Source organism: Salmo salar, chromosome 27, assembly GCF_965601325.2.
Source record: "Salmo salar chromosome 27, fSalSal1, whole genome shotgun sequence".
Lineage (NCBI taxonomy): Eukaryota > Metazoa > Chordata > Actinopteri > Salmoniformes > Salmonidae > Salmo > Salmo salar.
In genome coordinates, this window is record NC_138317.1 from 24,283,059 (window position 1) to 24,427,237 (window position 144,179).

General features: G+C 42.8%; 3 protein-coding genes and 1 long non-coding RNA gene across 4 annotated transcripts; 3 read left to right on the forward strand and 1 right to left on the reverse strand.

The window, feature by feature from the left end:
• Window positions 1-23,168: 23,168 nt before the first annotated feature.
• Window positions 23,169-28,136, reverse strand: LOC106588716 (uncharacterized). Its single transcript, XR_001324699.3, has 3 exons — window positions 28,031-28,136; window positions 23,750-24,024; window positions 23,169-23,591 (listed from the first exon to the last, which is right to left on the reverse strand). It is a non-coding gene; the product is annotated as an uncharacterized LOC106588716 (long non-coding RNA).
• Window positions 27,116-45,357, forward strand: LOC106588715 (transmembrane protein 106B). The gene is made up of 8 exons (XM_014177992.3): window positions 27,116-27,241; window positions 32,152-32,334; window positions 39,360-39,423; window positions 39,580-39,739; window positions 40,065-40,205; window positions 41,112-41,161; window positions 44,798-44,851; window positions 44,990-45,357. Exons 2-8 carry the CDS (start codon window positions 32,160-32,162, stop codon window positions 45,108-45,110), a joined length of 765 nt encoding a protein of 254 aa, XP_014033467.3. The 5' UTR covers window positions 27,116-27,241; window positions 32,152-32,159; the 3' UTR covers window positions 45,111-45,357.
• Window positions 45,358-51,865: 6,508 nt separating this feature from the next.
• Window positions 51,866-62,743, forward strand: LOC106588714 (scinderin). Its single transcript, XM_014177991.3, has 16 exons — window positions 51,866-52,198; window positions 54,444-54,598; window positions 55,339-55,500; window positions 56,135-56,284; window positions 56,547-56,639; window positions 56,712-56,844; window positions 56,968-57,056; window positions 58,417-58,632; window positions 58,887-59,008; window positions 59,109-59,199; window positions 60,459-60,629; window positions 60,869-61,046; window positions 61,581-61,702; window positions 61,774-61,851; window positions 61,947-62,007; window positions 62,190-62,743. The coding sequence occupies exons 1-16, from the start codon at window positions 52,006-52,008 to the stop codon at window positions 62,357-62,359; spliced, it is 2,184 nt and encodes a 727-aa protein (XP_014033466.1). The 5' UTR covers window positions 51,866-52,005; the 3' UTR covers window positions 62,360-62,743.
• A 1,021-nt stretch (window positions 62,744-63,764) lies between these two features.
• LOC106588713 (ADP-ribosylation factor-like protein 4A) lies at window positions 63,765-67,602 on the forward strand. Its single transcript, XM_014177990.3, has 2 exons — window positions 63,765-64,064; window positions 64,924-67,602. Exon 2 carries the CDS (start codon window positions 65,046-65,048, stop codon window positions 65,655-65,657), a length of 612 nt encoding a protein of 203 aa, XP_014033465.1. The 5' UTR covers window positions 63,765-64,064; window positions 64,924-65,045; the 3' UTR covers window positions 65,658-67,602.
• Window positions 67,603-144,179: the final 76,577 nt, after the last annotated feature.

The window sequence follows — 144,179 nt, forward strand, 5'->3', positions numbered from 1 at the left end:
ATTTAGGTAGGTTACCTTGGTGTTCTTGGGCACAGGGACTATGGTGGTCTGCTTGAAACATGTTGGTATTACACACTAAGACAAGGAGAGGTAGAAAATGTCAGTGAAGACACTTGCAAGTTTGTCAGCGCATGCTCGCGGGTCCACTTCCTGGTAATCCGTCTGGCCCTGCGGCCTTGTGAATGTTGACCTGTTTAAAGGTCTTACATCGGCTACGGAGAGCGTGAACACACAGTCATCCGGGCCAGCTGGTGCTCTCATGCATGTTTCAGTGTTACTTGCCTTGAAGCGAGCATAGAAGTAATTTAGCTCGTCTGGTAGGTTTGTGTCACTGGGCAGCTTGTGAAAGTTCTTCCCTTTGGGTGAAAATTAATCATGTCCTGAAAAGTAATCAGATTGACTGTGCAGGGACACACTCACATAGATACAACACAGGGACATAATGATTAAATGCACTGTAGACGGAGAACAGTAGAACGGTGCAGAATATCTCGCCTACAGTACATACACTGTCACTGTGCAGTTAGGTCACACACACGACACAGGGACATAGTGGAGGGTGTACACGACAAGCTGAGAGAGAGAGGCCTGTGGTCTGTGATTAAGGGATAATCTGCCATCCAGTCACCTCAAAGGCACACACCTGCTGATCTGGGAGTGGCCTAGCTGGCGTGAGAAAAACCAATTACACAGACATGGAAATAAACATTGTGGCATACCAGTAGAGGTATATCAGACCTTTCTTGATGTACTCAAAGATTCATTATTAGCATGTTTTAATTACTCCTATAAACATTATGAAACATCAAGATACCAGGCCTGGTCTTCATTTGAAAAGGCGTTTGATAAAGTATGACTAAGATTTATACATACAGTAAATGCCAATAGGTATCAGGAATTGAGAAACAAGGGCTCTCTATGGTCAGGCGTGACATAGTTATATTGACTAGGTCTGTCCTAGCTCTCTCATGAATGTCTTAATCGAAATTACGGATTGCCTCTTATCCGCTTGTCTTGCCCTTATGCCATAGTTTGTACATCTCAATTGTCAGTAGAAACCACATTTGTTCAAGAAAGACAACCATAGCAACTATGTTTTTTTATAGGTAGTAAATGAAGCTGAATGAACTGTTTTAGACAAGGCTCTGATGAAAGCCAAGTGTAGCAGTGGTAAGGTGTTGGGACTGCTGTTGGGACTCTGCTGTTGGGACAGATTGACTGTGCACAGTTTGTCACCGTTATATTGCAATTAATGTATTGTTGAATGTTATTTTTATATTTTTTCCCACCAAGATTTACATGCTAAAATCGCCACTGCACAGAGGTGAGGGAAGATTTCATCAAACAGCTGAGGGACAACTTCTCCACCAGATTTGAAGACGTTTGTACATAATCATCTCACAGTCCGCCCAGGTGGAAAATTCTCCTCCCTTGCTAAGAAAACGATACCCTCGCTGGATGAGGCCGCAATTCAAACTAAGTTGATTGAATTCCAGATATCGAGCCAAATTAGGGATGCGCACAGAAGTGACGAGTCCTTGTGTGAGTTTTGGGTGGAATGGTCAGAGGAATACAGCACAATAAAGAAACTTGCATTTTAAACTCAACAAAAAAAAGAAACGTCCTGTCACTGTCAACTGCGTTTATTTTCAGCAAACTTAACGTGTAAATATTTGTATGAACATAACAAGATTCAACAACTGAGACATAAACTGAACAAGTTCTACAAACATGTGACTAACAGAAATGGAATAATGTGTCCCAAAACAAAGAGGGTCAAAAGTAACAGACAGTATCTGGTGTGGCCACCAGCTGCATTAAGTACTGCAGTGCATCTCCTCCTCATGGACTGCACCAGATTTGCCAGTTCTTGCTGTGAGATGTTACCCCACTCTTCCACCAAGGCACCTGCAAGTTCCCGGACATTTCTGGGGGGAATGGCCCTAGCCCTCACCCTCCGATCCAACAGGTCCCAAACGGGCTCAATGGGATTGAGATCCGGGCTCTTCGCTGGCCATGGCATAACACTGACATTCCTGTCGCACAGAATGAGCAGTACGGCTGGTGGCATTGTCATACTGGAGGGTCATGTCAGGATGAGCCTGCAGGAAGGGTACCACATGAGGAATGTTTTCCCTGTAATGCACAGCGTTGAGATTACCTGCAATAACAACATGCTCAGTTCGATGATGCTGTGACACACCACCCCAGACCATGATGGACACTCCAGCTCCAAATCGATCCCGCTCCAGAGTACAGGCCTCGGTGTAACGCTCATTCCTTCGACGATAAACGCAAATCCGACAATCACCCCTGGTGAGACAAAACCGTGACTCGTCAGTGAAGAGCCCTTTTTGCCAGTCCTGTCTGGTCCAGCGACAATGGGTTTGTGCCCATAGGCGACGTTGTTTCCGGTGACGTCTGGTGAGGACCTGCCTTACAACAGGCCTACAAGCCCTCAGTCCAGCCTCTCTCAGCCTATTGCGGACAGTCTGAGCACTGATGGAGGGATTGTGCATTCCTGGTGTAACTCAGGTAGTTGTTATTGCCATCCTGTACCTGTCATGCAGGTGTGAAGTTCAGATGTACCCATCCTGTGCAGGTGTTGTTACACGTGGTCTGCCACTGCGAGGACAATCAGCTGTCTGTTCTGTCTCCCTGTAGCACTGTTTAGGGGTCTCACAGTACGGACATTGCAATTTATTGCCCTGGCCACATCTGCAGTCCTCATGCCTCCTTGCAGCATGCCTAAGGCACGTTCACACAGATGAGCAGGGACCCTGGGCATCTTTCCTTTGGTGTTTTTCAGAGTCAGTAGAAAGGTCTCTTGAGTGTCCCAAGTTTTCATAACTGTGACCTTAATTGTCTACCGTCTGTAAGCTGTTAGTGTCTTAACGACCGTTCCACAGGTGCATATTCATTAATTGTTTATGGTTCATTGAACAAGCATGTGAAACAGTGTTTAAACCCTTTACAATTAAGATCTGTGAAGTTATTTGGATTTTTACAAATTATCTTTGAAAGACAGGGTCCTGAAAAATGTTTTTTTTTTTTTTTTTGCTGAGTTTATGTGCTAACAATGTTTGGATCGACTTACACCTGCGAGTCCTCATTTTCCTCTATGAACTCAATCAAGATTCACAACAAGAAGCGGCTTTCACATAAGTCAATCGAGGCCTGCGCATCACATCACATCCATCTGACTGCCTGCGCATCAACATCACATCCATCTGACTGCCTGCGCATCAACATCACATCCATCTGACTGCCTGCGCATCAACATCACATCCACCTGACTGCCTGCGCATCAACATCCCATCCATCTGACTGCCTGCACATCAACATCCCATCCATCTGACTGCCTGCGCATCAACATCACATCCATCTGACTGCCTGCGCATCAACATCCCATCCATCTGACTGCCTGCACATCAACATCACATCCATCTGACTGCCTGTGCATCAACATCACATCCATCTGACTGCCTGCGCATCAACATCACATCCATCTGACTGCCTGCGCATCAACATCCCATCCATCTGACTGCCTGCGCATCAACATCCCATCCATCTGACTGCCTGCACATCAACATCACATCCACCTGACTGCCTGCGCATCAACATCCCATCCATCTGACTGCCTGCGCATCAACATCCCATCCATCTGACTGCCTGCACATCAACATCCCATCCATCTGACTGCCTGCGCATCAACATCACATCCATCTGACTGCCTGCACATCAACATCACATCCATCTGACTGCCTGCGCATCAACATCACATCCATCTGACCCGACATCCACAGATCGTGTCCGAGGGGAAATGCAACTTTTCCCATTGAGTGAATAACTTAGTGGCCTATATGATTGTATTTAGAAAATACTAACATTATTGTGAGTGCTTATCCAGGGCTATTTTGGTCTAAAGCTGACAGTATTTTCTTTTTTTTCTGTTACAGGAGCAAGCAATCCAGAGACCCCCGATACAGACATTCAGACACAGACAGCGTCTTTTTTTCTTTAAATTATTGTTTTATGTAGGACGCAACATTTTTTACCATTTGCAATTAGGGGGTAGGCCTAATAAAAAATTAAAAACACTTCTGTTAGGCCATATATTATTTTCTTGTGAAAGACGCTGTTAAGCGTCATAGCCTACCTCATTCAGTTATTTTATACGGGCCTTTGTTTGGAAGAAATAGACTCCAATTAAGCCCTACTGTTGTTTGTAAAGTCAAATTAAAATGAAGATTACTGTAGAAATGAATTACTTGACTGGTGAAGTTTTTCTCCATCTGTTGCTGTGTATCACTTGCATAACAAGTTCGGTATATGTTCACCTCCTATTGATGGCGCTGCTTTACGTTTCAGCACCACAAAATGGTCCACTGCCTGCTTTATTAGTGGACTGTCTCTTGCATTCAGGACCGAGTTTGAGAAACCCTGTGATAGAGCACTTACCCTGTAACCAGGGTCGGTGGTTCAAGTCCTGGTCTAGCGGGTCCCCATAAATCATTATAATAGAGATTAGCTGCAGCCCTCTCTCTCTCTCTTTCTCTCTCTCTCGCTCTGTTCTCCATCAGGGCTGTATTAAACAAGAAAGTGACTGCACAGAACGGAGGAGACCTCTGCTGAATGTTTGTTCAGATATCAGTATGCCATGCTCTAACCGCAGATGTATCTAATCTAATACTAGTCATTATTTGGAGAGATATATAATTGAGGCTTGAGGTAAGTGTGGGTAACTGATGCTATTTCCACTGTGAAAGTCACATAATCCCATCAGTCACAATAGTGATTAAAAAAATGCTTGTGCTTTAGTTAATGTTAAAGTCATACTTATCAACAAATACGTCATATACTGTATTATGCATTATTAAGGTGTCTATTATGATTCAGAGAAGTTTCATATGATTTCTCAAAATGGTCAGAAAATCACAAGCATAAATCTCCAAGGTGTACATTTACAGACAAATTTGACACCAGAAGTCTGTATTCAACTGCTTAAAAAACAAATGCATTGTTGAAATAAAATATTGGTTGAATAAAGAGAAATAGCTTAAAAAAAATCCATGAATCTAATTTTTGTGCAATTTTATAGGCTACATTGAGGTTTTTCTTTCATTATTTTATGCTATCTGGCATCAATGTGTAATTGGATTACATGTTAGGGTCACAATATTTGCATAGTGGCATGTCTGGGAAAAATTGGGAACAAATGGGTTAATGGAGGTGGCTTAGGGCCTAGGCTTTAGCTCAGCAGGCTAACACCGGAGGAGCAGGTTTAAACCCACACACATCACTGACTGCAGTGTTCTCTGTAGGGTTGTATTCAGCGTACTGTAAGGTTTGACTTTAAGACACTGTAAGGAGAAGAGAGGAAAAGGGACTTCTGAGAATGTAGCCACTCACCATAAAGGGAAATTGATTGTGTTCAGTCTAATGGCACGGAGAGAGTGCCCAAGACAAATTATGGTAATTACTTTGGGTCCAGATAGATAGCAGCAATCTGATCAATTGAAATGTAAAATGAGGTCTTCCCGGTCAGAGGTGGGGGCTGATGCTAATTAGATTTACATCACATTTGGAACCTTGGAGGTCTTTTTGATAGGACAACATTAACATTATACAGCTGCATTAGCCAACCACAACCTTTGGGGGGTAATGATTTTCCCGTGATGTGAATTTTGCTGGGAATTGTAGGTAGAGGGGTGCCGGATGGTCAGCCCATTTCCCATGTGACCTGTGGTGCTGATGGGATAGACGGTGAACAGCCGCTCAATTATTAAAACCACCTTATTCCCATGAGCCTTTGCAGGTCGTTCATTGTTATCTATGATGTCATCTTCCTAAAGTAACAGACAAGATGTTATGGAGATTGCATGTTGCCAACTGTCCTGTTTAAGTACAGTGCATTCGGAAAGTATTCAGACCCCTTGACTTTTTCAACATTTTGTTACATTACAGTCTTATTCTAAAATGTATTAAATCGTTTTTTTCCCCTCATCAATCTACACACAATACCTCATAATGACAAAGCAAAAACAGGTTTTTAGAAATGTTTTCAAATGTATAAAAAAAAAAATGGAAATATCACATTTACGTAAGTATTCAGATCCTTTGCTCTGTACTTTGTTGTGGTGCCTTTGGCAGCGATTACATCCTTGAGTCTTATTGGTTATGACCCTACAAGCTTGGCACACCTGTATTTGGGGAGTTTCCCCCTTTCTTCTCTGTAGACCCTCTCAAGCTCTGTCAGGTTGGATGGGGAGCGTCGCTGCACAGGTATTTTCAGGTCTCTCCAGAGATGTTCGATCGGGTTCAAGTCCAGGCTCTGGCTGGGCCACTCAAGGACATTCAGAGATTTGTGCCGAAGCCACTTATGCATTGTCTTGGCTGTGTGCTTAGGGTCGTTGTCCTGTTGGAAGGTGAATCTTCGCCACAGTCTGAGGTCCTAAGTGCTCTGAAGCAGGTTTTCATCAAGGATCTCTCTGTACTTTGCTCCTTTCATCTTTCCCTCAATCCCGACTAGTCTCCCAGTCCCTGCCGCTGAAAAACATCCCCACAGCATGATGCTGCCACCACCATTCTTCAACGTAGGGATGATGCCAGGTTTCCTCCAGACTTGACGCTTGTCATATAGATTTCATCAGACCAGAAAAACTTGTTTCTCGTGGTCTGAGAGTCCTTTGGGCGCCAAGTAGAATTTGTAGAAACATCTCAAGGATGATCAATGGAAACAGGATGCACCTGAGCTCAATTTATTTTGAGTCTCATAGTAAAGGGTCTGAATATTTATGTTATAAATATATTTTAGTTTTTTATTATGGGGTATTGTGTATAGAATAAGGCTGTAATTTTAGAATAAGGCTGTAACATAACAAAATGTGGAAAAAGTGAATGTGTCTGTATCACAAGGGTTGTATTGAGTGGACCAAAACGCAGCGGGTAAAGTGCTCATCTTCTTAATTTTATTAAAGAAAACACTTAATCAAAATAAACAAACGACAAAAACAGTCCAGTAAGGTGCACAGACTATACTAGAAACAACCACCCACAAACACAAGTGAAAACGAACACAACTAAATATGGCCTCCAATTAGAGACAACAACAACCAGCTGCCTCTAATTGGAGGTCATTGCCAAAACTCACATAGAAATATAAAAGCTAGATTTAAACATAGAAATAAGAAAACTAGAACCTAAACCCACAATACCCAAACACACAAAACAAACACCCCCTGCCACGCCCTGACCAACTATAATGACAAATAACCCCTTTTACTAGTCAGGACGTGACAGTCTGAATACTTTCCGAATGCACTGTGAAACATAATTTGTAATACCTGATCGTATAATTCCCACGAAATGCACTAGACGTGTTGGGTTTAGTCTTCTGTTTAACAATGTCATCAATTGATCCAAAATCATCAGCTTGAAAAGCCCTAAAATTATTAAAACTGTATTACACATTCTCCCTTTGTAACAGTGTGATATGAGGGTTAGTGTAAAAGGTATGTGGGATAATGACTTCCCTCTCTCTCCTTCACTCCTTTCTCTGTCACTCCCTTTTCTCTCTTTCTTTATCTGGTCTAATAAAGTGGAAGAAAAGAAGCCACTGCTCCTTGCTGGTTCTCCATAAAATCCTTTTCGGGAGATTCCACGCCAGGACAGCCCAGATTTTTGCGGGGGTATCTCAGATTGTTCTAGGAATTTTCACATGTAAACTTGGGATGAAGGATGTTTGACATGCTTTTTAGATTTGGGAAAATCATGATGAAAAGAACCATTTGAGGCCCTTTTAGACCTATAGATGCCTTCTGTAAGACCCTAACCTGCATGATACAGACAACATCTTGGTTTCATTCTACTCCTTATAGTGTGCTCTAAAATAGGGAGTTTGTCTAGATTTTTTACATGAATTTATTCAGAATTAAAACATATGTGATTTTGTTAATTTTGTTTAAAAAAAATCCTAAATTGTCACTTTCATCACGACTTTCTCAAAAACTGTTTGTAAAAAGCATGTCAAACATCCTTCTTACCAATTAAGTTTATATGTGAGAATTGCCAGAACAATATGAGATACCCTAAATATTTTCAGGCTGTCCTGGAGTGGAATTGCCCATTCTTCCTTTCTTCTTCTTCTCTTTCTCTTATTGGCCCTGTCGGGAGAGAGAGAGCCTGGCCCTATCAGATCAGTTCATGTTAGTCTTAATGAAACACGTTAAAGCACAGCGATTATTCATCCAGACAGGGTCAATCTGTGCAGTTATTTCATTTTTATTTCAATTCCAACTGAAAAAAATATCTTATCAGCATATCCCGATGACTCTCTGATTGGCTATAAGGTATGGCTACTACGGTTCTGAGCGGTGTCCTTGATAACCAACAGTTCCAGGGTGATTTGGCTTGGGGCGTAAATCATTCTGAGTCATTCAGATAAATGTTTCCTGTCATTTCTGATTTAATAGAGGGCAAAGCAGTGAGTGAGAGAACCTACTCTTCACTGCGTCCATCTTCAAATAGGTTTTTCTGTTTTGATATTCATTCTCATAACAAATCATGGCCCTTATCTCAAAAGCAATGGCGGAGCTATTGAATCCTCAAAAAGCAAAGGGCATGTGTACATATATGTGTCTGTGTCTTTATCAGCTTCTGTCTGCCTTTGTGTCTGTCTCCTTTACAACCTTTGTTGATGAGCGAAACAACTGGAGTCTGTCTCTCTGGTGATGTCATTATGGCCTGCCATACAATGGCATCCTGGTCTCTTCTTCAGTCCCTCTATTACTGCACATCCCAAAGGAAGTAGACAACAAAAGGAGTGCATGTCACTCTCTGCCACCATGGCAACCATCTCACTAACAGCAGCATGGCACACGCACGAGCACACACACACGCACACACACACACACACACACTCTGATGGAGCATGACATAGAGAGAGAAGGCCTGACAATCATTAACCTCAGCCAGCTGCTAATTACAACACAACCCCTATATAGTCATTATAGGAGGAGGGGAGAAGAGGAGAAGAGAGGAGGAGAGGACAAGAGGAGAAGAGAAGAGGAGGCGAGGGGAAGAGAGAAGAAAAGAGAAGAGAAGAAGAGGAGAAGAGGGGAGGAGCGGAGAAGAGGGGAGAAGAGGAGAGGAGATGAGGTGAGGAAGGGAGAAGAGGGGAGAAAAGGAGAGTAGGAGAGGAGAGGAGGAGGGGAGAAGAGGTGTAGTCAGACAAAGAAGAACTGAGAGCTTGGGTAGGTAGTTAGTCTCCCCTCTTCTCCCCTCCTGAGCTCAAAAAGCACCGCTTACACAAACAGAGACACAAACAGAGACACAAACATAGACACACATGTGTACGCTCTTATACACTCGAACACAATGACACAAACACACGGTGAGACATGCACGCTCACAGACACACGGGCACACCTCCCTCTGCCTCTCTCCCCTCCCCCACCCCACCATGGGAAGGGTCATTGTGTCCCTCTCCTCTAGCTTTGTGAAGGTGAGAAAATATCTGCTGCCGTGCGCACGTTCATGTCCGGTCCACCGCACGCTCTCCAAGGTACTGATTGTACCAACCTGCTCCATCTTTACACAGTCACTGCAGTTTATACAGGAAACAGGAACATCCATTATACAACATTGTTTTCTCCATCTTAAGCCAATACACAGCCACTATAGTTTTGGAAGGGGTCTGTTTGTTATGTGTCTAAGGCCAATTCAATTGATGTGTTCATTAGTTGTAATCAGTTGGACCCAGCCGTCAGTCTCTGATTGGAACTCTTCAGAATCACTTTTCAGCAGAAATAGCCTAGCACATCCTTCATGACATCATGGTGTCTTGCGGTCAAACAGAGAAAAGAGCACATAGCTTTTCATGGGTTGTGACCAAGGATGTAGTGGTAATCAACCTACTATTATTATTATTACTACGCTAAATTGATGTCCTCCCTGCCTTGTCACTACTTATCCATGTCATGGTAGGACACAAATCACACGGACCCGCTGGCACATAAGCCTACACACACACACACACACACACACACACACACACACACACACACCACACACACACACACACACACACACACACACACACACACACACACACACACACACACACACACACACACACACACACACACACACCAATCTGGGGGATTAGTGATTAGACTGTTCTTATCTCACCTGGCCTGGTCTGACCACTGGTGGACACACACTCTTCAACTGTGTCATAACAGAGAGAAACAGAATGAGATTTGGGAACAACCCAGCAAACACAGAATCAACTGCTGGACAGGACTCCATCAACTGCTGGACAGGACTCCATCAACTGCTGGACAGGACTCCATCAACTGCTGGACAGGACTCCATCAACTGCTGGACAGGACTCCATCAACTGCTGGACAGGACTCCATCAACTGCTGGACAGGACTCCATCAACTGCTGGACAGGACTCCATCAACTGCTGGACAGGACTCCATCAACTGCTGGACAGGACTCCATCAACTGCTGGACAGGACTCCATCAACTGCAGGACAGGACTCCATCAACTGCTGGACAGGACTCCATCAACTGCTGGACAGGACTCCATCAACTGCTGGACAGGACTCCATCAACTGCTGGACAGGACTCCATCAACTGCTGGACAGGACTCCATCAACTGCAGGACAGGACTCCATCAACTGCTGGACAGGACTCCATCAACTGCTGGACAGGACTCCATCAACTGCTGGACAGGACTCCATCAACTTCTGGACAGGACTCCTTCTCACTCCCCTATCAAGGCTCTACGGTGCGATCATTTTATTCGCATATGCGTGTAAATATTTAGCTGTACGACCTGGAATTTTCATTTAGGTGTACCAGTTTGCCTAAAAACAAAATCACCCATATGAATATTGTTGCAATGATTACTTGACTGTATCTCAGCCCCTGAGAGCCATGGAGAATACACTGAGCACAGATTCATGACCGTCGTGCTTGCACCATTAATACAAAGAAAACATCTTGTCACCGCAAATATTTTTCATTGTGCTCCTACATTTCTTTGTGTGCTCTTAAAAATGTTCAACTTAGACGCGCACGTGCTCCTTGTAAAAAAGGTCAGTGTAGAGCCATGCCTATCTCACTACTGCACATGGAGGAGAAGTGATGCCAGTAAACAGAGCGAGAGAGAGAGAGAGAGAGAGAGAGAGAGAGAGAAAGACTGAGAGATGGGGGAAATCCATCCACTCGTAGAGCCAACTTTGTCTTGACGCAGCAAAAAACTAGATTAATGCTCCACTCCTCTCTAGGCCAGACAAGGGTTCAGAGAGAAAGACCTTGAACATGTTAGAAACCCAGCAAATTTCATGTCTAACATTAGCTTCAGCCCGGATCACTTTATGGTTCACAGTTCCCTACATTACTGTGCAATATCAGCTATGCATTGTTTTATTTGCTATATCAGATACAGTGTTCCGCGCAACATGTAAAATAAACGGACAATACACACCACACACGCACACACACTCACTCACACACAATGTAGTAGTAGAGTAATTAATCATAGTCATACAGAATATGGAGGATCGACCAACGGAGAAACAGCATGATAGCGTTACACGTGACCAACGTCACGGTTCAAAACAGATGACGTACAGTACATAGGTACAGTACATAGAAAAACACCAGTCCAGAAATGGTCTGCTACTGTAGACTTAGACAGTAGACTAGACACAGAGTCCATGACGCAGACCCTAGCCTGCGTCAGCTGACTTTTCCTCCCCTGACAAGTGCCAAGTGTGTGTATGTTATATGACAGCTCACTGTGGTTGGAGGTCGTACCCTTTGTGTTGATTTGATAAGGAGTGAGTCATCCTGTCACATGTCTGACTGTGACATATGACAGCTTTTTTTTACTACAGAGCATGAAACACACAAACAGTGAATATAAAATACACCTCTCTGCTTGAGGCTCTGATTTAGGGGGAACCAACCAGTGACAACATGGGGCTCATTCCAAACTGCACCTGTGCCAACCATATTGGAGGGAAAGAGAGAGAGGGGGGGGGGGGGGGCGAGAGAGATAAGTAGGGGGAGAGAGAGAGAGAGAAGCAGGGAGAGAGAGAGAGAGAAGCAGGGAGAGAGAGAGAGAGAAGTAGGGAGAGAGGGGGGGTGAGAGAGATAAGTAGGGGGAGAGAGAGAAGCAGGGAGAGAGAGAGAGAGAGAAGCAGGGAGAGAGAGAGAGAGTGAGAGAGAGAGAAGGGGAAGAGTACAGTAGCTTATATTTCTATGGTACAGTAGCTTGCATCACTTCTTCTATTCATGCATCACACTGTCCAGTGGCTGTATTATAGGGCCTTAAACAGGCCTTCTCTATTCTCTTCACAGGGCCTTTAAAAAAATCACTGTACGTTGTATAAACCACATTACCATGAACCGTTCGTGGAGGGAGCTCTGGGCTTGGCCAGAGGGTACACCCATACCATAGAAATATCATCTATGGTCCATATCATCACATTTGACCTTAGGGGTCAGACCAACTACTACTAATGAGCCTCTAACACACAACTGAGTCACTCCCCTCATTAAGAACAGGCAGGCTGTCCTGCCGAAGACCAGGGCCTTTGGGTTAGACTAGAGCAGCAGTAGGGCCTGGCATGGAGCAGAACTAAATAACCATCTCAAACATAAACAATTTCAAATATGGATCTGACATTTTAACATTTCATTATTTCACTAAACATTGCTTATGACTTTGGGCTTTCTATTCTTTCTCACTTACTTGTGGGTTATAGTAGAGTGGGTTACAGTACAGTACTACTTACTGTATATGACTTTGGCCTTTCTTTCGTTCAGCCCATATCCATTTCCAGGTATGATAACGTGATGAAAACAAGTTATTTGACTACATAACAATTTGGTTTGGTCTGCATTTCTTTAATCATTACAGATAATTACACCAGTACCACATCAGCCACATACATATTTATGAGCTCCAAAAGGTTGTGCAATCACTTTGACTTGATCGTAATTACAGATTGATGTAAACTGTTTCCCCTCTGTAACAGGAAATGTAATTTAATATTTCATGGCAGTTACATGCTAAGTATTCACGATATAGGCAATAATAACGGGTGTTTTGTACGTTCACTTAAAGGCTTCATTTAGTATTTTGACATAAATTAAATGCTTTCTTTGAAGCCAAGCTCAAGGATATCTATAGCCATCTTATAAATATTTAACCTTGTTTTTTTCTCATCATCAATTGTTTCTGAAATATTACATATACCTACAACTATGTGACAGACTGGAAATCGAGGCTAAGTATAGTTTGTCCCAGGTATTGTGGTTTTGATAGGATATGTTTAAATGTTTTAATTTTTTTAACAATGAAAAAGAGTTAAACATGTCAGCCTTCATTTTATCATGTCAGCCTTAATTTTAAATCATGTAACATTGCACTTGAGAGAGAAAATAATCCTGACCTGAGAAAAAGAGCAAAGGGCCCACATAAAAGCAGGATAGGACCCACATAAAAGCAGGATAGGACCCACATAAAAGCAGGATAGGACCTACATAAAAGCAGGATAGGACCCACATAAAAGCAGGACAGGACCCACATAAAAGCAGGATAGGACCCACATAAAAGCAGGATAGGACCCACATAAAAGCAGGATAGGACACACATAAAAGCAGGATAGGACCCACATAAAAGCAGGATAGACACACATAAAAGCAGGATAGGACCCACATAAAAGCAGGACAGGACCCACATAAAAGCAGGATAGGACACACATAAAAGCAGGATAGGACCCACATAAAAGCAGGATAGGACCCACATAAAAGCAGGACAGGACCCACATAAAAGCAGGATAGGACCCGCATAAAAGCAGGATAGGACCCACATAAAAGCAGGATAGGACCCACATAAAAGCAGACAGGACCACATAAAAGCAGGATAGGACCCACATAAAATCAGGACAGGACCCACATAAAAGCAGGATAGGACCCACATAAAAGCAGGACAGGACCCACATAAAAGCAGGATAGGACCCACATAAAAGCAGGATAGGACCCACATAAAAGCAGGATAGGACCCACATAAAAGCAGGATAGGGCCCACATAAAAGCAGGATAGGACCCACATAAAAGCAGGACAGGACCCACATAAAAGCAGGATAGGACCCACATAAAAGCAGGATAGGACCCACATAAAAGCAGGATAGGACACACATAAAAGCAGGATAGGACCCACATAAAAGCAGGATAGGACACACATAAAAGCAGGATAGGACACACATAAAAGCAGGATAGGACACACATAAAAGCAGGATAGGACCCACATAAAAGCAGGATAGGACACACATAAAAGCAGGATAGGACCCACATAAAAGCAGGATAGGACCCACATAAAAGCAGGACAGGACCCACATAAAAGCAGGATAGGACCCACATAAAAGCAGGACAGGACCCACATAAAAGCAGGATAGGACACACATAAAAGCAGGATAGGACCCACATAAAAGCAGGATAGGACCCATATAAAAGCAGGATAGGACCCACATAAAAGCAGGATAGGACCCACATAAAAGCAGGACAGGACCCACATAAAAGCAGGATAGGACCCACATAAAAGCAGGACAGGACCCACATAAAAGCAGGATAGGACCCACATAAAAGCAGGACAGGACCCACATAAAACAACGCCAAATCAGATTAGAGAAACCAGGGTTGAATATCTTGTCACATTCCCCTTGTATCATCTCAGTAATGGATAATAAAACCATTAACATGCTGTTACATAAAAAGAGAAAACAAGGACAGGGAGGATAAACATGAAATAAAAAAATGCAACATGACAGACTGACAACAGATACACTGCTGTTCCTAATGCTGAGGATGGAAGAGAGCGAGAGTGAGAGAGAGAGAGAGAGAGAGTGAGAGAGAGAGCGAGAGAGAGAGAGAGAGAGAGGGAGAGAGAGGGAGAGAGACAGAGAGAGCGAGAGAGAGAGAGAGAGAGAGAGAGAGAGAGAGAGAGTGAGAGAGAGAGAGAGAGAGAGAGAGAGGGAGAGGGAGAGGGAGAGAGACAGAGAGGGAGAGGGAGAGAGACAGAGAGAGTGAGAGAGAGAGAGAGAGAGAGAGAGAGAGAGAGAGAGGGAGAGGGAGAGAGACAGAGAGAGCGAGAGAGAGAGAGAGAGATAGAGAGAGACAGAGATGAAAGTGTGCCACTGAACTGAGCTCAGCCCCATCACAGCACACGCACACAACAAAGACCCATCTATTATGGTGGGAGTGGGACAAATGAGGACAGAGACAGCCATGAAAACAGAGATGGGGAAATTGTAATATTGTGATCCAACACACACTGTTATTAGCAAGGCCATTAAAACCTCTTACTGGTGCATAATTGCGTGTCAAATGATTGAATTTGGTGTGTATAGTGCACTGCACCATAGCACATAGCAGCTTTTAGCAACACAGATTTATTTACATACACTAGTGTTGCTCCCAATTGTATTGGGTTGCACAAAAACAGTCTGTGGGAAGCCAGAAGTTAAATACAATTAAATTTCAATTTACTGTGCCGGGGGAAAGGCGGTTGGTCATGATGGGGGGAATTAGAGACAAAATGTCTAAAGGATATTATTATACAGACTTTCCAAACATGGGTCTGTTGTACAATTTACATTGTAAATTCTGTAACTCAAGTATGATTAAACAAATGACGTGTCTCATTTGACAACTATACAGCATTCAACTTGATTTGATGCATGGGTGTGGTGGGTGGTATGTAATCAAAGCTGCACTATCTGGGTGATATCCTGCTGATAACAGAGGAAGGAGGCTGAGTAAACATTGATATAACAGGAATGAATAGCCACGTTTTCAGAAGACATGGGCCTATAAGCAGAGTCAAAACACAGATCACAGTAGGTACGTTCGTATGTTCGGAGTTGGTTGGTGGATTTCAAACACTAAATGTTACTGCCATCATGTGGATAGAAACAGAATGGCGGCTCATGAATTCGTACAGATTTTGTTTGCAAGAATATGAACATTTCAAAGTAGCAGGCCTAAAATTGTAGCGATAATTGAAGATAATTTGCTCATGGTTTGGAGGCCACGTCCAAGTCTTAGAAATGCTTTTTTTACATTCTTACTTCCAAAAAACATGTGTTGCAAGGACGTGAAGAAGTACTTTCTTGTACTGTTTTGTTTTGCTATGTTTTCAACTTAACACGAGGATCAATCGATATGTACAATCAGTTTCAATCAGCTTCGCACGCAAAGTTGGTGGATTTGGATTCTCTTCTTCTTCTGTGAGGTTTAATGGCAGGTAGCTTGGTAGAGGTTCAGGAAGGGAAATGGCGGCGAGTAGCGCGGACAAAATGGAGGAAATGGAGAAAAAGTTAGTGAAGCAACAGCTGTGCTGGAATGCCAACAATATGGGAGATAATTTGAGAAACCAACTCTCGCATCTTTCACAGCATAGAGCGAGGGAGTCCGGGGGGTGACGAGGAGGAGCAATGGCGAAAGAGGAAGTATTGTGCGATTCTTGGCGCGAGAATAGTTGGTGAGAATGAGTGGATGATGGTGAAGAAAAGTGGAGTGAAAAGGGCTAAAGTTGGAAATTAAAAGGCAGTTTATGGTTGGAGAGCGATTCACGAGCAATGATGTTTTTTGGGGTGACCCGCTTGCAGTCTCAAAGATGATGAAGGACAAATTGGGTAAATTGTCATCTGTTCAAGCAACCAGGAACGGTATGATGCTGATTTCATGTGTGTCAACAGCACAAAAAGAGAAAGCTCTGTGTCTCAACAAAATGTCGACGTATGATGTGGAAAGCTATGATTTTCAGAGTAGGCCACCGGTGTCATCTCTGGTGTTTCGTTGGACATAGAGGCTGTGTGGTTTAGGGATGACATTCCAAGAGTGGTAGACGCACATCGATTGAATCGAATGATAGAAGGAAGGAAGGAAGGAAGGAAGGAAGGAAGGAAGGAAGGAAGGAAGGAAGAAGAAGGAAGGAAGGAAGGAAGGAAGGAAGGAAGGAAGGAAGGAAGGAAGGAAGGAAGGAAGGAAGGAAGGAAGGAAGGAAGGAAGGAAGGAAGGAAGGAAGGAAGGAAGGAAGGAAGGAAGGAAGGAAGGAAGGAAGGAAGGAAGGAAGGAAGCCTATCGGTTAAATGTGGTTCTCCCAACTTATGTCAAACTTGGGTATGTGAGATATGCGGTGAGACCGTATGTACAGAAGCTGTTGCAGTGTCACAATTGTAACAAGTTTGTTCACGTGGCAAGTGTTTGTCAAAGGATTTGTCAGATGAAGTATGTTGTTGTAATTCAAATTTTAAATCAAATCAAATTTTATTGGTCACATACACATCTTTAACAGATGTTATTGTGGATGTAGCAAAATGTTTGTTATTGTGATGGGAATCATGTTCCTGAGTTTCCGGAGTGCCCTGTATGGATGAAGGAGGTCGCAGTAGCTAGGATCAGGGGCATCCAGCAGGTCTCCTATGTGATGGAAGTGAAAATTGCAGAAGGAGTGAGTAGAGAGGATTTGTTAGTGGCTGTCCAACAGTCTGCAGTGAATGCCATGCAGGAGAAAGATCCCTCCATAGTAATAGTGAAGAAGGTGGACAGCATAGTAGCGTGAATTTTGTTTGTGTTTATTTTTTACATTTTTGGTAATTAGTATGATTTGTTCACCCAAAACCTTTATTGAGGGGGGGTTGTATTTTATTTTACTACCCCATACAGTAGGTGGCGGCAATACACCTTATGAGTGTAGTCTGCCAATAAACCTCAGAGTAGAAGAAGAAGAAGAAGAAGAAGAAGAAGAAGAAGAAGCAGCAGCTTTAACGGCGGTTGGCATCCAATACAGTATATCCTAACATTACTTTGTCAGGTAAAGACTCCGAATCAAAGTTCAAAAGAACAGACTGTCATCTCTGTTTCACCATGGTCCCCACCGGGTCTGCGTCGCACCAAACGGTGGGCGTTACAAACACCAGCAATCTTCAACTTAAATTGCTTCACCTCCACACTTAATGCTACCCCAGAAATGCCCTGTACCTAAGTGCAAAGCAAGATACAGGTCTTTCCCCAAGTTACGTTGCACGGAGTGCCTGCTCCCTCTGATCTGAAGAAACACAAACAAACATCACAAGTCCACCTTCACTGACTCAACAGCACCCACTATGTTTTCCTCTCAACCCCGAAACCACCCATGGATCAGCCAAAAGGCCTGGTTCCACTCTCTGCAAAAATGTCACTCCCACTGGACCAAAGGTATCTTTATGATAACCATTTCCATCAGTACTAGGCTCGGTCTCCCTCAATCTTTTCAACCTCCTCTCTCTTTCCCTCCAATCCTCCTCCCTTAACCAATTACCCGCCTACTTCTGAAAATATTAAACTTTTCCAAGTCAAAATCAATTTTTTGCCTCCTCGACGGACATGCTAAGCCCTGTACTCCCTCTCTTGTCAGTTTCAAACTTGCGAGAGGTGCAAGTCCTTTATTCCTTCATCACCATTAGCTTACAGTGGTTCATCCTTTAAAAGTTGCAGTGTACTGCGGCACAGCTTGTATGGTGCTGCAGAATTCTATGGCACGTTATTTAAGTGTCAACCACAGGTACTATTAATGCTAGTTAGTGCTAGTTTGACCACCAGAGGGCATCTTTGAGAAGCATTTGATAGCCTTCAATAGTGTCTGTACTAGAGAATTTAAAACCTTTTTTTGTAAGAACATAGTTTATGGCACTGATTTTAAGAAATGTAGTCTAACCAATACCCAAACGGAGATTCAGTGAAAATAGAAATCTCATTGATTTATCAAGACCGGTCCCCATGCTTGTCTCAGAGCAACACGAAATGGAGCTAAAATCACTGTAGGCTATTGCTTCAAATCCTATTGCTTTTAACTTCATTATGCTCTTTAAATAAATAAGACCTACACCACTTTTAACAGCACATTACTCAACACTAGTGAGACAGTGGCGGTTCTAGACCATTTCAACTGGGGGGGCCAAGCTGGGGCCAGTTTTACTGTTAGAGGGGACAGTTACATTAGTCATTATTGTTGTCATATCTTTTTCTTCACTGCATTGCAGGCATTAGCAGGCAAAAGAGCATGTTCATAATCATCATCGTTGCCACTGTCTAATAACGGATGTAAAAAACGAACGATAGAAAAAAATTGTTATGTAAAAATTATTTCATACTCCACATTTAGGGGGGCCACAAGGGGGTCCAAAATTGTTGTCACAGGGGCACTGCCCCCCCTCCAGAACCGCTACTGTAGTGAGATTCATGTAGTCTATGGTAGGCTCTCCACCAAGGATTCTAATTTAAAACCAAAAGCTGCCTCATGGGTCTCCCAGTGGCGGCCGGCACGGGTATCGAACCTATATCTGTAACAACGCATTTGAGATTATTTCGTTTTCAAAAAAACGAAAGTGAGCGATTGTAATCTGAATAAAGGCCAAAATAATATTTGTAAAGGCCAAAACATGTATTTCTGTTTTTAGAGGGAGAGAAAAGTTGGGCCAATTGTGCACCGCCCATAAAGGTCAAAATATAGCCCTGCTAATAGCCATAATGGCACTGTACAACGTGACCATGTGTGTTTGAAAGAGTATTTTCCAGTAAGCAACAATTTGTTTACCTTCATTAGACAACTTTGTTCCAATATTTCTGTAATTCAGTGATATTTATTCCCATAGTAATTCGTTATAGATCCATAACTAAATAAACATTGCCATTTTGAAAGAGTATTTTTATCATTATTTTATTAACGAAAGCATAAAGATGCTGATGAAGAAATACAGTACTGTACAGTCTATGCTTTTACATTTGGATAATAAAGCATTTAAAGTATTTTGAAGATATAAGCCCCCTGCATTTGTTTATTAGGCTATAGCAGGACAGCATAACGGTCCGGACGGTCCTTGCTGTGCCTGGTGAGCAGTTGATCAAGTTCTGTTGTCAGAAGAGGAATGGAAATGTCAGGGTGAACAGAAGACCTGATGAACCCGCCAGGTATGTTGACTCTGCCTGTCGGAGTTGGAGTTCCAGAGCTCACAGGTGTGCCTGGCATGGATTGTGACTGATTTTGGAATGAATGATAACTTCCCCACCGAGATCAATGAAAGGAGAAAAAAAAGTGTATCCCATCATAAAGGAAAAGCGTTGCCTGAATCAACAAATCTCCATGGTGATGGATAAACTTTACATCAACTGGAAACTGTATCAGGACTCTAGAGTAACTCCCTGGCTATTTTAATCCAATCTTCAAATCTGAGTTTGTGTGTTGTAGTGTATCATGACAACTTCAACTCTAACGAATACATGCTCTATTGATCTCCACTTGACAAGGAAAGGGCTGCATATAGCTCAGGTTAATGTATGTAGCCTTCCTAGCAAAATACATGAGGTTTTTAACTTGGTCAACATAAATAATATTCGTATTTTGGCTTGACCGAAACGCATTTAGATGCATCTGTAAATTATGGGCTACTGAACATTCAAGGATATAGTCTACTTAGAAGGGACAGGAATAGGAATGGTGGGGGTGTAGCACTGTACATTCAGAATAATATACCTTTTAAGAGGAGGGATGACAAATAGAGGTACTATGGGCTCAAGTACATCTGCCTCACCAGGCAGCCATATTGGTAGGATGTGTGTATAGACCTCCTAGCTCTAAGGTGTCCTATCTGGATGACTTATGCACTGGGTTTGACCAGGCCACAGATAGTAACAGATGTTTTTATCTTGGGTGATTTTAATATAAATTGTGAGGATCATAATCATTCAAATAGAACTAAATTGATGAGATGTGCCGAGAACTGTGGTTTGAAACAAATGGTTAATGATACTACTAGATCATCAATTAAGTTGGGTCACCGTTCAGACACATGCATTGATCTGATCTTCTGTAATATACCATTGCAATGCTTAAAAGCCAGATCAATGCCAGTGGGCTGGACAGACCATAATATTGTGACCATAACCATGAACACCAAAGTTCCAAAGAAACCCCTAAGGATTGTGGTCAAGAGACATTTAAAAATATTTAATCATGAGCTTTTTCAAAATGATTTGGCCGCTGTACCCTGGGAGCTGATTTATCTAGAGGATGATTTAAATCACGCTACAGAATGTTTTATTGATTTGTTGACTGAGGTAATGGACCATCATGCCCCAGTAAGAAAGAGTACAGTTAGGGCTTGTCCATCTCCATGGATTGATGATGAACTGGGTGAGGCTTTTTCTCAAAGACATATGGCAAAAGTCTTAGCAGCCAAATCTAAACTAGACATTGATAAATAGAATTATAGAACACTACAAGCAGTTAAATTGAAATGTAAGAAAAAAAAGTATTTTACAAAAATGCTTTTATTGATTGTAAAAATGATTCTAAAAAGGCATGGAACACAGTTAAGGGCTTACTTGGTACATCTATCTCATCATGCCCATCGAGTGTGGAGGTTGGCGGGAGAACAGTATCAAAACCAGCTGATATTGCCAATCATTTTGAAGATTTTTTTACAAAGAAAATGAATTTACTGAGCAATAATGTAAACACCCATTCTTCCAAACAAGCTATTGTCCAATGGATTGATGATCATATTATGAGCAACAAAACCTGCTCTTTTAGTCTACGAATGGTGTCAGTAGAGGAGGTGTTGAACCTATTGAAGTCATTACCTAATGGTAAATCCACAGGTTATGATCTTATGGACAATTTTTATTTTGCTATGCTGCTTCCAGATAGCAGCTCCACTGAAATATATATTTAATTGATCCCTGTAAAAGGGGATGTTTGCAAATGTATGGAAGCCTGCTAAACTGTGTCCTATTCCGAGAGACAGCAAAGAACCCATTACTCCTGCCAATAGTCAACCAATTAGTCTACTCCCTTCACTCAGTAAGATATTGGAGGGTATTGTGAGTAGACAAATATGGGAGTACATGGAAAATAATTCTGATTACAGCCAATCAGCATGCTTATCGCAAAAAACATTCCACTACCACTGCATTGATTGACATGACTGACCAGTGGCTCAATGCTATGGATAATGGCAGGTTTGTGGGTGTACTATTTTTAGATTTTAGTGCCGCATTTGATTTAGTGGATCATGAAATAATTTTGACAAAATTCATGCATTCTGGTTTTAAGGAGGTATCTAACTGACAGGAAACAGTCCACCTATATCAGTGGTTCATTTTCTTCCCCTCATGCTTTAAACTGTGGAATACCGCAGGGCAGCTGCCTTGGGCCACTTCTTTAGTCAATATATACCAACAACCTTCCTTATGCCTTATCTGAAACTCAAGCTACTATATTTGCAGATGATACTGCAATTTATACAGCAAGACAATCGGTTCAACCGGTACAGCAAGCTCTACAAGTAGATTTGGAAAATATCAGGGAGTGGGTTTGCTGGAACAAACTTGTTTTAAACACCAAGAAAACCAAAGTTATATTGGTCTGTTCCACCAGGAAAAGGCCAACACCGCATGGGGATACAATTAAGTATGGAAGGAGTACAAATTGAGGAAGTGGCAGAAACAAAACAACTGGGAGTGCAGCTAGAGAACTGCTTGTCATGGTCATCTCAAATAGCTAATCTATGTAAAAAAAAAATTAACTGCATGCACGATCCAGAAGGATAGGTACATTTTTACCAGTAAAAATTCTTAAGCAAATAATACTAGCATTCATTGAGAGTCAGATGAACTACTGTTCTGTGGTCTGGGGAAATGCATAAGCAAGTGAAATTAGGAGGCTACAGAGCAAAGCAGCAAGGATTGTTTTAAGGTGGAGATATGGTTCTTCTGTTTTAGTCATGCGCAATGCTCTTTGTTGGTCATCAATCAACAAGAGAATTGAAAAAAAACATGGTTATTTTATTTCATAATATAAATCATTTTAAAATGGCCAAACTCTATTCACAACGGTATTCAGTTGGTAAGAGACAGACATTCAGTAAATGCTAGGAATATATTGTCCAGACAGAAAAGACAAATAGGCAAAATAACATTTTGATTTAGAGCAATAAAGAAATTGAATAATTTAACTGAGCAAACCAGAAACCTTTCAATATATATACATTTAAACAATACTTTAAAACCATAGGAATGTTGTGGTGGACTATGATAGGTGAAGAATCAATCTATATTTTTAGACTGTTAGAGTATTTATCTGGTCAATATGTTAGTGTATTATGTCTGTTTGTAACAGCGTGTTATATGTGAAAATGTGATCGTATTAAAAATTGTATTTTAATGTTTAAGGACTCTTGGAAGATTATTCCAAATGAGAACTAAAAGAGATCCTAATAACATCTAAATCAAATCAGATGGGCAGAATGGTTACGCCCTGAGCCCCCATTGGTTACAGTGGCCTATGATAGAAATGGTACATCAATTAAGAATTAAAAGTGACTCCAACACACAAATGCTGCGTACACATTTTAAGAATGTAGTAAAACTAACTGCTTTCTTGGCAACCATGTGTTTTTTCGGTGCAGCCCGTTGTCCAGCCGTTTGTCCACTGATCTCCACGGATGATTGTCGGCATTTTGTATGCTCTGCAAAAACACATTCGCGTTTTTAGTGCACAATAAAAAAATATATCTTTTTTTTTATTTAACCTTTATTTAATTATCGATTTTATTACACAGTATGCCTACACATTGATAGGCTATATACATTTTTGTTTTAAGAAAATGCACTGAAACCAAAATACCTTTAGTTTTGGTGATCCTCTCAGCTCCGGCTCATTTTCAAGTCCTCTCGTGGTTACGGTCCTAACCCTGGAACGGGTAGCACCATAGAAAGAAGCTGGGTTGATGAAAACAATGTCCATTTCATCTCTTCTCTTCGGGCGCAATGTCATTTTTTGCAGGTGGGGGGGATGTTCACAACTACAGTAGCCGGGCTATAAGGAGTCTGTTGTCCTTATAATCGGGCTACAAGTGTTTGAAAACCTGTTTTCAAAATGTCACCAGCTGTCTGTCACTACTGTAAATAAAAACACAGCATATTGTTTACATTCTTTATTGTAACCACAATGTCACAAAAAATCTCTATCTACCTTTCCAATTACTTTTAGAGTTTGGGATTTACAAATGTGTGCTTTTCATGTCATTTTTCGTTAAATCCAGTTTGGATTTAAGTAAAACTTTTGAGTGATGCCTTTAGTGAGAGGTTTAATGCTCTAATATTTAATAAGATCTGCCCTCCAAATTCATATCTAAGGGGCATTTTTCGCGCCATTACTAGTTACATTGTTTTAGTTTGAACGTCCAGACTGGCACTAAGAACAGCGGGAACATTTCCCTAGTCAGCGCCGTTATTAGTGCAATGCCCCTTAAAGTGTTGCTCTGTGCTACCCAGTGGGGTGGGGTGGGGGTCCACCCCCCCTTCCTCATGGGCTAGGTCCGTCTTCTGTGCATGGCTCTGCGGCCCATCCCGTGCCCCCTGCCCTCGTGGCTTGAACCTCGCTCGCCCACCACTGTTTCATTGGATACAGCTGGAGAACTGCAAGGCAATCCCATTGTGCGCCACTCGGGAGCCATGACCAATATGACCAATAAATATTGTCCTGCTAATAACAGGGTTAATAATATATCTGTGAGAATATCCAAGGGACTTTTATATAATTCTAAATTAATAATAATAATCGCTTTGTTTAAAAAATTATATTTTGGGGATGATTTCATTTTCAAATAATGTAAAATGATCGATTTAAAAGGCCATTCTTAAACATGGGGTGAGACATTGTTACTAATTTGTAAATAAAGCCAGTGTCATTTAGAATGATTTATTTATGTTTTTAGAGGGAAAGAAAGCAAAAACCTACAGTCATCTCATGGGTCTCCCAGTTGAGGCCGGCACAGGTATTGATCCAGCATCTGTAGCAACACAGCTTGCACTGCTATGCAGTGTCTTAGACCGTTGTGCCACTCAGGCGCTGTACAACATGACTGGTCGGGAGTGGGCTACAGTACTACAGTAAGAGCCAAATAATCCTAACAAAATAAAATAATTAAAACCTTAGTGTAACAACAGTTTTAGTAAGTAATACTGAAGTCGTGCACAATTATCAGTTTCTACTTAGGTTTATGTCGCCCATTCATTATCAGGTTGAGACACAGTAGGACCCAAAAAGCATAATCAGTGCTCTAACTCCCCCTTGCGCTGGTCTGGAGCAATGAAGTAGTGACGCAGGGTACCGTATTAAACCGCAAATTACCTCTAAATCCCGCAGCATAATCGCAAAACTTTTAGTGGAGCAGGTGGAAAAGTTACTCATGTAATCTTTAAACTGGAATAAAGACCAAGGATTTACATTGACCAAGGACTCACTGTAGGCGTTGACCGAGGTGGTGATAATAATAATAATAATAATAATTTATGAATTTGTTTATTTTTGTGATTACAACTTTTCTGACCACTCCTCAGCTGACAGCTGACAGTTACATCGAAAAAGCAGTACATCAAGACGAAGCAGCTGCTTTACAAGTGGGATGCACTGTTGAGCGTTACATTCCGAGGGGTTCGTGCTGATTGTACGGAGATTGTGACAGACGGTTAAATGGCGTCCCTTGACAAGGCAAGAACAAGATGTCAGGAGAAGTGCAGTATTATCAGAAGGAGACGTATACTTGGAATGCAGAGGAGGAATGGAGGGAAAAAGAGAGGCAGGGGAGGTATAAGCGAGAGAGGCTGAGCTTGAGTTGGTTAAAAATGGCAGAAAAAAGGGAGATGGTTTGTTAAAGAAGAACGGTAGAAAGTGTAAGCAGAGTGATCTGAAGACAGAAGGAGAAATGGAAGTGAATGAGGGCTTAGTATCGGAGGTCGTAGGTTTGTTGAAGTTCTCAGAGCCCGAGGCTTGCACCGAAGGTCAGGATAAAGATGAATCTGTGACAGTAGGAGTGAAGTTTTTGGAAAAAGTGGACTCTTGCCTTTTGGCTGATTCATTTGTGGTTTCAGGGTGGGTGAAAACAGAGTTGGGTGCTGTGGAATCAGTGAGGGTAACCAGAAGTGTTTCTGCTGGTAAGAGGGAGCAGGCGCTCCATGTTAAACGAATGGGGGCAAGCAATGTGAATTGTTTTGATCTCAAGAAAAGACCGCCATTGAAGGAGTAATTACTGGGGTAGCTGTAAATGTGAAAGTTGACCAACTGAAGGGGAAGATTCCCGGTGTTTGTGATGCTCATCATTTGGTGCGATGCAGCCAGGGTGGCGTGAGTGGTGAAACAGTTGAGTCATTGTCTGTTCTTTTGAGTTTTGATGTTGAGTCTTTGCCTGACAAAGTGATATTAGGATATATAAGTTATCCCGTATGAGCTTTTGTGCCAATTACATTACATTGTTACAGGTGTCAAGCTTATGGGCATGTGACAGCGGAGTGTAGGAAGGATATTCCTAGGTGTGAGAAGTGTGCAGAAGGGCATGAGACATAAGGAATGGGTAGAATTTGGGAAAGTAGTGATATATGTTAATTGTAGGGGTGTCCATTGGGCTGGGGATCAGAAATGTCCGGAGCGAGAGAGACAGGTTGAGGTTTCCAGGGTTAGAGTAGTGCAGAAGTTGTCATATGCTGAGGCAGTGAAGAAAGTAGAGGAAGATGGGTCAAGGGGGAGGGATCCTGAGAGGAGTGGTGTGAGTAGTAGATCTGTACCAGTACAGAGGGATAGGCCAACAAGTGATATGTGTTTCAGTAAGATTGGATTTTTAGCCTTTGTAGCAATGGTTATCAACTGTACTGCAGGAATGGAACATAAGTTGCAGAAAATTGAGGTTGTGGTGGCAGCTGCAGAGAGGTATATGGGTGTGCAAGACTTGAGATCAGAAGAGTTGCAGTGTGTGTTAAGTGGTGGTGTCACATCCTTTCAGGTTGTTGGCCTGAAGTAGGATTAAGTAGATGTAAATATTGGAGTAGAGTAGTTTTATTTATAATTATTTCATTTTTATTTAAAAAAAAAAAAAAGTCAGAGTTGTGGTAGATTGTATTTTATTTCTTTTTTCAAACTAAGTATGCGGGAGTTGTACTCCAGTCTAGTAGGTGGCGGTAATGCAACATTTGTTGGATGCCAACCGCCGTTAAACCTCATCTAAGAAAAAGACAGTTGCGTCATCATCTGAAATGCACTGCGAGTGTCAGTTTGTTTGATAGATAAACAAGAACTACATAACCTTAAACGATTGCAAGGAAAAACATAACTCGTATTCTGGTAAGATGGACAATACTAATTTACCGTTATGAATAGCATGCAGTTAAATATATGTCGTGTCATTTAATTCCAGTGCAAATCAAACTGTTGCTGCTAATATCGTTACCTAACCTGCTAACGTTATCCTGTTGCTGCCATTTTCGCTATCTAGCTAACGTTAGCCAGCTTATTTTATGATAGTTTATTTACAAACCAGCTAGCTACTTTACAAACCAGTCGATAGTCAAATGACTCTTGCTAACCGAATGAGGACACGCAATTGAGCTTAATTGGCTAACGTTATTTAGCAATCACACGAATCTAGACTGCTGATGTCCTGAAAGAGCTGCAGAATCTGGATCCCTAAAAATCAGCTGGGCTAGACAATTTCGACCCTCTTCCTAAAATTATCCGCCGCCATTGTCGCGCGACCCCTATTAACGTAAACTCACTCACTTTTGTACATCGCCTTGGTCCGTAAAAAGTACCTTATTTTAGCGCCCAAAAAACCTAATACTTCCAGATCAACTGTAATGTCAATACCATTGTAGAGCACAATTTCTCCCCTTTCCAACAGAATTAATGCCGATACCTCCACGCTGCCCGTTTCTGCATGATTCAAGAAGGCAATAAGATCCGTCGGGTCTTTTTAAAAATGGCGGGTGGGGAAGCGAAACTAATGCGTGGTAGTGAGGAGAGATGTGTGTGGCAAAACTGCTTTTTTTCACTCGATCTGTCCAACTTATCACCTTATCGCCTCTAAAATGTAAATAAAACACTATAAAGAGTTTATATAATGTCATTACATACCTAGTTGAAGGTTTTTAGGGCGGTGCTAAAGTGATCTTCAGAAGTAAACATGATGATTGCAGTGATGACTCAAATGACTAGGTATCCCTTACCCCGTCAATGTCCATTTTTTTTGTTTTAAACGATGAGAGAAGTGCTACACCTGGTGGAGAGAGATTGTAAAACAGAAATAGTTGCTTTATGCGTGCTGTACATCGATGTAACGGAGGGTCAGTTTTTTTCAACTTTTCTCCAATACTATAGAGCCATTACCATGTCAACACTTGAATAGAAACATAGTTCACACCCCAGATCTTGAAGTCAACACAGTCGCTACAGTCCCATTAGTATTCCTTGCAGCCTCGTTTGAATGTTGCGGTTGCGCACATTTGTACGGAATGGGGTGAATTTACTTTACTAGTCTGTTCAACTTATCTTTCGTATCGTCTGAGATTCCTAAAGATTGGAAGGCGGCCGCGGTTATCCCCCTCTTCAAAGGGGGAGACACTCTAGACTCAGTGTTACAGACCTATATCTATCCTGCCCTGCCTTTCTAAAGTCTTCGAAAGCCAAGTGAACAAACAGATCATCGACCATCTCGAATCCCACCGTACCTTATCTGCTATGCAATCTGGTTTCAGAGCTGGTCAAGTCAAATCAATTTTTATTGGTCACATACACATGGTTAGCAGATGTTAATGCGAGTGTAGCGAAATGCTTGTGCTTCTAGTTCTGACCATGCAGTAATATCTAACAAGTAATCTAACCTAACAATTTCACAACTACCTTATACACACAAGTGTAAAGGAATGAATAAGAATATGTACATACAAATATATGAATGACTGATGGCCGAACGGCATAGACAAGATGCAGTAGATTGTATAGAGTACAGTATATACATATGAGATGAGTAATGTAGGGTATGTAAACATTATATAAAGTGGCTAGTGATACATTTATTACATCCATTTTTTTCCTTTATTAAAGTGGCTAGAGATGAGTCAGTATGTTGGCAGCAGCCACTTAATGTTAGTGATGGCTGTTTAACAGTCTGATGGCCTTGAGATAGAAGCTGTTTTTCAGTCTCTCGGTCCCAGCTTTGATGCACGTGTACTGACCTCGCCTTCTGGATGATAGCGGGGTGAACAGGCAGTGGCTCGGGTGGTTGTTGTCCTTGATGATCTTTTTGGCCTTCCTGTGACATCGGGTGCTGTAGGTGTCCTGAAGGGCAGGAAGTTTTCCCCCGGTGATGTGTTGTGCAGACCTCAATACCCTCTAGAGAGCCTTACGGTTGTGGGCGGAGCAGTTGCTGTACCAGGCGGTGATACAGCCCGACAGGATGCTCTCGATTGTGCATCTGTAAAAGTTTGTTTTTGGTGACAAGCCAAATTTCTTCAGCCTCCTGAGGGTGAAGAGGCGCTGCTGCGCCTTCTTCACCACGCTGTCTGTGTGGGTGGACCATTTCAGTTTTTTCGTGACGTGTACGCAGAGGAACTTAACTTTCCACATTCTCCACTACTGTCCCGTCGATGTAGATAGGGGGCTGCTCCCTCTGCTGTTTCCTGAAGTCCACGATCATCTCCTTTGTTTTGTTGACATTGAGGGAGGTTATTTTCCTGACACCACACTCCGAGGGCCCTCACCTCCTCCCTGTAGGCCGTCTCGTCGTTGTTGGTATTCAAGCTTATCACTGTAGTGTCGTCTGCAAACTTGATGATTGAGTTGGAGGCGTGCATGGCCACGCAGTCATGGGTGAACAGGGAGTACAGGAGAGGGCTGAGAACGCACCCTTGTGGGGCCCCAGTGTTGAGGATCAGCGGGGTGGCGATGTTGTTACCTACCCTCACCACCTGGGGGCGGCCCGTCAGGAAGTCCAGGACCCAGTTGCACAGGGCGGGGTCAAGACCCAGGGTCTCAAGCTTAATGACGAGTTTGGGGGGTACTATGGTGTTAAATGCTGAGCTGTAGTCGATGAACAGCATTCTTACATAGGTATTCCTCTTGTCCAGATGGGTTAGGGCAGTGTGATTGCGACTGCGTCGTCTGTGGACCTATTGGGGCAGTAAGCAAATTGGAGTGGGTCTAGGGTGTAAGGTAGAGTGGAGGTGATATGGTCCTTGACTAGTCTCTCAAAGCACTTCATGATGATGGAAGTGAGTGCTACAGGGCGATAATCATTTAGCTCAGTTACCTTTGTTTTCTTGGGAACAGGAACAATGGTGGCCCTCTTGAAGCATGTGGGAACAGCAGACTGGGATAAGGATTGATTGAATATGTCCGTAAACACACCAGCCAGCTGGTCTGCGCATGCTCTGAGGACGCGGCTGGGGAAGCCGTCTGGGCCGGCAGCCTTGCGAGGGTTAACACGTTTAAATGTTTTACTCACGTTGGCTGCAGTGAAGGAGAGCCTGCAGGTTTTGGGAGCAGGCCGTGGCACTGTATTGTCCTCAAAGCGAGCAAAGAAGTTGTTTTCTCCAGCACTGCTCTAACAAGCAACCAGTAAGAAAATGTAGGGGACGATGGCCCTCACTTATTAAACGAAAAATGTATTAACATTTGTGGGACTTACAGTGCATTGTGAAAGTATTCATCCCTCTTGGTGTTTTTCCTTTTTTGTTGCATTACATCCTGTAATTTAAATTGATTTTTATTTGGATTTCATGTAATGGACATACACAAAATAGTACAAATTATTGAAGTGAAATGAAAAAAAGTACTTGTTTAAAACAGAAAAGTGGTGCGTGCATATGTATTCACCCCTTTTGCTATGAAGCCTCTAAATAAGATCTGGTGCAACCAATTACCTTCAGAAGTCTCATAATTAGTTAAATTAAGTCCACCTGTGTGCAATCTGTCACATGATCTCAGTGTATATATACACCTTTTCTGAAAGGCCTCAGAGTCTGCAACACCCCTAAGCAAGGGACACCACCAAGCAAGCAACACCATGAAGACCAAGGAGCTCTCCAAACAGGTCAGGGACAAAGTTGTGAAGAAGTACAGATCAGGGTTGGGTTATAAAAAAATATCCAAAACTTTGAACATCCCACGGAGCACCATTTTAAATCCATTATTTTTAAAAATGGTAAGAATATGGCACCACAGAAAACCTGCCAAGAGAGGGCCGCCCACCAAAACTCGCGGACCAGGCAAGGAGGGCATTAATCAGAGGCGCAACAACGAGATGTTTGGTGTTTGCCAAAAGGCAAGTGGGAGACTCCCCAAAAATATGGAAGAAGGTGCTCTGGTCAGATGAGGCTAAAATTGAGCTTTTTGGCCATCAAGGAAAACGCTGTGTCTGGCGCAAACCCAACACCTCTCATCAGCCCGAGAACACCATCACCATGTTTTTCATCGGCAGGGACTTGGAAACTGATCAGAATTGAAGGAATGATGGATGACGCTAAATACAGGGAAATGCTTGAGAGAAACCTGGTTCTGTCTTCCAGAGATTTTAGACTGGGACGGAGGTTCACCTTCCAGCAGGACAATGACCCTAAGCATACTGCTAAAGCAATACTCGAGTGGTTTAAGGGGAAACATTTAAATGTCTTGGAATGGCCTAGTCAAAGCCCAGACATCAATCCAATTGAGAATCTGTGGTATGACTTAAATATTGCTGTACACCAGCGGAACCCATCCAACTTGAAGGAGCTGGAGCAGTTTTGCCTTGAATGGGCAAAAATCCCAGTGGCTAGATGTGCCAAGCTTGTAGAGACACCCCAAGAGACTTGCTGCTGTAATTGCTGCAAAAGGTAGCTCTACAAAGTATTGACTTTGGGGGGGTGAATAGTTATGCACGCTCAAGTAGTTTTTTTTGTCTTATTTGTTGTTTGTTTCACAAAAAATATTTAGTATCTTTAAAGTGGTAGGCATGTTATGTAAATCAAATGATACAAACCCCCACAAAAATCTATTTTAATTCCAGGTTGTAAGGCAACAAAATAGGAAAAATGCCAGGGGGGTGAATACTTTTGCAAGCTGCTGTAGTTCTCCCATCAAGGTACTCTTGAAGAAAACAGAAGGATAAATGTCATTATTTAAAATGCCTTGATTGTCTTAGCATTCCAATATAAATATATATATTTTTTTAACTTGTCAAATCCCAACAAGTAACCTTTGACTCCCTCCTCCTCCAGGTGTGACCATGGGGAAGGCCTTCTCCCTCCTGTCCAAGCAGGCATGCTACGATGACCCCCTGACCACCACACAGGACGATGATGGGAAGAGAGAGGACATGTCCCAGTTCCCCTACGTAGAGTTCACAGGCCGGGACAGCGTCACATGTCCCAGCTGCCAGGGCACTGGGAGGATACCTAGAGGTGAGCACCACACACACACACACGCGCGCGCACGCATACTTATGTAGAGTTCACTGGCAGGGACAGCGTCACATGTCCCAGCTGTCATGGTACAGGCAGGATACCTAGAGGTAAACAGGAGGAGTAGAGTACTACTAGCCTGGTCTCAGATAACTTAGTTAAGCTGCTATACCATTTGAATGAATATGACTCGGTAAGAGTTTTTATCAGCTCAGGATCATAGTCAGACGGCAGTTGAAGTGCTGATGTGTATGGAAAACCACGTGGGTGCTCTCTTGTGGATAATGAATAGTGTGACTCCAACTCACTCTGTGGGCTTGAGGGAATGAGACCAATGACTGAATTTGGCATATGAAGGACACATGCTATGCCCGTAGACTATAATCAAAGCTGTGTTTGTAGTTTATGATTTTATCCCCAGAGCCTGGTGTATTTCCCCTTTGAGGGATAATAATGTACTATAATGATTAGTGATGTGAATCTCTCCTTTCAAGCCTGATTCGATACCAATCTATCCATTTGATTGACTATTTTACAATTTAATGAAACAAATCTTATGGAGAATAAACTATTTCTAAGAGTTTTTCCGCAAGGCGGCGGCATAGGTGTCAATAGCGTTGGAGGAGAAGTTCTGAGGGCCAGCACCAATCCACAACTAGGAACACCACGTTTGAACACGCACTAATGCATGCACAGATTCTGACACATGAACACAAACATGCATGCACAGGCAGTCAAATAATAACCCCTGTTTTTCATGGGAAAAACACTGCAGCTGTGCAGTCACTCCTTCATGGCTCTGACAAATAACCAGACTATTTTCCTTGATTTTTCCCTAGGCCACACAGTAGTCTTAGTTTTGGCACACAAAACCGAAAAGTATTTGAATTCTGGAACTAGATGTTCATACACTTGTTTGATGACGTTACATCATGTCATCACACCCACCAGTGGTGAGAGCCTGCTCTAGTTGTTTTTCCCATCCTCTGTGCCCAAGTTGGTTTTAGGTGGTGCTACTTCACAGCTCTGTTTGCTTCCCTGAAGCACATGTATTTGGAACCAGGATAGCACTGTGAGAGCTTTTGCTGAGAAAGTGACTTACCACTATTGTTTGAGCCTCCTAACATAATTATAAAGTTTTTAAATATATATTTGCCTTTTCATCCTATTTTTCGAATATCTGTGGAATTATCGTCCAAAATCGGTAAAATACCATATTGGCCAATGAAATCGGTGAAATGATTTATCGGTCAGGCTCTAGCTATGACACAGCCAGTTAATATAGCACAGTTTTGGATTTCACCCGTCTCAAAAGCGAATGGTTTTGACCGTTTGACCGTAGGCCTACAGTGCAACTCGCCAAATTGATTGTTGTTCAACCTGTTCATGTAAAAATGACCAAATGCACTGATAGTTTAAATCGAAACTACAGTACCAGTCAAAAGTTTGGACACACCTACAAATGTTACTTTATTTTTACTATTTTCTACATTGTAGAATAATAGTGAAGACATCAGAACTATAAAATGACACATATGGAATCATGCAGTTGAGTAACCAAAAAAGTAGTGATGCAACGAAATGACATTTTTTGGCTGATACCAATAGCCAATATTTTCCTTGCCAAAAACCCTGATACCGATAACCGGTTAAATAGTTAACACACACACACATGGTCGCAGCGGTCTAAGGCACTGCATCTCAGTGCAAGAGGCATCACTACAGTCCCTGGTTCGAATCCAGGCTGTATCGCATCCGGCCGTGTTTGGGAGTCCCATAGGGCGGCACACAATTGGCCCAGCGTCGTCCAGGTTTGGCCGGGGTAGGCCGTCATTGTAAATAAGAATTTGTTCTTAACTGACTTGCCTAGTTAAATAAAGGTTACACACACACAAACACCGCACTGACCAAGAAGTTATTTTGTTGGTATTTACGTATGTCCCCATTACCAGTAAAACATAATCAAAACGTATTTCTTTCACTTACTTGCTGTGCTGTTTCATTGTTCATTTTTTTTCAGTCGTTTCATTCTCAACCAGGATTTCTATGGAACGCCTTTTGAGTCTTTGCGTGTCAAAAAATATACTATTTAACACTATTTTATGTGTCAAATAACACTATTTGACGTGTCAATTAAGCTTGTTGACCAATCAGTACCTGAATATGACTGCACCTCACTAATTTAACGTAGTTATTACACATTGATTACGCTATCACTCCTATTTCATGTCACAACGATTCATCGATACATATGCTATGATGCTAGTAAAGTTGTCTCACGCACCTACGGTGCTGGTCATAAAAAAAAATAAGCTATCTAGCTCATGGATGCAAACAAACAATGTTCTTCCCCAACAACATAGCAAAACGACAATCTGTTTCAGTAGCTATAGTTAGCTAGCTAACTATATAGCTAGGTGTCATCTAAAATAACCCTAATTCATAAGACACTTCATATTTGATTAATGGTGGTCAGACCCATCTATGTGATGCTAGCCACAATGAGGATTAGCCACAACAGCGGACTTTGCGGGTAGCCTTCAAAATAAAGGTATGACTTAATTCTACTATTTGTATTAATTTGCATCACTGTCAATGACATACTTTTTTTGAAGGCAAACCACAAATTCCACTAGTGTGCCTAATCCTTATTGTGGCTAGCTTCACAACACGTAACTCGGTCCTGTCGAAGCCTCACTAGCCAGATGAAGCTAGCTGGCTGCTTATAACATTTTCATGAACTGAAGTTCAATTTCAATAGGTGAACAAGTGGCTGCCTAGCTAATATTCCTAAATCATTGCTAAGAATAATGAAAATGACTGCAGTTTCTACTGGTTATTGTTTTCAGGCTGGTTGTATTGGTGCTTGCTAGGTACCAAGCTAAAGTTAGCTAGCCCAGAAGTTGTGGTTGACCAAATTATTACATTTACATTTAAGTCATTTAGCAGACGCTCTTATCCAGAGCGACTTACAAATTGGTGCATTCACCTTATAATATCCAGTGGAACAACCACTTTACAATAGTGCATCTAAATCTTTTAGGGGGGGGGGGGGGGGGGGTTAGAAGGATTACTTTATCCTATCCTAGGTATTCCTAGGTATTCCTTCCTTAAAGAGGTGGGGTTTCAGGTGTCTTCAGGTGTCTCCGGAAGGTGGTGATTGACTCCGCTGTCCTGGCGTCGTGAGGGAGCTTGTTCCACCATAGGGGTGCCAGAGCAGCGAACAGTTTTGACTGGGCTGAGCGGGAACTGTGCTTCCTCAGAGGTAGGGGGGCCAGCAGGCCAGAGGTGGATGAGCGCAGTGCCCTCGTTTGGGTGTAGGGACTGATCAGAGCCTGAAGGTACGGAGGTGCCGTTCCCCTCACGGCTCCGTAGGCAAGCACCATGGTCTTGTAGCGGATTCGAGCTTCAACTGGAAGCCAGTGGAGAGAGTGGAGGAGCGGGGTGACGTGAGAGAACTTGGGAAGGCTGCCGCTTTCTGGATGAGTTGTAGGGGTTTAATGGCACAGGCAGGGAGCCCAGCCAACAGCGAGTTGCAGTAATCCAGACGGGAGATGACAAGTGCCTGGATTAGGACCTGCGCCGCTTCCTGTGTGAGGCAGGGTCGTGAGGGTCACCTCACGACCCTCATGAGGGTCATCTCCTTGATGTTAGTGGAGAACGACAGGGTGTTGTCCAGGGTCACGCCAAGGTTCTTAGCACTCTGGGAGGAGGACACAATGGAGTTGTCAACCGTGATGGCGAGATCATGGAACGGGCAGTCCTTCCCCGGGAGGAAAAGCAGCTCCGTCATGCCGAGGTTCAGCTTGAGGTGGTGATCCGTCATCCACACTGATATGTCTGCCAGACATGCAGAGATGCGATTCGCCACCTGGTTATCAGAAGGGGGAAAGGAGAAGATTAATTGTGTGTCGTCTGCATAGCAATGATAGGAGATTACTTTATTACTATAGCGGTATTGGAAACACATCGTTCGTGGCCGGTGTTTACTTGTTTGCAGACTTTTTTGTTCAGATTTGACAGTGCTACTGTATCTTTTCTGACCTGCAAAGACCCAATCGGCATTCAATAACGTAAACTCACCCCATTCCGTACAAATGTGCGCAACCGCGACATTCAAACCAGGCTGCAAGGAATACTAATGGGACTGTAGCGACTGTGTTGACTTCAAGATCTGGGGTGTGAACTATGTTTCTATTCAAGTGTTGACATGGTAATGGCTCTATAGTATTGGAGAAAAGTTGAAAAAAACTGACCCTCCGTTACATCGATGTACAGCACGCATAAAGCAACTATTTCTGTCTTACAATCTCTCTCCACCAGGTGTAGCACTTCTCTCATCGTTTAAAAACAAGAAATGAACAGTGACAGGGGTAAGGGAGGGATACCTAGTCATTTTTTGCGTCATCACTGCATGCGATCATGACTCTCAAAGCCGCTGTTTACTTCTGAAGATCACTTTAGCACCGCCCTAAAAACCTGACTCAAATTTGACACAAACCTTCAAATAGGTATGTAATGGCACATTATATGAACTCTTTATAGTGTTTTATTTACATTTTAGAGGCGATAAGTTGGACAGATCGTGTGGAAAAAGACGTTTTCACACACGACATCTGTCCTTCTCACTATCACGCATTAGTTTTGCTTCCCCACCCGCCATTTTTAAAAAGACCCGACGAGCTCATTGCCTTGTTGAATTATGCAGAAACTGGCAGCGTGGAGCTCATGTCATAGATTTTGTTGGAAAGGGGAGGAATTGTGCTTTACAATGGTATTGACATTACAGTTGATTTGGAAGTATTACGTTTTTGTAGCGCTAAAATAAGGTCAATTGTACGGACCAAGGCGATGTACAAAAGTGAGTGAGTTTACATTACTATGTATGTCGTGAAGCCAATAGCAGTGACGCTATTACTGTGTAACTCCGGTAGGGCAACATTTGAAAAATAGCGCACTTGGTAGTGTGTACCGGTGCTCGACCAGTCGGCGAAAGCCAACATCACCCACGACAGAGAACGGTTGATTATCAAGGGAAATTGATTCCATTATCTTGGCTTTAATGGATTTCGCCTTTTGAGTTGTCTCGCTGAAACTTTCTTACTCTTTCATATGACTGCTCGACCAATATATCGTGCATCCCTAAAAAAAACATGTAAAAAAAATAGTTTCTTCAAAGTAGCCACCCATTGCCTTGATGACAGCTTTACACCCTCTTGGAATTCTCTCAACCAGCTTCATGAGGAATGCTTTTCTGACAGTCTTGAAGGAGTTCCCACATATGCTGAGCACTTGTTGGCTGCTTTTCCTTCACTCTGCAGTCCAACTCATCCCAAACCAGCTCAGTTGGGTTGAGCTCAGGTGATTGTGGAGGCCAGTCATCTGATGCAGCACTCCATCACTCTCCTTGGTCAAATAGCCCTTACACAGCCTGGAGGTGTGTTTTGGGTCATTGTCCTGTTGAAAAACAAATGATAGTCCCACTAAGTGCAAACCAGGCGTATTGCTGTGGTAGCCATGCTGGTTAAGTGTGCCTTGAATTCTAAATAAATCACTGACAGTGTCACCAGCAAAGCACCCCCACATGATCACACCCCTCCTCCTTCACGGTGGGAACCACACATGCACAGATCATCCGTTTACCTACTCTGCATCTCACAAAGACAAGGTGGTTGGTACCAAAAATCTCAAATTTGGACTCATCAGACCAAAGGACACATTTCCACTGGTCTAATGTCCATTGCTCATGTTTCTTGGCCCAAGCAAGTCTCTTATTCTTATTGGTGTCCTTTAGTAGTGGTTTCTTTGCAGCAATAGCGCTTGATGGTTTTTGCAACTGTACTTTCAAAGTTCTTGAAATTTTCCGTATTGACTGACCTTCAAGTCTTAAAGTAATGATGGACTGTCATTTCTCTTTGCTTATTTGAGCTGTTTTTGACAAAATATAGACTTAGTCCTATTTGGTAAAATACCATCTGCTGAATACCACCCCTACCTTGTTACAACGCATTAAGAAGGAAATAAATTCCACAAATATATTTTTAAGGCACACCTGTTAATTGAAATGCATTCCAGGTGACTACCACATGCAGTTGGTTGAGAGAATGCCAAGAGTGTGCAAAGCTGTCATCAAGGCAAAGTGTGGCTACTTTGAAGAATCAGAACTATAAATATATTTTGATTTGTTTAACACTTTTTTTGGTTGCTACATGATTCCATATGTGTTATTTCATAGTTTTGATGTCTTCACTATTATTCTACAATGTAGAAAATAGTAAAAATAAAGAAAAACCCTTGAATGAGTAGGGTTGTCAACTTTTGACTGGTACAGTATATCTTATGGTGAACCTGGCAATTGAAAAGCCCTAATTAGCATTACATTTACATTTAAGTAATTTAGCAGACGCTCTTATCCAGAGCGACTTACAAATTAAAATGTTCAATCAGCAAGATGTGAGTTGTGTCCACTCCGGTAGCCTTCACTCTGCCGGTAAAACACAATACAGCGCATTTGTTAACAATTACCCAAATTACATTTGTCACCTAACTAATACAGCTTATGATTTGACATTGCGAAAGCCATTTTACAATTGTTTATGTGCTGAAGGTGCCACGCAGATATACAATTATTAGATCAGGGATAGGCTCTCGTTGCCTTGAGTTGCGGCGCTCTGTGTGCACAGTTGTTATCTGACTTGGAGATCAATGATAGGCTGCTGAAGGAGAGGAAGCATCATTTCAGTCACAAGATTTAGAGCTATTTTTGGATGGGGGGCATAGAATTACAAATACATTTTAAAAAACATTAGTGAACCGGCGGTCTGCAATTAAAAAAATATATATTATATTCTGACCGATTCATGCCATATTTGGATCTGTTTGGGCTCCCGCGAATCGATGCACTCATATCTTAAACAGTTGAACCAGGGACTGATGCCTGTTGGTGAATCGTTACATTCCTAGTATTGCTGTAATGTTGTAGTTATGTCAGATGATTAGTTTAAATATTTCCTTGCATTACACAGGCCAAGAGAACCAGCTGGTGGCATTGATTCCATACAGTGACCAGAGACTCAGGCCCAGGAGAACGTAAGTGGAATGTTGTTGTTGGGTTGGTAGCTATAGGCTAAACGTCACAATAATGTTTTCCCATGTGACTGCAACTTTGCAAGTAACTATTCCTTTCTTGCAATATTCTTTTGTATCCTGCTACTTCTGACCCTGCCTTTTGGCTCTCTTTCACAGGAAGCTGTATGTGACGGCCTCAGTGGCTGTGTGTCTGCTGCTGTCCAGCCTGGCTGTTTTCTTCCTATTCCCTCGTACCATAGACGTCTCTTACGGGGGCGTGAAGTCTGTCTTCGTCACCTACGATGAGGATAAGCGGATTGTCTATCTCAACGTGACAGTGAGCCTCTCTCCTCTGTTCTAACCACACCATGATGATTTGGATCAAGTAGGACAGTCACAGGAGGAGACTGCTTTTCCTTATCAATTCCTTCAAATATTCTTTACTCCAAAGGTTGCCCATGTTCGGGCAGATGAGTTGGGTCACAAATGTAGTGGGATTCTAGGTATCCTGCCATCCCTGGCGATTGAGCCCTTGAGCAAGGCACCTAACTCCTAAACTGCACCAGGGTTGCTGCACTGGCTAACTCTGGTTTCCTGTGTGTTTGTGTGAAAAGATGAATTGCTGTGATCATAAAATTACAAAATATTCTTCTTCATTCCAGAACACTCTGAACATCACCAATAACAACTACTACAGTGTAGAGGTGTCTAACATCACAGCCCAGGTCCAGTTCTTCAACACGGTGATCGGGAAGTCCCGCATCAATAACAGCACCGTTATCAGTCCTCTGGGCTTGCAGCAGGTACACAACTCTGTAATAACACGGTAACAACTCTGCAATAACCAGGGGGGAGTACAGCGTCCAGGCAAAATATATGGCGGGGGTACATGAGCCGATCACAATAATTGTAACAAAATGTCAAGACAATTGTAGGCTATTACACCAGTTTTTATCATTACTGCATGTCAGCGGCATGAAAACAGGTGCCGCAAAATGTGATGTGGTTTCACGAGAAAACTGACATTTTGCCAAGGCAGAGATCTGTGGCCATCACCGAGACACGCGCAGGCAGCAGTGGACGCATACATTTTGGCCTAAATGTCATTACACTGTAACAGATGACTCTTTCCATTCACCACTGTTTGGAGGCTGGTAATATGTTGCCAGTGGATGAATGTGGGCGGGTAGCTAGTATAGGAGCACTTTGAAGGGATTTTGACAATCGGATGAAAACGTGACTGGTTGTGTTTATGCTACAGTAATAGGTAATACATTTTACAAGTTAAATGACATCTTTACGACGAGGCACACGGAGATCCTATTCAATTAATAAGGATTCTATATGTAATTCTATGATTAGGCCCTTAAAATTCTACTTTCACCACTGGTAATAACACTAACTGCACTGTAATAGTGTGGTTATTACACAACGATGACTGGTAATAACACACTAACTGCACTGTAGTGTGGTTATTACACAACGATCATTATTGGACGTGCAGCAGAAACTCCAGTTTCACTAAATTCAAGATTCAACAACCCCTAGCTGTTTTTTGTTTTTTTTGTACTAGATTCAGACACCTCTTCCTTGTCCTGTATCCCTTGTCACAGTGAGGATTTCAGGTCAATTTCCTATTTTGGTTCTTGGAGCACTCTTTCCCCATGTCACCTTTTTGATCATAACCCTGTGTGTTGTGTTGTTCCCAGGTTGACTACATGGTTCCCACCATTATAGCAGATGAGATGAGCTACATGTAGTAAGTACAGCACATTACAGCACTAGTATAATGATAACACTGGGAGCCTAATGGTCGATGTTGTTTAAAATAAATCCTATGGGAGTACAGATTGCAGTGTGGAGTCCTCTTTCAGTTCTTGCTTAACCTCGTCCCCAGGCTCATTTGTTACCGCATATAGAGCCTGGAAACCACATGACACTAAAGTGGGACTTGAAAGGGGCACATGCTAAAGGTTGGGGAGGGACAGAGAGCCTGTCATAGCTGGATTAGTTGGGACTTTCAAAAATATGCAATAAATTGCAATGTTGGATCACACCGACCCATATTATTTTTTTGGAAGCCCAATTGATTCTGATCTTCGCAATATAACGTTTATGTGAAGACGTATTTTTAGATCAAGGGTATTCAACCAGGGGTCCGCGGAGATACTGCAGAGGGTCCATGAAACATTTTTAAATATTATTTTTGTATGCATGTATCGCTAGCAACCGATTATTTTTTTTTATTTTTTATTATTACGTACCTACAATAGAAAAGAGGATAATATATTCTGATGTCAACTTTATTACGTAAACTTCATATATTGAGCCAGTTACACTCAATGGAATATCTGACATACAGTTGAAGTCGGAAGTTTACGTTCACTTAGGTTGGAGTCATTAAAACTTTATTTTCAACCACTCCACAAATTTCTTGTTAACAAACTATAGTTCTGGCAAGTCGGTTAGGACATCAACTTTGTGCATGACACAAGTAATTTTTCCAGCAATTGTTTACAGAGAGATTATTTCACTTATAATTCACTGTATCACAATTCCAGTTGGTCAAAAGTTTACATACACTAAGTTGACTGTGCCTTTAAACAGCTTGGAAATTTCCAGAAAATTATGTCATGGCATTAGAAGCTTCTGATAAGCAAAAAAAAATGTTTCACTTTTATTTAACCAGGTAGGCTAGTTGAGAACAAGTTTTCATTTACAACTGCGACCTGGCCAAGATAAAGCAAAGCAGTGCGTCACAAACAACAACAGAGTTACACATGGAATAAACAAATTTGCAGTCAATAATACAATAGAAAAGGTCAATATACAGCGTGTGAAAATAAGGGAGGTAAGTCAATAAATAGGCCATAGTGGCGAAATAATTACAATATAGCAATTAAACACTGGAGTGATAGATGTGCAGAAGATGAGTGTGCAAGTAGAGATACTGGGGTGCAAAGGAGCAAAAATAAATAACACTATGGGGGATGAGGTAGTTGGATGGGCTTTTACAGATGGGCTATGTGCAGTGATCTGTGAGCTGCTTTGACAGCTGGTGTTTATAGTTAGTGAGGGAGATATGAGTCTCCAGCTTCAGTGATTTTTGCGTTTCGTTCCAGTCATTGGTAGCAGAGAACTGGAAAGAAAGGCGGCCAAAGGAGGAATTGGCTTTGGAGGTGAACAATGAGATACACCTGCTGGAGCTCGTGCTATGGGTGGGTGCTGCAATGGTGACCAGTGAGCTGAGATAAGGTGGGGTTTTACCTAGCAAAGACTTATAGATGACCTGAAGCCAGTGGTTTGATGACGAATATGAAGCTAGGGCCAGCCAACAAGAGCATACAGGTCGCAGTGGTGGGTAGTATATGGGGCTTTGGTGACAAAACGGATGGCACAGTGATGGGACTGCATCCAATTTGCTGAGTAGAGTGTTGGAGGCTATTTTGTAAATGACATCGCCGAAGTCAAGGATCGGTAGGATAGTCAGTTTTACTAGGGTATGTTTGGCAGCATGAGTGAAGGAGGCTTTGTTGCGAAATAGGAAGCCTATTCTAGATTTAATTTTGGACATCATTTGAGTCAATTGGAGGTGTACCTCAGGATGTATTTCAAGGCCTACCTTCAAACTCAGTGCCTCTTTGCTTGACATCATTGGAAAATCAAAAGAAATCAGGCAAGACCTCAAAGAAATTGTAGACCTCCACAAGTTTGGTTCATCCTTGGGAGCAATTTCCAAACGCCTGAAGGTACCATGTTCATTTGTACAAACAATAGTACGCAAGTATAAACACCATGGAATCACGCAGGTGTCATACCGCTCAGGAAGGAGACGCTTTCTGTCTCCTAGAGATGAACATACTTTTGTGCGAAAAGTGCAAATCAATCCCAGAACAACAGCAAAGGACCTTGTGAAGATGCTGGAGGAAACAAATACAAAATTATGTATATCCACAGTAAAACGAGTCCTATATCGACATAACCTGAAAGGCCGCTCAGCAAGGAAGAAGCCACTGCTCCAAAACCGCCATTTAAAAAAGCCAGACTACGGTTTGCAACTGCACATGGGGACATATATATATATATATTTACTTTTTAATATCCTCTGGTCTGATTAAACAAACACAGAACTGTTTGGCCATAATGACCATCGTTATGTTTGGAGGAAAAAGGGGGAGGCTTGCAAGCCGAAGAACACCATCCCAACCGTGAAGCACAGGGGTGGCAGTATCCTGTTGTGGGGGTGCTTTGCACCAGGAGGGACTGGTGCACTTCACAAAATAGATGGCGTCATGAGGAGGAAAATGATGTGGATACATTGAAGCAACATTTCAAGACATCAGTCAGGAAGTTAAAGCTTGGTCGCAAATGGGTCTTCCAAATGGACAATGACCCCAAGCATACTTCCAGAGTTGTGGCAAAATGGCTTAAGGACAACAAAGTCAAGGTATTGGAGTGGCCATCACAAAGCCCTGACCTCAATCCTATAGAAAATGTGTGGGCAGAACTGAAAAAGTGCGTGCGAGCAAGGAGGCCTACGAACCTGACTCAGTTACAGCAGCTATGTCAGGCGGAATGGGCCAAAATTCACCCAACTTATTGTGGAAGGCTACCCAAAACGTTTGACTCAACTTAAACAGTTTAAAGGCAACGCCACCAATACTAATTGAGTGTATGTAAACTTCTGACCCACTGGGAATGTGATGAAAGAAATAAAAGCTGAAATAAATAATTCTCTCCTATTATTTTCACATTCTTAAAATAAAGTGGTGATCCTAACTGACCTAAGAAAGGGATTTTTTTTTAACTAGGAATAAATGTCAGGAATGGTGAAACTGAGTTTAAATGTATTTGGCTAAGGTGTATGTAAACTTCTGACTTCAACTGTAGGCTTTAAAAAAGCACCTGTGAAAAGTGCTGCCGGTAAGCTTTTTTGACTTGGACATACATTTTTGCAACACATGGCTAACCTTTGTTTTAAACAGCTGCTCTTAGTGAACATGTGTTTGCAGTATCTTTTCTACCTAATAGACAGAGTTTACACTTCCTCTTCCAATTATAATGTGGGCAAGTCAAAATACATTTTTGGGTTCACCAGTTTTCCTGGGAGGGGGTCCCTGGGCAAGAAAAGGTTGAAGACCCCTGTCTTAAATTCATACTTTCCGATTTCCCGAACTTACTTCATTTCTTGTTTAGCCTTTCACTTGCGCTGCTCCTGCTATGAAATCCACAACAGTTATGCTGATGGACTGAAAGATCAGCAAATAGGCTCCATTCAAGTCCCTTTCTGAAACTCTGTGAAACCAGACTGTTTGACAGAGAACAAGATTTTTTTTTTTTTCTTATCACATGAAACAGCCAATCTGACTGAAGCATCTGTTCTTCTATTTCCCAGTGATTACTGCACCCTACAGACCATAAAGGTGCACAACATTGTGGTTATGATGCAGTAAGTACTCTGGCTGCACATCTCTCTTTAAATATTCACACAGGACCACAGAAGCCTGGTTCCCATTCTCCCATGTAATACTTGTTAATGCACTTGTAATACTTGTCGATAATATATATTGAATAATCCTGTTTCCAGGGTGACGGTGACCACAGTGTACTTTGGCCACATGGAGCAGGTCACTCAGGAGATGTACCAGTATGTAGACTGTGGAGGTAACACCACCACTGTGAGGGGAGGCGCAGCCCAAGGTGTCTAATGCCCCAATACCTCCAGAGTAACTCCCATACTTGCCCCCGTGCCCTACCTGAGCCCGGTCCTGGTGAGGGTCCTTGGATGCTAGTCTTTCATCAGGGATCTAGGAAACCTGCCAAATCTGGAGAGCTACTGTGTGTGTAGGCTTTTGTTCCAGCCCTTCTCTAACACAGCTGATCAGTTGGATATAGAATGTTAGACCAGGGATAAACGTGTCCACCCAGTAGCTCTCCAGGAGGAAGGTTAGCCACCCCAGCCGAAGATGGTACACTTTCTCCTTCCTCTTCACCATCCATCTACTGATGAAGACCCCACTGTCATGCATTTCTGTGTTAGCTTACTGTTTTGTTGGGAGTATATGCCAAATGTGCAGTTGAGGGGAAGAATTCAACCTGTCACTGTGACAATGTAACATTTCACGATGCCACTCCAGACTCCTCCAAACCACTTTGAACTGTAAATGTATATGAAGTAATAGCACTTTCCTGTCTATGGATGAAGATAACCTCTGAAAGAGTTCTCTCAGTAATCTGATCTCAAATAATTATGATAGTCAGAGAAGTTGAACCAACAGATCTGGGACCAGTCTTCTATTCTCAAAGTTGGACCTGTTGTAACACTATAGTGTGTATTATTATGACATGAATCTAGTCCATTTAAATCTGCTGATTAATTACAATCCCCTATATAGCACTACTAGGGCTCTGTCCAAAGGTAGTGCGCTATATAGGGCCCTCAAACTCAACTCTGGACCTCAAAGCCAGTTCCACTGTGTTTTGTTTCATTGTTCCCCTCTAGTCATGGACTGCTTTAGACCTGGGACAACAGGTGGGGTGCAATTATCAGGTAGAACAGGAAACCAGCAGGCTCTGGACCTTGTCGGGTAAGAGTTGAATCCCCCTGATATAGGAAATAAGGTGCCATTTGAGATGAAGCCAGAATGTGGCGTTTCCAGGATTTCTCAGCTTGTAATGACCAGGTTCTCCTTTAGAGGGCAGTCTGTACAATATGTGAATTTGGACCAGTTTACTGTGATCTGTTGTGTGTGATCCGTTGACGTGAATTAAGGCTTATATCCCTGAAATTGAGTAATTTAAGATATTAAGTTCCTTCTGCCACTCTGTTCCCAATTGGTAAAATATTGATTGATTGATTGATAGTGATTCCTTATCAGTAATTTACTCCTCTCAGTTTGTGCCTACGAGGGAGTTGCGTAATGTTTTGTGATCCCTACCTACTGCTGATTTGTATTTGACCAACTGAATTTTTACATTCCATCTGATCCATTTTCATGATATACATAGAGGATTTATTAATAACCTGCAAGGCACTGCGTTTTGATAATTTACTTCCCTTCCTATCAAACTCAGTTGAAGAGTTTGTAGAACTACCTAGATTTAATGAAAACCTGTTTTTAATACAACTTTTGTAATATGATTCCTACCTACGTTGTAGAGAACCTTTTTGAAATATGAACTCAAATTAATATAAACTACCCTCTTTCATAGATATAAATATACCTTGATTTTCTTAATAAATAATCAACTGTAGTTTGCCATTGTAATTAGCAGTTTCCTAGGTTATCGTAGAGCACAATTAATTTTGTTTTTGTTCCTAATCAAGCACCTTAATTGTGTATGGAAGAGTGGTTCAGCTTTTGATTGAATGTTAGGATCGAGTGAAGACTTGAAATACTATTGGTACATCAAGAAGAGTGGTTTGATGATCTGACGAGGTTGTTCTTTCTGAATGTCTACTTCTGTCGGGTAGATACATTATTCTGATTAACAACTATTTGACTAGATGTAAATACAAGCTGTTTTTAAAGAGTATAAATGTAGTTTTTATTTATTTGCTTTTCATCATATATTAAATTGTTTGTCCTACCTAGGTATGTTGTCATGCTTTCAGGAAGAAATGTAATAGCACCACATTTGTTGTCACCACATTTGTCTGTTATCTTGTATTTTCTTCAGTCTTTGTTCATACCTTTTTTTTATATAACAAACCACAGAGGAACTGGTAAGAAATGGAACACTCGCATGCTTTAGCACATGAATCAGTGTGACATCACAATGAGTTCATGAACCAGAATTGGAATCATACTGGTACTTCTGATTCGATGGATGTTTGCAAAACGGTGGTCTCCTGAGCAAAACTGAACTCGCACAATGTTGCCATGGGGACAGTGAATAGCCAGTGGGAACAGTTTTTACATCATGAACCCCATATTTGACAAACGCCTGTCTGCATAAATAGCCCCTTTTGGTGGCATTTGGCACATTATTTAATTTCCTTAGGTGGCTGACGGTACGTTGTTATCCATACACTTTCAGGCCCTTTTGGAAGGTGATCTTCCTTTTGCCTAATGGTAAGTTGATATCACTGATGACATGTTGATGCAAGCTTGTATGCTTAGTGACTTGTCAGATGAGCCTTAATTAACATGGTTGTAGCCTCAAAGTTGTTTGACTTGACAATGGAGCAAGAGCACCAATAGATCCTGGAACAGGCTAGTAACCAAAGTTTGAGTCCCAGGACGGACAGGGAAATCTGGAGGAAGTTGCAGCCGAAGAGTTGCTGGCTTCAATTTCCTATGTTCTATACCCAGTACCAGTACCATTGTGCCCTTGGGCAAAGCACTTACCACCAGCAAATATGAAAATAATGTCTCTGCAAATAGTATTGTATATTACACATATTGTATAACTTGTTTATTTTTGCATTTTGTGTGTGCCAGACCAGCAGTGACATTACTTGTCACTGCTGCTCCTAACAGTGCATGGGGGGGTATACCAGGTGTACCACGCAGCCCATCGGCATCCTGGCACACTCTTCCTGTGTACCAGGGTCCCCCGCCTCACCAGCTGGCCTTGACCACTTCAGAGATACAGAGGGGCACTGTTCCAGTGGTGTAAAGTACTTAAGTAAAAATACTTTTAAGTACTACTTACGTAGTTTTTTGGGGTATCTGTGCTGTACTATTTATATTTTTGACAACTTTTACTTTTACTCCACTACATTCCTAAAGAAAATCATTTTTCCTGACACCCAAAAGTACTCGTTACATTTTGAATGCTTAGCAGGACAGGAAAATTGTCGAATTCACACACTTATCAAGAGAACATCCCTGGTCATCCCCTGCCTCTGATCTGGCAGACTCATTAAACACAAATGCTTCAGCGGTTCCAAGATACCCAGACTTCTCCGAGGACGCTTTGAGTAACATTATCCTTTCACAATATGCCACTCTCATGAACATGTTCCCACATCCGCAGCTTCCTCCTTTACCCGTACCCTCCTCCCTCCCTCTGCAACCTCACCTCGGCCCAGTCTATGGAGAGACTCCAGACCTACTCACACCATCTACCCACAGCGACTGAGTCACCCATGGCAAACCCAGTGATGCCAGCTACACCAATACAGCTGGCCGTTTTGAGGACCAGTATCCTGCCTCCCGAGAACTCCAGCAGCCAGGTGATGCCGACTACAGCCAGGGTCACATTATATGGCCTGGACCGCGACGCACTGGCTGACAGGGAGGACTTCACACTAGAGCGCTACCTTGACATGTTCACTGACTGAAACACAGTGACTGTGACTATGGAAAAATAACCAATAAACATTTGGAATAAAGACAATGCTCTGCTGTTGTTTATTCTAATGTAATGTGCATTTGTTTACACTAATCAGTCGTTGGAAATAGAATGCCTTCATTATTGATTAGCAAATGTGAATACCGTCACACTATTAGCTAGTTAATGAACTAGTCATTTTGATATCTCCATGTCTCTGGGAAATTAAATGTAGTTGGTGGATTTACGATATTGATTGATATCAGGCAGGAATGATGACAAACAGGACGATAACATATCAAGACGAGGAAGGAAGACAAGGTGCTATATTTTTTTCAGCACTTGTTTTCTGCTGTTGGAACTGTGGCTGTCGTTCGAAGCAGTTGCCTGATTTTAAGGGCTATGTGTGTAGGCCTTATCCTCTCAAGGCTGAGTGCCCCAAAGGACACAACAGAACAGGGCAAGACTTCTGTTCACATGGAGACCCAATATGAACACATATCTGACCCAATCAAGCAGATGATTCGTCTTGTGAAACATGCTGACCCAGAAGAAAGCACTCAGTGAAAAATTGCCTTAATGAAATGGACTTCACTGCTGTCTAGAGGCAGACAGATTGAAATATTGTCTGTGCTTGTGTTATGACAAGCAGTAGAAAATGTGAGGTGCCGGTACTCAGCTCCGGTAAGATCCTGCCTGCCCAAGTCAAGCACTGAGTGCTATGCCTATTCAATGGGCCAGATTCAGTATGGTGATATTTGGAATTTATATGGTATTTATGACATCATAGCTGTTCTTTCCAAAATAATGAATTAAACCTCTCAAAGATTCAATTCCCAGCAGGTGGTACCTTTTCACTTTGAATTCCAGTAAAGTTGTTGAATTCCAGTAAACTATTGATTTAATTATGAGCCATGTAATAAACTTGTAATAGATGACACATGACAGAACTTGTTTGCTTAACTGCATGTAATCACTTACTGGTGGAGAGGTCACAGCCTGTCTTTGAATCTAACACACACACACACACACACACACACACACACTTTTACTGCACTAATTTCAAAGTACCACTGCCTGTAAACTTCCCTTAAATTGCCTATCTTACCGTAAAATATGTTGCCTACCTCACCATTGTAAAGAAAATACTATGAGGAAATAACACAGCCAATGTAAAGCTGAACATAGTAACTTTAAGTGACGCTGAAGTGTGGGTATATATTGCAGATATATTGCAGATAAAGGAAATTGACACCCATAGCTTGCACTTTAATATCAGTTCCGCACCAAAAACAGGATATCACATGACACTGTGTTTTGATATGTTTACAGTGCTAAGCAACAGCACTGTTTTGCTCCATTTCATTTCTGACATTGATAATTTTTTTCTATCTTTCATATGCCCATAGACTATATTATGTTCAGCAATATATAGAAAAAATACCCAAATCAAAAAATGTATATTAAAAAAATTACTGTACTTTTTTTTTTTACATTAACAATTGAATGTATGGAAATTGTTGTTGAACTCAAAATACTACTCATATTTCAGAACAAGCGGTAAAGCTTCATTTGACTCCAGTTTTTGCTTTGTAGCACCTACGTATGAAATATTATGGAGTCTTAAAGGAGGAGGTCTGGGTAAGTCCAAAAATGTCATAAATATGCCAACTTTGATTATTTCTCAATTATGCTTTTTGATACAAATGTCAAAGATATGTCAACAATACTTCCTCCAAAGGACCATTCTATTTATTAAACGTTGTGAAAGTCCCGAAATCATGGTCTTTTTTTGTCCTGGTTTCGTGAGGAATCACCATTATAAAGCTTCCATCACTGGTCTGGTTCCTCCTCTTCTATTGCTCACATTAACTGACACTAAGTGGAAACTGGTCACTGGCGTCACCAACTTTAACCTTATTTTTGAGGGGGTTAAAACTCTACAGTACTCAAAACAGATTAGTTGCACAACATTATCAGATTGGTCTTGTAAAAAAACACTTATGTATTAGTTAGTAGTAAGTAGTTGTACTACAGACTGTCATTGTATTTCTAGACTTATGAGGAAAATGCTTGACATTTTCCAAAGATTTGGCCCCAAGCTGTGCAATGTGTTGGAATTGAGCAGCTACGGCTGGTAAATCTACAAGTTTTGAATACCATCACAAAGACCTTGGACTAGGACTCTCCCCTAAGCCATAACCATTAGAGACCAGTCTAATACGAAACAAGAAATAGGGAACTTGAAAGGGAACCATTCTGTAATGTCTGGTTTATATTTAGTTTCTTGGTCAAATGGTAATATTTTTTTAAACCAGAGTAGAGATCAATTCTGAACTGATGCAATTGTGGGGAATTGTTTCTGGTTGTCTATGTTTGTAAGTGCAGAGACAAATAACCACACACTGATATCATGGTCCAAACACACCAAAACAGTCGTGAAGAGGGCACAACAAAACCTTTTTCCCCTCGGGCGATTGAAAAGATTTGGAATGGGTCTCCAGACCCTAAAAAAGTTCTACAGCTGCACCATTGAGAGCATCCTGACCAATTGCATGGTATGGTATGGCAACTGCTCGGCATCGACATTGACTCTGTACCGGTACCCCCTGTATATATGGCCTCGTTATTATTATGTCATTTTATTGTGTTACTTTTTATGAAATGTTTTACTTAGTTTATTTAGTAAATATTTACTTAACTCTATTTCTTAAACTGCATTGTTGGTTAAGGGTTTGTAAGTAAGCATTTCACGGTAAGGTCTACACATGTTGTATTCGGCGCATGTGATAAATATAATTTGATTTGGTTTGCTGAGCTTTGTTGAAACTACAAGATAAACATCTCTGTTGACCTGATCTGAATGCAAGTTATTTGAAGCCTAATATTATGATGTAATAAAGTTATTATAGCAGAACCTTTACTCTGAGCGCTTTTCCAAGGGCATATTGGAAATAATGAGCATGGATAGAGACAGTAATATGTAGGTGTAGTGAAAACGTGTGTGTGTGTGTGTGTGTGTGTGTGTGTGTGTGTGTGTGTGTGTGTGTGTGTGTGTGTGTGTGTGGTGTGTGTGTGTGTGTGTGTATGTGCACGCATGCATTGTGTGTGTACTTTGGCAGCCTCTAAGACACACCCACCCCCTCTCAGCCTCAACCTCAGCCTTATAGCCCTGCACACTGCTGCTATTGACTCACTCCTCTCCTGGACCAGACAGAGAACAGAGCAGCAGTCTGTGCCTCGCTCTCACCCCATACTCTTCTCACCACACCAGGGATCCACGTCCAGCCGTCGCCCTTCTGCTACCAGACAACCAGAGGAACCATGGTGCTCTACCACAGGGAGTTTGACAAGGCAGGCAGGGCAGCCGGTCTCCAGATATGGAGGATAGAGAAGATTGACCTGGTCCCTGTGCCTGAGAACCTGCACGGGAACTTCTATGTTGGGGACGCGTACGTGGTCCTCCACACCGTCAAACAGCGGGATAGCTGCTTCTATGACCTGCACTACTGGCTGGGTGAGTTGGAGTGAATGAGCGAGTGTGTTTCCTCAGGCTCTTCCCACACTGGATGATTTGTTTACTGATGGAGGGTTATGAATCCCTGGAGATTAACGTGAATACATTTGGGGAGTGCTTCATAGACGTTCAAGTTTTATAGCTACAGGCTGAAATCCATGGCATAATATTCTCAGAACCTTCTCATTAACATGAATAAATACATTGGCAATAGCTAAAATAACTTAGCATCAAAGGACATAATATACTAACAGTGTTATAACACATTCCCTTCATCATAGGATCATATCTGAGTAGATGTATTCATATAGGAGAAGAGCAGGTTGTACATACAAGACAGAGCAAGATAGATGGTTTGGCTTGACACCACGAATACAGATATGAGATGCTGATAATGTTGAGAAAGATTGGATTTATTAATCACTATTATTTGGCATTGCTGCTGGCCTGCACCTCCCCGCTCTTTGTGGATGATCGTGTGTGAGCAGGGATGGAACATAAGGATTTTGGGCACCTGGACAGCCAGGCTAGCCATCTAAAAAGTCAAGCAGTCTAAAAATTCAAAAGGCACTCTTCATCCCTGTGGATGGAAATTGTGAGGTCTGTGAGGTGCTGTTGTCTTGGTGTACAGAGAAGTAAAGCAGAAGCAAGTCGGCCGATCTTGTCATCAGCTGAGCTGAATACAGTTTTTTTGCCTGAAGTAAAACATGAAAGTGACTATCTGGGTGGGGTGATTGACTATCATGAATGTTCCTGGATAAGATAAGGTCATTCTCAGCAGAGGTCGTAAACTATATCAGTCTTCGTTCCACACGTAGTGGGACGGGGATGTTTTCCCTTCCTATCAGGACTATAGCCACTCTGGAAAACGATCAAGCCTTTTCATTAACCTTTGAGTAACTTCTCTGTTCAGCTGTCTCAGAGTACACACATTGTACCTGAAAGTGCTGTCAGTTTTGTGGTGGAACTACTGAACCATGCAAGTCAAGGCTACTGATCTTTAACTCCAGCTTCCTTCCTAGACACAAAATCATATATTTGTAGGTCTCTCTCTCTCCCACACCCTCTCTCTTTCTCCCTCTCTCTCTCTCTCACTCTCCCACCTTCTCTCTCTCTCCCACCCTTCCTCTTTCCTCTCCTCCCTCATGCCCCCCCCCCCCCCCCATCATTAATCATTAACCTCTAAACACACTAATGGACCTCCAAAGGGTTTCCTTCACATTATGCTTGATGCTATGGGCTTTAATTTTTCCCTCAGTTCCTTCATTCAGTCACTCACTAAATTAGAATGGCAACATGTTATAGACTGGTAGCTAATGTTTAACTATGTTAGTCACACCAAAATAGTAGGTATGACTTGGACTGTTTACCTACCTCATCAGGCCTACAAGGTACCACTTACAGGGTTCCAGCTCCTCAAATCAAGTCCAATTGTATTGGTTACATACACATGGTTTGCAGATGTTATTGCGAGTGTAGTGAAATGCTTGTGCTTTTAGTTCCGACAGTGCAGCAATATATAACATGTATTCTCACAATTCCACAACAACTACCTAATTAAAAACAAATCTAAGTAAAGGAATGGAATAAGAATATATACATATAAATATATGGATGAGCAATGACAGAGCTGCATAGGCAAGATGCAATAGATGGTATAAAATATAGTATAGTATAGTATAGTATAGTATAGTATTGTATAGTATAGTATAGTATATGAGATGACTAATGCAAGATATGTAAACATTATTAAAGTGGCATTATGAAAGTGACTAGTGATCCATTTATTCAAGTGGCCAATGATTTCAAGTCTATACCCAGGCAGCAGCATCTCTGTGTTAGTGATGGCTGTTTAACAGTCTGATGGCCTTGAGATGGGTGATAAACCACGGTTGTGTTGTGCAGCAGCAGCAGTCACTCAGAAATGTACAATGGCAACACGCAAGGCTGTTAGATTCTGTTTGAGAGTGAAAATATGAAAACCGTATCACCAGTGTGATTATTGTTGCCAAGCCATCTGTCTGCAAGGGTGACAAAAAAGATGTGAACAAACAGGCCCACGCCACACAGTGTGAAAATAAAGCATACTATGAACATCACAGTGATAACATCAGCTAGGCAGTTTGACTCATAAGAATGAACATTGGGATTAAGTTCCTTTGTCTAAACTTGAATACTCTCTCATTTCATGCCAACATTTATCATATTGTATTTAAGTATTGTACCACTCATGTTCTCTCCTTAGGTAAGGAGTGCAGCCAGGATGAGAGCACGGCGGCGGCCATATTTACTGTTCAGCTGGATGATTTCCTAGGAGGGAAGCCTGTCCAGTACAGAGAACTGCAGGGGTTCGAGTCCACCGCCTTCACACGATACTTCAAGGGAGGCATCACATATAAAGTACAGTATTGTCTTACTGATGCATTTTATTTCAGTTTATGTCACTAATATTAGATTTGTTCCTGTATCTGTCTTACTGCTGTTTACTACTAGAAGATATGGTGTTATATTGAACCAAAAAGCACCCTTATTTTTAGCAGTGAACATTCATTCCATTTGCCACATTTCAGACCTGGGCATCATACGCTGGAGGTCTGCTATTAAATAAACACTTGTTGTAACGTTTTGTTTGGCCCTGACCATGGGCAGCAATCTGACTCATGGGATGGTAAAGGAACCTGGTGTGCAGATGAAAAGGAAAAACAGTTATGCGTGATCCTCACGTTGTTTGTTTTCCTTGGTTCAGAGCCTTTCTTGATTTTCCTTAATATTACCCAATCACTAGAAGGAACTACTTGACATTCTAACCTTGTTCAACCTCACAGGGTACTCATAGGCTCTGACATTGACTTTTATATGTTGTTTCAGGGATGTTTCTGTTGGGTACTATGTCATCAAATCAAATCAATTTTTTTTAAATAGCCCTTCTTACATCAGCTGATATCTCAAAGTGCTGTACAGAAACCCAGCCTAAAACCCAGCCTATGTAACTGTATCTTGTTTTGTATGTGATGTATGCTATGTACATCTTGTATTGCTTTTAAACTGAGCAAGACAAATTCCCTCTTGAGGGCAATGAAGTATTCAATTTCATCCTGATGTACTCCATTTTTTTAATATTATATCCTGTTCTATTCTAGGCCGGAGGCGTGGCCTCTGGGTTCCATCACGTGGTCACCAACGACCTGTCAGCTCTGAGACTATTCCATATCAAAGGTCGCCGCGTCGTCAGGGCAACCGAGGTCACCCTCAACTGGTCCAGCTTCAACAGAGGGGACGGTTTCATCGTGGACCTTGGTGCAGTAAGTTTTGATTGATTGATTGATTGATTGATCTACTGATTGACTAATTGACTCATCAATGGATCGACGGATCGGTAGATTGTACTTTAGCCTCCCTCTATGTGAGAGTATACCATATAGATATAGAACATGTATCAATGATATAGTGTCTATGTTGGGAACACTGCCTCTGCCACTTGTATGGCACAGATGGTAGTGCACTCAGAGAACCTGTAACAACAGTTCATTTGTTTGACTGTCACCTTCCTGAGAAAACAGACACATTGTCCAGACAAACTTCAAATTCTGTTGAAAGTCAAATATTAACTGTTCGGCTTGAGTTCTTCTTAAATATATGCAGGCCTACGGTATGTTGACTTGAGGTGGGTTTATGTATCAGATCATTTGATATACAAGGTATCCTAATGTTTACCAAACTAAATCTAAAAGCTGTACTGTTCTCTTATTTGAATATTGCCGGAAATAAGGATGTATTGCCACATAACAGTGACCCACTGCGTTTGAACCCGGGTCATCTGTTTGCCCCAGCATAGTGTTAGTTATCCCTCGAAGCTAAACGCCTGTATGCACCTGGAACTTGATAAAGTGAGCAACAACCTTTTTCAAATGAACCGTACCTGTTACTCGTCTATAGGTTATCTACCAGTGGTGTGGTTCAGAGTGCAACAAGTTTGAGCGCCTGAAGGCAGCGCAGGTGGCTGCCAGTATCCGTGACAATGAGAGGAATGGCCGAGCAAAGCTGGTTGTCGTGGAAGAGGGGAGCGAGCCATCTGAGTTAACTGAGGTGACAGATGCTAATTCAATATGTATTTTTACAACCACAATATTGAACTTTCATTCCCTAGTCTAGAGTTTGCGCTCTTGAATGGACATTTATCGCGAATTACTGCAGGCACCTAACTGTATGACAGTTAAATAATCCACTTATGTACACTATCATTTTGCTATCTCCATTAACACAGTATTATCAATTTTAATATTATTAATATTGTCAATATTATCTTAGTCTTTTTTGTCTTTGTGTTTTTACCGGTCAACCTTAACAGGTACTTGGCAACAAGCCAGATCTACCAGAAGGTGATGACAATGACGATGTGATGGCAGATATCTCCAACAGGAAGATGGCCAAACTCTACATGGTATGGGACACAGTCTATACACACTAACACACACTCACACACACACACTCATCTCGATGTTATTCCTTTCAGGTATCAGATGCGTCCGGAGAAATGCAGGTGACCCTGGTCTCAGAGGAGAACCCGTTCTCTCAGAGCCATCTGCTGTCTGACGAGTGCTTCATCCTGGACCACGGGAAGAGCAAGATGATCTTTGTCTGGAAAGGTACGTATTTAAACTGCTACACATGCTTATCTTGACCGTCTAAATTCATCCCCTCATCCTTTAGTACCTCCCATCTTTTTGTACCTCTTCTTCTGCATGAATCTTCCATCATCACCCATAAAGGCCGTAACGCCAACCCCAGCGAGAGGAAGACTGCCATGAAGACTGCTGAGGGCTTCATCAAGCAGATGGGCTACCCAGCTAACACACAGGTTTATGCTCATTATCATCCATATAGCGTCAGTCATAATTGCTTTGGTTGGATCATTTGATTGGATCAACTCGTGACTCAAATATCAGTCTATGTCAGTTCATGACCTGCTAAACTGATCAAATCAAACTTTATTTGTCACATGCATCGAATTCCACAAGTGTAGACTTTACCTTGAAATGCTTACTTACAAGCCCTTAACCAACAGTGCAGTACAAGAATAGTTAAGAAAATATTTACCAAATTAACTAAAGTAAATAATAATTTGTACATGTAGGTAGGGGTGAAGTGGCTATGCATAGATAATAAACAGCGAGTAGCAGCAGTGTACAAAACAAATGGGGGGGGAGCAGTACTCTGACCTCACTGACTACACTGCCAGTTCTCTGACCTCCTCCCTATAGGCTGTCTCATTGTTGTCGGTGATCAGGCCTACCATTGTTGTGTCATCAGCAAACTTAATGATGGTGTTGGAGTCGTGTTTGGCCACGCAGTCGTGGGTGACCAGGGAGTACAGGAGTGGACTAAGTACACACCCCTGAGGGGCCCCAGTGTTGAGGACCAGCGTGGCAGATGTGTTGTTACCTACCCTTACCACCTGGGGGTGGCCCGTCAGGAAGTCCAGGATCCAGTTGCAGCGGGAGGTGTTTAGTTCCAGGGTCCTTAGCTTAGTGATGAGCTTCTTGGGCACTATGGTGTTGAACGCTGAGTTGTAGTCAGTGAACAGAATAATTCTCATAGGTGTTCCTTTTGTCTAGGTGGGAAAGGGCAGTGTGAAGTGCGATTGAGATTGCGTCATCTGTGGATCTGTTGGGGCGGTATGCGAATTGGAGTGGGTCTAGGGTATCCGGGAGGATGGTGTTGATGTGAGCCATGACCAGCCTTTTCTCAGGTTTTTGCCTGCCATATGAGTTCTGTTATACTCACAGACACCATTCAAACAGTTTTAGAACCTTCAGAGTGTTTTCTATCCAAATCTACTAATAATATGCATATTCTAGTTTCTGGGCCAGAGTAGTAACCTGTTTAAATTGGGTACGTTTTTAATCCGGCCGTGAAAATACTGCCCCCTAGCCCAGACAGGTTAAAGAAAAAAGATTCTTCCAATTCGTGGTGAGTAATCACTGTTCTAATGTCCAGAAGTTATTTTCGGTCGCAAGAGACGGTAGCAGCAACATTATGTACAAAATAAGTTACAAAATAAGTTACGAACAAGGCAAAAAAAAATTAAAAATAGCACAATTGGCTAGGAGTATGTAAAACGTCAGCCATCCTCTTCAGCGCCATCTTAATCAGGACTGAAGGAGAGTTGATCCCCAACGCTGACATTCATAGAAACAACTCCTCTTCTCTATCTCCAGATCCAGGTACTTCCAGAGGGTGGGGAGACTCCCATCTTCAAGCATTTCTTCCAGGGGTGGAGGGATAAAAACCAGAGCGAGGGGTTTGGGAAGGTCTTTGTGACCGAGAGGATCGCAAAGATACGTCAGGTGGAGTTTGATGCCTCCAAACTCCATGAGTCCCAGAGCATGGCAGCCCATTATAACATGGTGGATGATGGCACAGGAGACACTCAGGTACAGGACCATGTGTTACTGCCACAAGACTGTTAGCCCGCTGAGCTAAGGTCTAAGCAATAGATCAGGGAGCTAACACAGGCTTTCAGGTATCAGGCAAGGTTCTTCATTACGCAAGCATTACGAGCAGTGGATAAGCAAATGTGCTAATCTAAAAATGAGTCAGGTGTTTTATTCAACTGACAATTCCAATCACATGGATTGTAAACAAATGATAGTAGAATAGCAAGCCAGATGCATGTTTCATGTTCCAGATCTTCAGAGTGGAGAGCAGTGGTCGAGTCCCAATCGACCCAAAGACCTATGGCCAGTTCTATGGAGGAGACTGTTACATCATCCTCTATACATATAAGAGAGGACAGATCATCTACACCTGGTGAGTCTGGTAGACCTGTGCTCATATATTCAATTAGATTGGTTGGTTGGTTGGATGGATGGATTGATTAATTGATTGATCCCTATACTTCCTGTGGCAGGCAGGGGGCTAACAGCACTCTAGATGAGCTCACAGCTTCTGCCTTCCTGACTGTGGAGCTCGATCGCTCTCTGGGTGGGAATGCAGTTCAGGTAAGTCTAACTAACCCAAATTAAGTTGAGGATCTCTTATTGTCCAATGTCCATAGATGTCCAGTGGATGTGCTTTATCCCAACCCCTCCAAAAGACACAAACACTGCTGTTGGAGCGAAGGCCCTCGGTGGAAATGTGTAAAAGCTGTAGAAAGATTTAAACCTTTTTTTTAGATCACAGTTGTAAAGTGTGATACTAGAGGTTATTCTCTCCAGCCCATAGTGTATTAAATTCCCTAATTTGATTGTTTTATCAGGGTTTACTTTCCATGTCTACGGGGCATGATGTAATCTTTTCTCTGGATGTGAAGTTGGTATCTCATAATCTGATTCAATAGTTTATGATCAACTGTTAGCACAGGGTGCCGCTGGGAGATTCTCAATTGGTTTTACTAACTCCTCCGTCCTCTCCTCACCTCTTTTTTAAAAAAGGTCAAAGGTAATTGAGGAGAGGAAACGTGGAAACAACTGCACTTGTATGAAATGAGAATCTCCTTGTCCACTCGTGCCTCATCAGGCAAATGGAGAGCTTGGGACTATAAGGTTCAATGTGGAAAAAGATGATTCTGATGGTTCTGATCCCTCAACGGTTTGAATGGTGTCAGCGATGTTTATCTTGTATTCTTTTGAAATGAACAACATGATTTGGGGTATTTAGACTACTATATAGGTAGAGAACATTGAACAGAACAAGGCTATGTCAATAACAACATTTAGACAAAAATGCAGATACAATCTTATAGTCCCAAACTCTCGAAATGCGTTTGCAGGGGTGGAATACCCAAATAAATGTGTAAAGCGATGAAAACAAATGGAGCTAGTTGTGGCAGACATTTTATAGATAAGTAGAGTATAGTTTTTAAATGTGTACTTGTTTTTCACCATTGAAAAAAAAACACATCTGATTCAAAGTGGGTGTGGCGGATTATAAAACACTTCTGCGCTACCTGCCGCGAGGACACTCTTGTGCATCCTCTGCTGACGTGGGTCATCGAAGAGGGAGCAGACTCCTTTGTTCGCCTACTAACGAATTGACACTTTCCTCGACCACTCGACAACTTATCGGTTTCTGGGTCACGGAGGATAGATAACGGTATTTTGCCCAAATGAGAATCTCCCACTGTGTATGCCATGTTATAGTGCCCCCTAGTGGTTGTCTACAGCATAGTTTTCTACCTGGCCCTCCAGCTATGGCTTTGCTATCCTTAAGCTCCTGTACCAAATTTGATATGCGTTACTACTCTCTTTTGGTTTCCTAGGTGAGAGTATCCCAAGGAAAAGAGCCTGCCCATCTCCTGAGTCTGTTCAAAGCCAAGCCCCTCATCGTGTATAAGAGTGGTACCTCACGCATCGGAGGCCAGGCACCTGCAGCCCCCACACGCCTGTTCCAGGTCCGACGGAACCTGGGCACCATCACACGCATCGCAGAGGTTAGGATATTCTCTCACAGACACACACCTATGGTTGTTTGATTGGCAGAGATGGAAGGTATACACACATGAATGCAGTTTTCACACTATATTGTGAATAGGCACTGATTATGCTAAATTTGAGTTTTTTTGCATTGGCATTTACGATGCTCATTTGTCATTTCCTATCATCTAGACTGGAGGTCAGTGTTTCCTCACCACTAGATCCCAGTTGCATTGTCTGTTGTGTGTTATGGCAGGTGGATGCAGAGGCTGGCAGCCTGAACTCTAACGATGCATACCTGCTGAAGCTGCCCTCGGGGGGGAGCTACCTGTGGGTGGGTAAGGGTGCCAGCGAGGACGAAGAGCGGGGGGCCCAGTACCTGAGTCAGGTGCTGAAGTGTCAAACACAACGCATCGTAGAGGGACAGGAACCAGGTGAGAATATCATACAGATTCCTTGGCCTGGGCTCATGTTCATAAAACGTCTCAGAGGAGGAGTGCTAATGTAGTATTAATTTTCCTTTCTAGTTCATAATGAATAACAATATATGGACGGGTTCCTGATATTAGATCAGAAGTTCTACTCCGAGAAGCTTTATGAGGGGCGGCAGGTAGCCTAGTGGTTAGAGCGTTGGACTAGTAACCGAAAGGTTGCAAGATTGAATCCCTGAGTTGACAAGGTAAAAACCTGTTGTTCTGCCCCTGAATAAGGCAGTTAACCCACTGTTCCTAGGTCATCATTGAAAATAAGATTTTTTTTTCTTAGCTGACTTGCCAAGTTAAATAAAGGTCAAATTAAATTTTAAAAAATAGATGTGATGTAGTACTCAGGAAAGTCACCAGGGGGCAGACTGACACAAGGAAAGTCTTGAGACAGATTGAGAAGTTTGAGGTTTTTAGTCCTAAAAATGTATATCACAAGTTCAAGATGCAAAGAAACCCAAGCAGATTTGTTTTGTTTGGTTGTAGCGAACTTCTGGGCAGCGTTAGGGGGAAAGAAGGACTACCAAACATCAGAGAGACTGGCGAGTAAGAGCCTCACTCAACAACCTCGCCTGTTCGCCTGCTCCAACAAGACTGGCAGGTTCATAGTGAGTACCGCACACTCACACACTCACACACACACACACACACATAGATAGATGACAAATACTGTTTGCAGATTGAGGAGGTTCCAGGGGAGTTTACTCAGGAGGACCTGGCAGAGGATGACGTGATGCTGTTGGATGTCTGGGATCAGGTATGGAGCTTGTTACAGATCCTCAAATTACAATTTTCAGCCCATTTCTAACTCTATGGAGGTTGAACTACATTGATGTTAATTTTTTGTGATAGGTGTTTATCTGGATTGGCAAAGATGCCAATGAAGTTGAGAGAACTGAATCTTTAAAATCAGGTGAGTTTTGGTCTTTGCCTTGTGTGTGTATATAGGGTAGTTTATTTTTCGTAATACGTTTAAGATATAGTTTACTATAATACATAAATATGTGTATATACCTTTAATATATAAGGGGTGTGAACACCCTCTTTTCTATGGTTTATCCCATTGATAACATCTCTGTGCTCCCTTCCTTACAGCCAAGACATACATAGAGACGGATCCGGGCGGTCGGGATAAGAGGACCTCCATAGTGATGGTGAAGCAGGGTCATGAGCCCCCCACCTTCACAGGGTGGTTCCTGGGGTGGGACGCGGCACGCTGGGACTCAGTCACCATGGCCAGGACCATGAAGACACTGCAGATTTAGCATCAATGAATCCCAAAAGTTATAACACCATTATAACACAGTTTAGACAGTTATAACAGTTATAACATTCACTCTGTATTCAGTAGAGGGTTTACAAAATACTAGTGTGAAAGGAGGGTTAGCTATCCCTTCAGGGACTAGTGTTAACCCCAGATGACGTGTACTGCTTGGACATCTTTGTTGTTTTGTTCCAAAGACAAAAGACCAAAAAGTATGATATATGATGTTAATTTGAATGCGGATCTTTACATTTGGACTACGTCTGGAAATAAATATTGCTATTTGCTCTGTAAAAACAAAAATAATAAGTTTGTAATTTGTGTGTTGGCGAGTATGGAAGATTGAATGCTTTTGTCATTAAAAACTCTGATAGAAAATGCATAACGCCTTCTGAGAGTTATTTGCATGAACTCACACTGAGAAAGAGAATTTCATCGTTTTTTTGTCCTCGAGTCTAACCTAGCCTCGAAAGCCGCCTGATCTCGCGAGCTTACATGAATGGTTCGCAAATCAGTCTGGTAATTACCAGGCTAAAAGTCTAACCACGATGGACAATCAAATGAATTCAAGATGGGCTAATACATTATTAAACATTTATTAGCTCCAGTGTCTTGTCTTCAGCTCAAACCTTGGCCTACTGTGTAGCCTGTAAAATTAACTTGTAATTCATATCCTACAATATTCAGTACCTGAAAAAGTCATTTTGGTCACTTTAGAATATCAAAAGAAAGATCTAGGCTTTCCAATGAGAGACATAGTAAATTGAGTGTGAGATTGGGCACAGACATCAATTCAACGTAAATTGTATTGAAGTAACGTGGAAACAACGTTGATTCAATCAATGTGTGCCCAGTGTGATTGCACTGCAATGTTATTTGAAATGTACATTTCCCGCCATCACAATGTCTGGGGACTCCACCCACTTTCAGATCCTGCACTTGAAACTGTTGAGCGATCAGAGCAGATCCGAGAGACCAGATCCGAGAGACCACCCAAGTCACTCAGTAAATCTGCTCTTGATGGTCCTCATCTTGGTGAAGGAAATCACCGTGCTTTGATCTTACATTATTGCTTTTTTCCCATTCTGATCTAATTATAGAATAATTTTTAAAAATCGGCAAACATTAGCCCTATTTGTATTTGAACATACACATTTAGGCAGGACACGTCTTTTAAAAATATCTAGATCTTAATATTTGTCATATTCTTGGCGTTTGTTGCAATCAATGAAACTTGAAACATTTCAATCACAAGCCACACAAGCGTAGCCTATAAGATAAGGTACACATTTTACACAGAAAACATCATATCAAGTACAAATACATCTAGAATATATAACACGCCCTTTTCATTGCAACCAGTACAATGTAATTTCAGAGTTCAACGACACGGAGTGACAGAAACAGGTGGTGCGTGGAGGTGTGTCGGGTGAGGACGACGACGCAAACAGACACCGCTCATCACCAATCGGACAAGGAGAAAACGGAGCGCTCTGGGACTTCAACCAAACAGAGCTCTCGCTAGAAACATTCTGGGTTGAACCCGTGGTGCGGGAATTGAATGGAGAGGGAGTCCATCCACGTTTATCGCTCAGTAGTTGTGTGGACCTGAAAGTGTGAGCAAGAGACAGGAAATCATAAAGGATACCCTGTTGCAACGATTTTGCGTTCATGTTTTGGAAAGTCCATAGGCCTACATCACAAAGGTAGGTGTGCATTCTACAAATTATATATTTTTTTTCCATGCCTGGAGATTATGCATAGAGATTACGTTTAGTACAATATGTGGAATGAAAAAGATTATACCCAAACCATCGTCACCAATTTTTCATGACAGTTTGCATTGAATGTCTGCCTAGACCGCCTAATATTGAGTGCAAGATGATTGAATAGCAAACTAGCAATAGCCTACTAACATATATAAGAGCATTCGATTCATTGTTTTGTTTTTTCATAGCACATGTTGGCATAACCCCTCTGTCTGCCTGTCAACCCATTTGTTTTGCCGTTAGTGGTAGAAGACTGACGTTGCCGCGCAACAGTTTCTTGATGGCCAGCCAGTCAATCTTCTGTAGCCTATTTAGATTATTCTCTCAATTTACGATTTGTCAGGCAACGAGCAGAATAATGTTATTCCTTGTGCCAACGGCAATGATCATCAACCCGAAGACAGTTAAAGGCGGATTTCGTTGGGAGCACGCCGGCGTCCTTGTCGTCCAGTATTGATAGTCTACTGTCTGAATGGGAATTAACATATGAAATCCACCGACCTCCGAGCGCTGCTCCAGACGCTACATGTGCAAATAGGCTCCTTTCACACCCGGCTGGTTTACCGCTCATTCTTCTCATGGCCCGAAATATTACAGATGTAAAATGCTTAAGAATAAGAAAGAGAGAGAGCATATTCACTTACAATGAGAAAAGGAAAAAAGAGACTGTATAGGCCTAGGCTATATTCACTTACAGTGCATAGCTCCAATTGTAAAGCAATAGACGGCTGTTCTTGTTGGTTGTTGAGTGCTTTTTACAGCTGCTTACATTGTGTCCTCTCTCTTTTATGTCTAGGTGAATGCTGCAGCACAGCCCCCTGGAAAAGGAATGAGCAAAGAAGTCTTGTGATTATTTGTTGAAGCAGCAGCGGCACGCTTCTCCCCTGTCTGAGTCTCCCTCAAAGTGTGAGTAACAACATGGGGAATGGATTATCAGACCAGATCTTGCCCAGCCTTCCTTCCTTCCAGGCTCTCCATATTGTCATCCTGGGTCTGGACTGCGCCGGGAAGACCACTGTCCTCTACCGCCTTCGTTTCAATGAGTTTGTGAACACGGTCCCCACTAAGGGATTCAACACGGAGAAGATCAAAGTGTCCCTGAGTGCTAGCGGAAAGTCCTGGCGGAAGGCGGCGTTCCACTTCTGGGACGTGGGCGGTCAGGAGAAGCTCCGCCCCCTGTGGCGCTCATACACGCGGTGCGCCGACGGTATCGTGTTTGTGGTGGATTCCGTCGACACCGAGCGTCTGGAGGAGGCCAAGACGGAGCTCCATAAGATCACGAGGTTAGCGGAGAACCAGGGGGTGCCTGTTCTAGTGGTGGCCAACAAGCAGGACCTGAGGAACTCCCTGCCGCTTCACGAGATGGAGCGCTCTCTGGCTCTAGCAGAGCTGGGTAACGGAACGCCCTGGCACCTGCAGTCCGCCTGCGCCATCATAGGGGAGGGGCTGCAGGAAGGTCTCGAGAAGCTCCACACCATGATCATCAAAAGGAGGAAGACGCAGAAAGCTCAACAGAAGAAGAAGAGATGATCGGATTGGTCACACACACAACTGCCATCATGGCGGAGTTGGTGGAGTTACACAAGGACTTAATGTGAGATACCAATGGTGATGGACGGTGACCCACCTGTCGGGGTGTTAACCTGTTAACCATGAGCTGGACATGTGGTGTTGACTAGTATGGTGTACCAATAATGCTAGGTGTCTCCTTATCAATACATTGACCAGGTAATGTGGAGCACTCAGTGATGGGTCAGCTGCTTGCCTGCCTGCCTGCCTATAAGTCTGTCTTGGCTCAGTTGTATCAGTCAAATGGAATGGGACTGAGTTTGTTCAGGGCTGTCTCGGGGGGTTGTCACTATGTCCTCACTGGAACTGATGGAATAGGTTTTTTTCACCATGCCATGGACTTTGGATGGTAGCAGTCCTGGCTGGCACAGCAACACGGGACAGTAGACACTAATGTATTTTTATAGGAAGTATTTCGTCATACCATGAGGCACACAAGAGTTCCCAGAGAGACAAAACAATCAAAACGTTGAAGTGTCAGAGAAGTCAAATGCACACTTGATTGTATGCTGTCATTACTGTCAAGTGTTACAAGTGTATGTAGCCTATTGTTCAATCAGTTTGAAGCATGAAAACACAATGAAATTATAGGTTTACCAAAGCTTTTGTTGACAATGAGATTACATGTCGAAAACACAAAGGACTATCAAGTTGCAGTAGGAGTCATGTTAGTGTGACCTCTGAAATTTAGTCTTACAATCAGTCAGTATTAGAAGCAGGGGCGCAACTTTCACTGGGAACGGGGACATGTCCCCCCCACATTCTGAAATTGCATTTTTGAGAACGTTTAATCATTGGAATGTGACACAAAACGAGGCAACTGTGTGCTTTAGGACCATGCGGACGCCTCCAAGCGGTCGGGTAAACTGTTTGGAGTGTTTGTCCGACTGGATAAAATAAAATAAAAAATGATGTCCCCCCCTCTTCTAAAACCAAAGTTGCGCCTCTGTATACAAGTTTCGAGAGAATAGTTCACAATAAGCTCAATGATGATGATTCACTGAGAAGAGAATACAGAGATGGACATTTTTAAACGTAAGTGTAACAACGTTAGTGTTTCATCAGTGATAAATGATTAGGATCTACAGCAGTTAAGCTATTTAATGTTACTATCACTTGGGTGAAGTGAGGTCAAGGTGGGGTATAAACTCAGTTCAGCTCAGCACTATTGGTGTCAGTGGTTGTAGTTGTGTCTTGTGTAATTCTGTTGATTGTCAGGCTCAGTTGACTAAGCAATCCCTGAATATTCCTTCCTGGCTTGGCTAGCGGCCTGATCTGGACCCTGTACTCCAAAAGTGTCAGGCATCTGTCAGATCCAGGCCTAGTACCTGCCTAAGACTTTAGTGTAGAGTGTAGATCCAGCCCTCCTTCACTATCTACCTAAGACTTTGGGTGCATTCCAGATACACCTTTTCTGCTGTCAGATCCAGCCCTACCTAAGACTTTAGGTGCGTTCCGGATACACTCATTCTACTCAGGTCCTTGCAGTTTACAGGATCGTTATATCATGTTGATGTGCTTCCTGAGATGTTAAATAGTTCTCCAAATAATGTAAAGATCTGATCATCTGATCTCAGACCTGTGCAGAGTTTGTGTACCTGGAACGCACCCATGGACTTCCATATTCCATAGGGACAGTCAAGTAAATGCACTTTATTGGTCCGTTTTCTGGCCTTGCGTCATCCGATTTTTGTATGACGTTTATTATGATACTTAAAAGAAGTCAAATATTGATATTGCTTCGGAGGAAGCGTTTAAAAAAAGTTGTTACACTGTTACCACATTGGACCGTCGGTTCTGTCCCCCTGTTTACTGTCTGTGTGTGAGGCGGGAGGGGTGATCATATGTATGTGTTTGTTTGTAGGAATTTGTTCAACTCGAATAAAGCAACAATGAAACGCAATAACATGACATCGCACACAGTGTTTTTTTTCCTCTCCCATGTCAAAAGTGGTGAAAATAATTTCATAGATAACGTTAGACATTGGGCAACAGTGTTATGAATACTAACTTCAGAGGAAGAAGAAGAATATTTAAGTTACACTTCTATCATAGCTTATCAGTAGTTATATGGCATTTACACACTGCATTGGATTCTGGGGGAAAAAAATAGTAAATCACTGATATTTGCTCATGAAATAGGTTCCCGCCCTCCTGTCAGTGTGGAAATGGAGAATAACAAACTGGAGAGATGTGCTTTCATTACACAGTGTACTTTACTCTACTCACACACAGACACACTGTATTTCACTTTTCACCGACCTGAATTCACTGGCTACGCCCCAAACCCCCTGAATTCTGCGGTGAAACTAATTCAGGTTCAACAGCTACTCTCACTGTTAGCTAGAAGTGAGGCTGGTGTTCTAATGAGGCTCATGAATATTCCTGAGAAACACTGAGGGAAAAGCATGATATGCATAATGGAACAGGGAACAGGGTCATAGCAGTGGGATTTGGAGCTGGGCACAGAATTACAACTCTGATAGTGGTGCTGATCAGGTGGCCTTGGGATATAGGCTACCTCCATTACAGCAGTATAACATGTTCACACCATTACCAGCTGTTGAAACTATGTATTATCTTGTTTATTATCTGGGGCTGGTTTCAGTGGTGTTGGGAAGTTGGTGTTTGGAGAAGAGACGAGCGGTCACAGCCAGTTCTAGCCCAGGAAGACCCGCCCTCAGAACAATAACAGATACTAACAGAGAGAGGGAGAGGAAAAGGGAGGAGAGGGGCAATCGGTCAGAGGAGATGATCCAGTAAGGAGTTATTTTTCTGGACTTGTTTCCCCTGTTAAGCCCTTTCCTGGTTGTTGGCTGGATGGAGGGGAAGGCACAGTCATGTGAGGGGAAGGCACACACATGTGCACGCACACTGACACGCACACACACACGTACAAATACACACACACATGCTCACACGTACAAACAGAAGTGCACACACACACACACATAACCCCCCCCCCACACACACACACAGCCCCCCCCCCCACACACACACACATAACCCCCCCCCCCCCCCCCCCCACACACACACACACACACACACACACACACACACACGCACACACAACGTGGTCAACCAGGTATCTGATAGGGATGGATAATGGAGGTGAAACTGGCACACAGTTAATTGTTTCAGAGATAATGAAATATGCAAAAATATTCTCTCTGCATATTCATGTTCTCTCTCTGCATGTGCACCTACAGAAAGCCTGGTCCTGCACCAAAAACGTCAAAGAGAATTTCAAATGTGTTTTCAAACATTTTAAGAATTTAGTATTTATTTATGAATGGAGGAGCAACATAGACATTGTTGCAACTAAATAAACAGCAGAAAACAGAAATAATATGAATTTGACTTCGTAAAGCTTCACACTACTTTTTCAAACTACTCTTCGCTCTGCTGTAAACATTTGGATGAAACATTTCAATACTACACCTAACCAAGTGTTACTTTCCTACCACATGTGGATATGACTGAATGATCGTCCAGGGTCCATGTAAACTGGCACATTGTTTCTGTGACATCCCTTCTCTGGGGCTAAATGGCTATTTGCCCATGTCAATTTTTCCATCATAGTGACGTCAGACAGACGTGTGTGGCACCAGAGGTTAAGGCCAGGGGGAACACACACACACACACACACACACACACACACACACACACACACACACACACACACACACACACACACACACACACACACACACACACACACACACACACACAGTTTAATTGGGGTGTAGGGTTCAGTCATTCCCATACCCTCCTATCATTCTCCCTCTCTTCCTCCTTTCCTGTACCACTACAAGCCCTGCCTGGGCCCCTGCCCTTTGATCTTTTGATGTAAGTAACATGGTATTAGTGTGTTAAGGGGCTAAACACATGGACTACAAGCCCCTTCAAATTGAGCTTTGCTTGACTTAATTTGTCCTGTACAATTAAACCAATGGAATTGTCCTTAAAGTGCAAACTGAGCAAAATCAAGCGCACCTGCTGACCAGCATCATGGGATTCCTCCCTGCCCTCAGAACTAGCTGATTCAGAAGCTATATGTCAAACCACACCCTGTACCAGTCCAACCCTGTTCAAGTCACACACCCGCCATGTCCCACTCCGCCCACACCCTCCACTCCTCCTATGTGACACTGAACTAGGCCTGCTCTAGGGTCATAAAAGAGAAGCTCACAACCATAAAAAATCACTGTGCACATGGTCATTAAGGGTTTCCATGGAGGGATGTAGTGTGGAGCCAGATTTGGACTGTACATGTTTTCATCTACACCAGATGTTTTACTGTACCTTCTGCTCTCGCTGCTGTGACGTGACGCAGGGCAGTGCCCTAAATTATGAGAGCCAAACTCACACGCTGATGGCATCTCTGTCTACCCTTTTCTTCCTCATTTAATGTCATGCCATTTGTATTTATTTAACCAGGATAGTCCACTCAGTCACAATTAGCACTATTATGTGAAAGTGAACACACTCAACTCTGTGTTGAGTTCATTTTGTGTAGACCACTAAGAGGTTAGTCTGATCTGATGGCTTCCTGTGGTTGAGGAGATGGACAGGTATTATCAGAACAAGCTCTATATTACTGCTTCTCTGTCACTATTACCATTCATTTGAAGCCTGTCTGCCTCAGAGGTCTAGCACCGTCAGTACTCCAGAGGTGTGAATGTGGGAGTGGAATCATTCATGTTGGATGGGTGTGTGTGTGGAGCTCCGATCATCCCTCACCTCCAACGTGTGTGAGCTGTGGGGCAGGGTGTGTAAACTGTGGTAGCCAGGGTGTGGATGGTGAGGCCGTCATTGATAAGAGAGGAACCAGAGTTACCACTCCCTACAGCATGGCTTTCCTGAGAAGAGGCCTAGAGCGGCCTGACCTCGCTAACACTCAGAGTGAGAGACAGGACATTACTACAGCAGAGCTTTTCACACTTTGCAAAGTGTAGGGGGGGGGGGAAATCTTCATTTTTCCCGCTTTACAAGCATGGCCTATTGTCTCACCCTTTCCCCGTCAGTTTATTTCTCATGTATCAGCAATTTTTTATTGGCATCAATAATAACGATATAATGAATTTTGGAAAAGCGCAGTGTAATGTTGTGAAACATCAATTATTTCCACCTTTTTTGTGTTAAGTTAAACAAACAGATTAAAAATTATTTCTGTGCCTAAATACTCCTTAATAACAACTAACGGCTGTGCAAAATTGCATAATAAGGCCCAATGAACCGTTTTAATTTATTTTTCATAATAACAGGAAATGAATGGGTGATTGAGATGACGCCGGAGGAGATGGCTGCTGTTGTACGGGCTCCTAACCAATTGTGTTATTGTGTGTGTTTTTTCACGTTATTTGTAACTTATTTTGTACATAATGTTTCTGCAACCATCTCTTATGACCAAAAAGAGCTTCTCTATATCAGGACAGTGATTACTCACCTCGTACTGGACAAATATTTTTTATTTAACAAGTCGGACGCGAAGGATTTACTTCAGATACCCGACAAGGCCCAAATCCCCATCATTCACATGAAGAAGAGACTGAGATATCGGGGACCTAGGTCGGGATGAATTGCAAGGATCCGACGGCAAGTGAGTAATCCCCCTCTATGATCAGTCCTATTAGGCAACATGCAACTTAAAATTTAACCAGGTATTTAACCAGGTAAGCCAGTTGAGAGCAAGTTCTAATTTACAACTGCGACCTGGACAAGATAAAGCAAAGCAGTGTGACACAGACAACATAGAGTTACTGTCACGGTTGTCGAAAGGAGGAACGGACCAAAGTGCAGCGTGTGTGTCGTTCCACATTTTATTTACACTGTGAAACTATGCAATACATAAATAAACTGAATGACTACAACAACAAACCGTGACGCAGTGGTGAAACATACACTGACTCAAAGATAATCTTCTCCCACTCCAGGTGGCAAAAACCCTACTTAAGTATGATCTCCGTTTAGAGACAACGAGGACCAGCCGCCTCTAATTGGAGATCATCCCAAACAAAACCCCAACATAGAAATACAAAACTAGAACCTGAACATAGAAATAGAAAACATAGAAGAAGAAGAAAAACCTGTCACGCCCTGACCTACTCTACCATAGAAAATAACATCTTTCTATGGTCAGGACGTGACAGTTACACATGGAATAAACAAACGTACAGTCAATAACACAATATCACAATAGAAAAGTCTATATACAGTCTGTGCAAATAAAGTAAGATTAGGGAGGCGAAATACAGTTGAAGTAGGAAGTTTACATACACTTATGTTGAGTCATTAAAACTTGTTTTTCAACCACTCCACAAAATTCTTGTTAACAAACTATAGTTTTGGCAAGTCGGTTAGGACATCTACTTTGTGCATGACACAAGTCATTTTTACAACAATTGTTCACAGACAGATTATTTCACTTATAATTCACTGTATCATAAATCCAGTGGGTCAAAAGTTTACATAGGCTAAGTTGACAGTGCCTTTAAACTGCATAGAAAACTCCAGAAAATGATGTCATGGCTTTAGAAGCTTCTGATAGGCTAATTGACATCATTTGAGTGAATTTGAGGTGTACTTGTGGATGTATTTAAAGGCCTACCTTCAAACTCAGTGCCTATTTGCTTGACATCATGAGAAAATTGAAAGAAATCAGCCCAAAAAATTGTAGAACTCCACAAGTCTGGATGTGACCACGCAGCCGTCATACCGCTCTGGAAAGAGACGCATTCTGTCTCCTAGAGATGAATGTACTTTGGTGCAAAAAGTGCAAATCAATCACAGAACAACAGCAAAGGACCTTGTGAAGATGCTGGAGGAAACAGGTACAAAAGTATCTATATCCACAGTAAAACGAGTCCTATATTGTCATAACCCAAAAGGCCGCTCAGCAAGGAAGAAGCCACTGTTCCAAAACCGCCATAAAAAAGCCAGACTACAGTTTGCAACTGCACATGGGGACAAAGATTGTACTTTTTGGAGAAATGTCTTCTGGTCTAAAGAAACAAAAATTGAACTGTTTGGCCAAAATGATCATTGTTATGTTTGGAGGAAAAAGGGGGAGGCTTGCAAGCCGAAGAACACCATCCCAAACGTGAAGCACGGGGCTGGCAACATCATGTTGTGGGGGCCCTTTGCTGCAGGAGGGACTGGTGCACTTCACAAAATAGATGGCATCATGAGGAAATAAAATGATGTGGATATATTGAAGCAATATCTCAAGACATCAGTCAGGAAGTTAAAGCTTGGTCGCAAATGGGTCTTCCAAATGAATGAACAATGACCCCAAGCATACTTCCAAAGTTGTGGCAAAATGGCTTAAGGACAACAAAGTCAAGTTATTGGAGTGGCCATCACAAAGCCCTGACCTCAATCCCATAGAAAATTTGTGGGCAGAACTGAAAAAGCGTGTGCGAGCAAGGAGGCCTACAAACCTGACTCAGTTACACCAGCTCTGTCAGGAGGAATGGGCCAAAATTCACCCAACTTATTGTGGGAAGCTTGTGGAAGGCTACCCGAAACGTTTGACCCAAATTAAACAATTTAAAGGCAATGCTACCAAATATTAATTGAGTGTATGTAAACTTCTGACCCTCTGGGAATGTGATGAAAGAAATAAAAGCTGAAATAAATCATTCTCTCTACTATTATTCTGACATTTCACATTCTTAAAATGAACTGGTGATCCTAACTGACCTAAGACAGGGAATTTTTACTAGGATTAAATGTCAGGAATTGTGAAAAGCTGAGTTTAAATGTATTTGGCTAATGTGTATGTAAACTTCTGACTTCAACTGTAATTACAATTTGGATAACCTCCTCCGGCACAATCCAATCATTGGATAACAAAATGGATGAGCTCCGATCAAGACTATCCTACCAACTGGACATTAAAAACTGTAATATCTTATGTTTCACCGAGTCATGGCTGAACAACAACCTTGGATAACATACAGATGCCGGGGTTTTCGGTCCATCGGCAAGATAGAACAGCTGCCTCTGGTAAGACAAGGGGAAAAACACTTTAGACCACCTTTACTCCACAGACAGAGACGCATAACTCCCTCGCCCTCCATTTGGCAAATCTGACCATAACTCTATCCTCCTGATTCCTGCTTACAAGCAAAAACTAAAGCAGGAAGTACCAGAGACTCGCTCAATAAGGAAGTGGTCAGATGCTAAGCTACAGGATTGTTTTGCTAGCTCAGCCTGGAATATGTTCCGGGATTCTTCCAACGGCATTGAGGAGTACGGCACATCAGTCGCTGTCTTCATCAATAAATGCATCGATGACGTTGTCCCCACAGTGACCGTCGGTACATACCCCAACTAGAAGCCATGGATTACAGGCAACATCCGCACTGAGCTAAAGGGTAGAGCTGCCGCTTTCAAGGCGTGGGACTTTAACCCGGATGCTTATAAGATATCCCGCTATGCCATCCGACAAAACATCATATATGCGAAGCATCAATACAGGACTAAGATTGAATCGTACTATACTGTCTCTGAAGCTCGTCGGATGTGGCAGGGCTAGCAAACTATTATGGACTACAAAGGGAAGCACAGCCGAGAGCTGCCCAGTGACACAAGCCTACCAGACGAGCTAAATAACTTCTATGCTCGCATCGAGGCAAGCAACACTGAAGCATGCATGAGAGTATCAGCTGTTCCGGACGACTGTGTGATCACGCTCTCCGTAGCAGGTCAACATTTACAAGGACAGACTGATTACCAGGACGTGTACTCAAAGCATGGGCTGACCAACTGGCAAGTGTATTCACTGACATTTTCAATCTGTCCCTGACCGAGTCTGTAATACCAACATGTTTCAAGCAGACCACCATAGTCTCTGTGCCCAGGAACACCAAGGTAACCTGCCTAAATGACTACCAACCCGTAGCACTCAGATCTGTGGCCATGAAGTGCTTTGAAAGGCTGGTCATGGCTCACATTAACACCATTATCCCAGAAACCGTAGACCCACTCCAACTTGCATACCGCTCCAACAGATCCACAGATGATGCAATCTCTATAGCACTCAACACTGGCCTTTCCCACCTGGACAAAAGGAACACCTATGTGAGAATGCTGTTCATTGACTACAGCTCAGCGTTCAACACTATAGTGCCCTCAAACCTCATCACTGAGCTAAGGACCCTGGGACTAAACACCTCCCTCTGCAACTGGATCCTGGACTTCCTGATGGGCGGCCCCCAGGTTGTGAGGGTAGGCAACAACACATCCTCCACACTGATTATCAAAACAAGGGCCCCTCTAGGGTGTATGCTCAGTCCCCTCCTGTACTCCCTGTTCACTCATGACTGCAAGGCCAAGCACGAATCCAACACCATCATTACATTTGCCGGCGACACAACAGTGGTAGGCCTGATCACCGACAATGATGAGACATCCTATAGGGAGGAGGTCAGAGACCTGGCAGTGTGTTGCCAGAATAACAATCTCTCCCTCAACGTGATCAAGACAAAGGAGATGATTGTTGGCTACAAAATAAGGATGACCGAGCACACCCCCATTCTCATCGACGGGGCTATAGTGGAGCAGGTTGAGAGCTTCAAGTTCCTTGGTGTCCACATCACCTTAAACTAACATGGTCCAAACACACCAAGACAGTCGTGAAGAGGTCACGACAATAACTATTCCCCCTCAAGAGACTGAAAAGATTTGGCATTGGTCCTCAGATCCTCAAAAGGTTCTACAGCTGCACCATCGAGAGCATCCTGACTGGTTGCATCACTGCCTGGTATGGCAACTGCTCGGCCTCCGACCGCAAGGCACTACAGAGGGTAGTGCGTACGACACAGTACATCACTGAGGCCAAGCTTCCTGCCATCCAGGAACTCTATACCAGGCGGTGTCAGAGGAGGGCCCAAAATATTGTCAAAGACTCCAGCCACTCTAGTCATAGACTGTTCTCTCTGCTACCGCACGGCAAGCAGTACCGGAGCTCCAAGTCTATGTCCAAAAGGCTTCTTAACAGCATCTACCCCCAAGTCATAAGACTCCTGAACAGCTAATCAAATGGCTACTCGGACTATTTGCATTGTTCCCACAACATTTTTATGCTGCTGCTACTGCTCTCAGTTTATTATCCATGCATGGTCACTTTACCTCTACCTACTTGTACATATTACCTCAATTACCTCGACTAACCGATGCCCCCGCACATTGACTCTGTACCGGTACCCCCTGTATATAGCCTCACTACTGTTATTTTATTGTTGCTCCTAAATTATTTGTTATTTTTCTATTTTTCTAGGTTTTTTTTCAAACTTTATTTTTATTTTTACATTTTTTTTTACTTCAGTTTATTTTAGTAAATACTTTCTTAACACTTTCTTTCTTAAAATGGCATTGTTGGTTAAGGGCTTGTAAGTAAGCACTTCACTGTAAGGTCTACACCTGTTGTATTTGGCACATGTGACAAATAAAATTTGATTGGATTTGAAGCTCATTATGAAGTAGATAATATCAGGGAACAGTAAGCTCTGGAATCTGTGACCTTTTCTTCAAGGTGAAACTTCCAAATGCCATAAGGGATTATTCAAACGTAACTCAGATATTTTTCTCATATACTTATTTGATTTTGAGTTGAATGGCAGTTCAACAAAACATGTACAAATATTATCTTTCAAGTAAACAGACCGGTTCAACTAGTGCAGTGTGTGTGTGTGTGTGTGCGCACGCGCGCGCGTAGGGGTGGTAGAGCCAATGGAGGAACACCTCAGACCCAAACAGTCCTACTTCACTCTATTACGTAACTAAGGCCTGAATTTGGATGCCCCAGCATTGTTCTTGTCCCTGTTTAGACGAGAGTTTAACAATAGCAATCATATCTCCATTTAACTTCAATCACATACATTATTAAGTGTTAAGAGAAAAGTTCTGAACTCTAATTCAGTCTGTCTCTCACCCCATAGCTGCACTCCACATACGATGTGATCAACAGGAGACTTTGCCAGTTGTATGACTGTTTCTGAAACTTTGCAAGTGGGACAAAGCAGGTTTCCCTTTCTCCCTGAGACAATGGGAAGAGAGACAGGGAGGGGAATAGGGAAGGGTGGGGGAGGTTAGAGGGAGGTGGCTGGACAGTCCTGTGGATTTGTTATTCCATAAATCCTGAAGGTTGTCCTCCCACTCTAACCGAGTCACTGTGACAACATGTAGTAGTATGAGTGTTAAACCTGGTGTTCTGACTAAATAAACAACATGTAGTAGTAGGAGTGTTAAACCTGGTGTTCTGACTAAATAAACAACATGTAGTAGTAGGAGTGTTAACCCTGGTGTCCTGGCTAAATAAACAACATGTAGTAGTATGAGTGTTAAACCTGGTGTTCTGACTAAATAAACAACATGTAGTAGTAGGAGTGTTAAACCTGGTGTCCTGGCTAAATAAACAACATGTAGTAGTAGGAGTGTTAACCCTGGTGTCCTGGCTAAATAAACAACATGTAGTAGTAGGAGTGTTAAACCTGGTGTTCTGACTAAATAAACAACATGTAGTAGTAGGAGTGTTAACCCTGGTGTTCTGACTAAATAAACAACATGTAGTAGTAGGAGTGTTAAACCTGGTGTTCTGACTAAATAAACAACATGTAGTAGTAGGAGTGTTAAACCTGGTGTTCTGACTAAATAAACAACATGTAGTAGTAGGAGTGTTAAACCTGGTGTTCTGACTAAATAAACAACATGTAGTAGTAGGAGTGTTAAACCTGGTGTTCTGACTAAATAAACAACATGTAGTAGTAGGAGTGTTAACCCTGGTGTTCTGACTAAATAAACAACATGTAGTAGTAGGAGTGTTAAACCTGGTGTTCTGACTAAATAAACAACATGTAGTAGTAGGAGTGTTAAACCTGGTGTTCTGACTAAATAAACAACATGTAGTAGTATGAGTGTTAAACCTGGTGTTCTGACTAAATAAACAACATGTAGTAGTAGGAGTGTTAAACCTGGTGTTCTGACTAAATAAACAACATGTAGTAGTAGGAGTGTTAAACCTGGTGTTCTGACTAAATAAACAACATGTAGTAGTAGGAGTGTTAAACCTGGTGTTCTGACTAAATAAACAACATGTAGTAGTAGGAGTGTTAAACCTGGTGTTCTGACTAAATAAACAACATGTAGTAGTAGGAGTGTTAACCCTGGTGTCCTGGCTAAATAAACAACATGTAGTAGTAGGAGTGTTAAACCTGGTGTTCTGACTAAATAAACAACATGTAGTAGTAGGAGTGTTAAACCTGGTGTTCTGACTAAATAAACAACATGTAGTAGTAGGAGTGTTAAACCTGGTGTCCTGGCTAAATAAACAACATGTAGTAGTATGAGTGTTAAACCTGGTGTTCTGGCTAAATAAACAACATGTAGTAGTAGGAGTGTTAAACCTGGTGTTCTGACTAAATAAACAACATGTAGTAGTAGGAGTGTTAAACCTGGTGTCCTGGCTAAATAAACAACATGTAGTAGTATGAGTGTTAAACCTGGTGTTCTGACTAAATAAACAACATGTAGTAGTATGAGTGTTAAACCTGGTGTTCTGACTAAATAAACAACATGTAGTAGTAGGAGTGTTAAACCTGGTGTTCTGACTAAATAAACAACATGTAGTAGTAGGAGTGTTAAACCTGGTGTTCTGACTAAATAAACAACATGTAGTAGTAGGAGTGTTAAACCTGGTGTTCTGACTAAATAAACAACATGTAGTAGTAGGAGTGTTAAACCTGGTGTTCTGACTAAATAAACAACATGTAGTAGTAGGAGTGTTAAACCTGGTGTTCTGACTAAATAAACAACATGTAGTAGTAGGAGTGTTAAACCTGGTGTTCTGACTAAATAAACAACATGTAGTAGTAGGAGTGTTAACCCTGGTGTCCTGGCTAAATAAACAACATGTAGTAGTATGAGTGTTAAACCTGGTGTTCTGACTAAATAAACAACATGTAGTAGTAGGAGTGTTAAACCTGGTGTTCTGACTAAATAAACAACATGTAGTAGTAGGAGTGTTAAACCTGGTGTTCTGACTAAATAAACAACATGTAGTAGTATGAGTGTTAAACCTGGTGTTCTGACTAAATAAACAACATGTAGTAGTAGGAGTGTTAAACCTGGTGTTCTGACTAAATAAACAACATGTAGTAGTAGGAGTGTTAAACCTGGTGTTCTGACTAAATAAACAACATGTAGTAGTAGGAGTGTTAAACCTGGTGTTCTGACTAAATAAACAACATGTAGTAGTAGGAGTGTTAAACCTGGTGTTCTGACTAAATAAACAACATGTAGTAGTAGGAGTGTTAACCCTGGTGTCCTGGCTAAATAAACAACATGTAGTAGTAGGAGTGTTAAACCTGGTGTTCTGACTAAATAAACAACATGTAGTAGTAGGAGTGTTAAACCTGGTGTTCTGACTAAATAAACAACATGTAGTAGTAGGAGTGTTAAACCTGGTGTCCTGGCTAAATAAACAACATGTAGTAGTATGAGTGTTAAACCTGGTGTTCTGGCTAAATAAACAACATGTAGTAGTAGGAGTGTTAAACCTGGTGTTCTGACTAAATAAACAACATGTAGTAGTAGGAGTGTTAAACCTGGTGTCCTGGCTAAATAAACAACATGTAGTAGTATGAGTGTTAAACCTGGTGTTCTGACTAAATAAACAACATGTAGTAGTAGGAGTGTTAAACCTGGTGTTCTGACTAAATAAACAACATGTAGTAGTAGGAGTGTTAAACCTGGTGTTCTGACTAAATAAACAACATGTAGTAGTAGGAGTGTTAAACCTGGTGTTCTGACTAAATAAACAACATGTAGTAGTAGGAGTGTTAAACCTGGTGTTCTGACTAAATAAACAACATGTAGTAGTAGGAGTGTTAACCCTGGTGTTCTGACTAAATAAACAACATGTAGTAGTAGGAGTGTTAAACCTGGTGTTCTGACTAAATAAACAACATGTAGTAGTAGGAGTGTTAAACCTGGTGTTCTGACTAAATAAACAACATGTAGTAGTAGGAGTGTTAACCCTGGTGTCCTGGCTAAATAAACAACATGTAGTAGTATGAGTGTTAAACCTGGTGTTCTGACTAAATAAACAACATGTAGTAGTAGGAGTGTTAAACCTGGTGTTCTGACTAAATAAACAACATGTAGTAGTAGGAGTGTTAAACCTGGTGTTCTGACTAAATAAACAACATGTAGTAGTATGAGTGTTAAACCTGGTGTTCTGACTAAATAAACAACATGTAGTAGTAGGAGTGTTAAACCTGGTGTTCTGACTAAATAAACAACATGTAGTAGTAGGAGTGTTAAACCTGGTGTTCTGACTAAATAAACAACATGTAGTAGTAGGAGTGTTAAACCTGGTGTTCTGACTAAATAAACAACATGTAGTAGTAGGAGTGTTAAACCTGGTGTCCTGGCTAAATAAACAACATGTAGTAGTATGAGTGTTAAACCTGGTGTTCTGGCTAAATAAACAACATGTAGTAGTAGGAGTGTTAAACCTGGTGTTCTGACTAAATAAACAACATGTAGTAGTAGGAGTGTTAAACCTGGTGTCCTGGCTAAATAAACAACATGTAGTAGTATGAGTGTTAAACCTGGTGTTCTGACTAAATAAACAACATGTAGTAGTAGGAGTGTTAAACCTGGTGTTCTGACTAAATAAACAACATGTAGTAGTAGAAGTGTTAAACCTGGTGTTCTGACTAAATAAACAACATGTAGTAGTAGGAGTGTTAAACCTGGTGTTCTGACTAAATAAACAACATGTAGTAGTAGGAGTGTTAACCCTGGTGTTCTGACTAAATAAACAACATGTAGTAGTAGGAGTGTTAAACCTGGTGTTCTGACTAAATAAACAACATGTAGTAGTAGGAGTGTTAAACCTGGTGTTCTGACTAAATAAACAACATGTAGTAGTATGAGTGTTAAACCTGGTGTTCTGACTAAATAAACAACATGTAGTAGTAGGAGTGTTAAACCTGGTGTTCTGACTAAATAAACAACATGTAGTAGTAGGAGTGTTAAACCTGGTGTTCTGACTAAATAAACAACATGTAGTAGTAGGAGTGTTAAACCTGGGGTTCTGACTAAATAAACAACATGTAGTAGTAGGAGTGTTAAACCTGGTGTTCTGACTAAATAAACAACATGTAGTAGTAGGAGTGTTAACCCTGGTGTCCTGGCTAAATAAACAACATGTAGTAGTAGGAGTGTTAAACCTGGTGTTCTGACTAAATAAACAACATGTAGTAGTAGGAGTGTTAAACCTGGTGTTCTGACTAAATAAACAACATGTAGTAGTAGGAGTGTTAAACCTGGTGTCCTGGCTAAATAAACAACATGTAGTAGTATGAGTGTTAAACCTGGTGTTCTGGCTAAATAAACAACATGTAGTAGTAGGAGTGTTAAACCTGGTGTTCTGACTAAATAAACAACATGTAGTAGTAGGAGTGTTAAACCTGGTGTCCTGGCTAAATAAACAACATGTAGTAGTATGAGTGTTAAACCTGGTGTTCTGACTAAATAAACAACATGTAGTAGTAGGAGTGTTAAACCTGGTGTTCTGACTAAATAAACAACATGTAGTAGTAGAAGTGTTAAACCTGGTGTTCTGACTAAATAAACAACATGTAGTAGTAGGAGTGTTAAACCTGGTGTTCTGACTAAATAAACAACATGTAGTAGTAGGAGTGTTAACCCTGGTGTTCTGACTAAATAAACAACATGTAGTAGTAGGAGTGTTAAACCTGGTGTTCTGACTAAATAAACAACATGTAGTAGTAGGAGTGTTAAACCTGGTGTTCTGACTAAATAAACAACATGTAGTAGTATGAGTGTTAAACCTGGTGTTCTGACTAAATAAACAACATGTAGTAGTAGGAGTGTTAAACCTGGTGTTCTGACTAAATAAACAACATGTAGTAGTAGGAGTGTTAAACCTGGTGTTCTGACTAAATAAATAACATGTAGTAGTAGGAGTGTTAAACCTGGTGTTCTGACTAAATAAACAACATGTAGTAGTAGGAGTGTTAAACCTGGTGTTCTGACTAAATAAACAACATATAGTAGTAGGAGTGTTAAACCTGGTGTTCTGACTAAATAAACAACATGTAGTAGTAGGAGTGTTAAACCTGGTGTTCTGACTAAATAAACAACATGTAGTAGTAGGAGTGTTAACCCTGGTGTCCTGGCTAAATAAACAACATGTAGTAGTATGAGTGTTAAACCTGGTGTTCTGACTAAATAAACAACATGTAGTAGTAGGAGTGTTAAACCTGGTGTTCTGACTAAATAAACAACATGTAGTAGTAGGAGTGTTAAACCTGGTGTTCTGACTAAATAAACAACATGTAGTAGTATGAGTGTTAAACCTGGTGTTCTGACTAAATAAACAACATGTAGTAGTAGGAGTGTTAAACCTGGTGTTCTGACTAAATAAACAACATGTAGTAGTAGGAGTGTTAAACCTGGTGTTCTGACTAAATAAACAACATGTAGTAGTAGGAGTGTTAAACCTGGTGTTCTGACTAAATAAACAACATGTAGTAGTAGGAGTGTTAAACCTGGTGTTCTGACTAAATAAACAACATGTAGTAGTAGGAGTGTTAACCCTGGTGTCCTGGCTAAATAAACAACATGTAGTAGTAGGAGTGTTAAACCTGGTGTTCTGACTAAATAAACAACATGTAGTAGTAGGAGTGTTAAACCTGGTGTTCTGACTAAATAAACAACATGTAGTAGTAGGAGTGTTAAACCTGGTGTCCTGGCTAAATAAACAACATGTAGTAGTATGAGTGTTAAACCTGGTGTTCTGGCTAAATAAACAACATGTAGTAGTAGGAGTGTTAAACCTGGTGTTCTGACTAAATAAACAACATGTAGTAGTAGGAGTGTTAAACCTGGTGTCCTGGCTAAATAAACAACATGTAGTAGTATGAGTGTTAAACCTGGTGTTCTGACTAAATAAACAACATGTAGTAGTAGGAGTGTTAAACCTGGTGTTCTGACTAAATAAACAACATGTAGTAGTAGAAGTGTTAAACCTGGTGTTCTGACTAAATAAACAACATGTAGTAGTAGGAGTGTTAAACCTGGTGTTCTGACTAAATAAACAACATGTAGTAGTAGGAGTGTTAACCCTGGTGTTCTGACTAAATAAACAACATGTAGTAGTAGGAGTGTTAAACCTGGTGTTCTGACTAAATAAACAACATGTAGTAGTAGGAGTGTTAAACCTGGTGTTCTGACTAAATAAACAACATGTAGTAGTATGAGTGTTAAACCTGGTGTTCTGACTAAATAAACAACATGTAGTAGTAGGAGTGTTAAACCTGGTGTTCTGACTAAATAAACAACATGTAGTAGTAGGAGTGTTAAACCTGGTGTTCTGACTAAATAAATAACATGTAGTAGTAGGAGTGTTAAACCTGGTGTTCTGACTAAATAAACAACATGTAGTAGTAGGAGTGTTAAACCTGGTGTTCTGACTAAATAAACAACATGTAGTAGTAGGAGTGTTAAACCTGGTGTTCTGACTAAATAAACAACATGTAGTAGTAGGAGTGTTAAACCTGGTGTTCTGACTAAATAAACAACATGTAGTAGTAGGAGTGTTAACCCTGGTGTCCTGGCTAAATAAACAACATGTAGTAGTATGAGTGTTAAACCTGGTGTTCTGACTAAATAAACAACATGTAGTAGTAGGAGTGTTAAACCTGGTGTTCTGACTAAATAAACAACATGTAGTAGTAGGAGTGTTAAACCTGGTGTTCTGACTAAATAAACAACATGTAGTAGTATGAGTGTTAAACCTGGTGTTCTGACTAAATAAACAACATGTAGTAGTAGGAGTGTTAAACCTGGTGTTCTGACTAAATAAACAACATGTAGTAGTAGGAGTGTTAAACCTGGTGTTCTGACTAAATAAACAACATGTAGTAGTAGGAGTGTTAAACCTGGTGTTCTGACTAAATAAACAACATGTAGTAGTAGGAGTGTTAAACCTGGTGTTCTGACTAAATAAACAACATGTAGTAGTAGGAGTGTTAACCCTGGTGTCCTGGCTAAATAAACAACATGTAGTAGTAGGAGTGTTAAACCTGGTGTTCTGACTAAATAAACAACATGTAGTAGTAGGAGTGTTAAACCTGGTGTTCTGACTAAATAAACAACATGTAGTAGTAGGAGTGTTAAACCTGGTGTCCTGGCTAAATAAACAACATGTAGTAGTATGAGTGTTAAACCTGGTGTTCTGGCTAAATAAACAACATGTAGTAGTAGGAGTGTTAAACCTGGTGTTCTGACTAAATAAACAACATGTAGTAGTAGGAGTGTTAAACCTGGTGTCCTGGCTAAATAAACAACATGTAGTAGTATGAGTGTTAAACCTGGTGTTCTGACTAAATAAACAACATGTAGTAGTAGGAGTGTTAAACCTGGTGTTCTGACTAAATAAACAACATGTAGTAGTAGGAGTGTTAAACCTGGTGTTCTGACTAAATAAACAACATGTAAGTAGTAGGAGTGTTAAACCTGGTGTTCTGACTAAATAAACAACATGTAGTAGTAGGAGTGTTAACCCTGGTGTTCTGACTAAATAAACAACATGTAGTAGTAGGAGTGTTAAACCTGGTGTTCTGACTAAATAAACAACATGTAGTAGTAGGAGTGTTAAACCTGGTGTTCTGACTAAATAAACAACATGTAGTAGTATGAGTGTTAAACCTGGTGTTCTGACTAAATAAACAACATGTAGTAGTAGGAGTGTTAAACCTGGTGTTCTGACTAAATAAATAACATGTAGTAGTAGGAGTGTTAAACCTGGTGTTCTGACTAAATAAACAACATGTAGTAGTAGGAGTGTTAAACCTGGTGTTCTGACTAAATAAACAACATGTAGTAGTAGGAGTGTTAAACCTGGTGTTCTGACTAAATAAACAACATGTAGTAGTAGGAGTGTTAAACCTGGTGTTCTGACTAAATAAACAACATGTAGTAGTAGGAGTGTTAACCCTGGTGTCCTGGCTAAATAAACAACATGTAGTAGTATGAGTGTTAAACCTGGTGTTCTGACTAAATAAACAACATGTAGTAGTAGGAGTGTTAAACCTGGTGTTCTGACTAAATAAACAACATGTAGTAGTAGGAGTGTTAAACCTGGTGTTCTGGCTACATTGCCAACCTGGCCCTCATACTATTATGGCCATCATTGGTCACTTAATCATGTTCACCTTCCAATTGGCTCATTCAACCCATCTCCTCTCCTTTCTACTCAAGATTGGTGCTGTGAATGCACCTTTTATTAGTTTGCACACCACCACAAAACCTCAAAGAAGTTGCTGTGAATGAGAATGTGTTCTCTTCTCAGTCAATTTCCATAGTAAGTTTAGGGTTAAATAAAACAAACATGAAAGCTGGAGGGTTGGCAGTTGGCAGTTGGCACTTTGGCGGCTCTGGGAGCACAAGTTCTGCAAATTCACACCAGTCGGGAAGTGAGGTCACACACCATCTTGTCCTGTTCCTGTGATAAAAGAGCATGTTCTATAATGGGTACAGTACATTGGGCCCTTTTATCAATTCTCTTTGTAGTAGGGGAAAATCCAAAACATAAGATACCAATACCCTTTGGAAAGAGGTCATGTGACCACAACAGGTCTTTCTGGTTAAATCAATAAATTCAACATTAATAAAGTGATATTTTGTTGAAAATGTTTCTAAATTGTTCACCACCATGTTCAGGATCCAACATGATTTCCAGAAGTATAATGCATGTAGTAATAATATACAAGATCAGTGTTCCATGTCTTAATGTGGCGGGCCAGTCAAGACGTTGATTGGCTGTTTGTCTTTAATGGCTCCAGACTCTTAGGGTCAGAGTATTTATGAGCATTATTAGAGTAAACTAATACTGGTGGAAGCAATAACTGAAAAGGGGTGGATAAGGAGGGGCAGAGGGAGGGATGAGGAAGAGTGATGAGAACTAAGACGGGTGGGGAGGAGGTGGAAGAAGGGGGTGGTAGAAGGATAGGTTGGGAAGGGTGAGGAGGGGTGAGAAGAACTAGAGGGGAACGAGAGAGGAGCAGAGGGGTAGAACAGTATGGAAGTAGGGGCAGAGGAGATCAATATAACAGGAGCTTGCTGAATCAGTCAAGGAATTTGTAGGGTTTTTGTTCATTTACAGGGTGGGGATGTCCTGAGATTCCTGCTCTCTGTCCCGACCCCGGCCTCAACACACAGCACACTGGGTAACACTTGGGTTAGGTGGTGATGTCTTTGACGTGTTCCTCAGAAAGAGGTAGCCCACTGAGAGGACAGGATTTAAGATTTCCTCAAATGCAACTCTGTTCAACTCTGAGGAAGAGGCTCAAATGTTTGTCTTTCTATACAGTGCCCTATCTGTATACTGAGCCCTATATCGTTCTATCTACAGTATAGTGTATCCCTAAACCTTGAATAGCAAAACTGACTAATAATACTGATCTCAAATCTAATTGAAGGTGTGATGGCTTCATAAGATGAAGCGTACATGCTATGACTTGTATTGTTGTACCTTCCTCCACCTCTCTCCACCAAACCCACTGGGCACAGACGTCTATTCAACGTCTACTCCACGTTGGATCAAAATCATTTTATTGTAGAAGATGGCACCGGAGGGTAGGGCTGCTGTCGTATCGGCTCTTAGCCAACCATGCTATTTTGTTAGTTTTTTTGGGTTGTTCATAACTTGTTTTGAACATAATGTTGCTCCTACCATCTCTTATGACCGAAAAGAGCTTCTGGACATTAGAACTAGGATTACTCACCTCAAATTGGACGAGGAGTTCTTCTTCAATGAGTCGGACGCGAGGGATATACTACAGACACTCGACCAGGCCCAGATCCCCGTGATTCGCTGGAAAAGGAAATGTAGAAGTAGGTTTTGCATAAAGAGATCAGGATGCTTTGTGAGGATCAGGCGACGAGTGGCTAATCTGCCCAAGCCTTCCGTTCTGCTAGCTATAGTTCAATCGCTGGAAAATGAATGGGACGAACTGAAAGCACATATATCCTACCAATGGGACATTAAAAACTGTAAAATCTTATGTTTCACTGAGTCGTGGCTGAACAACGACATTAAGAAAATACAGCTGGCAGGTTATACTCTCTAACGACAGGATAGAACAGCAGCCTCTGGTAAGACACGGGGCGGGGGCCTATGCATACTTGTAAACAATAGCTGGTGCACAATATCTAAGGAAGTCTCAAGGTTTTGCTCGCCTGAGGTAAAGTATCTCATGATCAGCTGTAGCCCACACTATCTACCTAGAGAGTTTTCATCTGTATTTTTCGTAGCTGTCTACATACCACCACAAACCGAAGCTGGCATTAAAACTGAACTCAATGACAGGAAAACAGTCATCCAGAGGCGGCGCTCCTAGTGGCCGGGGACTTTAATGCAGTGAAACTTTAATCAGTTTTAAAGAATTTCTATCAGGATGTTATATGTGCAACCAGATGGAGAAAAAAATGTAGACCACCATTACGCCACACACAGAGACGCGTACAAAGCTCTCCCTCACCCTCTATTTGGCAAATCTGACCATAACTCTATCCTCCTGATTCCTGCTTACAAGCAAAAATTTAAGCAGGAAGCACCATTGACCCAGTCTATAAAAAAGTGGTCAAATGAAGCAGATGCTAAAAGACAGGACTGTTTTGCTAGAACAGACTGGAATATGTTCCGGGATTCTTCCAATGGCATTGAGGAGTACACCACATGTCACTGGCTTTATTGACAAGTGCATCAAGGACGTCATCCCCACAGTGACTGTACGTACATTCCCCAACCAGAAGCCATGGGTTATATGCAACATTCGCACTGAGCTAAAGGGTAGCGCTACCGCTTTCAAGGAGTGGGACTCTAAGAAATCACGATATGCCCTCCTATGAACCATCAAACAGGCAAAGCGTCAACACAGGACTAAGATTGAATCGTACTACACCAGCTCCGACAATCGTCGGATGTGGCAGGGCTTGCAAACTATTACAGACAACAAAGGGAAGCACAGCTGAGAGCTGCCCAGTGACACGAGCCTACCAGACGAGCTAAACTAATTCTATGCTCGCTTCGAGGCAAGTAACACTGAAACATGCATGAGAGCATCAGCTGTTCCGGACGACTGTGTGATCACGCTCCTCGCAGCCAATGTGAGTAAGACTTTTAAACAGGTCAACATTCACAAGGCCGCAGGGCCAGACGGATAACCAGGACGTGTACGCCGTGCATGCGCTGACCAACTGGCAAGTGTCTTCACTGACATTGTCAAACTCTCCCTGTCTGAGTCTGTAATACCAACATGTTTCAAGCAGACCACCATAGTCCCTGTGCCCAAGAACACCCAGAGAACCTACCTAAATGACTACCGACCTGTAGCACTCACGTCTGTAGCCATGAAATGCTTTGAAAGGTTGGTCATGGCTCACATCAACACCATTATCCCAGAAACCCTAGACCCACTCCAATTTGCATACCACACCAACAGATCCACAGATGATGCAATCTATTTTGCACTCAACACTGCCCTTTCCCACCTGGACAAAAGGAACACCTATGTGAGAATGCTAATCACTGACTACAGCTCAGCGATCAACACCTGTCAGTGTTAGTATAGTGGAGGTGAGGATAGAGTCAAGCGCAGGACACTGAACTGAGTAAAATAACGTAATTTACTCAAGAAAAGTCAAAATCCACGCAGGGATAAACAATCTTGACAATGCACAACTAACACGACGAACAAGAAAACAATAACACACAAAACATCATGAGAACCAGAGGGTTAAATAGGGAAAATAATCATAACAAGATGCGAACCAGGTGTGAACAATCAAGACATAACAAATGGAAAAAGAAACATGGATCGGTGGTAGCTAGAAAGCCGGTGACGATGACCGCCGAACGCCGCCCGAACAAGGAGAGGCACCAACTTCGGTGGAAGCCGTGACAACACCATAGTGCCCTCAAAGCTCATCACTAAGCTAAGGACCCTGGGACTAAACACCTCCCTCTGCAACTGGATCCTGGACTTCCTGACGGGCCACCCACAGGTTGTAAGGGTAGGTAACAACACATCCGCCATGCTGATCCTCAACACGGGGACCCCTCAGGGGTGCGTGGTCAGTCCCCTCCTGTACTCCCTGTTCTCTCATGACTGCACGGCCAGGCACAACTCCAACACCATCATTAAGTTAGCCGATGACACAACAGTAATAGGCCTGATCACCGACAATGATGAGACAGCCTATAGGGAGGAGGTCAGACACCTGGCAGTGTGGTGCCAGGACAACAACCTCACCCTCAATGTGCTCAAGACAAAGGAGATGATTGTGAACTACAGGAAAAGGAGGGCCGAGCACGCCCCCATTCTCATCGACGGGGCTGTAGTGGAGCAGGTTGAGAGCTTCAAGTTCCTTGGTGTCCACATCACCAACAAACTAACATGGTCCAAGCACACCAAGACAGTCGTGAAGTGGGCACGACAAAACCTATTCCCCCTGAGGAGACTGAAAAGATTTGGCATGGGTCCTCAGATCCTCAAAAGGTTTTACAGCTGCACCATCGAGAGCATCCTGACGGGTTGCATCACTGCCTGGTATGGCAACTGCTCGGCCTCAGACCGCAAGGCACTACAGAGGGTAGTGGCATAGCCACTTTAAAAGCTTTACCTACAAGTACATAATTACCTCAATTACCTTGACACCAGTACCCCCTGTATATAGCCCGATATTGTTATTCTTATTTTCTTAAAACTGCATTGTTGGATGAGGGCTTGTAAGTAAGTATTTCACTGTAAGGTGGGTGTGTGTGTTGTATTAATACCTGTTGTATTCGGCGCATGTGACAAATATATTTTTATTTTTATTTGATTTTGATTCAACCAGTGTTGGAACCTTATATAATGTCATGTTTATCACTCTCTGTGCATGCTTGCTGTTTTAAAGTATTCAAGGTATGTGGACAGTATTGTGTGCCCTGTTAGCCCTTTATTCAACTTTCAGTCACTTAAACAAACATGTAAAAAATTGCAGGGTATAAAAGGCACTCTAATAAAGTGATTTGTAATGTTTCCTCTCCTCAATTCACAACCACCGATACATCTCACACCTTCCAACTTTTCTCAAGTTGTGATGGTGTGACTCAAAAAGTATGTTAGCTTGGGCCTTGAAATCAAAATGATTCAAACCCACAATGATAAAGCCAGAGAGGATTTCTTTTTCACACCCTTTTTCTAAACCATGTGATTGATGTAATTGATACCATTCCACTTTTCTGCTCCATCCATTACCAATTAAGTTGCCACCAACTTCCTGTGGTACCATTCTATACCATGTAGAGAGATTGTGTGGTTTATGGGTATTGGAGAGTGAAGGGAAATGGCGTGGCTTGGGTTATGCAACACTTGTTGGTACGATGATCAGGGAAACCCCAGGTAGGCAGACCACTGTGAAAACACGCAGAGAGATGCCTCCCAGCAGACTCACAGTAGACTTCCTAGGTAGAAGCTCTGTGTTGAATCTAGTGTATATCTATTGGTACATCCCAACGAGGGACACCCCAACTGGGCCTGCTGGAGCGTGATGGACAGGTGTCACGTGTACTGCTGGGAGAGCCATATTTTATCTGGAATCACACACAAACACACACATCCACACACACACCCATACACAAACTCATACACACGCCCATGGGAAGGCTGTTTACGGAGGTGAACCAACAGGATTACCTCTCGGCAAGTAACAGATATAGTTCCAGGATGGGACATGCAGAGAGCCACTGACTGACACCTCATTATCATCTTTGATTGATACATCGACAGGAGGAGCAACAGCTCACACACCTTCAAACAGACACATATAATCCTCAAATAGACTCTGTGTTTACTCAAAGACAATGAGGTATCCTTCAAAAAGCCCCACATGTTTAAAGGCATTCAGATATACGACTTCCTGTTGCCAAGTATTTGACACAAACAAATCCCACCTGGAATGGATTACATCCCACAGCAGCTTAAGAACATTCAGTTCCTCCTCACATCTCCTTGAAATTAAATGCTTGTCCTTTCTAAGTCTTATACAATACAGGGTGTGTGTGCCTGTGTGCGAGTGAGTGTGCATGTGTGTGTGCGGGGGGGGGGGGGGGGGGGGGGGGGGGGGGGGGGGGGGGTGTGTGTGTGTGTGTGTGTGTGTGTGTGTGTGTGTGTGAGAGTGCGAGAGAGAGAGCGTGCATGTGTGCAAGCGCATGCGTGCACGTGAGGGTGTATGTTTGAGGACATCAAACAGGGTAGAACTGTGATAGTGTACACATATCAGGAGTCCCTAAGATGACAAAACACAACACAACAGTGTCTGTCCAGGGCCGTTTACTGTTATGTAACGCTGGTGTAGTTTGCTGTGGTATGTCCACATGAGGCTCTGGAACATGCTCCAGCAGGAGACACCGTGTGTGTGTGTGTGTGTGTGTGTGTGTGTGTGTGTGTGTGTGTGTGTGTGTGTGTGTGTGTGTGTGTGTGTGTGTGTGTGTGTGTGTGTGTGTGTGTGTGTGTGTGTGTGTGTGTGTGTGTGTGTGTGTGTGTGTGTGTGTGTGTGTGTGTACTTGTTTTCCTACCTTATCAGTACTCCAATATCCTTACAATTCACCCAAAAGTCATGACAAGGTAGGAAAGGACTTTTTTCATGTCCTAAATTTGTTCAAATGCTATTTTAATCTTAAGGGTTATGTTTAGGGTTTTGTGGTTAAGGTTAGGGATAGGGTTTTGGGGGTTGGAGTTAGTTTAGGGGTAGGGTTAGGGTTAAGGTTTAGAAGTTAGGGAAAATAGGATTTTTAATGGTCAAACATTTTTACTGTCCAAAAAGTGTCTGAGTGCATGGATGCGTGCATGAATCCGTGTGCGTGTGTGTGAATGGGTGCGTGCATGAATCCGTGTGCATGTGTGTGAATGGGTGCGTGCATCTGTGTGTGTGGGTGTTGTTGTAAGATAGGCCACAACTCTTTCCCAGTGTGCTTCTGGCACCAACTCACCAATTACAGACTGAGCCTTCAGCACACTGTCTGGCTCTGAGGAATAATATTTTGGAAGGGCTGAGTTGAGTAACGGCTGATTCTCATGCCATGTTTAATTACTTTTGCCTGTTCTAACAGTCCTCTCTGTCATTTCAGATTGTTAATATTCATAACAGTTATATGTTGATTTTTGATGCTGAACACATAGACTTAGTTTTAAATCAGTTTAATTTACTAAACAATATGCTTTAAAGGCCCAGTGCAGTCACTAATGAGATTTTCCTGTGTTTTATATATATTTCCACACTATGAGGTTGGAATAATACTGTGAAATTGTGAAAATGATGATAAAACCCTTTTAGTGTAAGAGCGGTTTGAAAAGACCGCCTGAAATTACAGCTTGTTTAATTGGGATGGAATTTTGATCTGCCTGGTGACATCACCAGGTGGTAAATTAGTTAATAGACAAATAAGAAAGCGAGTTCCAAATGTCACTGCCAATAACAGCTAGTTTTCGGTTTTCCCCTCCTCACTCAAACCACTCCCAGACAATCTTGCTTGAGAAATTGCTCTTGCTAAGAAGCTATTTTTGTTTCTTTTTGACCATTTTAATTCAAAACAATCACGGTAAGGTACTTAATTGTTACCCAGTAATTATTTAATATTGACATAACAACTGCTGCATTGGGCCTTTATTTATGATAGGCAAGTAATCCCTGCAGTGTTGTGAAGTACTGGAGAGTAACTTAAGTTGCTTTTTAAGGTGTCTGTACTTTACTTTACTATTTATATTTTAGCCAACTTTTACTTCACTACATTCCTAAAGAAAATAATGTACTTTTTACTCCGTTCATTTTCCCTGACACCCAAAAGTACTCGTTACATTTTGACAGGAAAATGGTCCAATTCAAGGGAACATCCCTGGTCATCCCTACTGCCTCCAATCTACCAGACTCATTAAACACAAATACTTTGTTTGTAAATTATGTCTGAGTGTTGGAGTGTGCCCCTGGCTATCCGTCAATAAAAAAATTATAAAAGATGGTGCCGTCTGGATTGCTGAATATAAGGAATTTGAAATTATTTATGCTTTTACTTTTACTTTTGATACTTAAGTACATTTTAGCAATCCCATTTACTTTTGATACTTAAGTACTGTATATTTAAAACCAAATACTTTTAGACTTTTGCTCAAGTAGTATTTTACTGGGTGACTCTCACTTTTACTTGAGTCATTTTCTATTAAGGTATCTTTACTTTTACACATGTACGACAGTTGAATACTTTTTCCACCACTTAATCCCTGCATATATTTTAACAGTGGGCGTCACACCCCTATTCTTTTACAATGGGACAACTGAGTTGTAAATCCAGTATTAACACAGGCCACAAATATCCTCAAAAGTATTTCATGTGGAAACTCTGACTTCTCCAACATTACCACACTACAATATACAGTAGCACTGTCCACTGTAAATGTTTGCAAACAAAAGTGAATAGTTAAGCCACCCTGAAGCTGACTTTTATGAAAACAAAACCCTTTTCCCGCTTTACTCCTCTTTCCCCTGTCCCTCACTTCCCCTCCCTCCCCTTACCCCCACCCCCCTCCCTTGTCAGCCCAGTGTGTTGATACTGTATTAATGTTATTGACCTGAGAGCTCAGATAACAATGGCAGGGGACTGAGAGGAGGGAAGTGTATTCTTCTGACTCTGTAAAGAGGGGAGCAGCAGGAGGGGGGTGCTGCCAGGGAGCCAGGGACACAGTCAGGGGCCCAAGCATAGCCCACAGTCGTTACTGGGCAGGAGCTGAGGGTCAAGCTGGGGCTCCCCTGTCATCTCAATCAGCTGTTTTACAAACACAAAGGGGTTGCTATTTGAGGGTCAACCCCAGGGGCGGATTGGGACCAGAATTCAGCCCGGGCATTTCTATTTTTTTTCTTTGAGGCCCCCATAATGGACATGTTTTTTCCTCAAAGCCCCCATCCCGGCCCATTTTTTCCCCTTGAGGCCGACATTATTAGTCAGATAATGATCATTTTGTTACACAGGCCATCTGGGCTAAAAATGCCTGATGGCTAGTCCGCCCCTGGTCAGCCCTCCTGAACCCCTCCACGGTTGGTTAAATCATGTTATATCACCTTGAGACTTTCCTGTCAATACCTTCTCTTGCTACGGTAACGTTAAAAAGTTTTAGAACACCTACTCATTCAAGGGTTTTTCTTTATTTTTACTATTTTCTGCATTGTAGAATAATAGTGAAGACATCAAAACTATAAATAACACATATGGAATCATGCAGTAACCAAAAAAGTGTTAAACAAATCAAAATACACTTGAGATTCCTCTTGCCTTTATTTAACTAGGAAAGTCAGTTAAGAACAAATTCTTATTTTCAATGAGGGCCTAGGACCAGGGGTAGAACAACAGATTTTTACCTTGTCAGCTCGGGATTTGATCTTGCAACCTTCTGTTTACTAGTCCAACACTCTAACCACTAGGCTAGTTGCCGCCTTGATGACAGCTTTGCACACTCTTGGCATTCTCTCAACCAGCTTCATGAGGAATGCTTTTCCAACAGTCTTGAAGGAGTTCCCAGATATGCTGAGCACTTGTTGGCTGCTTTTCCTTCACGCTACGGTCCGACTCATCCCAAACCACCTCAATTTGGTTGAGGACAGGGGATTGTGGAGACCAAGTCATCTGATGCAGCACTCCATCACTCTCCTTCTTGGTAAAATAGCCCTTACAGACCCTGGAGGTGTGTTGGGTCATTGTCCTGTTGAAAACAAATGATAGTCCCACTAAGTGCAAACCAGATGGGATGGCGTATCACTGCAGAATACTGTGGTAGCCATGCTGGTTAAGTGTGCCTTGAATTCTAAATAAATCACTGACAGTGTCACCTGTAAAGCCCCCCCACACCATAACACCTCCTCCTCCATGCTTTATGGTGGGAAATAGACATGCAGAGATCACGCTCACCACGTCTCACAAAGACATGGCGGTTGGAACCAAAAATCTCCAATTTGGACTACAGACCAAAGGACAAATTTCCACCAGTCTAATGTCCATTGCTCGTGTTTCTTTGCCCAAGCAAGTCTCTTCTTATTATTGGTGTCCTTTAGTAGTGGTTTCTTTGCAGCAATTTTACCATGAAGACCTGATTCACAGTCTCCTCTGAACAGTTGATGTTGAGATGTGTTTGTTACTCTATGAAGCATTTATTTGGGCAAACATTTCTGAGGCTGGTAACTAATGAACTTATCCTCTGCAGCAAAGGTAACTCTGGGTCTTCCATTCCTGTGGCGGTCCTCATGAGAGCCAGTTTCATCATAGCGCTTGATGGTTTTTGCGACTGCTCTTGAAAAAATGTTCAAAGTTCTTGAAATTGTCCGTATTGACTGACATTCATGTCTTAAAGTAATGATGGACTGTCGTTTCTCTTTGCTTATTTGAGCTATTCTTGCCATAATATGGACTTGGTATTTTACCAAATAGGGCCATCTTCTGTATACCTTGTCAAAACACAACTGATTGGCTCAAACACATTAAGAAGGAAAGAAATTCCACAAATTAACTTTTAACAAGGCAGACCTGGTGACTACCTCGTGAAGCTGGTTGAGAGAATGCCAAGAGTGTGCAAAGCTGTCATCAAGGCAAGTGGTGGCTATTTCAAGAATCTCAAATCTCAAATATATTTTGATTTGTTTAAACACTTTTTTTTTGTTACTACATGATTCCATATGTGTTATTACATAGTTGTGATGTCTTCACTATTATTCTACAATGTAGAAAATAGTAAAAAATAAAGAAAACCACTTGAATGAGTAGGTGTGTCCAAACTTTTGACCGGTAGTGTAAGTTATCACAGTCAACTCTTAGTGTAAAATAACACTTAACAGTACAGTAGAGCACAGTATAACTGGTCCATCTCCCCCAATTTTAGAGGAGCTAAACCATTGTTCATGTGATGTTCCTAGATGCTGTAAGTGGTAATGGCTCACAGAACTGCTTCTGAAATCAGTCTGATGCATCAGTGTCAATGTACAAAACTAGGAGGTGCTAATATGTTCCCTTAATTTTCATGTTTTATTTTAGAGTGTGGAGCTAATGTTGCCTGCAGGGCCCTGGGGTTGTTGGGTAACTGAAAGAGTTTTGAGATGGGAGAAGGAAAAGGACAAGGAGAAGGAGAAGAAGAAGTAGAAGGAGAGGGAGAAGGAGAAAGAGAAGGAGGGAGGGAGACCCATTCATCAGTGTCATCTCTTTGATTTGAACTCATGTACACTGAGTGTACAAAACATAAAAAATGCTTTACTATTATTCCTCAGAACAGCCTCATTTCATCAGGGCATGGACTCTACAAGGTGTCGATAGTGTTCCACATTGGTGCTGGTCCATGTTGGCTGGATGTCCTTTGGGTGGTGGACCATTCTTGATGCACACAGGAAACTGTTGAGCACGAAAAACAACGAAAACATACACAATCCATGTCTCCATTGTCTCAAGGCTTAAAAATCCTTCTTTAATCTGTCTCCTCCAATTCATCTTCATCTTTAACAAGTGAAAACAATAAGGGATCATATATTTCACCTGGATTCACCTGGTCAGTCTATGTCATGGAAAGAGCAGGTGTTCTTAATGTTTTGTATAATCTGTCCTCTGCTAGCCCTTACACTAGAGGCGTGTGATGGGTGCGTCAGAGTGGCCTGCTGCTCGCAGGAAGAAGTAGAAAAAGCATTCTGGGAACATGATAAGACCCTCATCAATCACTGACATCACATCAAGACCCCTGTGAGCTGCCCTGGGTTCACACAGGGGCCGTGTGTGTGTGTGTGTGTGTGTGTGTGTGTGTGTGTGTGTGTGTGTGTGTGTGTGTGTGTGTGTGTGTGTGTGTGTGTGTGTGTGTGTGTGTGTGTGTGTGTGTGTGTGTGTGTGTGTGTGTGTTACAGCCGACCTGAGATCTAAAACCTTGCCAAGAGTTATGTGAAATTAATGATGCCGTGTTTAATGAATGAACACTTATGATAATATCTTACCCTTACTAGGACCCCCGTGGGGTACTTGGCCTATCCACAGGAGGTACTTGAGAAGACTTGAAACCGTAGGCTTACTGGTAAAATGCACACAGGCGGTACTTCAGGAGTACTCCGGGTAGAGCAAAATTAATTTGGTAGGACAGTAACCGAAAAAGGTTGGGAACCACTGAATTAGAGCGTGTTGTCTCAGCAGAGGGAGCCTTGGGGATAAATGAGGCCTGTTCACAGAAACAGAGAGTATCTGGATGTGTTGTTTCCTGCAATTGCACCACAGTTTGCTCCAACTGCATGACTATGTGTGTACAGTGCATTCAGAAAGTATTCACACCCTTTGACTTTTTCCACATTCTGTTGTGTTACAGCCTGAATTTAAAATAGATTAAATTGAGATTTTGTGTCACTGATCTGCACACAATACCCCAATAATATCAAAGTATAATTTTGTTTGTAGAAACTTTTTCGAAATGAATACAAAATGAAAAGCTGAAATGTCTTAAGTCGCTAAGTATTCAACCACTTTGTTCAACAACTTTGTTATGGCAAGCCTAAATAAGTTCAGTAGTTAAAATGTGCTTAACAAATCACATAATAAGTAGCATGGACCCATTCTGTGTTCAATGGTTTTTGAATGACTACCCCATCTCTGTAACCAACACATACAATTATCTGTAAGGTCCCTCAATTGACTAGTGAATTTCAAGCACAGATTCAATTCATTGGTAGATGTTTAAAAAATATATATAATACAGACGCTAAATATCCCTTTGAGCATGGTGAAGTTATTAATTAGGCTTTCGATGGTGTATCAATACATCTAGTCACTACAAAGATGCAGGTGTCCTTCCTTACTCAGTTGCCGGAGAGGAAAGAAACTGCTCAGGCATTTCACCATTAGGCCAATGGTGATTTTACAGAGTTTAATGGTTGTGATAGGAGAAAAATGGATCAACAACATTGTAGTTACTCCACAATACTAACCTAAATGACAGAGTGAAAAGAAGGAAGCCTGTACAGAATAAAAAATTATTCCAGAACATGCATCCTGTTCGCAACAAGACACTAAAGTAATACTGCAAAACATTTGTAAAAGAAATGAATTTGTTGACCTGAATACAATGTGTAATGTTTGGGGCCTATCCAACATTTTACTGAGTACCACTCTTCATATTTTCAAGCATGGTGGTGGCTGCTTCATGTTATGGGTATGCTTGTCAACGGCAAGGACTAGGGAGTTTTTAGGACAAAAAGAAACAGAATACTATAAGCTATAAGCACAGGCAAAATCCTAGAAGAAAACCTGGTTCAGTGTGCTTTCCACCAGACACTTGTAGATGAATTCACCTTTCAGCAGGACAATGACCTAAACCATAATGCCAAATCTACTTAGGAGTTGCTTACCACGACTACATTGAATGTTCCTGGGAGGCCTGGTTACAGTTTTGACTTAAATCGGCTTGATAATCTATGGCAAAACCTGAAAATGGCTGTCTGGCAATGATCAACAATCAACTTGACATGGCAAGTACTGTACAATCCAGGTTTGCAAAGCTCTTAGACTTAGCACGTACCCCCAAAATACTCACGGCTGTAATCGCCACCAAAGGATCTTCTACAAAGTATTGACTCATGGATGTGAATACTTATTTATGTAAATTAGATTTTTCTGTATTTCATGGTCAATAAATGTGATAAAATGTCTAAAATCATGGTTTCACATTGTCATTATGGGGTATTGTGTGTAGAGAGAAAAAAAATCTATTTAATCCATTTTGAATTCAGGCAACACAACAAAATGTGTAATAAGCCAAGGGGTATGAATACTTTCTGAAGGCACTGAATCTGTGAGTCACTGAGTCTTCACACTCAGAGAGAGTAGAGGACATCCCTGGTAGATTACAGAAACACAACGCAGAAATGTTCAACAGTACAAAGGCCTCGTTAGTCATCCAAAGCAGTGAAAGCTATTACCTTGGAGAGTTTGTTTTGTTTATTACCATTACGTTGACTTTGATATGGGTCCTGGTTCATGAACATACATGTCATACTGTGCATTTCTTCTCTTCATGAGTCATCACGTTTGATTTGATCAAACCAAGAGTCTTTATCCTGTTTTCTATTTACACATAAACAGATGAGTTCTACATTTTCCGATCCCTACGGTATTTGGTCCAACCCCTAATTAACCATTAAGTCATCTTGGAACCCAGAAGTCTGTCATAAAGGCACGGACACACCGGTAGCGTTTGCCGGCTGAGAGTACTTAGCACCTCTGAACAGAGTGTGTTAACCGAGTACAAACCAATTCTACACCTAGAAACAATGAAAATGTAAGCAGTCAGACACCTACATGCGAGTGGACCCTAAAACACACTGTGCCAAACGAACAGCGAACAAACTGCAAATGAACGGCACCGTCATTCGGTGCGATGGGTTTTTTCCTTTAGAGATGAACCATTAAATGAAATAGTGATGTGATTTAGTGAGGAGAGCCAGGCATGGCCCATATTATCAATATCTTGAACAGGATATCTGTTAGATTAGAGAGATGCAAGGCAGGGAATGATACAGACAGTGGTGTGATGAGGTGGAGAGAGACTATAGTTTTGCCCTGTGTTGTCAGTTTATTGACAGGATATCTTAGAGAGATCTAGGGCAGGGAAGGGATGGCTTCACAGGGAGATAGTGAAGAGCTCAAGGCTCAAAGGTTAGTTTGCTTAAAGAGGACTGTTTTGCTCGGACCACACCTGAATTGTCAGAGAGAAAACAACAGACCCCCCCCTCCACCTTTCCTTCTCCCATACACACGGTTTGAGATGATGACAGGGTCAATGTAGAGCAGAGAGATATCTGTTCCTGTCTCCCTCTCCACATCACTCCCTTCTCCCTCCACCCTTCCTTCTCCCATGAACAGGGTTTGAGATGATGACAGGGTCTAGGTAGAGCAGTAAGACCTGTCTGTCTCTGTCTCTCTGCTTTCTACCCCTGCTGAATAATTCTGTATCACATCCTTACAGATGTCTCCGAGGCTGAGGCTGTCTGAGCCCACGTCTTCACAACGTGCTCTTTATCTAATACTCAGTTTACCACCATGTTCTATCTACAGAGGGAAGCAATCTGACTCAACCAAGAGAGAAGATAATCATTTCTGTGACACCATGAAGTTGTGTGTGCAATGAAGAGATCAAACTTCAGTAGGGTGAATCTAAATCCTCTTGTAAATTATTCAAAGAATGCAGGCAAGCCCCTAAAATAATCACCCCAAAAGAATCACCCCAAAATAACTCCCAAACATATGTTCATAGATAACAAAACATTAAGTACATTTTACTCTCTATCCCTTAGCACTCTGTAGTGTGGTGTGTGTGTGTGTGTGTGTGTGTGTGTGTGTGTGTGTGTGTGTGTGTGTGTGTGTGTGTGTGTGTGTGTGTGTGTGTGTGTGTGTGTGTTCGAACCTGTGTCTGGTCATCTCTCCTCCCTAGTACAGATCCATCTCTAATTACCTCAACACTCCAAATCACTACCCTGTTATTCATTATTCAACACACACCCATGCCCTGCCACCATGGAGAGCTGGATGGCAGCTGCAGAGGAGGGGAGGCTTGTTTTAAGGTCTGGCACTGAACAGCCAATAACCCCCTCAGTGACTGGGCAGAAAAATCCCTATCTGTGCCCATCCGTGACTCATCAACCACCACAGGCCCCCAGCCATCCGACACATAGGGAGAGACCAGTGGCCCAAATCCCAAACCAACTTTCCATTAAGCTCTGGAATCTATTGAACCAACCATCTGCTCTCTCACATCAAGCCCCACCTAACTGATTTAAACAAGTGTCCCTGTTCTGTTCTCTTTAATGATCTTCCTAACAAATACAGAAAAGACATGGGCAGTCTACTTGTGTGTAGTTTTGTTGGCCAAAATTGGTAACAAAGACGGTGTTCCCTGGAAAAGTCCATGATTAAAGCCTTTGATGTTGGAAGTTGTTTTTCTCAGAGAAACTTGTTTTTAAAACACACACACACACACACACACACACACACACACACACACACACACACACACACACACACACACACACACACACACACACACACACACACACACACACACACACACACACACACACAAACAAGATGGGAGCAATGGGATTAAGTAGGAGCTAGAGGCATGGTGCCCAGAACTACTCCTCCATAAATACACCTAGGAAACGGCTTCATCTGTTCATCTATTCATGGAAACACCATTCCTCCCCTTCACTTCCTGTCCAGGCTCTTATTAGCTTATCACCAGGTCATTAATCTAACCTGATTAATACTGTATTTCCCCTTATACATGTCTTTTTACAGCTTCTCCCCAAGTCAGCTATTAAGAATGTCTTAATAAAGTTCCGTCCTACAACCATGCTGTAGGAATATGTAGGAAAGTTTCATCCTACAACCATGCTGTAGGAATATGTAGGAAAGTTCCATCCTACAACCATGCTGTAGGAATATGTAGGAAAGTTCCATCCTGCAACCATGCTGTAGGAATATGTAGGAAAGTTCCATCTACAACCATGCTGTAGGAATATGTAGGAAAGTTCCATCCTGCAACCATGCTGTAGGAATATGTAGGAAAGTTCCATCTACAACCATGCTGTAGGAATATGTAGGAAAGTTCCATCCTGTAACCATGCTGTAGGAATATGTAGGAAAGTTCCATCTACAACCATGCTGTAGGAATATGTAGGAAAGTTCCATCCTGCAACCATGCTGTAGGAATATGTAGGAAAGTTCCATCCTACAACCATGCTGTAGGAATATGTAGGAAAGTTCCATTTTCTCACATTAGCAAGTCTTCCACTTCACATCATTTTCTTGTCTTTATCTTTACATTTTTATTTCAAATGTGATTTTACTCTGATCCTGTTTTTGTTTTTGTTTTATTTCACATCCACCCCTTTTATTTAGTCTAAATCAGGTCTTTCTCAAAGAAGAGATTTTTGGAGGTCAGGGCTCTATGCAGGCCAGTCAAGCTCTTCCACACCGATCTTGACAAACCATTTCTGTATGGGCCTCACTTTGTGCACAGGGGCATTGTCATGCTGAAACAGGAAAGGGCCTTCCCCAAACAATTTCCACCATGTTGGAAGCACAGAATCGTCTAGAATGTCATTGTATGCTGTAGCATTAAGATTTCCCTTCACTGGAACTAAGGGGCCTAGCCCAACCATGGAAAAACAGCCCAATATCATTATTCCTCCTCCACCAAACTTTACAGTTGGCACTATGCATTGGGGCATGTAGCATTCTCCTGGCATTCACCAAACCCAGATTTGTCCATCGGACTGCCAGATGGTGAAGTGTGATTCATCACTCCAGAAAACGAGTTTCCACTGCTCCAGAGTCCAATTGCGGTGAGCTTTACACTGCTCAGCACGCAGCAGTCCCGTTCTGTGAGCTTGTGAGCCTACCACTTCACGGCTGAGCCGTTGTTGCTCCTAGACATTTCCAATTCATACATAACCGCACAGTTGACCGGGGCAGCTCTAGCAGGACAGAAATTTGACAAATTGACTTGTTGGAAAGGTGGCATCTTATGATAGTGCCACGTTGAAAGTCATTTAGCTCTTCAGTAAGGTCATTCTACTGCCAATGTTTGTCTATGGATATTACATGGCTGTGTGCACGATTTTATACACCTGTCAGCAACGTGTTTGGCTGAAATAGCCAAATCCACTAATTTGAAGGGTGTCCACATACTTTTGTATATATAGTGTACCTGGATAATAGCAAGTGAAAGAGAATCAGGTCAGGAAACCAATTGAGTGAGCATGTAAGTAAAGAAAGGATAGAGAGAGGGAGGGAGGAACGTGCATGTTCAATTACAGATGATGACAGAGAGTCAAGGATGAAATCTAATTTAATTTGAATCTTATTACAAACACCTCACACAATAGCATTTTCTGACTTCTATCAACATACAGCGCCTTTGGAAAGAATTCTGACCCCTTGACTTTTTCCACATTTTGTTACGTTACAACCTTATTCTAAAATGGATTGAATTGTTTTTTTCCCCTCTTCAGTCTACACACAATACCCCATAATGATAAAGCAAAAACAGGCTTTTATACATTTTTGGAGAAAAAAACAACAACAAAAAATGTACATTTCACATGTACATAAGTACTCAGACCCTTATTCAGCAGTTTATAGAAGCACCTTTGGCAGCGATTACAGCCTCGAGTCTTCTTGGGTATGACGCTACAAACTTGGCACACCTGTATTTGGGGAGTTTCTCCCATTCTTCTCTGCAGATCCACTCAAGCTTTGTCAGGTTGGATGGGGAACGTCACTACACAGCTATTTTGAGGTCTCTCCAGAGATGTTCGATCGGGTTCAAGTCCGGGCTCTGGCTGGGACACTCAAGGATATTCAGAGACTTGTCCCGAAGCCACTCCTGGCTGTGTGCTTAGGGTCGTTGTCCTGTTGGAAGGTGAACCATCGCCCCAACCTGAGGTCCTGAGCGCTCTGGAGCAGGTTTTCATCAAGGATCTCTCTGTACTTTGCTCCGTTCATCTTTCCCTCGATCCTGACTAGTCTCCCAGTCCCTGCCGCTGAAAAACATCCCCATAGCATGATGCTGCCATCACCATGCTTCACCTTAAGGATGGTGCCAGGTTTCCCACGGACATGACACTTGGCATTCAAGCCAAAAAGTACAATCTTGGTTTCATCAGACCAGAGAATCTTGCATCTCATGGTCTAACAGTCCTTTGGGTGCCTTTTGGCAAACTCCAAGTGGGCTGTCATGTGCCTTTTACTGAGGAGTGGCTTCCGTCTGGCCACTCTACCATAAAGACCTGACTGGTGGAGTGCTGCAGAGATGATTGTCCTTCTGGAAGGTTCTCCCATCTCCACAGAGGTACTCTGGAGCTCTGTTGGAGTGACCATCAGGTTTTTGGCCACCTTCCTGACCAAGGCCCTTCTCCTCCGATTGCTCAGTTTGGCCAGGTGGCCAGCTCTAGGAAGAGTCTTGGTGGTACCAAAATTCTTCAATTTAAGAATGATGGAGGCCACTGTGTTCTTGGGGACCTTCAAGGCTGCAGAAATGTTTTGGTACCCTTCCACAGACCTGTGCCTCGACACAATCCTGCCTCGGAGCTCTGCGGACAATTCCTTTGACCTCTTGGCTTGGTTTTTGCTTTTGACATGCACTGTCAACTGTGGGACCTTATATAGACAGGTGTGTGCCTTTCCAAATCATGTCCAATCAATTGAATTTACCACAGGTGGACTCCAATCAAGTTGTAAAAACATCTCGAGGATGATCAATGGAAACAGGATGCACCTGAGCTCAATTTTGAGTCTCTTAGCAAAGGGTCTGAATACTTATGTAAATACATTTTTTCTGTTTTTTTATTTGTAATATATTTGCAAACATTTCTAAAAACCTGTTTTTGCTTTGACATTAAGGGGTATTGTTAATTCATTTAATCCATTTTAGAATAAGACTGTAACGTAACAAAATGTGGAAAAAGACAAGGGGTCTGTATACTTTCCGAATGCACTGTATACTGGATCATGAGAAGCCTAAAGGGGATCATTATTAATCAGCACTGTCTCTGTGTGACGCAGGGATAATAATACAGATAATAAACTCATTAAGGAAATGAGGCTCTCCCCTGTTATCTGTGATCACTGTTGCATTAACTGTGTCATCCATTTATAGATCAAACACGGTGGTGCATCTGAGCTGTCCATACTCTGAGAGAGAGGGGAGGGAAACTATTGGGATGGGGAGGAAACCTGTTTGAAATCATCAGATTCTCAAAGCCAAGTGTATCGTCTCATATCGTACCTCACCAAGCTCATTAGCCCAGTCTGGGGCCTTGTGTTTGAGATAACAACAATGCACTTTTTCCACCGAAGAGAACCGAAGTCGAAATAAAGCAAACTGTTTGTTTGTTGTTTAGTTAATTATTTGAATGAGACTATTAAATTATACAGATGAAACAAAACAAAAACTAGGTAAACTGTAAATAAATAGATAAACTATCTATCTCTACACACTGACCTTTCACCTACAGGCCTTCACCCTGGCCTCATTGCCTTATTAAAGCATGTCTGTCTGAGGATCAGTTTCTCCAGGTGGAACTAAGATGCAGACATTAATATCTCCAGTCAGACAACCGGCTTCCAAAAAGCTTAGTGGTATCTGGGATCCTTGGGACTTCTCTACCCTAAACCCTAACTTTAAACTTAACTCCTACCCTTACCCTAACCGTAACCTTAACACGTACCGAGCCATTTTAAATTTCAACTTCAATAGGGTGAGGTCGAGTTGGGACATCCCAAAGATACCATTTATACTTTTCCCTTCCAAAAAGGTGGCAGTTACCACCCACATACAGAGCATGTCTTTACCCTAGAGATATCCTCTGGGAGAACCCACCTCCTCTACTACACTATGCTGTTCCAAATCCGAGCTCTTCAGGGACCTCACAAGCTAATATAGGCCTCTACTCAACTGGCCGATATAGCCCTCCACTCAACTGGCCAATATAGGCCTCTACTCAACTGGCCGATATAGGCCTCAACTCAACTGGCCAATATAGGCCTCTACTCAACTGGCCAATATAGCTCTCCACTCAACTGACCAATATAGCCCTCCACTCAACTGGCCAATATAGGCCTCTACTCAACTGGCCGATATAGCCCTCCACTCAACTGGCCAATATAGGCCTCTACTCAACTGGCCAATATAGCCCTCCACTCAACTTTACTCTCCTACCATTTCAACTGGTGTTCAAAGCACAACGCCACTGCCTGGACCTTTACTCCACAATAAAATCCCCAGCCCTTCAAGGACCTCTATGTCACAATATGGATCTCTACTCCAACTTAACACCAACCCACTGCCCTGACCACTACACTGGCCACTGTCCTGTCCAATCCACTACTCTACCAAGTGTCTGAAAACTGCAGTCAGACTGTTCTCTGGAACACAATGACCTGACCTGAAAATAAAGAAAGGGTTGAATGGGAGGAAGGAGAGTGGCGCAGAGACAGGAAGCCAATCAGACCAGAGGAAATGTGCTGCAGCGTTCTTCTCACTCCTGACACACACAGAGGCTGCCCCCCGAATGGCATCCTATTCCCTATGTAGTCCATAGGGCTCTGGTCAAAAGTAGTGCACTATAAGGGGAATAGGGTGCCATTTGGACACAGACAGAGGCTTCCAGTGGCGAAAGCTGTTTATGGACGATAGTAACCTTTTCACACATCTGAGCATACCCAAGCCACTACACTCCTTCACTTTACTTCCTTCGCACCTACCTGATGCCCGTCATACTGTTGAACTGGGTACTAAATCTTACATGTGGATGTTATGATGCTATTTGGAAGATGTTATCATTTAGATCTGCTCTCCAGCTCTGAACTCTTGGCCTTTTTCAGTGAAAAAATGTGAATCTGAGGGCCTCCCGGGTGGCCATGTGGTCTAAGGCACTGCATCACAGTGCTAGCTGTGCCACCAGAGATTCTGGGTTCGAGCCCAGGCTCTGTTGCAGCCGGCCACGACCGGGATGCCCATGGGGCAGCGCACAATTGGCCCAGCGTTGTCTGGGTTAGGGAGGGTTTGGCTGGTAGGGATATCCTTGTCTCATTGTGCACTATTGACTCCTGTGGTGGGCCGGGTGCAGTGCATGCTGACCAGGAGTACGGTGTTTCCTCTGACACATTGATGTGGCTGGCTGTGGGTTGGATGTGCATTGTGTCAAGAAGCAGTGCATCTTGGTTGGTTTGTGTTTCGGAGGACGCATGGCTCTTGACTTTTGCCTCTCCCGAGTCCGTACAGGAGTTGCAGCAATGAGGCAAGACTGTAACTACTACAAATTGGGGAGAAAAAATATTTTTTAGAAAAATAAAAAAACGGAATCTGAAATGCTATGGTTCTCTCTTGCCCCCTCTTCCACTGTATCCACTGTATCCACACACACACACACACACACATACACACACACACACACACACACACACACACACACACACACACACACACACACACACACACACACACACACACACACACACACACACACACACACACACACACACACACACACACACACACACACACACACACACACAGTGGTTGCTGTTGACACTGGATGGTTGTGTAACACAAACACACCTGCAGGTTTTGTCTGTCTGAGTCTGTACCTGGGTCCTCACCAATGTTCACTTACATTTTTTGTGTTTACTGTGAACACTGAGACTTTACCCTTACCGTTTTAGACAGTAGCCAATAGGCTATTGTGGCTGTTTGAGCATAATGTAGGTCTACCAACAAAACCAATGGAGCAAATCCTATAACATTTTCACATGGAAATAGCTTTTGATTTCTATGATATAGCCTATAGTAGCCTATATGTGGTGTTCAATGCAGGCCTACTTTGCATGAGACTTTTAAAAATGTTTTTACATTATGAAGTGCTTGACGTCAATTAATGATTTTTTACTTTGTCTTTAAGACCATGAGCCAAATAGCTGAAGGTAAATTCCATTGTATTGTGTTGTATCATGCAAGAAACTACTTTACAAAATACAATTAATTCTTATTACCATATAGAGAATTAGACAATGTAGCCTGCCCCTTTTGCCTACTGGCTTATTTGCATATTCAAGGCTGTCTCAAAATACAACACTGCCCCTTTAATTAATACATAAGCGTTTTACCTGACTCGCTTTTCAAAGACAGCTTGAAATGTAGCCTACTCAAAGATAGCTTGAAATGCAGTCTACACAAACACAGCTTGAAATGCAGTCTACTCAAAGACAGCTTGAAATGTAGCCTACACAAAGACAGCTTGAAATGTAGCCTACACAAAAACAGCTTGAAATGTAGCCCTACACAAAGACAGCTTGAAATGTAGCCTACACAAAGACAGCTTGAAATGTAGCCTACTCAAAGAGAGCTTGAAATGTAGCCGACACGTTTTTATGCTCTTGTAGGAAGCAGTAACTCCCCATTGCTAGACTTATCTATAACTGGGCTAATAACTCGAAAACTAGCAAAGAATATCAACACATGATCTGAACTGAGCTGAAAAGTGCATTCATTCACTCACTGGTGATGAAAAGACCCCTCATGGGCTACCCACCCTGAATTCTACTCAGTTGTGCTCTGGCTCTGCCTACAACAATATCACAGACTCAATCTTACAAAGTCAGATTTGTTTTGGCTTGTTACGTTGAAAAGGGGCTGATATAATGTTGATTAGATCACGGAAAAAGTGTTGATCTACCCGTACAGTTGATGTCGGAAGTTTACATACACATTAGCCAAATACATTTAAACTCAGTTTTTCACAATTCCTGACAATTAATCCTAGTAAAAATTCCCTGTCTTAGGTCAGTTAGGATCAACACTTTATTTGAAGAACATGAAATGTCAGAATAATAATAGAGAGAATGATTTAGTTCAGCTTTTATTTCTTTCATCACATTCCCAGTGGGTCAGAAGTTTATATACACTCAATTAGTATTTGGTAGCATTGCATTTCAATTGTTTAACTAAATTGTCAAACGTTTCGGGTAGCCTTCCACAAGCTTCCCACAAAAAGTTGGGTGAATTTTGGTCCATTCCTCCTGACAGAGCTGGTGTAACTGTCAGGTTTGTAGGCCTCCTTGCTTGCACATGCTTTTTCAGTTCTGCCCACAAATGTTCTATAGGGTTGAGGTCAGGGCTTTGTGATGACCACTCCAATACCTTGACTTTGTTGTCCTTAAGCCATTTTGCCACAACTTTGGAAGTATGCTTGGGGTCATTGTCCATTTGAAAGACATATTTGCAACCAAGCTTTAACTTCCTGACTGATGTCTTCAGATGTTGCTTCAATATATCCACATAATTTTATTTCCTCATGATGCCATCTATTTTGTGAAATGCATCAGTCCCTCCTGCAGCAAAAGCACCCCCACAACATGATGCTACCACCCCCGTGCTTCACGGGTGGGATGGTGTATGATCTTTGTCCCCATGTGCAGTTGCAAAACGTACTCTGGCTTTTTTATGGCAGTTTTGGAGCAGTGGCTGCTTCCTTGCTGAGTGGCCTTTCAGGTTATGCTGATGTAGGACTCGTTTTACTGTGGATATAGATACATTTGTACCTGTTTCCTCCAGCATCTTCACAAGGTCCTTTGCTGTTGTTCTGTGATTGATTTGCACTTTTTGTACCAAAGTACATTAATCTCTAGGAGACAGAACGCGTCTCCTTCCTGAGCGGTATGATGGCTGCATGTTCCCATGGTGTTTATACTTGCATACTATTGTTTGTACAGATGAATGTTGTACCTTCAGGCGTTTGGAAATTGCTCCCAAGGATGAACCAGACTTGTGGAGGTCTACAATTTTTTTCTGAGGTCTTGGCTGATTTCTTTAGATTTTTCCATGATGTCAAGCAAAGAGGCACTGAGTTTGAAGATAGGCCTTGATACAGTGAGTTGTAAGTCTCTAAACAAAACAAGTGGTTGAAAAATGAGTTTTAATGACTCCAACCTAAGTGTATGTAAACTTCCGACTTCAACTGTATGTAGTGCAAACTCATGGGTTGAACTCAGTGAAGTTCAATCTCGTGTCTCTGTGCGCGGCCTGGCATTTCTTCTGCAGTCCTGGAGGAGGTGTGCGGCCGTGCATGGGCGCAGCTTAGAGGGAACATTGGTCTTCACTCAAATACCAGATGGTGCTATGTGTGAGTGTGTGTGTGTGTGTGTGTGTGTGTGTGTGTGTGTGTGTGTGTGTGTGTGTGTGTGTGTGTGTGTGTGTGGCAGCGACTGCCTGGCACGTCAACATGTCACACCCATCACCCAGACTGTGAAGATGGCAGAGAGGCAGGATTTTCAATGACACGCACACGCACACACACACACACACCCACACACACACACACACACACACACACACACACACACACACACACACACACACACACACACACACACACACACACACACACACACACACACTGGGATTACAGCACACTCTACCAGAGTACAAATTAGGTCAAAACCTCCAATCAGAATTCACAGTCGGTCCTGTGGTCAGAGGGATAATGTGTAGCTACTGGAAGTATTACAGCTTTTGCCGATTACACACTGAAAGTCGATGCTTAAACAAAAGCATCAACACCTTAACTTTTGCAACCATGCCTTAAACAAAGGCACCAAAAGTACAAACACATTTTCTGCTTTGCACTTTTTTTTCAATTCTGCAACACGCTTGCAAAACACTGCACACTGTTTCTTACATTAGACACGTTCAAGAATTAAATCTCTTGCAATCATTGGGAAAACACTTCTATTCAAAATGCAAAACATACCTGAAATTGGCAACATCCACACACATGAAAACACCTCAACAGAAATTGAACACCAATTAGTCTGAGCCTTAGCACTACAAATAGACCTCAGGTAAGCTCACCACCTTTGTGAGAACTTTGCAAAAATGGAGGCAGTGAGAGCGAGTGGAAGAGGAAGAGGTAGAGGAAGAGAGAGAGGAGTAGGAGGAGGACGAGGACAAGAACAAAGAAGGGGACCAGGCAATAGATGGAGACATGTTTCCGACGACATTAGGGCCACGTTGTTGGAACATGTCATAAATCATGGCCTGACGATGAGGGAGGCTGGGCAGAGAGTCCAGCCCAACCTGAGTCGCTACACAGCATCATCCATGACACAGACATTTAGACTGGAGAACAGGTATGTCTTCAACTTTCTACACTAGACTGTACCTATGTAATTGTTGCACTGTAATGGCCGTCGTCAGAATGAGACCAAGGTGCAGCGGAGGATGTGTTCATCTTGAAATTTAATGCAAAAATGAACACTTTACAAATTAAACAAAAATGACAGCCGACAGTTCCGTCAGCCGCTTACAACTAAAGAGAAAGCATTCACCCACAAACCCCAAAGGAAAAACAGGCTGCCTATGTATGACTCTCAATCAGCAACAACGATCTACACCTGTTCCTGATTGAGAGCCATACACGGCTGAAACAAAGAAAACCACCAACATAGAAAAAGAAACCTAGAACGCCCACCCATGTCACACCCTGGCCTAACCAAAAATAGAGAACAAAAAACCCTCAAAAAAAACCCTCAAAAAACCCTCTCTATGGCCACATGCACATCATTTTGCATCACAGTACAATACAATGTAGTCCTACAATATTCGGTCTATGCTCCTCAGTGAATAAAAAAAACTAGGTATAGTGCTGTGAAGTAATACAGTTTTGATGTTACTGTGTACAGTATGACAGTACACGATGTAAAAAAGAACCTAACCAATGACATCATATTCTTGCATTTTCTACAGAACTGCCAGACGACCTCCTGAGGGTCAAAGGCCACGTCTGTTCACCCATGAACAGGAACTGGCTATTGTCAATCTAGTGTTGGCAAACAACACCATCCGCCTACATCAACTACGTGAGCAAATCATTGCAGATCCCACAACATTCCATAATATCAACCATGTCAGTATGTCGACACTATGCCGCGTCTTGCGTCAGCACCAACTTACGATGAAGCAGCTGTACAGGGTTCCATTTGAGAGGAACAGCGATAGTCAAAGACCTTCTCTATGACTATGTGCAAGTAAGTGTCACTGTACTATACTGTAATACAGTAATGGCAGTAGATTGTGTCCTATTGGCACTGCATAGATACATTCAGACAAAGCAGTATGTGACCTAGGCAGGTGCCCCCATTCTGGGGGTGGGGGGGTGGGGGCACCTGGGGGTGGGGGGGTTGGGGGCACCTGGTGGGGGCATCCCAACCCACCACCCACCCCCACCCCCATCCTTGTATGAAAATGTAGACATTGTAGTCCTGTGTTTTGAGTTACACCATATTCACGGTACAGTGTACACATGTTCTGTTACAGAGAGTCCTGGACTTTGATACAGCTGCACAGCTTCATGAGTTTGTTATCATTGATGAAGCTGGATTCAGTCTAGCTAAAACCAGGTGTCGGGGCCTAAATGCTATAGGACAAAGAGCCGTTGTGAATGTCCCTGGGCAACGCGGGGGGAAATATCACCTTGTGTGCCGCCATTAGTCTGCAAGGAGTTCTCCATCACCATGCCACCCTAGGTCCCTGCAATACTGCACACATAATCATATTTCTGGATGCACTACATAATGCAGTTGTACAGGACAGACCAGAGCAGCCCAGGTTTGTTGTCATCTGGGATAATGTTAGTTTCCACCGGGCTGCTCTGGTCAGGGACTGGTTCACCAACCACAATAACTTCACAGTTGTATACTTGCCCCCTTACACCCCTTCTCAATCCGATTGAGGAATTATTTTTGGCTTGGCGTTGGAAAGTGTATGACCGCCAACCACATGCCCTCCTGTCTCTTCTGCAAGCAATGGAAGAGGCATGCAGAGACATTGAGGTGGGGTCTGTCCAGGGTTGGATAAGGCGCGCAAGGCGATATTTTCCCCGTTGCCTAGACAGGGATGATTTTGCTTGTGATGTGGATGAGGTGATGTGGCCAGACCCTAACAGAAGGCGGGATCCATAAACCATCCACCCCATCCCTTACAATCCCTTACAATACATTTTTTTGTTTACCATTGCACTGTAATTTTACTGTAATTATTTTTGTTTCAGTGAGTTTACAGTAACATATTGTATTGATTACTGTACTGTAATTCTATTTTTCTTTGTGTTTTTTTGTTGTTGTAAAAACCTGCAATGGCAAAAGAAATAAGCTTCATATTTTTTTTGAGGCTTTTCTATTTTTGTGTTCATTAAATGTGAGTAGATGTACTGTACTGGAACAATCTTTCACATAAGCCTGTATGATAAAATGAAAAAGGTGTACTGAAAACAGCAGTGTGTTGTTGCTGCTTTGAAAGAGTAATTCAAATGGTGCATGTGTGTATCATTTTGTTGCAAAAATGCCATTTAGAAAAAGGATTGTTAGGTTTTGATTGCAGAGTTTCATTTTGACGTAGAAGTGAGATGTTTATCTCCATGTGTTGTGTCATATTTGGCTTGTGTGTAGAGTTTTGACACAATGAGCCAAATTCTGTAGCAAGTGTGCAAGCAATCGCAAAAAACTGTATTAATATTTCGGAATATCAAAAGGACCAGTATCATACATTAGAGTAGCAACACGGTTCATCTAATGGTACAGAAATAAGTATATATTTACTTAGAAAGTACATATTGACATGGTAGCTACACAGTAATCACCTATGAAGTTTAATGTAATCAAAGATGTAGCAAATATTTTGACGTATACGCTTGATTAATCTTAGTTTGCACTTTTAGGACTATTCCAATGGTTCCGTGTGCAGCTCTCGTATTTGAGGTATGTATTTGCTCCAGGTCTGGAGGTCTAGTGATCAGTGTTTGAGTGACAGCAGCTGGCTGTCTGTCTGACGGGTCGTGAGTGCTGATGCCACATCACAGACCTCACAAACAAGTCACAATCCAGATATAAATAGCAATAACGACAACAAGGATAGGATGAACCCTGCAGCACAACACAGCACTCATTAAATCTCAGTACAGTTTCTGACAGAGAAATATCTAGAACAAAGCATACAATAATATACCAACAGGCATATTTGTCTGGCAATGGTTCAGTTGCATTTGTTGTTAGAAAGTCACAGCATGTTGTATTTCCAACACATTTTTATGTCCACAGACACAATGCTACACAGTGAGTATTTTTAGAGTTTTTTACAATCTCTTACACACTAAAAGTGGTACTTGAGGCACACTCGGTGAAACCATAAACTCATGTACCTAATCTTCAGACCAAGTCTGCGAAACTGCAAGCACGTTATCTGCTTTACACTCAGTTTGAAATTGTAAAAAACACTTTTTGCAAAACACTAAACACAGTTCTCTACATTAGACACGTCATTCACAATTAACAGGTCTTGTGTTTCGTTTGGAAAACACTGCCATTACAAATGCCACACTCATTTACAGATTACCTACACCCAGCTCTCACGTGTAATTTCTTCACTTAGGCTTCAGGTTGGCTTTCTTGGTTTGGACAACAATGGAGGCCAATTTTGGAGAGAGGGCTGGATACGCCACTCCAGACGCTACTTCCCCCGCTGTTTAGCCAGAGAGAACATCACTTGTGACGTTGATGAGGTGCTGTGACCAGACCCAAATAGGAGACAGGATGCACCCTAATAGTTGTTTTCCTTATCGTAACAAACCTATTTGTTTATCTTCTACTGTATTTTGTTTTGTCTGCTACTGTTCATCCCGAAATCTGGATGAAAATACAATGTTTTGAGAAAGAACATTTCTGTTTATAGTGTAAATATATACTGAATATACATACATACTGTATATATTTGTGCACATACATGTAGGTGTGAGTGCTATGACAAACTGCCGTGGACTCCACTGCACACTGAACATGCAAAACACACAAGATAGTGGTGTTTTACGTTTGTCACATACGTGTGTAGTTGGCGTGTATAAGAGATAGTCATTTTATGGTTTGTGTGTGGAGTTTTGATGCAAAAACACAATTTTGAGAAGAGTTAAAATAGTTTTGAATGAAGTGTTTGGTTTTGCAAGAGATGTGTGACATTTTGCATGTTGTGTGTGTGTTTTGGGGTTTTGTGTGTAGAGTCTAAAGAAAAGGAGCCATAGTTTCAGAAATCATTTGGATGCAACTGTCAAAAACTGTAATGTTGACTTTTCTCTTTTAACTACTAATACATGTCAACATACAGTATATTCTCTGACAGTGGCTGTTAATAGGGAAAGTTGCAAAGTTACGAAACTAGTGGCATTTATATGTCTGAATGTTGATGATCCTATTTGGATGTGTGTGTGTGTGTGTGTGTGTGTGTGTGTGTGTGTGTGTGTGTGTGTGTGTGTGTGTGTGCGCGCATGAGGGGTGTTAATGTAGCTCGTCTGCGGGTGGCATGTGAGAGTGAAATCAAGATGAGGGCTACATACAGTAAATACATACTGTAACCTGATTCTCCATGGAACTTTATTTACCTCCGTCCGCCTGCCTGTCCACCTGCCTGTCTGTCTGTCTGCCCGCCTTCCTGCCCGCCTGCCCACCTGCCCGCATGCCTGCCTGTCAGTCTGCCCGCCTGCCTGCCTGCCCACCTGCCTGGGTAAACAGCCTGGTAACAGACATGAGGTCATTTGAGATGCAGATCCATCATGTACTAACATGGCCCACATACAGCAGCTATCTATGACTTTATATGGCCTTCTGAAGCAAGTGAAAGCCCTGGGTGGGCACTGGTACATGGATCCTACACCTTAAATGATCAGTAGTGGAAAATAGAAAGTGCATAAGGTCTACACCCTTGTAAATAATGTGAAAAAAGAAATGTATTTTTGTATTTTTCCTCTCTATGGCCTTCTGCCAGAGGTCTGTATGCAACAGGAATTATCCTACACCTAGTTGTGTGTGTATTTGTATTTTTCTCTCCTCTCTCTCTCTCTCTCTCTCTCTCTGAGACGTGCGGGCAGAGGAACTAGGTCAAATCTAAGAGAGGGAGATACAGTACATACTGATACAGCACAAACATATTCCCCAGATTCCCTACAGACTAAACCACTGTGATGTAAAGGGCTATTATCCTGACCAATATTGGATACCAAGACAAAACCATATCCAAACATATGAGGTGCTGTTGTTCTGGCTAAGCCAAACATCCACAAAGATATGGACAAATATAGAAATATGCACCCATGCAATCAATCTGAGCAAACAAGACAGACTATCCCCTGTTGATTCTTCAAACATAGAGGAGATGAGAGGATGGACAGTTAGATTGAGAGAAAGAGAGGGAGAGAAAGAAAGAGGAGATTGATGAATTCCTTATACTACGCAAACCAGATGGCACGATTTTCTTACAGATAGCCAGGGGCACACTACAACCCTCACACATCCTTTACAAACGAAGAGCGTGTGTTTAGATCAGAGGCAGTAAGGATGACCACATGTTCTCTTAATAAGTCCTTTTCCTGTCCCGCTTAAAGCATTGGAAATGTAACAAGAACTTTTTGAGTGTCAAAGAAAAGTACACATTTTCTTTAGGAAAGTGGTGGAGTAAAAGTAAATGTTGTCAAAAATATAAATAGTAAAGTATTGAACCCCCCCCCCCCCCCCCCAAAATACTGAAGTGGTTCTTAAAAGTATTTTTACTTTCCACCACTGACAGTCAGTTGCTAAGAAGTTCAGCAGTCCTGCCTGGGAGGGAAGGAGATAGTCATAGTGGGAGCATACTTCCCATAATTGGGACACTCCTCCTCTTTGACCACTGTGCAGACATGACAAACACATTAAAACTACAACACTGTACTCTGCTCTGAGTGTAGTTTCAGTTGGGGACTTAATCTGGATCCAGGCGCTTATAAAACATTTCACATGATTTATTTATGGATCATTGTCTGGGTCATCATATGTTTATTTCATGTATTTTTGTCTTTCATTTACGCCAATGGAAACAAAATAGACTATAAGTAATTATACGCGCAACAGTTATGTTCATTACATGTTACTCAACTTGAATGTGCTGTTGGTCTCTCACTCTGACACTGTTTAGTATATCCAACCTAACCCAAATTCTGTTTGGTCGGGAACATGATCTATCTGCCTCCGATTCAGCCCAGTCTGTACGATCATAGATACACAACCTATCATAGAGTGATGAGAACCATGCACAGACTGAAGGGAATAAAAACCACAAAATCTACCCTAACCCAGTCTGGTTTCCCAGGTGGACTCGACAGCTAGCTACGTGGTTACACATTAGTTTAAGGCCTGAGAGCACACTGTGTGGGATTCAATGTGGTTTTGTAAAGTATGGTTTTAAACTGAATGTGTGGAGGGGGGCAGACATCACACTCTGTGTAGGGGATGGAGTGTGGTCTTAGTTGAGCGTGGGTGGCCCTGGAAGTGTATCTCTCTAATCATAGAGTGAGAATGTTAGCAGAGACTTGTAGGGGGAGCGTTATGTGAGAGCATGTGGGGAGCTGTGGGGAGCTGTGGCCTGGCCAGAATGTGTTTACACTGAGAGAGCGAGAGAGAGAGAGAGAGAGAGAGAGAGAGAGAGAGAGAGAGAGAGAGAGAGAGAGAGAGAGACAGAGAGGAGAAAGGGACAGAGGAGCGAGAGAGAGAGAGAGAAACAGAGAGAAAAAGAGCAAGGGAAAGGGAAAGGGAGAGAGAGGAGCTAGAGAGAGAGAAAGAAAAAGAGAAAGAGAGATGAGACAGGAAGAGAGAGGGAGTGAAAACACAGAGAAAGGATTTGAAATTATACAATGACTATGGGGCAGACTGTCAGCTTTAATTTGATGGTATTTTCATCCCATGTCAGGTGAACCGTTTAGAAATTTCAGCCCTTTTTGTACATAGTTCCACCCATTTTAGGGGAGAAAAGGTATTGGGACAAATTCACTTACATGTGTAATATGTCACTGTCCCAATACTTTTGGAGCTCACAGTGTAAAATCACAGATGGCTCTAGAAGTGCATGAACACAAGCATTTGGCATCAAAAAACATATATAGAATTTGATGTAGCACAAATACACGCTTATACCCTGTCAAGTTTCCACGACCTTTACAACCATGATCTCTGTTTTCTAAAGCCTCCAGCAAATTCAGTTGATCAAAATAAGTGTAAATCTAATTTCAGGTTAATTCAGTGTGCTGTGCATTTCTGATAATCAGATCAGAATGTGAAGGTAGTAAGGTAACTATTTGGGCTAAAAGCTTCTGCTTAGTGGCATATTCACAAGTGGCCAGTTTATTAAGTACAACACCCCGTTCACGAAAATGGTTCGCTCCTATAGACAGGTTTTACAGCGTGGCATGCTATGTAAAGCAGACAGACAGGCATCGAGGCATTCAGTCACTGTTGGATTGAACGACAGACTGGGCAAAACGAGTGACCTAAGCGACTTTTAGCGTGGTTTGATTGTCTGTGCCAGGAGCACAGGTACCAGCATCTCATAAATGGCCGGCCTCCTGGGATTTTCACACACAACACTGTTGAGGGTTTACCGAGATTGATGTGACAAACTAAAACATCCAGTCAGTGGCAGACCTGTGGGCGAAAACAGCTTTTTAATGATATGTCGAAGGAGAATGGCAAGAATCGTGCAAGCTAACAGTACAACAGTGGGGTGCAGAACGGCATCTCTGAACTCACAACTCGTCGGTCCTTGTCCAGGATGGGCTATTGCAGTAGACAACCACACCGGGTTCCACTGCTATCAGCTAAAAACAAGAAGAAGTTGCTCCAGTGGGCTCTGTGATCACCAACACTGGATAATTGAGGAGTGGAAACACATCGCCTGATCCGACGAATCTCTGTTCCTGTTGCGTCAAGCTGATGGCAGTGTCAGGATTTGACATAAGCAGCATGAGTCCATGGCCCCATCCTGGCTGATGTCAACAGTACAGGCTGTTGGCTGTGGTGTAATGGTGTGGGGAATGTCTTCCTGGAACATGTTAGGTCCCTTGACACCAATTAAGTACTGTTTCCATGCCCCGAAAAATTCATGCAGTTCTGGAGGCATAGAGAGGTCCGACCCGGTGCTAGATGGGTGTACCTAACAAACTGGTCACTGAGTGTATATTGGCACATTGTATTATTATACACTACCCGGGCTCACATTATGCAACCTAATAACATAGTAACTAATATGCCAGCTGAAATATAACAACAATGGTCATTACACTGTCTAGTAGGAGGTAGCTAGTTAGTATATTTCAGAGAGGACTGAGATAGCAACAATGCTAAAGATCCTTTACTACCATCTGGAACCACACGTCCCCATCCTGCCCTTTGACCTGGCCTCATTCCCAGCATTTCACACAGGCTTTAGGCAACAACAATAATGCCATGTGTTCTCTCTATCATACGTAGATCAAGAAGAGGATAAAATAAACTTGTTTAGTAACCGAGGAGAATTGGTCATTAGTTGTTACAGTCACACACACAATCACACACACTTGCAACTGGAAACGTGCAGGCACACACTCATGCATGCGCGCCTGCACAAACACACACAAACACATACACAGGTGCAAAGACACACACACACACGCGTCACACACACAAGCACATACACACACACACACACACACACACACACACACACACACACACACACACACACACACACACACACACACACACACACACACACACACACACACACACACACACACACACACACACACACACACACACACACACACACACACACACTTACACACAAACATCACACACACAACCACATACGCGCACAAGCAACCGCCCCCCCTCCACACACACACACACACACACACACACACACACACACACACACACACACACACACACACACACACACACACACACACACACACACACACACACCATGCTATTATATTCTAATATAGTACAGAAAAAGCACCATTGACAAATGATTGAGAGGTTGAGTTAAATAACTGTATAGCCACAAACCACACTTTATATTATCAATCTGTATATATATACAGGCGCTTGAACTACTATCTTGTGATGAATAAGGGTTTAAAATTAATCAGAAGTGAGAAAATAAAGCCTAGCCTACTGAGACTGAAGGCAGCATGAAATACACACAAAAAAAGGAGTAAAAAGTGAAGGAAAATAAAGAAAAAAGCCTATTCTGTCACGCCCTGACCTGAGAGAGAGGGTTTGTTTCTCTATGTGGTTAGGTCAGGGTGTGGGGTGGGCATTCTATGTTTTGTATTTCTTTGTGTTGGGCCGAGTATGGTTCCTAACCAGAGGCAGCTGTCTATTGTTGTCTCTGATTAGGAACCATACTTAGGCAGCCTGTTTTTCCTTTGTGTTTTGTGGGTAGTTATTTTCCGTTTAGTTGTGAGTACCTGACGGAACTGTCTGCTGTCATTTTTTGTTTAATTTATAAGTGTTCATTTTTTCATTAAACGTCAAGATGAACATATTCCACGCTGCACCTTGGTCTACTCATTTTGACGCCTGTGACATATTCCATCTGTCTCTCTCTCTTCACAGCAGTTGTAACCTCTTACTATGCAGTTGTAATATCTTATTATAGCCTCATTAAAAAAATATGTACACTACCGTTCAAAAGTTTGGGGTCACTTAGACATTTTTTGTCCATTAAAATAACATCAAATTGATCAGAAATACAGTGTAGACATTGTTAATGTTGTAAATGACTATTGTAGCTGGAAACGGCTGATTTTTTGTGGAATATCTACAGAGGCCCATTATCAGCAACCATAACTCTTGTGTTCCAATGGCATGTTGTGTTAGCTAATCCAAGTTTATCATTTTAAAAGGCTAATTTATCATAAGAAAACCCTTTTGCAATTATGTTAGCACAGCTGAAAACTGGTCTTCTTTAGACTAGTTGAGTATCTGGACCATCAGCATTTGTGGGTTCGATTACAGGCTCAAAATGTGTCGAAACAAAGAACTTTCTTCTGAACTCATCAGTCTATTCTTGTTCTGAGAAATGAAGGCTATTCCATGCGAGAAATTGCCAAGAAACTGAAGATCTGGTATAACGCTGTGTACTACTCCCTTCACAGAACAGCGCAAACTGGCCCTAACCAGAATAGAAAGAGGAGTGGGAGGCCCCGGTGCACAATTGAGAAAGAGGACAAGTACATTAGAGGGGCTAGTTTGAGAAACAGACGCCTCACAAGTCCTCAACTGGCAGCTTCATTAAATAGTACCCGCAAAACACCAGTCTCAATGTCAACAGTGAAGAGGCGACTCCGGGATGCTGGCCTTCTAGGGAGAGTTCTTCTGTCCAGTGTCTGTGTTCTTTTGCCCATATTAATATTTTATTTTTATTGGCCAGTCTGAGATGTCTTTTTCTTTGCAACTCTGCCTAGAAGGCCAGCATCCCTGAGTCGCCTCTTCACTGTTGACGACAAAATCAATCCCTTTACATAGCCCTTCTCCCCTTGTCTATAGGAGAGACACACACTGTTTAAATGGCCCAAATGTTGATTTAGATGTTAACATATTTTGACTATCACTAAATGTCATGATATGTTTGGTGAAGTAAACAAGAAGGTGAAATATTTTGGGTAGATGTTCCTAAACATATTATAACTATATATGGACATATTCTAAAGCAGGGGGACAATAATATGTTGCCCTCTTGCTAGATTGATGACTAAAGCCATTGGGAAACAATTCAAAATAGCTGTCAGATTAACTTTAAACTCTAATCAGACTTCAACCACCTTGGTTCTGAAGGACGACAGTTGTAAAGTTCAAGGGTCCATGTCCACAGCGGGGGTCCCTGACCTAATGACCTGGTGATGTCACTGCCCCTTTAGCCCCTGATAGACATCCAGACAGCTTGCTGTGGTTCTATGTTTACATTTACATTTTAGTCATTGAGCAGACGCTCTTATCCAGAGCGACTTACAGTACTTTTTAAAAAAACCACTATAACCTCTAGAATCACTCATTGGAGGAGAGGAGAGGAGAGGGGAGGGGAGGAGAGGAGAGGAGAGGAGAGGAGAGGAGAGGAGAGGAGAGGAGAGGAGAGGAGAGGAGAGGAGAGGAGAGGAGAGGAGAGGAGAGGAGAGGAGAGGAGAGGAGAGGAGAGGAGAGGAGAGGAGAGGTGGATTATTGAAGCTACTGGAAATTGTTGTTTGTATCTAAAATGTTTCTCTACGTAACACTTCTAACAGCAACAGATTAACCGCAGAGCCAAGAGAATCCAGCCTCATCACCTCTATCGGGAACACATTTTATGTAAACACTCTCCAAACATCTGAAGGAGATATGGAGAACAGACTGCCAGCCACTAGTCACTTTACTGGAACCCATTTAATTTACTTGTGAAAATATCTCCCGGGTTCTACTGCCTCCGTGACCACAAAGTCTTCCCTGTGTACCCTCCTCCACCACCACCACACAAACAGACAGTTAGGTTAGAAAACTAATTGGAATGAGCCATGTAGAACTATGAAAACAAAAACAGACTTGGATGAGGATCGTACATGGCCTGGAGCAATGACAGGAGAATTTCAATTATGTGAGGAAGGACGGTAGAACTCATGTTGATCCCAGAAGTTTAGCTTTGATGTAGCTATATGGTTTTGAGATCAGTTTGGCCCACTCTCTCTCTTCTCTCTTCTCTCATCCCATCTCGTTTTCTCTCTCTCCTTGTGTCCCTCGCTCCCTCTCCATCTCTATTCCTTCTACAGATCCACTCCTAGCCAAGAGGCAGTATACGAGAGAGAGAGAGAGAGAGAGAGAGAGAGAGAGAGAGAGAGAATCTTCAAAGTCGTCATAGATTCTCTCTTGTCATACCTAAAAATTTGGAATGCAGGACACTCGCAGAAGAGAAGGCAAGAAACCAACTTTAAGTGAAAAATAAGTCACAGAAAATGTGGATGACTCCAAAAGATTTTGAAGTGGGTTTTTAAGACCCAAACGTAGCGTTCTGAGGGAACGTGTGTGTATACATAGATGTCACTGCAAAGTCAAACTATTTGTGCTGAGATATTTTTGGACAGCAGACTTGTTATATCATTAACTGTGTTGTTAGCGTGGGTTCCTCAGAGGAAACAGACAGCCCTGACGAGAGACAGATGGACGGATGGCGATTCAGACATAAACAAAAACATAAACACCCCTCCTGTCTGTTGTTTACTCTCTTCCAATGGCAACCGTATGGTGTGCATCCTCCCCGGTATAGGGTCATGGCTGAGTCAGAGTTTTAACGAGGCACAGCATCAGGCGGCCAATGTAGGGTCCAGACTGAGCGTGTGCCCAGGGAAAAGCTAAGGGCCAGTGCCAAACAGGAAGTGAGTCAGCGAAAGCAAGGTATTGACACAGAGATGGTGTTGCAGCGTACCTAGTGGGCCTACAGTACAGTACATCCACTTGGTCTATTTGATGCTGAGGTTAGTTCTCCCCCGAGACTAAAACCGGGATCAAAGATTTAGCACCATCAAGACATCAACAGCCAGATCGAGATATTGTGGCCTTTGATTTCCTAACATGTTTGTGTTTATATATGATGTTACATCATCGTCCTTGAAAAGAAATCTCCAGGGATTGCGTTCATGGTTTTTGATTATGAGACAGAGTACTGTAACAGATTGGCCAGTGACCGCAGCCATAAGCCAGTAGAGGCATGTGAATGCCACGGACACGTGAATGCCCCCCCCCACCCGCAACATACACATGAAAAACAGTATTATACCTGGAACTATAATTATATCTAGCTGTTGGTTTACAATGTTTGTGAGAGAGCAGTGTTTTTGAGGGCCCATTTACAGGAGCAGACAAATAAATGTTGCCCTACAGCAGCACTGTGTCTCAGTCACAGCAGACAGTCAGCCAGCCGTAGCCTTTAAGGGGGTGGGTATATCTCTGTGTGAATGTGCTGTCTTACTACAGGACACTCGGGCCATGAGGAAAGTCTGTATGTTGTGTAATATTATGGTGAAGAGAGCTAGAGTGAACTGACAAAGCCCAGAGGAGAAGAGACAGAACACAAGCAACACACAACACAGTGTGTGTGTGTGTTTGTATGTGTGTGTGTGTGTGTGTGTGTGTGTGTGTGTGTACGTGCACGTGTGTGTGTGTTTGTATCTGTGTGTGTCTGTGTGTGTGAGTGTAGAAGCTGTTCAGGGTCCTTTTGGTTCCAGACTTGGTGCATTGGTACTGCTTGCCATGTGGTATCAGGGAGAACAGTCTGTGGCTTGGGTGGCTGGAGTCTTTGACATTTTTTGGGGCCTTCCTCTGACACCACCTGGTATAGAGGTCCTTGATGGCGGGGAGCTCTGTCCCAGTGATGTACTCGGCCGTACGCACTACTCTCTGTAGCGCCTTGCGGTCAGATGCCAAGTAGTTGCCATACCAAGCAGACTATGTATTTTTGTAAATAACAGCTGGTGCACAATATCTAAGGAAGTCTCAAGCTATTGCTCACCTGAGGTAGAGTATCTCATGATAAGCTGTAGACCACACTATCTACCTAGAGAGTTTTCATCTGTATTTTTCGTATCTGTTTACATACCACAATAGGATGGCACTAAGACAGCATTGAATGAGTTGTATTCCGCCATAAGCAATCGAGAAAACACTCACCCAGAGGTGGCGCTCCTAGTTGCCGGGGACTTTATTGCAGGGAAACTTAAATCTGTATTACCAAATTTCTATCAGCATGTTAAATGTGCAACCAGAGGGAAAAAAAACTCTGGACCACCTTTACTCCACACGTACAAATCAAATCACATCAAATTGTATTTGTCACTTACAGGACTAAGATCGAATCGAACTAAACCGGCTCTGACGCTCGTCGGATGTGGCAGGACTTGCAAACCATACAGACTACAAAGGGAAGCACAGTCGAGAGCTGCCTAGTGACACGAGCCTACCAGACTACCTAAACTACTTCTATGCTCGATTCGAGGCAAATGGCACTGAAACGTGCATTAAGATCACCAGCTGTTCCGGAAGACTGTGTGATCATGCTCTCCGAAGCCAATGTGAGTAAGACCTTTAAATAGGTCAACATTCACAAGGCCGCAGGGCCAGACGGATTACAAGGATGTGTACTAAGAGCATGCGCTGACCAACTGGCAAGTGTCTTCACTGACATTTTCTAACTCTCCCTGTCTGAGTCTGTAATACCAACATGTTTCAAGCAGACCTGTGCCCAAGAATACTAAGGTAACCTGCCTAAATGACTATCAACCCGTAGCACTCACATCAGTAGCCATGAAATGCTTTGAAAGGCTGGTCATGGCTCACATCAACACCATTATCCCAGAAACCCTAGACCCACTCCAATTTGCATATCGCCCCAACAGATCCACAAATGATGCAATCTCTATTGCACTCCACACTGCCCTTTCCCACCTGGACAAAAGGAACATCTATGTGAGAATTCTATTCATTTACTGGAGCTCAGCGTTCAACACCATAGTGCCCTCAAAGTTCATCACTAAGCTAAGGACCCTGGGACGAGACACCTCCCTCAGCAACTGGATCCTGGACTTCCTGACAGGCCGCCCCCAGGTTGTAAGGGTAGGTAACAACACATCCGCCACGCTGATCCTCAACACAGAGGACCCTCAGGGGTGCGTGCTCAGTCCCCTCCTGTACTCCCTGTTCACTCATGACTGCACGGCCAGGCAAGACTCCAACACCATCATTAAGTTTGCCAATGACACAACAGTGGTAGGCCTGATCACCGACAATGACGAGACATCTATAGGGAGGAGGTCAGAGACCTGGCCGTGTGGTGCCAGGACAACAACCTCACCCTCAATGTGATCAAGACAAAGGAGATGATTGTGGACTACAGGAGAAAGAGGACCGAGCACCCCCCCCCCATTCTTATCAACGGGGCTGGAGTGAAGCAGGTTGAGAGCTTCAAGTTCCTTGGTGTCCACCAACAAACTGACATGGTCCAAGCACACCAAGACAGTCGTGAAGAGCGCATGACAAAACCTATTCCTCCTCAGGAGACTGAAAAGTCTTGGCATGGGTCCTCAGATCCTCAAAAGGTTCTACAGTGGCACCATTGAGAGCATTCTGACTGGTTGCATCACTGCCTAGTGTGGCAACTGCTCGGCCTCCGACCGCAAGGCACTACAGAAAGTAGTGTGAACGGCCCAGTACATCACTGAGGCGAAGCTCCCTGCCATCCAGGACCTCTATACCAGGCGGAGTCAGAGGAAGGCCGTAAAAATTGTCAAAGACTCCAGCCACCCTAGTCATAGACTGTTCTCTCTGCTACGGCAAGCGGTACTGGAGCACCAAGTCTAGGCCCAAGAAGCTTCTAAACAGTTTCTACCCCCAAGCCAGAAGACTCCTGAACACCTAATCAAATGGCTACCCAGACTATTTGCATTGCCCCTCCTCTTTTACATCGCTGCTACTCTCTGTTGTTATCATCTATCCATAGTCACTTTAATTACTCTACCCACACCCACAAATTGACTCTGTACCATTACCCCCTGTAAATAGTCTCGCTATTGGTATTTTACTGCTGCTCTTTAATTACTTGTTTCTTTTATTTATTATTCTTATCCGTCTTTTTTATTTTTAAACTGCATTGTTGATTAGGGGCTCGTAAGTAAGCAATTCACTGTAAGGTCTACACCTGTTATATTTGGCGCATGTGACTAATAAAATGTGATTTGATTTGATGCAGCCAGTCAAGATGCTCTCAATGGTGCAGCTGTAGAACTCTTTGAAGATCTGAGAGCCCATGCCAAATATTTTCAGCCCCCTCAAATACCTAGTACCCCTGCACATTGACTCAGTACTGATACTCCCTGTATATAGCCATGTTATTTTCTACTCCCTGTACATAGCCATGTTATTTTCTACTGGCAGTACATAGCCATGTTATTTTCTATTCCCTATATATAGCCATGTTATTTTCTACGCCCTATATATAGCCATGTTATTTTCTACTGGCAGTACATAGCCATGTTATTTTCTACTCCCTATATATAGCCATGTTATTTTCTATTCCCTATATATAGCCATGTTATTTTCTACGCCCTATATATAGCCATGTTATTTTCCATTCCCTATATATTGCCATGTTATTTTCTATTCCCTATATAAAGCCATGTTCTTTCCTACTCCCTGTATATAGCCATGTTATTTTCTACTTCCTGTGTATATGTCACATGGGTCGTCGAAAGGGGACCAAGGAGCAGCGTGTAAAGTGCTCATATTTCCTTTATTTATGATGACACTTAAACAAAATAACAAACACGACAGCCAACAGTTCCGTCAGGTACATCGACAAAACGGAAAACAACTACCCACAAAACCTAAAGGAAAAACAGGCTGCCTAAGTATGGCTTCCAATCAGAGACAATCGAAAGACACCTGCCTCTGATTGGAAAGCATACCCGGCCAAAACATAGAAAACAAAACATAGAAATAGAAATCTAGAAAAACCCCACTTATAAACAGAAAACCCAAAACCAGCCAAAACAACCACCTGTCACACCCTGACCACTCTACTATGACAAATGACCTCTTACAAGGGTCAGGACATGACAGTATAGTCATGTTATTTTCTACTCCCTGTATATAGCCATGTTATTTTCTACTCTCTTTATATAGCCATGTAAATTTCTATTCCCTATATATAGTCATGTAATTTTCTACACCCCTATATAACGATATTATTTTCTTCTCCCTGCATACTGTATAGCCATGTTATTTACTATTCCCTATATATAGCCATGTGTCACGACTTCTGCCGAAGTCGGCTCCTCTCCTTGTTCGGGCGGCGTTCGGCGGGTCGACGTCACCGGCTTTCTAGCCATCGCCGCTCTATTTTTCATTTATCCATTCGTTTTGTCTTGTTCCCTGCCCACCTGGTTTTCATTCCCCAATCACACTACATGTATTTATTCCTCTGTTCCCCCTCATGTCTTTGTGTGTGATTGTTTGGTGTTACGTGTCATTTTTTACGCGCTATTTTCTGGTGTGAGTTTATTCTGTGTTTTATATTCACGAGATATGTTTATTTGTTTGTACTTTATTATTGTGACTGTTTGCGCGTTTTTGCACTTTGGCATATTGGATGGAGGTTTCGACACAGTGGTGTCCGTCTGTTTGTTTCTCCTGCCTAAATAAAGTGTGCGCCTGTTCACAACTCTCTGCTCTCCTACACCTGACTCCGCTCCCAGTACGCACACCTGACTCCACTCCCAGTACGCACACACCTGACTCCGCTCCCAGTACGCACACCTGACTCCACTCCCAGTACGCACACACCTGACTCCGCTCCCAGTACGCACACCTGACTCCACTCCCAGTACACACACACCTGACTCCGCTCCCAGTACGCACACCTGACTCCGCTCCCAGTACACACACACCTGACTCCGCTCCCAGTACACACACACCTGACTCCGCTCCCAGTACACACACACCTGACTCCGCTCCCAGTACGCACACCTGACTCCACTCCCAGTACGCACACACCTGACTCCGCTCCCAGTACGCACACCTGACTCCACTCCCAGTACGCACACACCTGACTCCGCTCCCAGTACGCACACCTGACTCCGCTCCCAGTACACACACACCTGACTCCGCTCCCAGTACGCACACACCTGACTCCGCTCCCAGTACGCACACACCTGACTCCGCTCCCAGTACGCACACACCTGACTCCGCTCCCAGTACGCACACACCTGACTCCGCTCCCAGTACACACACACCTGACTCCACTCCCAGTACGCACACCTGACTCCGCTCCCAGTACGCACACACCTGACTCCACTCCCAGTACACACACCTGACTCCGCTCCCAGTACGCACACACCTGACTCCGCTCCCAGTACACACACACCTGACTCCGCTCCCAGTACGCACACACCTGACTCCGCTCCCAGTACGCACACACCTGACTCCGCTCCCAGTACGCACACACCTGACTCCGCTCCCAGTACGCACACACCTGACTCCGCTCCCAGTACACACACACCTGACTCCACTCCCAGTACGCACACCTGACTCCGCTCCCAGTACGCACACACCTGACTCCGCTCCCAGTACACACACCTGACTCCGCTCCCAGTACGCACACACCTGACTCCGCTCCCAGTACACACACACCTGACTCCACTCCCAGTACACACACACCTGACTCCGCTCCCAGTACGCACACACCTGACTCCGCTCCCAGTACGCACACCTGACTCCACTCCCAGTACGCACACACCTGACTCCGCTCCCAGTACGCACACCTGACTCCACTCCCAGTACGCACACACCTGACTCCACTCCCAGTACGCACACACCTGACTCCACTCCCAGTACGCACACACCTGACTCCGCTCCCAGTACGCACACACCTGACTCCGCTCCCAGTACGCACACCTGACTCCGCTCCCAGTACACACACACCTGACTCCGCTCCCAGTACGCACACCTGACTCCGTTCCCAGTACGCACACACCTGACTCCGCTCCCAGTACGCACACACCTGACTCCGCTCCCAGTACGCACACACCTGACTCCGCTCCCAGTACACACACACCTGACTCCGCTCCCAGTACGCACACACCTGACTCCGCTCCCAGTACGCACACCTGACTCCGCTCCCAGTACGCACACACCTGACTCCGCTCCCAGTACACACACACCTGACTCCGCTCCCAGTACGCACACACCTGACTCCACTCCCAGTACACACACACACCTGACTCCGCTCCCAGTACGCACACCTGACTCCGCTCCCAGTACGCACACACCTGACTCCGCTCCCAGTACGCACACCTGACTCCGCTCCCAGTACGCACACACCTGACTCCACTCCCAGTACGCACACACCTGACTCCGCTCCCAGTACACACACACCTGACTCCGCTCCCAGTACGCACACCTGACTCCACTCCCAGTACACACACACCTGACTCCGCTCCCAGTACACACACACCTGACTCCGCTCCCAGTACACACACACCTGACTCCGCTCCCAGTACGCACACCTGACTCCGCTCCCAGTACGCACACACCTGACTCCGCTCCCAGTACACACACACCTGACTCCACTCCCAGTACACACACACCTGACTCCACTCCCAGTACGCACACACCTGACTCCGCTCCCAGTACGCACACACCTGACTCTGCTCCCAGTACACACACCTGACTCCGCTCCCAGTATGCACACACCTGACTCCGCTCCCAGTACGCACACACCTGACTCCACTCCCAGTACACACACCTGACTCCACTCCCAGTACACACACACCTGACTCCGCTCCCAGTACACACACACCTGACTCCGCTCCCAGTACACACACACCTGACTACGCTCCCAGTACGCACACCTGACTCCGCTCCCAGTACACACACACCTGACTCCGCTCCCAGTACGCACACCTGACTCCGCTCCCAGTACACACACACCTGACTCCGCTCCCAGTACACACACACCTGACTCCGCTCCCAGTACACACACACCTGACTCCACTCCCAGTACACACACACATGACTCCGCTCCCAGTACACACACACCTGACTCCGCTCCCAGTACGCACACACGTGACTCCGCTCCCAGTACGCACACCATTGGCACCATGTTATTTTCTATTCCCTATATACAGCCATGTTATTTTCTACTCCCTATATATAGCCATGTTATTTTCTATTCCCTATATATAGCCATGTTATTTTCTATTCCCTATATATAGCCATGTTATTTTCTATTCCCTATATATAGCCATGTTATTTTCTATTCCCTATATATAGCCATGTTATTTTCTACTCCCTATATATAGCCATGTTATTTTCTCTTCCCTATATATAGCCATGTTACTTTCTATTCCCTATACATAGCCATGTTATTTTCGATTCCCTATATATAGCCATGTTATTTTCTATTCCCTATACATAGCCATGTTATTTTCTATTCCCTATATATAGCCATGTTATTTTCTATTCCCTATATATAGCCATGTTATTTTCTATTCCCTATACATGCCATGTTCTTTTCTATTCCCTTTACATAGCCATGTTATTTTCTATTCCCTATATATAGCCATGTTATTTTCTACTCCCTATATATAGCCATGTTATTTTCTATTCCCTATATATAGCCATGTTATTTTCTATTCCCTATATATAGCCACGTTATTTTCTACTCCCTATATATAGCCATGTTATTTTCTACTCCCTATATATAGCCATGTTACTTTCTATTCCCTATATATAGCCATGTTATTTTCTACTCCCTATATATAGCCATGTTATTTTCTATTCCCTATATATAGCCATGTTATTTTCTACTCCCTATATATAGCCATGTTATTTTCTACTCCCTATATATAGCCATGTTATTTTCTACTCCCTATATATAGCCATGTTATTTTCTACTCCCTATATATAGCCATGTTATTTTCTACTCCCTATATATAGCCATGTTATTTTCTACTCCCTATACATAGCCATGTTGTTTTCTATTCCCTATATATAGCCATGTTATTTTCTACTCCCTATATATAGCCATGTTGTTTTCTATTCCCTATATATAGCCATGTTATTTTCTACTCCCTATATATAGCCATGTTATTTTCTACTCCCTATATATAGCCATGTTATTTTCTACTCCCTATATATAGCCATGTTACTTTCTATTCCCTATACATAGCCATGTTATTTTCTACTCCCTATATATAGCCATGTTATTTTCTACTCCCTATATATAGCCATGTTATTTTCTACTCCCTATATATAGCCATGTTGTTTTCTATTCCCTATATATAGCCATGTTATTTTCTACTCCCTATATATAGCCATGTTGTTTTCTATTCTCTATATGTAGCCATGTTATTTTCACTTGTAATTTGTGTTTGTTTTTCACTCTGTATTTACTCATTGTGTCACTATTTATATATATTTTTTAAATGTTTTATCTTTATCTCTGCATTGTTGGAAAAGGACTTGTAAGTAAGCATTTTACAATTAGTCTACACCTGTTGTCTACAAAGTCCATCAGTACTCCAAACAACATGGACTGTGAGACAAGCCCAAAGGCAGACTTTGCTAACTGCAGCAGCATATAACAGGCAGGGTTGGGGTCAAATGGATTTCAGTGCACTTCCTGAATTGACTGAATAGAACACTGAATTGACCTCAACCCCACTACCAGGACAATATGGCCAGGTTAGAGTAAGTCTCATTCACATATTAGGGACACACTGAGGTTGGCTCACCTGGCATGCTTTTCTCAGAAACATTCTATTTCCATAATATAGTGATTGGAAAAGATCATCCAATATAAAATCCATTCCAAATCCACCCATTGATCAAATGCAAAATCACTTTGGTAAAGTCTGGGAAACTGCTCTGTAATGATGATTATCTTTCTGCTGCCATTAGGTCTGCGTCCCAAATGGCGCCCCATTTCGTATGTCCCTTTGTAAAAGCATTGCACTAATTAGGGAATAGGGTGCCATTTGGGACACAAATTAAGAGGCCACACAGTTACATCCAGAGCCTATGTTGTATAACCTGCTTTACATGTTATGGACTTAGTTGTGGTTATAAGGTTAAGCCTCATTGAAGTGTGCTAGAATGAACTTTCAGCCAGAAGAAAAGCACAGGGAGGCCCAGAGCATACCAGCATGACAGACTGTACTATACTATACATTCATCTATATAGTACTAAGAGAGAAAGAGAGATACAGGAAGACAAACAGACAGAGAGAGAGAGAGAGAGAGAGAGAGAGAAAGAGAGAGAGAGATGAAGAGAGAGTGAGAGAGAGAGATACAGTTGAAGTTGGAAGTTTACATACACTTAGGTTGGAGTCATTAAAACTCATTTTTCAACTACTCCACAAATTTCTTGTTAACAAACCAAAGTTTTGGCAAGTCGGTTAGGACATCTACTTTGTGCATGACACAAGTAATTTTTCTAACAATTGTTTACAGACAGATGATTTCACTTATAATTCACTGTATCACAATTCCAGTGGGTCAGAAGTTTAAATACACTAAGCTGACTGTGCCTTTAAACAGCTTGGAAAATTCCAGAAAATTATGTCATGGCTTTAGAAGCTTCTGATAGGCTAATTGACATAATTTAAGTCAATTGGAGGGGTATCCTGTGGATGTATTTCAAGGCCTACTTTCAAACTGTTAGTTTACTTGTTAGATATTACTGCATGGTCGGAACTATAAGCACAAGCATTTCGCTACACTTGTAACGTTGATTCACCGGAAGCATTTGAGGGGAAAAAAATTCTGAATTTCACCGCTACTGTAAAATGCTGTTTTTGGATATAAATATGAACTTGATGGAACAAAAAATGCATGTATTGTATACTTGGTTAACCTGGTTAACATCTGCTAACCATGTGTATGTGACAAATAAAATTGTATTTTTGCTTGACATCATGGGAAAATCAAAAGAAATCAGCCAAGACCTCAGAAAAACAATTGTAGACCTCCACTAGTCTGGTTCATCCTTGGGAGCAATTTGTAGAGATGAAGGTACCACGTTCATCTCTACAAACAATAGTACGCAAGTATAAACACCATGGGACCACGCAGCCGTCATACCGCTCAGGAAGGAGACACGTTCTGTCTCCTAGAGATGAATGTAATGAAGATGTGAAGATGCTGGAGGAAACAGGTACAAAAGTATCTATATCCACAGTAAAACGAGTCCTATATCGACATAACCTGAAAGGCCGCTCAGCAAGAAAGAAGCCACTGCTCCAAAACCGCCATAAAGTCAGACTACGGTTTGCAACTGCACATGGGGACAAAGATAGTACTTTTTGGAGAAATGTCCTCTGGTCTGATGAAACAAAAGTAGAACTGTTTGGCCATAATGACCATTGTTATGTTTGGAGGAAAAAGGGGGAGGCTTGCAAGCCGAAGAACACCACCCCAACCGTGAAGCATGGGGGTGGCAGCATCATGTTATGGGGGTGCTTTGCTGCAGGAGGGACTGGTGCACTTCACAAAATAGATAGCATCATGAGGAAAGAAAATTATGTGGATATATTGAAGCAACATGTATAACTTCTGACCCACTGGGAATGTGATGAAAGAAATAACAGCTGAAATTAATCATTCTCTCTACTATTATTCTGACATTTCATATTCTTAAAATAAAGTGGTGATCCTAACTGACCTAAGACAGGGAATTTTTACTAGGATTAAATGTCAGGAATTGTGAAAAGCTGAGTTTAAATGTATTTGGCTAAGGTGTATGTAAACTTCCGACTTCAAATGTATCAGGAGGGAAGGTATGAAAGAAGAATAGAAGTGGAGGGGTGGTATGAGGGGAGGTATGGGGGAGATATGGGGGAGGTATGAGGGGAGGTATGGGAGGAGTTATGGGGAGGTATGAGGGGAGGTATGGGGGAGATATGGGGGGAGGTATGGGGAGAGGTATGAGGGGAGGTTTTGGGGGAGGTATGAGGGGAGATATGGGTGGAGGTGTATGAGGGGAGGTATGGGGGGAGGTTCTGGGGGAGATATGAGGGGAGATATGAGGGGAGGTATGGGGGGAGATACGGGGGAGGTATGGGGGGAGGTATGAGGGGAGGTATGGGAGGTAGGAGGGGAGGTATGGGGGAGGTATGAGGGGAGGTATGGGGGGAGGTGAGAGGGAAGATATGGGGGGAGGTATGAAGGGAGGTATGAGGGGAGGTATGGGGGAGGTATTAGGGGAGGTATGGGGGGAGGTATGAGGGGAGTAATGAGGGGATATATGGGGGAGGTATGGGGGAAGTATTAGGGGAGGTATGGGGGGAGGTATGGAGTGAGTCCCTTGATGGCGTGTTATCATTCCAGCATGTCATCCATACCATATGATAACCAGCTGCACCTGAGATAAAATCAGAAAAACAGCCGCTTGCTTCATACACCGTGGAATCTTCATGGAATCTGTGTTTGTTTCTCTCTCCATGTTGGTTGGTTGTTTTTCACCTGCCTAGACTGGTTCAAGGTTGTTTGTGGATTTTTGTTACTGTATATGACTATTTTACCATTGTAATGTTACATAGATCTCTCTCTGTCTCTCAGTGGAAGGGCTATATCAGAGGGCCTTGGAAAACAGTTAATGTTGTGTGATGTTTGGAGCAGAGAGGAGAATAGCAGAGCAGAGTAGTGAGGAGAGGAGCGATGCTTTGATTTCCAGACTTGGTAGTACTGACTGGGTACAGTGGGATTAGAGCGAGGAATGGAATCAACTCCACTGGAGTAGCGCTTCCTCCTTCCCTTGCTCCCTTCCTCCATTCCTCCCTCCGTCTGAAGCAGATCTGAACACCACTCTATCTTCAGCGCTGAAATATAACCCCCTCCCCATTCCATAATAAAGCATGGGCCCAGTTCTGGAATGACAGACAAGCAGATATCAAAGATAGGGCTGCTGTATTTCTGGAGAGGAGAGGGGAGAAGAGAGAAGAGGAGGGGAGAGGAGAGGAGAGGAGAGGAGGAGTGCGGAGAGGAGAGAAGAGGAGGGAAGGGGAGAGGAGAGATGGGGAGAGGAGAGGTGGGGAGAGGAGAGGAGGGGTGGGGATAGGTGGGGAGAGGAGAGTGTATGGTAATCCATGATGTTTCCCCTTCCCTTTTAGATCCACTTCTAACATGACTCTAACATGGTGTTATCCTTCAACACTCTTATTCATTATCTTTCAAACCCCCAAAGAGACGATACTTATTTTCACCTGCTCATCTTCAATAATGCAACCCTGCATTGGTGCATTAGGGGATGTTGTGTAAATCAAATCAAATCAAATTGTATTGGTCACATACATATGGTTAGCAGATGTTATTGCGAGTGTAGCGAGTACAGCGAAATGCTTATGCTTCTAGATCCGACAGTGCAGCAGTATTTAACAGGTAATATCTAACAATTCCACAGCAAAACTTAATATCAAACAAAACCTAATATACACAATCTAGTAAAGGAATGGGATGAGAATAAATAAGAATAAAATATATGGATGAGCAGTGACAGAGCGGCTAAGACGCAATAGATAGTAAAGAATAGATAGTGAAGGATACAGTATACATTATATACATATGAGATGAGTAATGCTAGATATGTAAACATTCTTAAAGTGGCATTATTAAAGTGAATAGTGTTCCATTTATTAAAGTGGCCAATGATTTCAAGTCTGTATGTAGGCAGCAGCCTCTCTGTGTTAGTGATTTCTGTTTAACAATATGATAGCCTTGAGATATAAACTGTTTTTCAGTCTCTCTGTCCCAGCTTTGGTGCACCTGTACTGACCTCGCCTTCTGGATGGTAGCGTGGTGAACAGGTAGTGGCTCGGGTGGTTATTGTCCTTGATGATCTTTTTTGCCTTAAAGTGACATCGGGTGTTGTTGGTGTCCTGGAGGACAGGTAGTTTGCCCCCGGTGATGCGTTGTGCAGACTGCACCACCCTCTGGAGAGCACTGTGGTTGTGGGCAGTGCAGTTGCCGTACCAGGTGGTGATGCAGCCCGACAGGATGCTCTCAATTGTGCACCTGTAAAAGTGACAAGCCACATTTTTTCAGCCTCCTGAGGTTGAAGAAGCGCTGTTGCGCCTTCTTCACCACACTGTCTGTGTGAATGGACCATTTTAGTTTGTCGGTGATATGTACACCGAGGAACTTAAAACTTTCCACCTTCTCCACTGCTGTCCAGTCGATGTGGATAGGGGGGGTGCTCCCTTTGCTGTTTCCTGAAGTCCACGATCATCTCTTTTGTTTTGCTGATATTGAGTGAGAGGTTATTTTCCTGACACCTCACTCTGAGGGCCCTCACCTCCTCCCTGTAGGCTGTCTCGTTGTTGTTGGTAATCAAGCCTTTCACTGTAGTGTCGTCTGCAAACTTGATGATTGAGTTGGAAGCGTGCATGGCCACACAGTCGTGAGTGAACAGGGATTACAAGAGAGGGCTGAGAACACACCCTTGTGGGGCCCCAGTGTTGAGGATCAGCGGGGTGGAGATGTTGTTTCCTACCTTCACCACCTGGAGGTGGCCCGTCAGTAAGTCCAGAACCCAGTTGCACAGAGCGGAGTCGAGACCAAGAGTCTGAAGCTTAATGATGAGTTTGGAGGGTATTATGGTGTTAAATACTGAGCTGTAGTCAATGAACAACATTCTTACATAGGTATTCCTCTTGTTCAGATGGGTTAGGGCAGTGTGCAGTGTGATGGCGATTGCATCGTCTGTGGACCTATCGGGGTGGTAAGCAAATTAAAGTGGGTCTAGGATAACAGGTAGGGTGGAGGTTATATGATCCTTGACTAGTCTCTCAAAGCACTTCATGATGACAGAAGTGAGTGCTACGGGGCGATAGTCATTTAGTTCAGTTACCTTAGCTTTCTTGGGAACAGGAACAATGGTGGCCGTCTTGAAGCATGTGGGAACAGCAGACTGGGATAGGGATTGATTGAGTATGTCCGACAACACACCAGCCAGCTGGTCAGAGCATGCTCTAAGGACGCGGCTAGGGATGTCGTTTGGGCCGGTAGCCTTGTGAGGGTTATCACTTTTAAATGTTTTGCTCACGTCGGCCACAGAGAAGAAGAGCCCACAGTCTTCGGTGGCACTGTATTGTCCTCAAAGCGCACAAAGAAGTTTTTTAATTTATCTGGGAGCAAGACGTCAATGTCTGCGACGTGGCTGATTTTCTTTTTGTAATCTGTGATCGTCTGTAGACCCTGCCACATACGTCTCCTGTTTGAGCCATTGAATTGCGACTCCAGTTTGTCTCTATACTGACACTTTGCTTGTTTGATTGCCTTACGGCGGGAATAACTACACTGTTTGTATTTGGTCATGTTTCCAGTCACCTTGCCATGGTTAAATGCGGTGGTACGTGCTTTCAGTTTTGTAGATGTGGATGTAATGTGGAAAACTACACTACATACTATAGTAAATACTGAAGTATTTAATAGCATATACCCTGCCCATTCTCCTCGCCCATATCCCAATTTGTGCCACCCATAAGTGAGAAACCTACATGCCAAGTATAGACCATATTGTGTTACCTACAGATTATAGAAAACAGCAGAAGCACTGAACAATCAGTTTAGCGCCCCATATGTATGTATGTATGTATGTATGTATGTATGTATGTATGTATGTATGTATGTATGTATGTACAGTTGAAGTTGGAAGTTTACATACACCTTAGCCAAATAAATTTAAACTCAGTTTTTCACAATTCCTGACATTTAATCCTTGTAAAGATTCCCTGTTTTAGGTCAGTTAGGATCACCACTTTATTTTAAGAATGTGACATGTCAGAATAATAGTAGAAAGAATGATTAATTTCAGCTGTTATTTCTTTCATCACATTCCCAGTGGGTCAGAAGTAATACATACACTCAATTAGTATTTGGTAGCATTGCCTTTCACTGTATAACTTGGTCAAACGTTTCGGGTAGCCTTCCACAAGCTTCCCACAATAAGTTGGGTGAATTTTGGCCCATTCCTCCTGACAGAGCTGGTGTAACTGAGTCAGGTTTGTAGGCCTCCTTGCTCGCACACGCTTTTTCAGTTCTGCCCACAAATTTTCTATTGGATTGAGGTCAGGGCTTTGTGATGGCCACTCCAATAACTTGACTTTGTTGTCCTTAAGCCATTTTGCCACAACTTTGGAAGTATGCTTAGGGTCATTGTCCATTCGGAAGACCCATTTGCGACCAACCTTTAACTTCCTGACTGATGTCTTGAGATGTTGCTTCAATATATCCACATCATTTTCTTTCCTCATGATGCCATCTATTTTGTGAAGTGCACCAGTCCCTCCTGCAGCAAAGCACCCCCATAACAGGATGCTGCCACCCCCGTGCCTCACGGGTGGGATGGTGTTCTTCGGCTTGCAAGCCTCCCCCTTTTTCCTCAAAACATAACTATGGTCATTTTGGCCAAACAGTTCTATTTTTGTTTCATCAGACCAGAGGACATTTCTCCAAAAAGTATGATCTTTGTCCCCATGTGCAGTTGCAAACTGTAGTCTGGCTTTTTATGGCGGTGTTGGAGCAGTGGCTGCTTCCTTGCTGAGCGGCCGTTCAGGATATGTCGATATAGGACTCGTTTTACTGTGGATATAGATACTTTTGTACCTGTTTCCTCCAGCATCTTCACAAGGTCCTTTGCTGTTGTTCTGGGATTGATTTGCACTTTTCGCACCAAAGTACGCACCAAAGTATGTCTGCAAAATAATACATTAAATACTAAAGTACATTACAGTACGCACAAACACTACATTAAATACTACAGTATACTACAATCCGCAAAAACACAGCATTAATAACTATAGTATATACTACAGTTTTCTTTCACTACAGTATTATACTATAGTTAACTGTAAATACTACAGTATACTACATTCTACTACAGTAAATACTACAGTATTCACTGTGGTGTTTGTCTGCAAAAAACACTACAGTAAATTGTATAGTATATAAATATAGTAATACTACAGTATTTACACCATAGTATAATATAGTATTTTTTTATATGGGTACTTACTGACTTTTACATCACAACCACATTTTACTTTTCGCCCTTTTCTCAGGCCACAGTACTTCCTACCCACTCTATGTTGGCTTCCCACTCAGATGAGAGTGGAATTTAGAAGCTGTGGAAGTACTTCCCAAGCCAAAACAAGCAAACCCTCTCTTTCCGCAGCCTCTCCAGCTGAACTCACTACTTCACCATCATGTCAAGAGATGTGTGTAACCCAGAATAACCCTCCTCTTAATTCCCTCCCCTATATTTATGATTTTATTAGGATCCCCATTAGCCGATGCCAATTGCGACAGCTAGTCTTCCTGGGGTCCGAAATTAAGTGAAATGGAAGTAAAAGATGAGAGCAAAGCCCTTTACCACTACCTAGTGTGGTGTTCTCCCACACTCTTAAAAAGAGCTTAAAAGAGCTAAAATATTTACCTTAACCCTACACCTCTGGAATATTCACCTTTCACTCCTCTGTGAGCTCATCTTACATCTCTCCTTAACAGGAGCCTGTGGTACATTCCCTTCCCAGACCTCTCTATCTCTCTCTTTCTCTCCCTCGCTTGCTCTCTCTTCATTAAATTAAATTATCTCTCTCACCCCCCTCTTTCTCTCCCCCCGTCTCTCTCCTACTCTCTCCTGGCATCCTGCCGTAACATTTCACACTGGTTGTAAATAAATCAGAACAACTAAGGTTGAACCGTATAACTCGGGTCCTTGCATGGAATAATCAGAATTACGTTCATATGGCATGTAGAGCCCTGACTCAGAGTGCCGGGAAACTGGTGTAGAACAGCCACATCGACTGGAAAACAACCTATAAAAAAGGACAGATTATCTCTCAGATATTTGCACATTGCTACAACATTGCCAATAATATAACATTTGAAATGCTTATATTCTTTTAAAACTGTGAGTGTCATGTTTACTGTTAATTGTTGATTGTTTATTTCCCTTTTGTTTCTTGTCTATTTCACTTGCTTCGTCAATGTAAACATATGTTTCCCATGCCAATAAAGCCCTTTGAATTGAATATTGGTGCGGCTCTGCTTTGATACAGAGCCTTCAGAAAGCATTCATACCTCATGACTTATTCCACATTTTGCTGTTTTACATCCTGAGTTCAAAATGAATTTAATGTATTTTTCTCAACCATCTACACACAATACCCCATAATGACAAAGTGAAAACACATTTTTAGAAATGTTAGCTAATTTATTTCAAATTAAATACGGAAATATGAAATTTACATTAGTATTCACACCCCTGAGTCATTACGTTAGTGTCACGACTCCTACCGAAGGTGGCCCCCCCCTCCTGCTCGGGTGGCGCTCGGCGGTCGTCGTCACCGGCCTACTAGCTGCCACTGATTCCCTTTTTGTTTTCCCCCTTTTCGTTATTAGGTGCACCTGTTCTGAGTTGGGCTGATTAGCAGGCTTTATTAGCCAGTAGGCCCGCTGTCACGCTTTACCGGGATCAGTAGAGAGGCAGAGTCAGTTGCAGGAGACAGAGGTCCGGAGTGATAGTGTTTTAATGGGAAATCCGGAAACAACACAAGAAGCCGAAAGGCACAGGGCGCACACAATACTCAACGAGGGAAAACACGTTCCCAAAACAAAAATGACGCACGGGGCACAGCCCGGCCAATTATAGAATAAAGAGAGCAGCACTCACTAACATCTGTCCAGAGTGGACATAAAACAATCCCGCACGAAATCCTGACTGAGGTGTGATGGAGCATACGTTCCTCCATCGAAGGAAGGGGATTGTCAGCTGCTCCTGTTGACTCCATCTTGGTGCGGGATTCTGTAAGGTGTGGGTGTAAGCTGACGAGGAATCAAGTGCAGGAAGCACGATGCAGGGTATTGGCTTTAATAGAAGAAAAAGATGGGAAGTCTGCGTCCGTGCATTGATTACAGAGGTCTAAATTCTATCACGGTGGGGTTTAGTTACCCGCTACCTCTCATCGCTACGGCGGTGGAATCATTTCACGGAGCCAGATTCTTCACAAAACTGGACCTCAGGAGCGCGTATAACCTGGTGCGTATTAAGGATGGAGACGAGTGGAAGACAGCATTTAGTACCACATCGGGCCATTATGAGTACCTCGTCATGCCGTATGGGTTAAAGAATGCTCCAGCCATCTTTCAAACCTTTATAGACAAGATTCTCAGGGACCTGCACGGGCAGGGCGTGGTTGTCTATATCGATGATATTCTGATATATTCCGCTACCCGCGCTGCGCATGTGTCCCTGGTGCGCAAGGTGCTTGGAAGATTGCTGGAGCATGACCTATACGTCAAGGCTGAGAAGTGTGTGTTCTCCAAACGAGCCGTCTCCTTCCTGGGTTATCGCATTTCCACCATGGGGGTGTGGATGGAGTGTGACCGCGTTAAGGCCATGCGTAATTGGCTGACTCCAACCACGGTGAAGGAAGTGCAGCGGTTCTTAGGGTTTGCCAATTACTACCGGAGTTTATCCGGGGTTTTGGCCAGGTAGCGGCTCCCATTACCTCACTGCTGAAGGGGGGGCCGGTGCGTTTGCGGTGGTCGCCTGAGGCGGACAGTGCCTTCAACAGGTTGAAGGTGCTGTTCACCGAGGCACCCGTGTTGGCGCACCCGGACCCCTCTCTAGCATTCATAGTGGAGGTGGACGCATCCGAGGCTGGGGTGGGTGCCGTGCTATCACAGCGCTCGGGTGTGCCGCTGATACTCCGCCCCTGCGCTTTCTTTTCGAAGAAGCTCAGTTTGGCGGAGCGTAACTATGATGTGGGGGACAGGGAGTTGTTAGCGGTGGTAAAAGCCTTGAGGGTGTGGAGACACTGGCTTGAGGGGGCTAAGCACCCCTTTCTCATCTGGACCGACCACCGGAATCTGGAGTATATCCGGGCAGCTAGGAGACTGAATCCGTGTCAGGCAAGGTGGGCCATGTTCTTCACCCGGTTTAGATTCACCATTTCCTATAGACCAGGCTCCTTTAACACGATGGCCGACGCGCTGTCATGTCTCTATGACACGGAGGATCGGCCCATCGATCCTACTCCCATCATTCCGGCTTCTAGGCTGGTGGCACCGGTGATATGGGAGTTGGACTCGGACATCGAGCAGGCGTTAAGGGTGGAGCCCGCGCCGTCACAATGTCCCGCAGGCCGCATGTACGTGCCGCTTGGTGTCCGTGATCAATTGATTTGGTGGGCCCACACACTACCCTCTTCGGGTCATCCTGGTGTAGCGAGGACAGTGCGAGGTCTCAGGGGGAAGTACTGGTGGCCCACCTTGGCTAAGGACGTGAAGTTCTATGTCGCTTCCTGTTCGGTGTGCGCTCAGAGTAAGGCTCCTAGGCATCTCCCGAGAGGTAAGTTACAGCCCCTCCCCGTTCCACAACGGCCATGGTCTCACCTGTCTGTGGACTTCCTGACCGATCTCCCTCCGTCTCAGGGGAACACTACGGTTCTGGTCGTTGTGGATCGGTTTTCAAAGTCCTGCCGTCTCCTCCCGTTGCCCGGTCTCCCTACGGCTCTGCAGACTGTGGAGGCCCTATTTACCCCCTATTTACCCACCTATTTACCCTCTGATCGAGGTCCCCCGTTCACGTCCAGGATATGGAAGGCGTTTATGGAGCGTCTGGGGGTCTCGGTTAGCTTGACCTCCGGTTATCACCCCAAGAGTAATGGGCAGGCGGAGAGGGTGAACCAGGAGGTGGGCAAGTTTCTGCGGTCGTATTGACAGGACCGGCCAGGGGAGTGGGCGAGGTACATTCCATGGGCTGAGTTGGCCCAGAACTCACTTCGTCACACCTCCACTAACCTGTCACCTTTTCAGTGTGTGTTGGGTTACCAGCCGGTCCTGGCACCATGGCGCCAGACCAAGGCTCCTGCGGTGGAGGACTGGGTGCAGCGCTCCAAGGAGACCTGGAGAGCCGTCCAGGAATCTCTGAAGCAAGCCAGTGGACGGCAGAAGAGGAGTGCTGACCGCCACCGCAGTGAGGCCCCCGTGTTCGTACTGGGGGACAGGGTCTGGCTCTCGACCCAGAACCTGCCCCTCCGCTTGCCCTGCCGGAAGCTGGGGCCGCAGTGTGTGGGGCCCTTCAAAGTCCTGAGGAGGATAAATGAGGTGTGTTATAGGTTACAACTCCCTTCCTATTACCGTATTAACCCCTCCTTTCATGTGACTCTCCTCAGGCCGGTGGTAGCTGGTCCCCTGCAGGAAGGTGAGGTGCCGGAGGTCCCTCCGCCCCCTCTGGACATCGGGGGCTCCCCGGCGTACAGCTAAGGGCCATTCTGGACTCGAGACGCCGGGTGAGGGGCCTGCAGTACCTCGTGGACTGGGAGGGGTACATCCTGGAGGAGAGGTGCTGGGTACCGGTGGAGGACATCTTGGACCCGTCCCTGTTGAGGGATTTCCATCGCCTCCACCCGGAGCGCCCTGCGCCTCGCCCTCCGAGTTGCCCTCGAGGCCAGAGCCGCGTGTCGGGGGGGGGGGGTACTGTCACGACTCCTACCGAAGGTGGCCCCCCCTCCTGCTCGGGTGGCGCTCAGCGGTCGCCGTCACCGGCCTACTAGCTGCCACTGATTCCCTTTTTGTTTTCCCCCTTTTCGTTATTAGGTGCAGCTGATCTGAGTTGGGCTGATTAGCGGGCTTTATTAGCCAGTAGGCCCTCCTGCTCTTTGTGCGGGATTATTTCATTGTATGCTGTGCGTGGTGACACGCTGTTGTTGTACATTTTCAGTGGTGTGTGTGTTTTGTGCAAGCTGTGTTTTGTCCCTTGTGTTTGGGGCACTTTGTTTTGTAGTGCGCTCTGTGCGCTGTTTGGGTTGGCTTGTCGTTTTAAGCCATTGTGCCTATTAAAGCCAATACCCTGCGTCACTGCTTCCTGCACTTGATTCCTCGTCAGCTTTCACCCACGCCTTACAGTTAGAATCACCTTTGGCAGCGATTACAGCTGTGAGTCTTTCTGGGTAAGTCTCTAAGAGCTTTGCACGTCTGGATTGCATGATATTTGCATTTTATTGTTTGAAAAATTCTTCAAGCTCTGTCAAGTTGGTTGTTGATCATTGCTGGACAGGGATTTTCAAGTCTTGAAATAGATTTTCAAGACGATTTAATTCAAATCTGTAACTAGGCCACTCAGGAACATTCAATGTCATCTTGGTAATCAACTCCAGTGTATTTGGCCTTGTGTTTTAGGTTATTGTCCTGCTGAAAGGTGAATTTGTCCCAGTGTCAGTTGGAAAGCAGACTGAATCAAGAATTTTGCCTGTGCTTAGCTCTATTTTTATCCTAAAAAACTCCTTATTCCTTGCCGATGACAAGCATACCCATAACATGGCACAGCCACCCCCATGCTTGAAAATATGAAGATTGGTACTCAGTGA

Excerpts from the sequence above, each read along its gene's own strand:
- LOC106588715 (XM_014177992.3), top strand. The coding sequence starts at position 32,160 with ATGGGGAAGGCCTTCTCCCTCCTGTCCAAGCAGGCATGCTACGATGAC. Across the intron at positions 39,740-40,064 it reads TTGTCTATCTCAACGTGACA|AACACTCTGAACATCACCAA; the intron begins GTGAGCCTCTCT and ends TCTTCATTCCAG. Across the intron at positions 44,852-44,989 it reads AACATTGTGGTTATGATGCA|GGTGACGGTGACCACAGTGT; the intron begins GTAAGTACTCTG and ends TCCTGTTTCCAG.
- LOC106588714 (XM_014177991.3), top strand. The coding sequence starts at position 52,006 with ATGGTGCTCTACCACAGGGAGTTTGACAAGGCAGGCAGGGCAGCCGGT. Across the intron at positions 52,199-54,443 it reads TGACCTGCACTACTGGCTGG|GTAAGGAGTGCAGCCAGGAT; the intron begins GTGAGTTGGAGT and ends TTCTCTCCTTAG. Across the intron at positions 61,852-61,946 it reads TGTTGGATGTCTGGGATCAG|GTGTTTATCTGGATTGGCAA; the intron begins GTATGGAGCTTG and ends TTTTTGTGATAG.
- LOC106588713 (XM_014177990.3), top strand. The coding sequence starts at position 65,046 with ATGGGGAATGGATTATCAGACCAGATCTTGCCCAGCCTTCCTTCCTTC.